The sequence below is a fragment of the Symphodus melops genome (genome assembly GCF_947650265.1).
Source record: "Symphodus melops genome assembly, chromosome: 17".
Classification (NCBI taxonomy): domain Eukaryota; kingdom Metazoa; phylum Chordata; class Actinopteri; order Labriformes; family Labridae; genus Symphodus; species Symphodus melops.
The window spans coordinates 21,805,730-21,946,217 of record NC_136707.1 but is presented as its reverse complement, the minus strand read 5'-3'; the positions used below and the strand labels follow the sequence as shown (position 1 = coordinate 21,946,217).

General features: G+C 43.1%; 11 protein-coding genes across 18 annotated transcripts in view; 8 read left to right on the top strand and 3 right to left on the bottom strand.

Annotated features, from left to right (window-relative positions):
* Positions 1-8,326, top strand: part of cacng1b (calcium channel, voltage-dependent, gamma subunit 1b) — a 12,948-nt gene extending 4,622 nt beyond the window's left edge. The window contains exons 2-4 of the mRNA XM_079367195.1: positions 4,564-4,638; positions 6,168-6,305; positions 7,266-8,326. Coding sequence (XP_079223321.1) covers positions 4,564-4,638; positions 6,168-6,305; positions 7,266-7,498 — 446 coding nt within the window. The 3' untranslated portion in view covers positions 7,499-8,326. The remainder of the gene's footprint in view (positions 1-4,563; positions 4,639-6,167; positions 6,306-7,265) is intronic.
* Positions 8,327-26,013: 17,687 nt separating this feature from the next.
* pitpnc1a (phosphatidylinositol transfer protein cytoplasmic 1a) lies at positions 26,014-64,105 on the top strand. Of its 6 annotated transcripts, none has more exons than XM_079367047.1 (11): positions 26,067-26,143; positions 27,102-27,257; positions 28,029-28,141; positions 48,825-48,973; positions 52,290-52,378; positions 52,799-52,806; positions 57,303-57,374; positions 59,164-59,259; positions 61,050-61,205; positions 61,837-61,900; positions 62,321-64,105. In XM_079367047.1, exons 2-11 carry the CDS (start codon positions 27,248-27,250, stop codon positions 62,629-62,631), a joined length of 1,068 nt encoding a protein of 355 aa, XP_079223173.1. In that variant the 5' UTR covers positions 26,067-26,143; positions 27,102-27,247; the 3' UTR covers positions 62,632-64,105. The 6 variants fall into 6 exon arrangements, with proteins under 6 accessions (XP_079223171.1, XP_079223173.1, XP_079223170.1 ...); XM_079367048.1 differs by lacking the exon at positions 26,067-26,143 and adding an exon at positions 26,897-26,933; XM_079367045.1 differs by lacking the exon at positions 52,799-52,806 and having other exon boundaries at positions 26,014-26,118.
* A 1,257-nt stretch (positions 64,106-65,362) lies between these two features.
* slc25a19 (solute carrier family 25 member 19) lies at positions 65,363-69,343 on the bottom strand. 2 transcript variants are annotated; one of them, XM_079367050.1, is made up of 7 exons: positions 69,182-69,343; positions 68,067-68,297; positions 67,700-67,855; positions 67,414-67,584; positions 67,131-67,311; positions 66,153-66,283; positions 65,363-66,073 (listed from the first exon to the last, which is right to left on the bottom strand). In XM_079367050.1, the coding sequence occupies exons 2-7, from the start codon at positions 68,196-68,198 to the stop codon at positions 65,858-65,860; spliced, it is 987 nt and encodes a 328-aa protein (XP_079223176.1). In that variant the 5' UTR covers positions 68,199-68,297; positions 69,182-69,343; the 3' UTR covers positions 65,363-65,857. The 2 variants fall into 2 exon arrangements, with proteins under 2 accessions (XP_079223176.1, XP_079223175.1); XM_079367049.1 differs by having other exon boundaries at positions 68,067-68,227.
* A 622-nt stretch (positions 69,344-69,965) lies between these two features.
* mif4gdb (MIF4G domain containing b) lies at positions 69,966-73,688 on the top strand. Its single transcript, XM_079365706.1, has 6 exons — positions 69,966-70,101; positions 70,841-70,947; positions 71,233-71,342; positions 71,592-71,744; positions 72,085-72,177; positions 72,354-73,688. Exons 2-6 carry the CDS (start codon positions 70,869-70,871, stop codon positions 72,579-72,581), a joined length of 663 nt encoding a protein of 220 aa, XP_079221832.1. The 5' UTR covers positions 69,966-70,101; positions 70,841-70,868; the 3' UTR covers positions 72,582-73,688.
* On the bottom strand, positions 73,564-75,719 carry mrps7 (mitochondrial ribosomal protein S7). Its single transcript, XM_079365705.1, has 5 exons — positions 75,621-75,719; positions 74,509-74,700; positions 74,365-74,428; positions 74,124-74,291; positions 73,564-74,041 (listed from the first exon to the last, which is right to left on the bottom strand). The coding sequence occupies exons 1-5, from the start codon at positions 75,662-75,664 to the stop codon at positions 73,820-73,822; spliced, it is 690 nt and encodes a 229-aa protein (XP_079221831.1). The 5' UTR covers positions 75,665-75,719; the 3' UTR covers positions 73,564-73,819.
* Positions 75,720-75,839: 120 nt separating this feature from the next.
* Positions 75,840-83,891, top strand: gga3b (golgi associated, gamma adaptin ear containing, ARF binding protein 3b). Of its 2 annotated transcripts, XM_079365703.1 has the most exons (17): positions 75,840-75,947; positions 77,026-77,110; positions 77,190-77,265; positions 77,350-77,448; positions 77,526-77,649; positions 77,726-77,829; positions 78,376-78,456; positions 78,555-78,692; positions 79,052-79,133; positions 79,210-79,335; positions 79,426-79,689; positions 79,974-80,056; positions 80,137-80,276; positions 80,352-80,638; positions 81,297-81,466; positions 81,960-82,070; positions 82,506-83,891. In XM_079365703.1, the coding sequence occupies exons 1-17, from the start codon at positions 75,908-75,910 to the stop codon at positions 82,614-82,616; spliced, it is 2,121 nt and encodes a 706-aa protein (XP_079221829.1). In that variant the 5' UTR covers positions 75,840-75,907; the 3' UTR covers positions 82,617-83,891. The 2 variants fall into 2 exon arrangements, with proteins under 2 accessions (XP_079221829.1, XP_079221828.1); XM_079365702.1 differs by having other exon boundaries at positions 77,190-77,448.
* Positions 83,892-83,943: 52 nt separating this feature from the next.
* nup85 (nucleoporin 85) lies at positions 83,944-89,801 on the bottom strand. Its single transcript, XM_079365704.1, has 19 exons — positions 89,617-89,801; positions 88,838-88,928; positions 88,596-88,752; positions 88,407-88,477; positions 88,248-88,291; positions 88,006-88,075; positions 87,797-87,918; positions 87,493-87,627; positions 87,254-87,376; positions 86,915-87,046; positions 86,483-86,589; positions 86,314-86,397; positions 86,148-86,213; positions 85,641-85,792; positions 85,389-85,506; positions 85,172-85,272; positions 84,621-84,772; positions 84,340-84,441; positions 83,944-84,136 (listed from the first exon to the last, which is right to left on the bottom strand). Exons 1-19 carry the CDS (start codon positions 89,647-89,649, stop codon positions 84,038-84,040), a joined length of 1,959 nt encoding a protein of 652 aa, XP_079221830.1. The 5' UTR covers positions 89,650-89,801; the 3' UTR covers positions 83,944-84,037.
* An 847-nt stretch (positions 89,802-90,648) lies between these two features.
* On the top strand, positions 90,649-97,460 carry LOC306838894 (small ubiquitin-related modifier 2-like). The gene is made up of 4 exons (XM_079367310.1): positions 90,649-90,754; positions 91,993-92,124; positions 94,631-94,702; positions 96,788-97,460. The coding sequence occupies exons 1-4, from the start codon at positions 90,734-90,736 to the stop codon at positions 96,848-96,850; spliced, it is 288 nt and encodes a 95-aa protein (XP_079223436.1). The 5' UTR covers positions 90,649-90,733; the 3' UTR covers positions 96,851-97,460.
* Positions 97,461-98,166: 706 nt separating this feature from the next.
* Positions 98,167-108,813, top strand: LOC306838624 (uncharacterized protein). The gene is made up of 5 exons (XM_079366928.1): positions 98,167-98,439; positions 100,695-100,837; positions 105,515-105,663; positions 106,020-106,050; positions 108,185-108,813. Exons 1-5 carry the CDS (start codon positions 98,384-98,386, stop codon positions 108,325-108,327), a joined length of 522 nt encoding a protein of 173 aa, XP_079223054.1. The 5' UTR covers positions 98,167-98,383; the 3' UTR covers positions 108,328-108,813.
* A 5,005-nt stretch (positions 108,814-113,818) lies between these two features.
* LOC306838746 (uncharacterized protein) lies at positions 113,819-118,116 on the top strand. Its single transcript, XM_079367091.1, has 4 exons — positions 113,819-113,905; positions 114,022-114,339; positions 115,985-116,097; positions 117,528-118,116. Exons 1-4 carry the CDS (start codon positions 113,839-113,841, stop codon positions 117,612-117,614), a joined length of 585 nt encoding a protein of 194 aa, XP_079223217.1. The 5' UTR covers positions 113,819-113,838; the 3' UTR covers positions 117,615-118,116.
* A 21,693-nt stretch (positions 118,117-139,809) lies between these two features.
* Positions 139,810-140,488, top strand: part of septin9a (septin 9a) — a 58,364-nt gene continuing 57,685 nt past the window's right edge. The window contains exon 1 of the mRNA XM_079367308.1: positions 139,810-139,846. Coding sequence (XP_079223434.1) covers positions 139,825-139,846 — 22 coding nt within the window. The 5' untranslated portion in view covers positions 139,810-139,824. The remainder of the gene's footprint in view (positions 139,847-140,488) is intronic.

Below are 140,488 nucleotides of genomic sequence, written 5' to 3'. Positions count from 1 at the left end.
TCACGAATATCTTGCTTTCAGCCACACGTAGCTAGTGTGATTTATTTTTGCTCAATGTCAGAGGAACTTGCAGCAAAATACTCATAATTTCCAATCGAAGAGAATTCCACTCTGTAATGTGCAATTCAACGCGTGTAACAAATGTGTAATAGTGTGTTGAATGTGAAAAATACGATGCTTTGAATGCTGTCGATGTTTGAATGGAATATACCAGCTAACCTTGAAAGAACATCTTTAAAGGCTGCATCATGGGCTGATTTGATCTGATTGTAAAGATTTAATAGTCAGATTATAATCTACATGAATAATTCAGATCAAACAGATCATGTTGGCTTCATTTGCATTAACCCTGAATTTATAGAGTTGTATGCATGGTGACTCAGAAGTGAGTTTTCTTCAGCTTTTTATGTTCTAAAAACGTAAGCAGGTCTTATCAGAGTGGCTCACAGCAGCACTCCGGTGTTACTTCATGTGTTCCTCAGTTTAATATGCATTGTAGGTCAAGTTGTAAGCCAAGCTGGGTGGTGTAAAACCCCCTGAGCTGATGGAGAGTGCACTATAACAGATTAGATCTTTGATGAACAGAATACCCAAGCAAGCAGCGGTGATTGGACTTAATATCACACATTTGCATTTTTCAAAACAGAGGGGGAGTTATTTGTCAGGAGGCGCGTGCACAAACACTTTTTCACATGTGGCACAATTACACTGCCTTTGTGAAAAAAAGGTTGTATAACAACGGAAGCAGAGTGGTGAACTCAAGCGACTTTTAAAATTAGCTTCCCACAAAATGATGCATGACAGCCTGAGTGCTGTGAAAATCCATCGAACCCTCTGCGGAGCCCATCGCGCTGCCCGGCTGGGAAATTAAGCACATAAATGATGCTTCCGTGTGCATGTGTGTGCTCCTACATGTATGTGCTCACACAAGACTGGGAGAGGAGTTAATTATGAGAGCTGTATGAGAGGAAGCATTTGGTCAGACGACTTGTTTTCTGACTCTTGAGTTGAAAGTTATTTTCACCAGAGCGCTCACACTTTCAAAACAAACCATCCTCCTCTGCATCTCTCAGTGACACCATGTCTGACTGCTGTCCTCAAATGTATACCCTCAGAAGAACCTTGAGCCACCGCTTTCCATTTCTAAATGCCCAAAATGTTTCCCTCTCTTCTGCCAAGTTAGTCTCCCTCCGTGCAGAGTCAAACTGTGGAGGAGTGTCGCAGGTTTAGCATTCAGAAAACAAGTTGAAAATCGAAATGAATCACTCCAAATTATGTAAATGTAAAAGAAAATACATATTCAGAGATGACTACTGCTATCGCTTACATATTAAAGCGAAGATGGAGTGTATGCCGAGTATAATCGTGGCATTCAAACTCATTATTGTTTAGAGTTTAATGAAAAAGGTCGACCGATCTGTGATGACTCTCCTGTGCTGATGTGTCCCAGTTATCAAAGCTCCTGGTGGAATAGAAATTCAAATATCACCACAACCACCAGCAGCCCCCACCCCGCTCACATTGACCTAGAATTAGTCGGTCGTTCTGCTAGAAAAAGAACAGCCGTCACCTCTGATGCAAAAGATAGAAGCAAAAGTTAAGTGTTTGCACAGAAGTCATTGAAACATTATGATTTTGGTTAGGAGTTAATAAAAAGGGAGATAAAACAGTAACTTGAGAAACTTCAGCTAAAAGAGTGACGACAGGAGTGACGACAGGTGCTGTGAGGACGGAGGAAAGGATGATGGAGAAGCTGCGTATCAAAGTGAGGAGGTGGCAGAAGAGTTTAATGGAAAGAGGTGAAACTAAAATGACAGCTAACCCCCCACCACCACCCGGAACTAAATCTGCCCATTAGCCAGACTGCAAGGTCAATTATACGCACCCACATGTCCACAGTGGATGTCTACTAAAGTTATGATACAAGTCAGATCTGAAGGTTGCGTTGGCTTTATAGATTTATGACAGATGATTTAATGTGTCTTAAAAACTGAAACAAATCTTGAAAACAGAAATTAAAGTTTCAGAAGTGTTTCAGCCAGCGAATAATGAAGCTGTGACCAAAAAAATAAATCAAAATTGCAAATGAAATCCATTTGAATCACTTCTTTGTTTCATCACCAAGATAAAGAACAGAGGAAACAAAGAGACGTGTTTGTTGATAACTCATCCTGGAGAACTTTGAAGTTGTTCCTGCCACTTGGCTTGAATTTTTTAAAAGGATCTTGTTTTTTTTTCTTGCTTGTTTGAAATCTGAACAATTAAAAAAATATATTTTCCTCATAGGACCGGAGCAATCAGATCCTTAAATTGATGCATCAACAGTTCTACCTAATATAACCTAGGCTTAACTTTAACAATGGCTGCTGCAGGTGCAAGCCATAGACCGTGTAACTCAGTGTTAATGGTTCAAAGTGATAAGTAGTTCTGCTTGCCTGCAGTTACTGTGATTTGTTACGATGGCAATTTTTCTTCAAATGTAGGCCACGTTTTGTCACTTTCAACAAAAGTGCTGCTTTAGGAAATTGCTTATTCCAAAATGGCAATATTGCCAATTTGAAGTTAAAGAGGACATATTATCCCCCTTTTCAAACAGCCTTCTGTGTTCTCAATGAAACATCTGTGCTTCTGAGCTTTGGTCCAAATATAACATGAATCAAGCAGCAGAGGAGGTTTGTGACCCTGCAGGAAGCAGCTCTCTCAGAACGCTCTGTTTAGGTGTGTGTGTCTCTTTAAATGCAACGAGCCCCCTCCTTTTTTAAAAAGTCACGAATGACGGCCAGATGTGCAGAGGGAGATGGGAAATGTCAGAGAGTCATTAAACGTATCATGAAAGGGAACCTGTATCGCCCTTTGTCGTTTTATTATAAAAGTGTGTTTCAGTTAGCTAAAGGGGCGTGGCGTCATGTCCACGGGGTCACCAGCCAGCTCCATGTCTCTGCTCTTAATTATGTACCAGCGTAATATGTCACCGCCCACTGCAGGGGAATTAGGGAACAACCTACTGTGAGGTACAACTATCTTATTTTCTTTTCTTCGCCTGCTCTTTGTGTGAATCTTCTCATTGCATCGATATGAGCGCATAACTGAAGGCGCTTTGAAGCTTCCCTCCTCAAAGGTCCTTCGACTCCGTCTTTGTGAGGTGGGCAGATAATTGTCTTCATCGAGACCGGAGAAACACACATTAGCTTTGATTAGCTCAGCCCCAGAGGTACACACACCTAATGAGAGAACACTAATGAAAATAATATATTTACAGATCTGGGCTGCACTGTGATCCAGCCCGTCTCCTGTTCCCCTCTCTCTCTCCAGCCTGTCAATCCCCTCACATAACACACATACTGCACGCACACACACACACACACACACACACACATTCACACAGTCATCCGGATTTGCCTGTACATGGGTAAATAGATGGGACCAGCAGAGACCTGCAGCAGCCTGTTGCTAGGTTACCTCTTTAGTGAGTCTTTCTCATCCTGGGTAACAAATAGCTCCTCTGTTGCTTGGTCCACACACACACACACACACACACACACACACACACACACACACACACACACACACACTGCACACACACAGACAGCAGCACCCAAACATTGTCCATCTTTGTGTGGACAGTAAGAGTCTGTTTTATGGGTTTAATCACAGCGAGAAAGGTTGTTGAGTGGAGGAAAGAGGGGAAACGAACTTGGTCTTTAGACCCACTTCCCTCTCCGCCCATCCGCCCGGACAGACAGCAAACAGATTGATGGATGAGTGGATAATAGCTGCACCACGGAATTGTTTGTCTCTAAGGGGATATTTCTTTGAAGACTGGGTCAAAGGAGAAAAGTTTGGGCAAACAATGTGCAGACGTGCATCACCGTTGTGAAGAAATGGAAAGAGACTGATTTCTCAGAGCAAACACGACGGGCAGAGAAGAAGAAAATAGAAATGAATAGAATAGATGTGCACAGGTACAGGACATTACAGGCACATTGATGTTTGTCTGCTTTGCTCCATGCTTTGTTTTGACCTTCAGGATGAGAGTACGTCACAGGACACTGCTCTAATATTTTATTGATAAGTTTTGAACGTACATCTGATTAAACAGCAGAGGAGAAAGGAATGGTTCGTGACATATGCAGTTTGAACAGACGCAGACTTTGTCCTTCAGTTTCTGACGTGGTGTTTAGTCGGAACATCTTTCAATCACAAAGCAGACGTGGGAAGAAACAAGGACAGAACTTTGTTGCTGTGTGAAGTTCTCTGTTATCTTTACCGCAGTGTTTATGCTTCTTAACTTCCATTTAACTTCACTGTCTACACAGCTCTGACGTGAAGGTGCAAAATAACTGTAACACAGTAATTAAAGGAGGCTTTTAGCGACATAGAGAGCAAGATTTCCATCCTAGCAGAAGAAACATTTTGTTTAAATAGCAGTGTGTGTCTCGTTCATGTAAGGGACTATTATTATTTTTTCTTAATGGGATGCACTGACAGATTAAAACTTTTCACTGATGAGTAATCCAGCCCCCCCCAACCATGTCTCATCTCCCTCTTTCCTCTCCTCTCCAGCAAAAAACTGCTCCTACTTCAAACACTTCACCTCAGGGGAAGAAGCGGAAGTTTTTGAAGTCAAGACCCAGAAAGGTGGGTGTGAAATACACAAACACAGCAACCAGGTTTCCTACACACTCCTACCTACCTTAACTCGTTAGCAAAAGGAATTGAGAAAAATATGTTAATGTACTGTGCTCAGATGAACAAGCAAGCTTTGTGCACACTGGCCTGTGAAATCTGCTCCAATGTTCTGGTGTTTTTATCTTCCCATCTTCTCGGCTTCATGGTTGATGGTTTCAAAGAAAATGTGTTTCCAGGAAACAGCTCCTCTGTTCTCGCATTCGTCCCTGGCAATTCAGATTTTTGCTCAATAACATGCCGAGAAGCGTAAGAGGACAGACAAAGACACTTTGAAGGCAGACAATTATAGATCAGGGTCAAAGATTTGTTCCGCTACTGTACAGTTATATATCTGACAGAAATTATGTTTGAAATTATCATGAAATAATGTTTCTCACCAATATAAAGTCTGGGCTTTGCATTCAGTTAAAAAAAAGAAATCCATGTTTTAAAACAGTTAGGCAGGCATCGATGTAAATCAGTTATCATAGTGGATGCTGTTAGGCCATTGGTATTGGCTATGGAGTTCCTCAGGAGTCAATATGGGGCCCCATATAGTTTATTTGGTCTGAAATGATACTTTCAGGGAATCAAAAGTACTGAAATATAATTTACTTTAAAGGACGAATGCAGACCTCTTCGTTCCAGTAGACATCACCCTTTAACACCAGCATGAAACCAAAACAAACTGGTGACACGTCTGTCGTACCGAATTCTCCGCTCTCTTCCAGCAACACACTTCCAATCCCCCTCGACTCGGATTTGCACAATGGAGTTTTCAGATTGGACCGCACCATGATGAAGCACTAACCGCGAACGGCGGACAAAATTGTTCTTATCTCAAGCTGCATTGTGTTAGCAGGATAATGGTTGCACTATTCAGTTAGCTAGTAGCTCCATATTGCATGTTCTGCAGTTCTGCAGAAACTTATTATGTTAAATTACATTCAAGCAGCAAATAATAACATTTCTACAAAAAAAAACAGCCAAGCATAAAAAACACTCACACACAAGCACCCTCACACAGTCTCTCAGTCTTATAGGAGAAAGACACTGAATAAGTGTAAGTGTAAAGTCAATTTACACCTGGTGCTCTCCACAGTCAGGGTGCTAAAAAGAACAAAAAGAAGACGCTCTGAGGACGATTTCTATGTCAGAGTATAAAAGAGAAACAAGCAACATTATATTTATCCAACAACCAGACAGGAGAGGAGGCAGGGGGAGATGTTTTCATCATGTTGTTATCAGGCTGCAGCATCTTATTTGTCATGCATGCGGCATTAGAGCCAGTTTGGATAAATGGCGGTTGTTTTTGAGAGCGAGGCTAATGTGAAGGCTATTTATCTTTGTTATAACTTGCCTGAGTGCAATACTGGTATTATGCAAACAACACTGCTCCCTTATGCTCCTACAGGTTTAAATACTGTCTCTTCCCTCCCTCACTTTTCTCATTCCTCCTCACTGTTTGTCTGTTTCTGTGGCCTCCTGTCTCTCCTCAGAGTACAATATCTCCGCAGCAGCCATCGCCATCTTTTCCCTCTTCTTCATGATCCTGGGCACGCTCTGTGTCATCTTCTCCTTCGGGAAGGGGCGGGACTACCTGCTCCGGCCTGCTGGGATGTTCTTCGCCTTTGCAGGTCAGTCAAGTCACACACTGTGAATCACAGGTCAGGCTCCGTGTGGAGCGACTGTCTCTGTTTGTCAGACTGAAATTTGGATTGAGATTTGTCTGCGTGACCATGTTGTAAATCTCTCACTTTATTTTGTACAGCTACAGATTTTTTTCCCCAATGTTTCTTTAAGGGAGTTGGAAGGTGCTGATGGATTTGATTCAGCTGCAAGGCGACATCTCAATATATCTGAAGGTGTAACATGGATGTCAGATCTAAGATGGTCATTTTGACCGTTTTTTGCAAAGTAATTTCTCTGACAAAACACACTTTCATTTCTGAAGAAGTTGCGGTGTAAAATGTTTATAAAAATATGTGATGGTTTGTAAAACATTGAAACTGAAAATATCTCAGAAACAATAAATCTGAGTATTTTAGAAACATATATCACATTTAATGCCAGCATCACATTTAAAAAAAAAAGGTTGGGACAGGGTCATGTTTACAACTCTGTTGATCACACTTTCTCTTAACAACACTGTAAGCGTTGTGGAAAGTGAGGAGGACTCATTTCTGTGGTTTGGAACGGGTAATGTTTCCAAAATGATCACAATATAGGATGTCATTTGTTCCTTAAGTAAAACATTACACCTTGAATTGGCCTTCCGGGAACAAATAACGTTCTTTGAATTGAATTGAATTTCATAATGTACCAAACATTTTCAATGGGGGATAAGACAGAACCGCAGATGGGCAATTTTGACAACCGGACTCTTTTACTCCGGAGCCATTCTGGTCACTTATCAATGAAAATGAAGCTTTTTTTAGTTATATAATCCAGTAGATAAGAGCTCCACTCTGACTGTCTCAGAATCAAAGTAAAAGTAAACTGACAGTCTTCGAGAGTAAACATAATAAAACTGTTTTGACAACCATCACCACGCCTGCGAGTGAAGCATCTGCTTTTCTCTCTGTTTTGGCACGCAGGCCTTTGCATCATTATTTCTGTCGAGGTGATGCGCCAGTCGGTTAAACGTATGATTGACAGCGATGAGACCATCTGGATTGAATACTACTACTCCTGGTCCTTTACCTGCGCCTGCGCCTCCTTCACCCTCCTCATCCTCAGCGGAGGCGCCCTGCTACTCATCTCCATGCCCCACATGCCGCGGAACCCCTGGGAGAGCTGCATGGATGCCGAGCCTGACACCTTGGATTAGGCACAGGTGATGCAACAGGATAAGGTTTTTATATCCTTTAGCCCTTTAATGACTTAAATACCGTCCTCAATAGTTTGCATCGGTGCAAAGTGTTTTTTTTAGCTTGATATCCAACCTGTCTTTGGTTTTCGCTCAAGGCATACATACATTAAAATGAACATAACGATACCTAATAAATGCAGCTAAAAGAAGTAAATATTGTCTTTAAAAGTCTTTTAAAGCTTACGTCCTTGTTGGTGTGATTAAGAGCTGAGGAACTTGACTTAAATCACAAAATGTTCTGTGGAAGGTGTGAACTGATTATCAGTGGTGGACAGAAACAAAAGACATTTTCCTGAGCACTGAATTTAAGTTCATTTTGGGATTATTTTTTGGCAAACTTTGTTATTTTTTCTCTGCTACATTTGAAAGACAAACGTTGTACTCCTCTACATTTCTATGAATGTTCTTGTTACTCTCTACTTATGCTCTGAAGTCAGCTGATGAATGTTCTTGTAAGCAGTGGGGGCTTTAGCAGCACCAGGAATAACAATATGCTACACAGTCCAAGAGGCCGACAGCACCGACTGAAGTGTCTTTTTAAAGGTCACATATTCTCCTCGTTCTCTTCAGTGTAAATCAGTGTCAGAGCTCCTCAAAACATGTGTGAAGTGTGTTGTTGTAAATCCACTCTGATCCTGTATTTGATCATGTCTATAAACCCCTCTATTTCAGCCCTGCTCAGAACAGGCTGTTTCTGTGTCTGTCGCTTTAAATATGCAAATGAGCTGTGTCTGACCACGCCCCCTCTCTGGAAGGGCTTGGGTTTACTCTGGCTTTCTCAATCCATGTCCTATTGTTTACGGTGAGAAGGCAGACTCAGAGACAGAACAAACAGCTAGCTGTGGGAGTGTCACCCACCTGGGGGAGGGGCTACTGCCCTTTGTGATGTCATGAAGGGAAAATCTCCAAACAGCCTGTTTGAGCACACATTTTCTGAAAAGCGGAGCAGGCAGAAGATGGAGATGATGGACGTTTCTCATCATTGGAGGGTTTGTAGGCAGACTAGTGTCAGTGTCAACATGGTGAAAAGGATTTTAGAGAATATGTGACCTTTAAAACCTTTTTTGAATGTTTCGTCTCTGTGTGAAGCTCATCAGGTGTTTTTGGTAGTTGCTTTTTATTGTTCCTTTTATTTTGAACAGTCAGTTTATAACTTTAGATACAAAACTTCACTATAAAAAACATTATTAGTATGCATAGGGACTTTCTTAGAAAATGAGTGGCGCTATGTTTCTGTTTATATTGGTGCACTAAATATGTTCATCTGTTAATAAGACCATATCTGTTTAAAGGTAGAGTGAACTTGTGAACACAACATTCAAGCGTCCTCCAGAAGCGCTTACTCACTGCAGGGTTAGCGTTCATCTTTGCTGCCTGTAGCTACACTGAAGCTAATGTTACATTTGTCGTAATAGAAAAGCTGATAATTTATCAAGCTAGCTAGCACAAGCTAACCCATAGCACCTTCCTGTCCAACAAGCAGGCCAACTGTGCAGGTGAAAGCCAACACAAGGTTCGCCCTTGTTTTGGAACGAGCTTTAACCGATACCAATTTGCATCATTATGATTATATTCATTCTTTGATGCAGAACATTTTGGTGTCCGCCACATTACCCAGTTTGAAGGGTGTCCAGTGTTTGAATTGTATCCACTCCCAGTCTCACCTGTGTGCTGTGATTGGTTTTGTGTGCTGGTGACGGCGCCTCTGCATTTCGTGGCCACATCTAACTTTAGCTCAAATATATTTCAGAGATGTGACCCAGACTTTGGTATTCCTCTTTTTTTAAATCCGCTGTTTGTGATTGTAAATGTAGAGCTAAAAGCCTTCTGTCCTGTCGACAAGCGTTTTGTTGCTCTTATATGAAAACTGTATCCCGATGGCTAGCCTGTGTTTATCAATGATGACCTTTCCTTTTCTAGTCCAAACATTAAAAATCTGTTTTCATCTGACAGTGGTCTTTTTCTTTTATACTCCTGTGCAGATTTGATTACAAAAACACTCGTATACGTCTAACTAGTTATTTTCTGTGAGTCACTGCATCCCTGGATTCATTCAGCTGCAGCATGTGTGGTTAAATTTAAGCTCCATTAATGACATCAATGTTTTCATGCAGGAACACAAACAGAAATGACAACATTTATCCCCGAGGTCGTCCGTGAGAAACGTGTTTTTCTTTCCACAATCACAACCTTTCCACAGGTTTGTAGCGCATTAAAGCCACGCCTGTAAATGTTCATATTTAATATCCTCATCAGACTGAAGGATTCCTACCATGTTTTTTAGCTGGACAAGTAAAAAAAAAAGGAGATGTGTCACACAGTACAGGCTGTAAGAATATTTTTCTTTCTTTTTAGTGAAACACAGTAAAAAAAAATCACTCTAAAAAGAGATTTATGTACCGTACACCTTAGTGTAAAACATGTTTGAATTTGGCACATCTTCAACTTTTAAATAATGTATAATATTTGTTCCCATGTGTTTTCATCGCTGTGGATTCTACACCCACATGAGAAAGGTCAACAGTCTTTTGTCCACGCAATAGTTTCACATATTCATCTAAAAGCAAAAACAAGTCAATGCTATGCACATTTATTCAGAATAAAAATGGCATCTCGAGTGTTTTCTTTTCCAAGAATTCGTGTCATTTTCACAGAAAAGCCTGCAGAGGATGAGGACCCGATCAAATGTGTTTGAATTGAGACACAAACAAATTGGAAATGCTCCAGAGAGCTGCGGGTCAGGGCTCTTCAGGAGTGGATGTTCGAGATGCATGAGGCGGTCTGCATCATTCATGAGACCTTTACCTCGGGGTGATGAGAAAGCAAGCACAGCTGGATTTACTCCCTGCCTCCGACATTCATTCAGATCACTTTAAACCGTTTAATGATTAGTTCAGGTGAGATATTGTCGGTTTAATATCATGCCTATATTAAAATAACACACTTAAATGCCAACATGTTGGTCATCATACAATGTGCATATTTAAAGGTGGCTGCACTAGAATAATTGGTAGATTATATGTAAATTGGCAATTAGTGCATTCGTAACGCTGGAGGCTTGAAGACCATTTTGTGCAAAGGGACATGTAATTTAAATGATTCAAACCATCCATGGACCACAGAAAAACACAAAAAGACAAACTTGGAGACAATATGCATATTCACTATGGCATCAAACTTCATCAAGAAGAGGGAAACAAAAAATTAAGTTAGAAAATAAGAATACCTGGAGATATTGGAAAAAGAAAATACTTTGCTGTTTCTTTTTGAGTAATCAGTGTTCAGATAGGCATACTAGTGCATGTATTTACTGTATATGTGCCTCCATGGACAATGGGGGTCCAAAATCTCTGGCCCCCTTATTTCGGGGGAGGCAAGTTAAAAAGTTAGATTTAGAAAAGGTCAGGAGTTCTTTTTGAGTTTTGTGCGAGTGTGAACACGGATTCTGTTTTGAACAGCTCGTAACGCTTTCTATGACCAATTGAAATGAAACTCCTCGGGTGTCAAGGTTTCTGTGTTTTTCACTCTGATTCTGACTCAACCAAACCGTTCGGAGCCACACTGAGCTAATAGTCACATATGTGCAGAAAAAGGCAGGTGTCAGATTGTGATAAGCCAACCGCACGTTCAAGAGATACGATGCATGCAGAGCTCATTGACCAATTTTAAGGTTTATTTCTGGGCTTTTTATGTCTTTATTCAGAGATAGAAAAGAGTCAGAAATCAGGGCGAGAGAGAGAGAGAGAGAGAGAGAGAGAGAGAGAGAGAGAGAGAGAAGGGAACAACAGGAAAGCAGCCACAGGTTGGATATGAACTCGGGCTCCTCTTGCACTAACCACTAGGCCACTGGCACCCCTGTATTTCTTTTTTTTTTTTTTTGAGTACCGAATACTAAAAGAAGAAGCAGAAGAAGCAAACATTTTGCTGTGATTTCATATCTTACCTATGAACGTGAGACAGAGGCTATAGGTGCAGTCACAGAAAAGCGTCCAGTTCGTCTCACCTACAGTGGCTTTGTTGATGAGGCAGGCTGATGTGTGCAGGAGTCATCCGGTCCTTTGAGTCCCTGCTACAAATGTAACGCTGTCAGTCTCTTTCCTGACCTCTGACTGAGTGCTGTCAAAGCTGATACTATTCTCCGCACACAGCAGTACAGTACAAGCATTTTTCATTCAGCTGCATCCCTCCGAGAGAGAGTGAGTGAGCAGAAAAGGTTTAAAATCAGATTTCTTCTGAATCTGGTGGACAGAGAAAAAAAAAAGACATGAAATGAGGCAGAAGTGATGACAGTGACAGAAAAGCCCACAACGCCCTGAAAAATGTGCAGATGGACACAGCTTGGCTGTGAAACCGGTCGACAGAACGTGAGCCCGAAAAGAGCCGTGAAGCCCTGTCAGCAGCAGAGAGGAAACAATGAAAGCTCGAACACCAAGACCGAACCTGAAGTCACACAAAGAGCGGAAATGCAATTTCTCCGATAGCAATTTTACAAAAGTTAAAAAAACACTTTTAAATTTAAACAAATTTAAATTTCCCTGAATGCTGCAGTTTTCTTTGGATCCGTCTCAGTGAGTTTGTTTGCATGCACGAACATCCCCTGGTTTCTTATTATTGCATCTTATTTGTGCAGGCGCCTACAGTGATGTTTCTCTAGTGTTTTTCCAATGTGACCTTACTCCTTCAAATTGATGCTTTTCCCCATCTACATTTCCAATTCTATTTTATTCTTTCATGCTTGAAAGACAATAAGAAGTAAGATGCTCTCGTTGCTGCCGCCATGTTTGTTTTGCTGATACATAACTCGACCGAGGCCACGCCTTCGCAGGTGGTCAGCAGTTCTTGGTATGTACACATGCTTCAGTATGCCATTTTCTGTCAGAGTTCAAACAGCGGTTGACAGAGCGACATGATTCATGGCGCATTCAATGGCTGACTTCCCAGAAAGCAGCGTTTGTAAAGACAGCTGATCCATACTTCTGAAGCTCTTCACCCGAGGGAGACAGCTACAACCACACTCAAGTACTACTTTCACCTCCTCTCCCTCTCACACAGCTCTTTTCTTACACTCTGAATATGTATGACTGTATTTTCCTTCAGTCCTTCCTGCTTTTCTCTCTCTCTGGCAGTCTGACACTTTCCCTCATCATCATCATCATCATCATCATCATCATGTCACACTTTCTTTCCTCTCTCCGCTGCACACCTCTTCTTCAAACCCCCAGCTCTTCTCTCTCTCTCTCTCTTTTTGTCATTGTCTCTTTGTTACACACCTTTTTGCTTCTTCATCTTTGTTGCTTTGTGTCTCTTTGTTTCCTGTCAGCAGATATCTCCCCCCACCATCTGTTTCCCCCTCCTTGTTTTCTTCATGAATCCCTCTCTTTTCCTCATTTTCACCCCCTCTTTGACGCTTACCTCTGAAGAAAGCAACAGTTCAAATCCCCACCCTTTTTTTTATCAGCTTCCCCTCTCTGTCTCCCCCCCCTCTTTCACGCCTCAGTGCTCTCTCAAGCAGCCACTCTGCTGCCTAATGACTTGGATCGGTGGTGACTGTTGAGAGGTGATAGACCTGTAATAAGGCAATCCAAACCAGTGCAGGAGAGTCAGTGTTCTCCGTCTATAGATACGCTGCTCTCCGGTCTGGAGAAGCACGTGGAGATGAAATGTAGTAAATGTAGTTTGTGTTGAGATGAGAGAGCTTGACTTCATCACTAACGTTCACTTCTTGTATAGTTGAAAAAGGAGGAGGAGTCACCGCCTGATTTTCCCAAACATGGAGGCAATTTTATTTTAACGAATAATCAGTCAGTAATAAGTCTGCAGAGGAACTACAGAGGAGAGTTTTTGATTTAATACATGTACTCTCTGACAGTACATGATGCAAACAGTTTGACGTTTTTCACATCATGAGCTTTTATTGTGGAGACATATTTAAGCATGATGCATTGATATAAGTGTTACAGCAGCAAAGCAGGATAGCAAAAGAAAATCACCCCAATCAAATATTAACCAGGAAAAAGTGAACGTATCACAAAGACTCTTAAAAGTGCTTCCACTTACTAAAACCTGAGCATCTCAAGGGCAAGTCCAGTAAATATCAAGCGAACACTCAGAAACTGCCGGAGTTCATATTTGAAAACAGCTCAGAGTCTCCATCACTGGGAGTGTTTAGCTCAGGTTACACGTTTAAAACACAAAGCTGACATTGCTTTTTAATGACAGTCGATGTCTCCTGAGCTGCAGGAGTAAACCTGAGAGATGTGTTTCACGTCCGTGGTCTTTGGAGTGTTTGTAAACTCGTCATAAAAGCTCTGATGAGAACAGGAGACTGAGGAAACAACGTGTACTCAGCAAAGAGAACAAATCTGTCCCATCTCAGTCTGTTCATCTTCTGAATTCAACGTTGATCTTTTTTTTTTTTGTGCATGATGTCGAAGAGACAATTCTGTGACAAAACGCATCTGAAGACCTTTTCTATCTTTGAAGGGGACGACAGGTTATTTGTATACGGTTATCATACTTCAATCCACCTGAAAACAATCTGAAATCTCCTCCTTCTGTCCCGACGTTGGCCGTAAACTCGGTTCTTCTTTACCCAGAAAAAGCTCTTCAGATTTGAGGAATCCAATCTGATGCTTGTTGAAAAGATAAAACCAGAACCTCATCATGTTCAGACTGTGCAAACCTATACTGTTGAAAGGAAGCCAGTGTTTCTGCTGCTTCAGGTCCTGCATCATTTCTTGCCTCCACACACCTAGCTGCCAAGTGCTGCGTAAAGTTGGCATGGCTGTGGGATTGTTAGTTTTGGAAGGACACAGAAAGCGTCAGATGGCGAGGAGGAGAGGGTTTGAAAGCTGTTTGAGACAATGTCAGTCACGGATCACACGTTACAAGTGTTGTTATTTACCTGCGCAGATGCTTATTGTGTCAGACGAGCTCACAATCAATAGTGATGTGATGGTCGTGAACAGCACAGTAAAACACACACACACACACACACAGAAAACTCCCACTGGGTTAATCAGAGGAAGAAGCTGATTAGACATCTGACCTTAACCGGCTTCAATCAAATGATTAGGTGTTCAAATGAATATATTTAAAACAGGAGGGAGGGCATCAAAAGCTAATAAATTCTACCAACATTATCTCCTAACCTTTCAAATTTACATATTACGACTGCTGGGTGCGTTTGGTCCGTGCATAAACTTTCTGGAGACGCAGCTGACCCGGGGCAGGACTTGGACCGCCACACAAACCTAGAGCTGTTTACTCTGTCTGCAGTTTTTTATGCTAAGCTAAGCTAACACATGTCTTTCGGGCATTGCTAGTAACGCTTCTCATTCGACTGTCACGACTCAGAGAGACACTTACACAGGATGTACTTGATTTCTGCTGTATTTAAGTTGAAAATGTCTCACATCCTTCCTTGAAGGGAATCGTCCAGTGACTTTGGGCTGCTGCAGGTAAAACCAACACCTCCTCTGGTGCATGTTAGGCTGTTGTACGTCCATTTCTCCTCACTCTGTTTTTACCCACAGGGAGCCTAGAAAAGCAGATAGAGAGAGAATGAAAGTCGTTTTCTCCACAGCCTGAGAGTTCAGAGAGTTTGAGTTGGTGTAACATTTACATTTCAAATACAACAACACACTTAGGCCCACTACAACACACAAACACACACAAATATGCAAACACATGCTTTGGTCTTGCTGCCTATGGCAACAAGAGGAGTCAAAACTCCCACTGTTTTTTTTTTTTTTGGTGAATTATTAATCCAAGTCTGTTTTCACAATCAATACGGAGGAGAGGTGGGAGAAAAGGTCAGGCTGTAATTGCCCAAAAACACACACCGACACACAGACACACACACGCAGCGGAAACAATTGTTAAAAAAAAATGATGAGCACGGAGGCGTGGTATTCTTGTGGAATAACAGATATGAGCACTGCAATATATTTTTTGTGTGATTATGTAAGGAAAGAAGCAGAGAAGGAAGAGACACACACTGAGAGGCAGAAAAAGGTAATCGTAGAGACGACAAACTGTTTCAGGGAAGTGTTTATTACCAGACGAACTAAGAGACACATGTTCCCCCCCCCTTCTCTCCGTTTCTGGATTTTAATCACCATGTTCTTTTTTTTTTTTTTCTCAATGAACCATCTTTTTATATTTAGAGAACAAGAACAGCAGGAGCTTGATTTGATTCGGTACACTCATTTCTGGTAAAACAACTTGTGGTGCAAAGAGGAAGCAAATTAATTATCCAATCAGAGACAAGAAACCAAAGTGTTCCTGTCTCGTTCTGCTCCATCCGTGATCTTTAATAATCATGATTTGGTCTTGTTTAGTTTTGTATTTTGTATATTTGTTGTTCTCATTCTTCGCTGGTTGTTTGTTTCTTTATCTGAATCTTAACCTATTCTGTGTTTCCTGTTTGTAGTTCTTGTCCCAACTGTTTTTGTCTCGTCTTTTTTACTGCCTCCATTTTGATTTGCCCTCGTTGACTTCACCTGTGTCTGATTACCCCAGTGTATTTAGTCTCAGGCTGTGTCTCACTCCATATATTCACTATTTAGTGAACGTGCCATTTTGTGGAGCTGTCCAAATTCTTAACCCTATATAGTCCACTCGATGTATCTTCCAGCACTTTTCACATGAATTCAATGACCCAAGTGAGGGAAGCAGGTTAAGTAAAGCCCTTATAAATAAAGACAATCCAGTGTCAGTGTTTGTCTACGCTTCGACAAGGCAGGCCAGCCGACTCGATCAAACAGAGGACAATGATGAGTCAGAACGCTGAGATTTGTTCTGAATCTCAGCGCACCATGATATACAGTATCCAAAGATTTTAGGCACTGAGACATGAGAGTGAGTCATCAGACATTTAAAGCGTTTTACAGGAAGAGACATATTTGGAAGATAAATGAACATTTAACTCAGGAGTTTGGGTGTATTTTTCCTTTCATGAGGACTGTATATGCAGTTTTTCTTTTTTCGCTGTTAAATGTTTCTTAGTGCTGTGCTCGTGATGAATTAATGTTGGAACTTTGTAAATAATATCACAAAGTAAAAGATCTTAAGAGTGACATTAGTTATCTATGGCACTATACAAATAAAGTTTAAATGAATGATTCAATAACGTGTAGGCCAAACAGAGAGAAAGATGTTAACGGGATATATATCCATCCAAGTTAAAAAAAAAAAAATCCTGTTTTAATAAGTAAAAGCCAGAATTTCTTTGAAGACTTTAAAAACCCTGCACAAAGAAATGACATCTCAGATTTTTTGCTGCAAGGATACAAACTTTGAGCAAAGTGCCAAGGCTGCAGTTTCTGAACAGAAATATTTTACTGCCATTTTCAACCCTTAAATCGCTCAGAAAGTTCAGAATGTGGCATAATCAACATTTCCAGATATGTAAAACATATAATAAAATAAGGCAGTGACACACGCTTGTGTGCTAATTACCTCTGAGAGACGCTTGCAGAGCGACCGTCTTTCTCACTTGCTCGTCTGCGTCATGCTGACTAATTCAACGGGAGACGTGGGGGAAGAGCGCACAAGTACGGCCAGAGTTTCTCAGTCTGTATTTGAATTTCTCAAACAGTATACAAAATGTTTGTCTGGGCTTCGTAATCACCGTGTGGGTGCATTCAACAGACACAACCCGGAGTATTTAAGATAACAAGTTCCTTTTTTTCAGGACACAGACTCTGAGTGCTTCCGAATGCAAAGTAGACCGACTGTTCAGTAGGCCGATATTTGTTCCTACTTCTGCTGAGTCATTCAGAGTGGAAGTGGCGTCATTAGCCCGCTTCATGATGTTGACACGCCGGCTCGGATGTGATGCACGATGGCTCAGCAAATACACAATTTAACAACTTAACATTTGAAAGACGTGTTACCCAAAATGGCCGCATCCGTCCTCATTTTAAAAGAAAATCAAATGTCGTTGTTTGTTTTGATTTGGAGGCGCACGTGATGTGAGGTTTTATATTTAATTTAACACAGCATTGTGGGAGGTAAAATACAACTCATTTCCTGAAAGGATGCATCCGAACCATATACTGCACAAAACCTGGAAGTTAGTATCCATACAGAAATGTTCAGTTTGCTGAAGTGGACCCAAAAAATGACCACGAGCGTTCAGCCTACTGAAACGCCCACTCTGCATACATGTGGCAGAAAGGGTTAAACGACACGTGGCTGCTGCAAAGCTGCATTCATGAAAACAATCTTGAAAATGAAATGTTTCGATCGGACATCATTCTTTGCATGTTTTGTGTTACTGAACAGAAGGAGAGAGGAGGAGAGACGCGTTCCCTGCACACACACGGATGTTGAAGTAACCTCCCAGCAGCTGATCAGAGCGGCGTGTTACTGCGTCTGACACTGTGTGTCTTTAAATGCTCTGCACTGATTCAGTCTGACACGCTCCACTCACGTCCTTCAGCCGTCAAACTGCCTCCTCGGACTCTGTGACCGCTCCACGGCAGCCAGAGATACAGGCTCTCCGTAACATGTGCATCTGTGTTAGGGTTGACAAAAGTTGTTAGTAGAAAGTGATCCAATGAAGAAAGAGTGAATGGGACTAAGTGTGGCTCACCATTCTGTTGCGGTCCACCCACCTGTGACCAGTCCTCCTCTGGTTTTATCTCCACTCTGTCCTGATCTGAATCAATCTGTGCGTCACAGGTGTGAGCACTTCACAAAGCCAGCTCTTTTTTTTTACACTTATTTTATTTTATCCATCTGCCACTTCAAGGTGTTTTTATCAAGTATGTCATTCTGTGTCAGCGCGCACTCTTTAGAAAACTTCTAAAGTATCAACATTTGAACATTGAAAAGAGACAGCCGTGACACTTTGTGCTTTTATATGTTGGCTGTGAAAGGAGAGGGAGTTATTTTAAACTGTGCTTATAGAGGGCATGTTGTTTCTATTTGCAGAGGAATTACATTTAAATAAAAATAATGAGCTATTCAGAACAGCAAAGCTAAAGATTCAAATTATCTGACTGACTGTTACTCTGAGTTTTTTTAACACCAGGAAGCCAAGAAAAGTTTGAGTCCGTCTTCTCATGTTGATCTGTATCTTTAGGATGTTCATGCCATGAGTGACACATTTAAAATGACCTGGATTGAATATTTTATTGGGATTATTCACACATGCTTTAAATTAATGGGAAACAGCTGCTGCATTTAACTTTGGAAGCCCTAAGTGGACTTTTTTTTTGGTCCCCGACCAGATGGAGACAAACTGTTAACATCTGTAACACTGAAGAAAGGATCTCATCAATTCATGCTTTGTCTTTGTTCCCACTCCACAGGTGAGACAGGGGATTGGGAGGGGGGGCGTTTGTGTCTCTGAATTTCATCACGATGTAGACTCCGAGCACCTCGGAGGAACTCATTAACCTCCATCTGAATGATTATTAACTCACCTTTCCCATCTCTTCTCGACTCACGTCCTCACGTTTGAACCCTTTCCCCTCCTCTCGTGTCATCACCAGCTTCTCCTCGTTTCTTTTTCTCGTGTTTTCACCTTCTTCCTGCTGCTCAGGCGTCGCCCTTTACTGTCACCTAAAAAAACGAGCACCATCCAGTTAATGGTCTGAGATTTCTTTCCCTGGTCTTATTTTTGGCCAGCCGCCCTTTTTGTTGTCATTTATAAAGTTTCCCGCTGAGATCCGAGGACACAGAAACATCAAAACACAGCTGGTGTCCATTTGGTAAAACAGCATGAGCAGTCAAACATTCACATAAGTTGTTAAAAAAAAAAAAAACATTTTAAAGAGAATAGGAGAAAAGCTGAGCTTAGACTATTTAAAAAAAAAAGGAGAAACATTTGTCACTTCTATGCAAAGTATCTCTAAGAGAGTAAGAGAAAATCACGTTAAATGTATGTTATATGTCAATCAATCAATCAATCTTTATTTATATAGCATCAATTCATAACAGGCGTTATCTCAAGACACTTTACAAAAGCAACTGTGTATGTAGAAACTGGATTGAACCTGTATCTGTGTGAGTGAAGTCTTCCACCTGTTGCATCATGGGGGGTCTGGAGGTTCATCAGCTGTGGCTGCCATTTAAAAATATTTCACACATTTATTTTTTTTCACATGAACCCTCCCTATCCAATCATAAACCAGCATGTAGGAGAAGCGACAAGGCCCCGCCCACTCACGCTGAGGCTATTTTACTTCTCGCTGTACAAATGTCTCATATAAGATGTGTAAGAAATGTCTTACAATACTGCATGCACAGTGTATAAGGATGTTTTGTCTTCCATCTCCTTCTCACCCTGGACAGACGTAGGAAGAGTCACCCAGGCTCTTTTCTCACACAATTCCATCTCCTTCTCAGCCTTGGGAGATGGGTAAATAGTCACGTAGGCTCTTTTCTCACACGAGGGGATAGATTGTGCCCTGCCGGGTGGGCAGTGGCTCTATGTGGCGTGATGGAAGGGTGATTTGAAATGTATAAGTATTCATTTCTCAGGGCCTCTTTCTCTCCTCGCCCTATGAGAGAGGGATCTTAGAACGCTGAATCTGCCTTCGCATAAATATTCACTGGGACCAGATCGATCTTGGGTTCTTTACTGAATAGTTCTTCTCACTCTTTGGTAATTTCCACAACAGTGCATAATAATGTTTGAATGTTGTCAAACAGCATGTAAGGCGAGCAAACGGATTCTTTTCTTTGACCTAAAAAGTCAAACTCCTATTGACTGAATCGACTTTGACATACATACCATCAATTCAGCATTATCTTTAGCATTAGCTTATCTTTTTCTCAGTGTCTCATAAACCTTGTGAAACAGGACGGGTGGAGACAAGAGAGGAAGGGGGAGCTGAGGTATGTTGGAGGTGTGTGTAAGAAGAGTTTTTGTCTGAAAGTCTCATAGAACGTCTTGACACTTAGTTTAAAAACACATCACCTTCCTTATTAATTCTTTACGAGTGTTTTTGTTCATTAGATGCATTTGTAAGTCTGTGTTTGGGTTTTTATTTACACATTCTGCCTCTTTCTTTTTCATCGTTTTGCAAGAAAAAAATACAAATGAAAACCCACACATGGAGAAATCTGTCAAAGGCAGGAAAAGTCCTACAAGAAAGGAAACATGTTCAATCATGAACACACACTGAACAACATGTATACTCCTCACATCAGAAACTTTCTAACATTTCTTGTCTATTTTGATGTGCACATTGTCTCCATAGTGACACGAAAGCCTCAGCTTGGCGGTAAACAGAGAGGATTAGAAACTCTGAGATGCTTCAGAGCTGCAAAAAAATGAGTGTGTAGAAAACAGACATTCTAGCACACACTGTCATGTGCACAAGCTATTTTAGCATGTGCACATACACACACGTACTCATGCACATACAGTACATACATTTCAAAGCACTCTCCACCCATCCAACATCACACCCTAATAGCTGTGATATTGAGTGGCTGTCTTTAATTTTAGAAGAGAAATGCAAGCTGAGCCTGGAGATGAAAAAGAGATGCCACATCTCTCACAGCAATATCTCTCCTCTGGCAATAAGTTCAGATTTCATTATACATTATGCAAGACACAATCTTCTGCTCTAAATGAAATATGCTCCACTCCTCAATGGCTGTCTGACCCGTGAGATTGGGAAATTGGAGGGCTGAAATTACCTGGATTAAAAGGCACATTTTTTTAGTGTGACTCATTTTAAGCATTTGTGGGGGTTTTTGACATGCTAATGCTGGCCCTGAAGCGCTAACGCTCCCTGCATGTTTGGGTTTGAGACCGGCAAGAGGGAAAGCTGGGAAGTGGATTGGATGCCACCGTATCCATGGAAACAGTCTTGACATCGGAGCGTCAATCCCAGCTCTAAAAGGTTGCGTGTGCATGATTGATAAGGATGAGAGCAGATGTGGCACAAGAAGAGGAGTGTTGGCAGTGGCTGAATGTACTAATTATCCACATTTCAAAGTTGCATTCTGACTGTTTGTGTTCATGATTCTTCAGACAAGTCCTCTGCTGCCCCTCTCTCATGTATTTACAGTAATTCAAACAAACCCGCCCTGAGAAAACATTTCTCTTTCTTAGGGGGAGAAACAGAAAATTAGCAGGCTGCATTAATCAAAGTGATGTGTTCCGATAGCTGCTATCCTTTATATTAGTTAGTATGTATTATACTGCTTAATACAAACAAGATTAAAGTGTCTTCATACTCATCCAATCAGAGCCCAAGGAGCAAGAACAGGTGCAGCTGCAAAAAAAAATTGTGCTGTTAAAAAGTCTCAGTGTAGCAACAGCAATTTATCAGCGGACAAACTCTGTCATGTCACCTCAAAAAATGCATCAGAGGTGTTGATGTTACATCTCTCAGCTCCCAGTTTCCACCTCGAAGTTTAATAGAAAGAGAGTACAGTGTGGTTTTTTTACACATCAAATTGCAATGTTGGATGTTGAAGTGTTCTAAGTTAACATCTGGAGGCAATAAACAACACACCAAAATATGTTAAGATGAATTTTGATTTGTACTTGTTTAAAACTTTTGTGCCTTCTTTTTTTACTTCTTTTACTTCAGGAGAAACAAAGTGGACGTTGGAAAAAGAAACACTCTTGGTTTTGTTTATTCAGAGTTTGACCCAACAAGCTGCGCCTGCTTCAGAAGGACTGTGTGGGCTGCTCAGATGCGATTGCCACAGTATGTGCAAGCAAGCTAGCAGCTAACGGTGGAAGGACCCAAATACAAACTTCAGAGGCTGAGTGAGATGCATTTTAAAGATCCACAGACATAATTCAGACAGGATCCTTTTGTCAAGAATAAATCTTTATTTGCAATAAATTTGGCTGTCAGATCTCTCTGCCCTTCCACACGCTTACAAGGGAAGCCTAAGGCAGGGACAGGTGCAGAAAACCCCTCTGAACAGAGCAGGCATCATGACACCATCATGACATTTAGTCCAACACAGTTTAAAAGGAGAAACCAGGGTGGAGGTGGGCTGCATGCAGAGGGAGAGCAGCTTAAATACAGAGGCATGAGTGCGATTAGCCAATTGGATGCTTTGAAGCGAATCAGCTGGTCATCAGCTGGTGAGGGCTTGCATGAGATTAGCTGTGAGTGTGACTCTGTGGCTGTCTGAACTAATGCTACGCTCTATAAGGGGCCAAGGATGAAGGTGATTCAGGCAATCATCAAAACTGAAAAAGAAGAACAAACATAGTCGATATAATGTCAAAGAAACGTCATTAATCCTTGGAGGACAGTTAGAAAAAAATCAGGAGGTAAGATTCAAAGTTTAATCATTGGAAAAAGTTCACACACAAAGTATGGGTACGGCCAAGGTAAAATGTTGGTTTAAATGTGCATATTAAGCAGGTTGACAAGAAAAATGCAGGCCACAAAGGAAGTCAGACATCTCTGAAAGTCGGTTATTATTATTTTTTTTTTACTTTGAATGTTGTGTTTTTCAATTTGGTGAATTTTCAGCTAAATGTTCCCAGATGTAAACTCATTTTCGAAAGGATTTAAACACTACATGGATGCCTGGGAAGAGCAATGGTGAGATGTGAAGGTGAGAATGAGCAAGAAAAACGGAAATTCAGACTGTTAGTTGCTTTATTCTGGTTTTATGAAGAATGTGACCTTTATTCAGACTAGCTGAATGCTAAAAAAACAGAAACACTGAATCCCTCCTTAGAAATGATCACAACGTAAGGTATGAGTCCTTCATTCATGGTGAGAAACTGATCAAAGATTTCTACACATTTGTAAGTGCCTTTAACTATGTTTTTAAGCAGTTTACCAGGGTTAACTGTGCTTTCCAGTGTGTATTCAGTCAAAGCAGAATGAGATGAAAACCAGAACATCGCGCGGACACGTTTTGACACGGAGAGTAAAGGAAGGTCGAAGATGTCTCAACCAAAAAACCCTCATATTCAAAGCATTGCCACTCCATGTTGAACTTTGCCTGGATTTATTCATATCCTTCCGGAGTGGTACAGAATTCATTTTAATACAAATGAAGCATAACAAAAAAAAACAACTCTCTCCTCATGCTCTTCCCCTCCCGGTCCATTCACCTGAGTGCAATCATTAAGCCAGCCTGTGACGGCAATCTAATCCCAGTGCTTTAGTGTCTGACCGGGCTGAGAGGTCAGAAATGTGACAGTAAAGGCCGACTTATGATCCTGAGCGAAAAGAGACGAGGAAGCCACGTCTCTTAGCAACAGTTTCTCTCGTCCTCGCTGAACACTCTGATACCAGCTGGAACAAACAGAATCGTGTGTGTGTGTTTGTGTGAGCAGATGTATGTGTGTAGTAGCAGGTCTCACTAGCTTGACACAACAAACAGCTCAGCATAATGTCCTGTGGCAAGTTGGACACAAATTGTGCTTTCTTGTCTGAGTGTGTGTGTGTGTGTGTGTGTGTGTAGGTCTAATCTTACAGATAAGACACGTAAATAATGGTCAAGGGGCTGTTCATTTAAAGAAACACAGCATTTATTTGATTGCTTACATGTAAGTTATCATGTTACCGTACGACTACTTTCAGCTGTGAGTAATATTCTGGCACCCCCTGTGGACTAACTGGGATGATTCATCACTTCGATGATGGATCTGAGCGCTTTTCTCGTCTTCTGGCTCCTTAAAGCGCTCTCACACCGCAGGTCAACACCTACACATTCACACACTCAAAAGCTGATATTTAAAGTGGCCATCAGTATTAGCACATCCCATTCATACACTGCTTATGAAGCAGCAGGAGCCACCTGGGGGTTAAGTGCCCAAAGAAGCATAGAAAATGTGACATAGGAGCTGGGGATTGTATCCCCGACATGCCGGTTAAGAGATAAACAATTTAACTACTGAGCAACAGCCGTCCATGATCTTAGCCTAAGCATGCATAATTTATGTCTTCTTACCATCTTCTGTCTTTTTTGTAAATGTGTTAACAAGCTAATTGTGATTGTTTGGCTTGTAAACTTTAAAAAAGCTATTTCCTCAGCATCATCGTCAATTCTTCCACTGTCCCTGCAGTAACAGGCAAATAAAATAACTATATAAAAATAATTAGTCTTCTCTCTGGTGGTCTGGTTTGGCTTTCATTGCCTTAAAAAAAGGCATCAGCAGTCTTTTTCATTACCAGCTAAAAACTCCTCACGTGCTTTTAATCACAGCATGCAAAGCTTCATATCTGTGGTTATGTGCATGTTTATAGGTTTATGCTCTTTGCATCTAAACCTGAGTCCATCTGTGTGTCTCTGCACTGTTTGTGTATCACCAAAGTGAAGGAAATTTATTCAGATACTGTATGTGAGTGTATTGCACCCTCTTGTGGTAAGATTCAGAAATACTGCCTGTGTAAATATATATTTCTTACCACCACTCAAGCCCAACAGCGCATGTTTGTCATGAGAAGGCTGAAAAGTTTTAACGTCAGACAGGACATTTTGACAATACACTGGTCACTCATTGAATCAGTCCATCTATTTAACATTGTATCACATGCTTTCTGCATTGAGGACCCTTCACCACTTGTTTCAACTGCTCCTACCAACCCTGCGTTTACTTTTTCATATGCTTTGCACATGTGTCTTTACCAATTTATGGAACTTTTTGTGTGATTTTATGTGCGTCTAATAGGTGTTCAAATTCACCTCTGGGTACTGATAAAGAAATCTTGAACCTTGAGTGTTTTTTTTAATGGTATTTGAATGGTATTAACGGTAACCAAAGGTCATTCTCCATCACTATGCGATAGATCTTTTTTCTTGAATTTTGTTATCATCTCATAATGGAGGAACCCCCTGCTGTCATCTTCCTGTGAATGCAAAAACAACCTTACTGTCCTGTTTACAAATAAAATTGAAAATTGAAAAATTCTCTTTGACCCCTTAAAACTGGATCCTTTTAAATCAAACCAAAGAAACAATACCAGGGGTAAGGTTAAATGAAAATGAATAAAGATCTCTGGTGACATCTGCAGTCTGAAAGAAGTACAACATGTCATAGTGTCCTGCAATTTTCTTTAAATTAGAAATTCCCCTGAGTTTGAAAAACCTAAACACGAACAAAAACAGAAAAAGAACATTTGTCAGCTCTTAAACCAAGCTGATATATTCTGAGATGTTAAAATGTTCTATTCCATAAAGATGACTCCTGTAGATTCTGGTGATAATTTTACCGGATTTGTTACAGGGGTGACACCTTTCAAGTTACAGTCATAAGAACTTAAAGTTATAACAGATAACACTTTAAAAAAAAAAAAAAGATTAAAAAAATAAATAAAACAAAAATAAGATGATAAATCTACCATCCTCTGACACAAAAGGAATACTTCTTCTGGTGAATTGCAAATAGCTATAATATAGGCTATTAATAATGTTTTCCTAATGATATATATATATATATATTTAAAAACTTATAATAACAACGTATTAATAATAATAATTTAAAAGTAACGGAATTTGAAAGTGGCACACAGGTTGCTAGGTAACGGATGCTACATGAGCTAAAGGTAAGTTAAAAGTTTATTAGGCTACATTGGTCCGGGAAAGCCGAATCTGTGAATATCGTTCTAACCTTACCGAAGTCAGTAACTATATACAACTGGTTAAAAAGTAATGAATACATAATTAAATGTAAAATGTGTATTAAACCTCGCCCTAATAACTGACCCAAGATATCGCCTAGCAGAGTAAAACAGTCCTAGCGTGCTACTGTAGAGCTAGCTTGTTACTTGTCTTAGTAGCTTTGTCTGCGTCCTGGGGGTTTAATTATATCTTTTGTACAAACAAAACAAAATCATCCCCTCTTCTTAAAATTGTATACGTGTGAGTCTAATTGACAAGCTTTTTTTCAGTAAGCTCCAATATGGCAGAAAAGTTGTTTAAATGAGATGAAACTCTAGAACAAAATATTACATAAGGCCTATACAAAATCCATACACCAAGCCATTACTGTCATGATTTAGTTTTGATTTCCTGTCTTGTCTTTAGTTCTCATGTTTTCCCTAGTGTTTCCCTGTGTGTGAGTGTTTTCTGATTTATATTTAGTCCTAGTCCTTAGTGTGTATCCTTGTGTCCTTCTATGTTGTCTGTAAGTTTGGTTCCTGTGTGACTTGTGTTTTAAGGTTCTTAGTTTGGTCTTTAATGTTTCTTCGTCTAGTTTTAAGTGTTTCCTGTTTTATTTTGTAATATCTTGTGTTCTGTGTTCCTTGTTTCCCGCCTTGTTGATTACCCTGAATAGTCTCACCTGTGTCATTAGTCTCACCTGTCTCTGATTACCCCATGTCTATTTAGTCTCTGTCGTTGTACCATCTGTGTCGGCTCATTGTCATCTGAGCCCTTCATTTGTTTCCCTGTTTCTTTGGATTTACTTGGTTTTCGGGACGTTTTGGATTTATTTTGAGTGGGTTTTGTTCTGCCTTTTGTTTAATAAATATTTAGTATTTTTAGTATTTAGTATGCCTTCAATATTTAATAATTTCTGCACATGGTTCCTCCTCCCCTGTTTTCTGCGAGGAAAGTGCATTCTTTCCTTTTTTCATTTTGAACAGTAGCACCATTTTTTTTTTAGTAATCCTGGCCAAAGATCAGAACCATGGTCAGCTCCCGTTAAGCACCAAGGTCAGCTCTGATCCCCATCATCAGGATCAGAACAAAAACTGCATACATTACGGGCAAAACCACAACGCTGCGAAGGGAGCATGGAGGCATGAGCTCATGCTTAAATGTGCTGTGTTATTATAGAGCTTTTGCACTTTACAATTCAAAATAATCTTTGGTTTTCTTTTAAGCCAAATTATGTGATTACATCATAGAACAGAAAAGACGAAAACGAACATCGGTTTGTTGTGACGCAAAACTCCAATCACATCAATTAATGTCAGGTCAAAGAGTCATGAGCCCAAATTTATTTTTAATTATCACTCTACTACAACGTTTGGAGAGTATTTAACTGTGAGGGTTAAATTCTCTCTCTCTCTCTCTCTCTCGCTGTCTCTCTCTCTCTCTCTCTCTCTCTGTCTCTCTCTCTCTCTCTCTCTCTCTCTCTCAGGCAACGTTGTCAGGTCTACCCAGAAGAGGGAGAGACGCGCTGATAGATTTAGGTAAACTGCATCAAGAGAGCACTGTTAAACGAAGAACCAAGAAAAGAAAAGGTGTCCGGGACGCAAGCGGTTAAAAGCTGCTGTTGTAGTTAGAGCGACTTGTTTGGGAGTTTTGTGTGATTTCTCGACACTTTAAACAACACACACACACGGTTAATTGACGCTGTTGGAGTAGTTCGTCAAGCTGGCCACTGCTCATTTTACAGCAGGGCTTTTGTAGCCCGGGAGACCCTCTTGTACTTTGGACCTGGTTGTGTGTAAAGACTCACGTAGTCGTAGAGCGAAGCCGTTGCAGGAGGTGCATGAGATGCAGAAGCGGTCAAAGGCTGAGTGAAATTGTACATCTCGCTGCCCGCGCTTCATCGCACAAACCCTCTCTATTGTCTGTGTGTAAGGTCGCCCCCAAGACGGAAGACTGACTGCCTGCACCTTTCTTTGTTGTCACCATCTTGCAAGGACTATGTTGATGAAGGAGTACCGCATCTGCATGCCTCTGTCCGTGGAGGAGGTAGGTGAAGTTTTCTTGTGATTCTTGGTGTTTGCATCTTTCTTGTGAATGCTGATCGTCTTCTCGACTCGTGCATCACAGTGCACGGGCTCTACAGCTACACGGTCATGCACGTCAGCATGTCTTGTTTCATAAACTGGATTTTTTACTCTGCAGCGTAGTTGATAAGTTATCAATGACGCGCTTTTTTCTTTTTTTTAATTTTGCAACAAAGGACATAAGTGCTACAACCTGCAGCCACCGCGGGGTGGCGCTGCAGCTGTTGTCTCTCTTTAGCTTATAAACCGCGCATTTAAGAGAGATATGGTGTAAAGCAGTTGCTGAGGGACAGTGTGGTCATCGTAGGTTCACTAAGTGTGTTTTGTCTGTATTCTTTCCGATGTGTTAATAATAATATGCAAATCGTTTACTGCCTTCCTTTTTTCTGCACCAAGCAAGCTTTTGCGTTATTGTTACTATTCTGTCACAAATCATACAAAGCATTGTGCTCCCTTTTCCTGTGCAAGAAAAATACATGCTTGTGCCACCTCTGCATGCATCTCTCTTTCACAGAGCTAAATGACTAAAATGCAGATTTAACGCACACATTTGATCATTTTTTCACTGTCTCACACATTTTGTGTTTGGAGGTTTTGTAGCGTGAGAGGAAGGATGTGACAGAGAAGCGTCTGCAGACCGAGGTTCCTCTCAGGTCACACTGACACAGAAACTGCTCCATGACCCGCTAATGCTGCTGTGTTGGGAGAATTTCCTCTATGTTCAGTTTTTTTTTGTGTGTGACATTAATGTTGTTTGTGGGTATTTTAAAATGTGTGTTATCTTTTACTGTGAGTGTAGCATAAAATCATATTGCTCCTCACCCAGGTTACTTTCCAGTGTTAGTTGTACCTGAACAGATGTTTGAGCAGAAGTGTTATTTAACTGTCATGCAGGTTTTATGCTCCATTTAACCCAGTTTATGAGCTGTCACTTACACAGAGTGCGTGCTCTGTGTTGCTAAAGTGCTTCTTAGGATCACTGCAGATGTTATCCAGCATGTAAAGAAACAATCCTTCGCTACAGCAGTCAAGCAAAGCACATTGTGTTCTAAGGTTGGTTGAGGATGAAATTGCAGTCATCTTTACTTTTAATCATAGAGACCTTGAAGAGACATCCACTGATTCTTATCTGGCTCGCTAGATTGTTCTGCTGTGGACCCTTTTCTTCTGTGAGTTGTAATTACCAGGATGGAGCGTTGTCACAACTTCCTGATTGGCTCTTCTGCTTCTCCCCTCTCCAGTGGTGATGGAGGACACTGTGGCCGATTTAAAGCGATCACATCTGCTGTTGTAATGATAATGATGAAGGATTATCTAATCTATAGATCTGTCATTGACTGGGCAAATGAACATTTGTGAGCTATTAATTTCTGGTACACTAACCCTGCACAAAACACACAAACCATAAAGTCCCCATTTGTTCAAATCTCTCGCTCTCTTTGTGTGTGTGTGTGTGTGTGTGTGTGTGTGTGTGTGTGTTTAATGATCAGAAGAGAGTTTTAATATGAGTAAAATATGTTGCTCAAAGACATTGGAGACAGGGATGTTAGTGTGGCGAAGACATTCATGGGGTTTTGGTCGTTGATAGTGATGGAACAGTATTCTGTACCACACTCAATGCCGGTAACGACAGGGTTTTTTTTATAAAGAGACTCGGGCAACTCCAGGAGCAAGAATGCATCATTGTTCTGTAGTTTATTGTTTTGATGTGGCCTTGAGGCCAGATGATGTCGTCTTCTTTGGATGGTGCTCACCATGGCTGATGGATGAGTCAAGAAAACAGACTGGTCAGGGTTTCGATTCTCACTAGAGCTGCAGCTATCGAATATTTTAGTAATCGAGTATTCTATCGAATATCCCGTCGATTAATCGAGTAATCTAATAAATCATACTTTTGCTTAATTAAGGTTTAACTCGTCTTGGGTCGTCCCTACAAACCTGCTTCTTTGCAGTTACCATGGAAACGCCTGCTTGTTACAGCCAACCACCTCTATTCTACAGCTGCTGATGATGCTCACCATATTACTGACAGGGTCCCAAATTCACTTTCTGATTCACTGGTCAAGGCGGCAGGTAGATGAAAAATACAGGCCAAACACGTTTTAATGGCTGAAATAGCAAATAGTGTTTTGTGTAGCCTACACATCTGTTACAGTACATTTAATTGAGAAAGCATTATGTTCTGTTGAATCAATCACAGAATCAATCATTATGTCAGATAAGGAAATTGAGAAACTTTAAATATATATTTGCTAAATTATTATTCCACAAACAAGTTCTGTCTTGATTTAGCTTTGAAGACATTAGACATTTCATATTATCAGCCTGTTCATTATTAGAAGTGTATCTCTGTCTGCTCCTGCAGCGCGTACATTCAGCGCGCTCACAGACTACAGAGACTGAGAGGACGTTGCTATCGTTATGTTAGCTGCAAACACGGAGAGAGTGAACGGAGAAAAGCCGACCGTTTGACCGGATCACGTGTTCCCGACTGGGTCGTTTGGATCACGGATCAACTGTGTGCTGACTAAAAGTTAAAAGGGGCACGCCGCGCTCGCGTGTGTGCGTATTATCGCTGAAGTGTGTAAGAGAGAGGAGCAGGTAGCTGCAGCTACATTAAACGTGTTTTATACTCATACCAAAGTTTTGATGACGCAAAAAACCCCCATAAAACTTAACAAAGCCTTGAGGCAGCGAAAATTCCTCGATGAATTTTTGTAATCGAATTATTCGAGTTATTCGAGGAATCGTTTCAGCTCTAATTCTCACGATGAATAAATAGTCAATATCGACCTTTTTAATTTAAACAACATTCCTATAACAACATAAACTTAGAACTAGTGCCTTAATAACCAAGTTATACAACAGGTGTGTGTAAAAAATGTGAATTGTGTTTTTATGTCTTAAATGATGCTGAACACGGCGTTGAAATCCTGAATGAGAAACATGAAAGTTATTTTTGTTTTTAGGTTTGTCACAGTTAATTTTCTGCATTTATCCAAAACAAACAGATTCTTTGATAGGTGCCATCGAGAAATGCATACATGACTGACACGCCCCCTGTACAAGATGAGGATTTCTCATTGATATTTATGGTCTGGGTCTCAGGTTTGTTTTGGTCTCGGTTAGTGCAGCCTTGACTACAACAGTAAAGGTCTTATGTTGAAAAATGATGGGATTTTTTACTCTTACAGCTTTTTCAAAAGTTTTACCGCCTTAACTGCAGCAGTACATTTTCTATTCTCCAGTGTCCCCCCCCCCCGACAAGGCAAAATTAAAAGGCATCTTTTGGTGCAGATGTGAACACGGCTATACGTAGATTATTCACTCCCCAAAAGTCTGACATGCTTTGTGATCATGTCATCAATCTCTTCGTTTGACGCAGTCAGTCAAAACATGGACACGAACAAAACGTTCATTGTCGTGTCTGTTTTTGTTGTGTTGAATGTGTTAGTGAGTCACGTAAAACAATACTGGAACAAAAACCGCATAACACAAAGAGCTGACACTTATTAAACAAGTGAGGACTTCTTGCATAATTAATTTGTGTTTGACCAAAAGATTGACTTCCATGATTGATAGACACCTATTTTTGATTTGTCAGTCAGTCAGTTTTTTATCCCTGCAGGCTGTGACGGCACACACCACATTTAGGCTCAGGTCCAAGTACTTGTTTATGTCTCCAGAGAGGAGGTTTGGTGCTCTGACTACCAGGACCCCTGCTCCTCGTTGGTCCCTGAGAAGCTCATCGCTCAGCCAGGCACTGACCTGATATCAGCACCGGGTCCATCTCGGTTAACGGACGGATGGTGCCTATCCAGGTCACCGATCACGTTTTATGGTTCGGAATAAAAAACCTTCTTAACTCATACAGTCTCACTTTAAAGACAATCAGACTGAACTGTAAGTGCCCACAACTCGTTTCCATGACAACATTCAGATGAAACCTTTCCCTCTGTATGATAAAGTACAGTATCAACCCCCGTCCACTCGCATTCGCACAGAGGAGGTTCGCTAAAGGGGCGGACAAAGTTGTCCTGGGCCTAAGCTGAGACTGCCTGGGGACTGAATTGTTGTGTTAGCATGCAGGCTACAGTTAGCACACTTTTGTTAGCTAGTAGGTTCACATTTCATGTAACTTGGCATGGAATGAGCGTGATCTAAAAACGTTCACCTGATGTCCAAATAATCAGTGAGTATGTTCTTCTTCTTCTCTAGTCCTTGACTAATAAAGCTTTTTTTACACAAGGGAAGAAGCCAGCCGCCCGGTCCATGTAAACATGGCTCTGACAACAACACAGCCAGCAGGACTCCAGCTTCTCACTCATTGTAGACTGTAAAAAAACAAAAACATAATCTGCCTTCAAAATCAGTATCAGTACACATGGTCATGTTAGCAAGGTTGAACTTACAAAGGTTCTTTAGATTATGGCTTCAAGGCAAATTATTCAGTGCTTCTCCAGCTGAGACGCTTTGAATTTGACTGTTGCGGTTTTTGCCTTCTCTGTTATGCATCATGTTGGGCTGCTTCATTTGCATTTCATTCATCTATTCATTAAATCCGGGTCTGCAGAGCTCGTCTTCAGGGGAACAATGGGCAATTGAAAAGCAGTTAATGCAAAGAAGAGTTTTCTCTAGGCTGCTGAGAAATATTTTACGCATGCCACTATTTGTATTTATATCGATCCTCTGAAGAGAACTGGGGAGATTAGATTTTGGTGCATTATTAGTGAAGCAGTGGTAACAAAACCTTCGAGGTGTAATAAAGTAGAGTGAAAGCTGCACGTCCTTTTTTTATGTGCTGAGTTAAAATTCGAGTTCTGTACAATTTATGCTAAAATATCTGCACGCATATTTTTGTTCACCCTCCTCATCTCATTTCCAACTGGGAGTTTTTCACATGTCAAGTTTCTGACTGGAGTGGACATTTTTTTTCTCTGGCTTATCTTGTAAATGGAAAAGTGCAGGAGTGTAATGCCGTGTCACGACCAACAGCTAGCTAAGTGTTCTTTGTCAGGAGGATAATAGGAAAGGTTCCAGATAAAAGGCTCGCCGATCCAATGATCCGATAGTCTGAAATAGAAAAGGTGTACCGGTATCAGCCTCCAAGACTTTCGAAATGTTAATATTGCTACTGGTGAGTAGGCCAATCAACACATCAACCTGCGAACATCCTTGTTGAGCCCTTCAAAAGTAATTTTGTAATTTTTTTTGTAATTATTTAATTGATGCGGTAAAACAGAATATAATGATTGTCAGCTGTGTTAACTGGAGCAGCTCCTGCAGCTCTGTGCGCACCTGAAGAGCAGAACACAGCGAACACTAACACAAGAGTCATTGAACTTTTAAACCATGAGTGTCTGCTTCAAACCAAAAGGAGAATCTGTTCTCTTGTTAACTGAACTCATCTGAGGGAATTTTTTAACGCGTGTTTTTGTCAGCGGCAGGGACGTGACGTCAATACAACTGCTCTTCCCGCCAACCTGTTGTGCACAGAAATAGGTCAAAAATGCACAATATGTCAGAGCCTGTCTCTGGGATATTTTGGCTTCATTTGGTTTAACGGATGAAGGCTCGGTTACCCCGTCCATCTGGGTATAAAGTCTAAGTTTGTCCCTCATGTAAAGACACTCCTGCATATGGGCAGCTTAGGTCCAACACACAGCTCCTTCTATGTGACCATACAGATACCTTCACTATAGATGGTTTATTGTTTCATCACACTGTTTCAAAGGGGCATTACCTTGTGTTGGTGTCAGTGTCAGGGAACTAAAGATGGTATCAGAACGTCTCTAAAATAATGTCACTCTGATGGTTTCTTAGAGTTTGGCTGGGGAACCCTCATGTGCGTTCTTCTCTCAACTTCATTCTTTTAAAATATGACTCTGCTGTGTCAACAGACCTGCACTTCATCTTCCCAAAAGGCTTTATAAGGAAACACAGAGAGCTCCCTAGATTCATCTGCATCCCTGCAGCTTTGAGGAACGAAAGAGCACTTCTTATAATCTTTAAAGAACATATTCACAGCTCTTTCTCTTAAGCTGTTGGTGTGTGTCAGATACAGTAACCATGTCTGACTTTCCCACTGTACAATAGAGCTGCGACCACGCTTTGATTTTCCTACGTTTGGATGAAGCAGCAGAGCCAAATGTTTGCGTCAGACTATTGAGGGGGCCTGACAGGGTCCCACACTGCAACATACAAGCAGGCACAAATTGCCTGACTGCAATAGCAACTTTAATGAGGTGGTAAACATCTAGGGTCAACTGTGTACTATTAATAGCCCAGGGCTGAGGACTAAATTAAGAGCAGTCGTGCAGAAACAGTCGGTCAGGTGACTGAAGGTTGTGGGAACGGGGGTGACTTACAAACAGGCGAGAAGTGATTGTATCCTCGGGGAAGGAGACCGAGTCTGTGACATTGTGACTCAAAGCATGTGATTTCACCCAGCAAGGCAGGGAGTAGCCTTTGACATTGACCCAAACACACAACACACTGTGCATGCAGGCTAACTGAATGGATCCTTGTGTAACTCAAAAGAGAGAAGTTGCACCGTAAGAACCTTTTTTAATTTGATAAAACATCCAAAGAACAGGGGATATCTTCTCTGTATTCGTCTTCTTTTAGATTTTAACAGTGATAGATTGTAGAGGTGCAGTTAAACCGCACAGTCAGAAAAGAACAGCCTTTTCATATCCAGCCTATAAATGAATCTGTGATTTATTAACATCAATCTGAGCCAGTGACTCTAAATGGTCCATCCCGTGTTAAAGCAGAGTCTGACATCTCTCGTGCATGTTGCTGCTGCCTTCAGCACTTTGGTTCAAACTCAACACATGGTTGCAGTGAGCCGTGTGGTTAGAGACAGCAGTGACAGCCTTTTTAATGGTCCTCATGCACGGACGTACTCTTCACAGACCAGCGTACAAATTATACTGACACTTCCCTCAAACATTTGTTTTAAGATTCCAGGAAACAGACGCCACATTGATAGAATATTTAGTGGGCAGATCTAGTTGCGTGCGCAGCAGGATATGGCTTCTTTTATATGACTCAAATCACAGCAGCTAACTTTGAAAAGCTTTCATTGGTTTTGTTAATGTGTCCATCATTAATGGGAATATCCTCAAACAAGATGAGTCTGTTTAACGTGTCTATGTTATGGTTACGTTCTGGTTCGGTTCAGGCGTCGAGAGAAACGTCTTATGATTCAGAAAAGGTCACAATTATTGTCAATCCTCATTTAAGCAATGGGTCGAGAGCGAGCAGGGAGACAGGGAGGCTGTGATTGGTTCATCACATTGGTAACTCATGGCAGACATTGGTTGATAAAATATTGCCTTCATGTGTTTTTGTGTTCTTTATGCATCCTTTCATGCACCCTTTGTACATTTTGCGTTTTTATTACATTTTGTGTTTTTTTATTTTTCTTTGACATTTTTTCTAATTCTATTTCATATATTGGTAATTGCTTCTCATATTTAATTTGGATTGGTACTTGTTACTTTTAGTCTTGTTTTTTCTTTCACACCAATACACCAAGACAGAATCCTTGTATATGTAAATGTACTTGGCAATAAGAAGCGATTGTGACTCTGACAGAGCAGCAGTTTAATTTGAAGCTCACATCATTCACTTTATCAGAAAAGGAAGCACTTAATGGCCTCTATCCCTCCGTCTCTTCCTGTCCTCTTAAACCATGTTTACTGTCAACATCCTGTCTAAACAAGGAGACACAATGGCTGCTGAGAATAGGCGCTGCCTGACACACTGTGAATGTGTCAGTGGAGTTATGGGGCAGGTGTTGGGACTGAGATGCAGCAGGAGAAGGGGAGCAGCTGGACATGCGACACCATAATGCGATCACAATGTATCAGGACGCATTGCGCACGCTGATTGATGAGTGACTGTATTTATGATCATACTGATTATATGGTAATGGAGGGTGACGTGTATCAGGCTCTCTGGATACACAAAGTCACATCTAATCTCTAAAGTCATTGTTGATGTCTCAAAGAAGGGAATAAGTCAGACCCTTATGCTGCGTTCAGTCGTGTTATAACAGGAACAAGTCCTCCACATTTAGGACTTTGAAGCCAACATGAACGTGTGTGTGCAATCAACAGGAGGGTGTTGTGGGTAATCAAAGTTTACAAAGGCTTCAGGCTCCAACACGCACCCCTCACTATTCTCATAAGCCAGTTTGTTTTTTTAGTCTAACTTACTTTATGCATTATCCTCTATCTCAATATCTCTGAAATGCCTTGAGGAATATTCTCAAATATCCAAATTACCCAGTGAAGAGTTTTAATTTTTAATGACAAAAAAGAAACTGCTAAACTACACTCAGCTGCAGGGAGCCCCAAAAAGTTGACCGTGATATGTTAGATTTGAATGGTTGACTTTACTCTGACCTAATATTTTTAGGCTTTAACACACAAACATGTTTGCTATCATCATTGTTATCTTTCCTGCATGTTCACAATCTCTAAGAACTAAAAAGAAACACAAGACTATTGTCAAATCTCAGAGTTTCTAAACAAAAAATGAAAGTTCTAGGCTACATTGATGACGCTCCTTTTCCATCTTGTTGAATCACACAGACGCACACACTAATCGCTGTAGGAGGAGGAAAACAAGCGCATGAGCCACCGATCAAAACGTTCCCCTTCAGCGAATCAAAGCAAGCGATTCGACTGATTCAGTCAACGAGCTGAATAATCATCCGATCCTCTGAAAGGGTAATTAGGAAGCGAGCATACTCCAGCCAATCAGCTCTGAATGTGGTCATCGCCACGACGCTATTAAAACATGACGCTGGCTGTGAATGTGCTTTTAACCTTTGAGCCGGTCGGACACAGAATGACGCAGCTCTGTTCTTGTTCTCAGTATATATGAAGTATGTTAAAGGAGTTTAAAGCAGAGAGCTGTCAGTATGTGGGTGAATAACAGGTACATGTGTCCCTGGTTGCCACAGCAACATCAGCAGTTTGCAGCTGATTAGAAATCTCTTTGATGATGAAGTGTTCTTCTGTATGTGCGCGTCGCGAGCTCGTGTTTGTCGCTTGTTTGCGCGCGTGTGTGTCAATCTGAATCCATTGACCCCTGCAGCCCTTAGCTCTGACAAAGAAACCGAGGAAGACAGTTCTCCTCGTGGCTCACCGATAAACTGTCTAAACTAAACGTCTTTTCATTGAAATGTTCAGTTTTTGAAGTGTTTGGAAATGTGTTGAAGAGCTGTCGGAAAATCTGAAGAAAGGCTTGATGTGTTTTTAAAGGCGCGACTGACCATGCAGTTAAAATACACACGGGTGTTTGGTTTTTCCAGCATATCTAAAAGTCAAATACTCAGAGGCTGTTCAACCAATAAAAACAGAACAATTACTCTTGCTTCAAACTTTGAAGAGCAATATGTATATGCAGTAACGAGAACTGACTACTAGTTATGGCACAAAAAGCATTCTGTACATTTCCATAAAGTCAGATTTGATGTCCTCTGCAAAGATGTTCGGAGGATGTGTTTGTGAACGAGATCCGAACGTGTTCCGAGCTGATCATCTTTGATTTATCTCATGGACAAGCGTGTGCACAAAGAGTTTGAGAGTAACTGAAGAAGCTTCTATGTGAGAGTTTTTTTTTTCTCACACCAACCACTCAATAGGAATTTCAAAACCGTCTCATTTCGTGGAACATGAGGTGATTTTTATTCTTCACACTGCATGTCCTTCTTTTTGTTATTCCACAAACACTTTCTGTCTCATTTGTGTGTGTGTGTGTGTGTGTGTGTGTGTGTGTGTGTGTGTGTGTGTGTGTGTGTGTGTGTGTGTGTGTGTGTGTGTGTGTGTGTGTGTGTGTGTGTGTGTGTGTGTGTGTGTGTGTGTGTGTGTGTGTGTGTGTGTGTGTGTGTGTGTGTTCGTTCGTTCGTTCGTCCCTGCCTGCTTTGTGTGACTCAGCGTTGGACAGATACTGAGTGCCATGTGTGCAGGTGGCCGGCAGCATGAATCCTCCTCTCTCTCTCTCTCCCTCTGTGGCATCTGTTGCTCTCGTCAACAGACTCCACGGGTTTTTTATTTTATGTTCCCCAAATTGCGATCTAATTGCACCTATGTGACTTTTTCATGAGCTTATTTTCAGTCTCGTTTTTCTCGTCACTCTGAAAACGATCTTCAGCGTAACGTTTGTGTGCCGCACGGCGTCATAGCACATGACGACCTTGTGTCCAAAATCATTCTGCGCTTTGAAGGTTGAGGCTGCGCACACATTTTGTTTGTATTCACACAAAACACACACGTCACTTTTGGATGCCTTTCATTGACTCGCACTGTTCTTTAGTAAGCGTTCCCTTTTCATGTGTGTGACAGCTATTGTTGGCGTGGAGGTCATGGGCACTGCTCAAGTAGTAAAATATCATTGGCTGACTGCCGGTGAGGATCATGTGAGTGAGTCTGGTCGTGTGTGTGTGTGTGTGTGTGTGTGGGGTTTTGAGGCATCTTTCTGCAGCTGCTGTGACGTGAGCGTGACTTCTGTACATACAGTTCTGAATTCTCCGCTGTTTGCTTTACAGTGCACAGAGGAAGTCTCCCTGCAGGACAACAGAGTGAGATCCTTTTATTCCAACCTCCTTTATTTGTGTTGGAACTAAAAGAGGAAGACGCATAAAGTGACCTGTAAAAGTCTGTGTAACACCTTTCCTTTCCATCGACTGAGCGAGACATAGTGGATGGAGTGTGAAAATAAATAACTACAAATACTACAGGCGATGCTGCGGACAGTACTGCAGCAAGTTCCACTTCACTCTGCTTACTGACGCATGGTCAAAACATCCTCGTAAGATACAACACTGTCTGTGTGTGAAGGTTCAGCACATGAACTTATAAATCCACGGGACAGATGGACTCATCTGAAGATGTTTAAAATTGTACTGTAATGTCTCGTATCATATAGTCATGTATAGTTTTGTTCTGTATCACATTGTACCGTATGTTATGGTATCATGTTATGTTGTATCATATTTGATGTAATCTTCCGTACTGCATCACACCACACTAAGCTTCTCATTCACACTGAATTCACTGCATGTTTCCATCATACTGAACTTCCTCCTGCTCATGCCTCACTGCCTCCCCATTCCACTAAAACAGGACAACATTGAATTGTCTGTAACTCTTTTCCACATCCTTCCTTACGTTTCTTCCACGTCGATGACCTCATAAGCCTCTCGTGCTCTTATGGCCTCTGCGACCGCTGGTGTCGTGCTAACGCTGTTTTCCTGACACACAGGTTAATGAAGGTTTTTTTAACAGTGGGGATGTGGAGCTTTCCCAGGCTACAGTGGGCTGCACCACGGCAGTAAAAAAAAGAGATCTTGTGCAGAAGCCGAGGCTGATATTTCACGCAAGAACCCAGATAACACTTGTGGCCAGAGCTTTTCTCTCTTAGTTTTTCATATCTGCCTGTCAGACGTACGCTGTGCTCTCGGTACAGTCTCTACATTATGAATGATTTCATTTTCCCCAAGAAACCTGAGATTTAAGCTGCACAGAAAAACTGCACAGAGTGAAGCAGACAGAAAATAAAGCTTCTCTTACACGGAGAGTCGACTTTATCAACTGAGTGAAACGGGAGAGTCGACTTTTTTCATAGTTCTTTGAGTTGAACTGATTTGAAGACAGCAGTCCACAAACCAATGACCATGTCCACTTATTTCATCAACTCTCGTATGGTGCTCATTTGCATGCAAATTAGGTTTGTGACAGCACTGACATCAATCAGGATTGCAGCTGAAGTAAATCCCACGACAGTATCCAGCTGACAGACTGAGCTCTCCGTGCTCCTGCTCCGAACTGACCTACAGTCTGAGAACATTGTAAACTCATTTAGACTGGACTGAGAGGTGTCTTACATCGTACCATTTATCCTGTTGCTATCACCTTAACATCACACAACAGTTGTTTGATAGTACAAATGAACAGTTTTCTTCCAGCATCAAGATTTGAGCAGGAACCAAACTGATTGGCAGCGTTCAGATTATGAATCTATTAATGTGTGTTTTAGTGAGCTCTCTGTTTGCACATTACTCCTACTTGCACATTTAAAATCTGTCAATGTCATGTTTGTGTCTCATCTGAACACGGGGCGGCTGTGGCTCAGTTTGAAGAGACGTCGTCGTCGTCGTCTCTCAGCCAGACGGTCGGCCTCCAGCTCCTGCAGCAACATGTCCGATGTGACCTTTGGCAAGACACTTAACCACAAGTTGCTCTGAGGGGTCACTTCATTCAACGACCTCTGTCACCAGTGTGTGAATGTGGAGGTGTGACCTGCGGTGTAAAAGCACGTTGAAGTGCAGAAGACTAGAAAAGAACGATACAAGCTCAACATAAATGAATGAGCAGTCTGACAAAAAGCATCCACTTAAAAAAGCGTTTCTGTTTCTTCGTCTTGGTAGACACAAGGCGGCAGAGTAAGCACAACACTTACTGCAAGCAGGAAGAATAAAACAAGGTCACAGGTGTGAAAGCACCTGTCACTTAATGAAACACACATAACCACACGCTCCTGTACAACTTTTCATTTTCATGTTATTCAGCATTTTTTTTTTCTCGCATTTACAAACGACAGCGTCTGTGCAATGCAGACGTGAGAAACAAGGGGGAAAGAAAAGGGAGCACACTTTTCAGCCTGCTCCAGAGCATCCGAAGGAAAGTTGACATTAAGATGCTCTGAAACCTCCGCACACAGACTCAAGACGGAGGGAGAGAAAAAGGGGGAAAGGTTGGGCGAAGCGAAGTCGGAGACCGTCCGCAGAAAAAAGGTTGATGGATAAAGTGACCGCCATCAAATTAATGAAGAAAGGAAAAGGAGCAGTAGGAGGGGAAGAAAGACAGCAGCCCTCAATCAAGTCCTGTCATGTAATGGCTCAGCGGCCTGTCACTTCTCCCACAGCTCTGCCCTCTCAATCCTGCTGCTCACCTTACTCTGATCCTCTGCAACAATCTCGTCCTCTTGCACTCCTCTCTCTTTCTTTCTCCTCTTTTTTTTACATTCACATATAAACATGTCTCTTCAGGAGGCCACCCAGTGTGCTTCCAGGCGGGGAGTCAAAATGATGCATAGTGTAGTGAGCCGTAGTGGATGATCCTGATGTTATGTAATCCTCAGTTCAGGGACCTTGGACACTGCAGAGAAGACGGCTGGAGAGGATTAAGGGGGAGAAGAGGGAACAGGAGGAGTGATCTCTCCCACCTGCAGCGCTCCACACGTCTCCCACATAGTCTATGTAATGTGGCTCCTTTAAAGAGCTCTCTGTGTGCAACAGTGCTGCTGTCAACTCCACGTCATTCATTTCAGTCTTCAAACAACACAAGGGAAGTGGAGGTTCAAGTTTGTACGAAAAAAAAAAAAAAGTGTGAGACTTTGGTTGTCAGCTCTGCCAGCACGAAACAAAAAGTGCATTAGTGGAAACAGGCCCATGATGTGCATAGAGATTAATGAGTCACAAATCAAGGATTACATTTTCCACTCTGACTGTCCTTACGTTCCCCCCAAAGAAAACAAGTTAATCTGTTGCACCACTTTTCCCGAGTTGAGCTCTTTTTTTGTAACTGACAGTGACAAGGACTACCTCTTTATATCTCGTGTAAGAGGGCTGATGGATTCCTGCAAGTGATGATTGACAGACCTCAACACAATTGAAATGCAGGTGGTGTACTCTGATCCTGAAGAATCTACTCAGCAGAGCACTGTGTTAGCTCGCTCTGGATCTATCACACTCCATGCTCTTAGCCTGCTGCAGCGACTGAGGCCATGAAATGAGGGGATGTCCACTTGTGTGACACAGCTCACGCTTGTGTTGTGCAGCCACGAGATATTGCTTCCACGAAACAGCTGCCATCCTCGGCTTCCTCCTACGATGCTTATGCGACCAATACTGCTCTGGCATGTGAATTTATTGAACCATTACAGAGAGCAAACACCCACCTTCACATTGTGCTGAATCAGCATGAACGCAGCAAGCGCAGTCAGTCATGTTCCTTCGCTCTCAACAGCATGCCCAGATTTCTGCTGAAACAGCACAGCGTGATGTGCGTCCTTGATGAAAAGTCACAGTTTTGGAGTCCGAGCTGGAAGGTTTTTATTTATTTATTTTTTTTGCAAAGTGAGGAAAGTGAAGGTGAGAATCGTTGTCAGTGTAGGAGAAAGTGCTGTGATTAAAACGGGCACTTTTGAAGGCCAGAGACAAAGACGGAGCTACTCTAAGAAATCATCCCCAAGAACATTTCCTTCTGAATGTGATCAGAGTGATAATCTCTTCCCTCCTTGAAACCTTCTCATTTTTCTCTTAGATTAGAATTTCACTGATCGGAGGTGACCCGTGTGCCATCAGGGACAGTGACGTCTGAAACCGCTCAGAGATGCAGATTTCTTCAATATTTGAACCTATTATATAAAACGTGTGTGTCTCTTGATTTGTGACGCTCATTATTGTGCTTGTGCAGTAAGCATACAGCTGACAAACCAACCAACCAATCACAGTCCAGTCTGGCGCTGTTTGGATGTCGCTCATAGGTTTTAATTAGAACTTTTTAACTGAGCTTTAATAACTCGCCACCATTGTTTGTTTTTACTTTCTGTAAAATTTGAAGCATAAGACACTTCCATTCCTTTCTCTCATCTAAAAAGTGGGCTGCAGCCTCGACACCAGTGTGGCACACATACCTGTGCAGAGAGAAGTATATCGATGGCGATGTGATCGATCCAAAGCTTCATCCTGGATTTGCGCCGTCATGTGTATACATATTCAATGTGCTGCATGCGGCTGCTTCGCTGCACAGAGCATGCTTTGTGGCAGGCAGTGACACCAATTTATTTTCTCCCTCATGGGGTCATGATCATGCATTTAAATGAAACTGTGTTAGACTGCAGAGTGGATAAACCATGTGGAGCGCTGGTTTGATTTAAAGAAAACCAGTGGAGGATGGCAGAGTGACTCAGGGAAGATTTGTCACGAGCTCTGGGTCTTTGTACTTAATAATTACCAGTGTTACCACAGGCTGAGCGCTCAACCGTACTGGTAGCTACTGGAGCAGGATTGTGAACTCCACATGGAGACAACAGATACAAGCCTTGATGCTCTTTGTTGTACTGATATTGTCTTCTTCAAAAGCTGCAGAGTTTTCTTCACACTCAAATATTAATGTGTCGGTTTATGCTTACAGAAAGGTTTTCTACAATGTGCTGTCTTTCTCTGGCTCTCTTATTTCGTATGTCCCTCTGTCAGTTTGTGCAACTTCTGCAGTGTTGCATAAATCACAAACTTAAACAAAGTCCTCCTCCAGCAGGTCTGCTGTGAGACAGTTTGAGCTCTGTCTGTCCAGCGGCCTCCTGGTTGTGTTTTTGATGGAGTTCATCGTTTATCGTGACTCTGGTCGGATTCATCACGTCTGTGCGATGAAGGAGTAAATGGAGGTTTCTCTCTCACTCTGCCTGCAGGAGAGTGCGGTGCAGTGCTGCAGAACGGGGTTCTGTTTCTTTGCTTCTGCTGGAAGATTTGGAGTCACGTCCTCGCAGGCTCAATTCACCGCTGTTGATCCGTATGTTAAAAATTCCCCAGCATAAATTAGGCAAGATTATACATGATCCTCTGCGTTATTCTTTCAAATGTAGTTCTTTGTTTACATGTCACGGAGGTTTCTCTATATAACAATCTATTGAATCCTGTGTTCATTGTATCCGTTGTTTCATTTCTTTTAAAGCTAATGTTTGATAAATGAGCATCAAACTGTGCCAGAGAAGAAGAAATCCTCTCCGCTGCGTCGGTGTCAAACTCCCCTCCGGCCTCCATTAGTCTGCATCTGCTGTATGTGTGTGCACCCTCTGATGTTCATATATTTCAGCCACCATATGGACAGATAAGATAAAACCTTTATGGACGGATTTCACCAGGGGTTATGACCAACATGTGAGTGAGAGCGAAGGACCAAATGCCTTATATTGGGGGGTTTTCACGCTCTTGTATGTTGACTCAAGGTTCCTTTGGTGCGTGCAGTAAATTAAATTCCTGCTGGGAAACAGAAAACATCACTTGGATGATTACAGCTTAGCCTTTTTCACACGCGCACTCCTGTCAATTGGGAGTAGATTTTCAAACGAGTTGCCCGTGATATCTTCCTCTCTCAGAGCGCACTCACACCGGGCTGTACTGTGCCCAAGCTAGCTGCACCCGAAAGTCCAGCTCATTTGGCTGGTGTGAGAGCTCCAGCACGACACACCTCCTTGGCCCTGGCACGCTTCACAGACGTGTGCTACGGCACAGTGTATGCACGAGCACACGGGTACACGACATCGACAGCCTTCATTAGAGAGAATCGTTGCGGTTATAGCTAAACAATAGGACGAGACAAGACAATGAAAGCCGAAAGAAGCGGGTCAATAATTGTCACAATAATGAGAAGATTCATCTCCTTTGTATGCCGAGTTTCAGTCAGCTGATCGGCGAGGAGCAGGAGAAGATACAGATCTTATTCTGTGAACCACGCGTACACACACACACACACACACCCACACACACACACACACATGCAATAGGAGCTCAGTCATTTAGAACGCTCAAAGCACTAATTAGTGCATCAGTGTTTGAATTTTAATTAAATGTTAGCATTGTACCCATTATTGTCTTGTGTGTGAGTGTACATGTGTGTGTGTGTGTGCGTGTGTGTGTGTGAGGATTTCTTATCTCACACTCACACTAACCCTCCTCAGCTGCAGCAGCACAACGAGCACAGCTCCTCAGCACCTGCTGCTGAGTGAGAACAGAGACACACACGGAGCTGGATCACAGGACACGCTCCACGCTCTCATCTTCAGTGCACCCAGCATGATCCCTGAACATAATTATTTCACTTTCATCTCCATGTTTTCTCTTCCAATTCTTACTGAAACTGCAGTTAATTTGTAAAGATGAACCTGTTTCATTGAGTCGTGTATTTCTGTGAAGAAGAAAACTTTGATGCTTTCTGCTCACAGTCTCCAAGCTGCACGGAGGCTGCTGCGTGTTTGTATTTTTATTTCTATATTTATTTACCTCTCTCAGATTTGGACCCACAAAAGAGCAGAAAATTAAATCGATCAACCTCCATCATTTCTAGAGAGCTGGTTCAGATCAAATAAATTAATATTATTCTCATATTTGTCCATTGAATACAGACAGAAGTTGACCATCGTAATGTTTACACATTCACTTTAAAGGTGTAGAAATGGCACAGAAGCGTCTATCGACCAGTTACGTAACAGCAGGCTCTGGTGTGTGCAGGACAAACAATCTGAGAGGACATTTATCTGTGCTCACGACATATTTGCTCCCATTTCAATCTGAAGAACGTTTATTTGATCTCTTTTCACAGATTTCAGCTAACAATCGATTTTTGATCAAAGAGTTCAGCGTTACGCTTCCTCGATCTGACCTCCCGTCAACAAACATTGTATTTTGTGACAATCCAGAGTCAGGATGCTGTTATTTCTGCAAACTTAAGATGTGTTCATGTCAACTAAATCACAAGCTAAAGGCTCGTTCAGCTGAAATAAATCAGAGTGTATCTGAAGAGATTTTAAACTGACACATAAACGTGCAAAAATGAACTGGATTTTTTCATGATGTTACTGTGGCTTAAAGCAGGAACTGATTCCCAGTGATGAAGTTAGATGGCAACGTGAGATTCATCATGTTCATACAGTGTGTGCAGCTAGCTGGATCTACGTCTTGTTTTCAGTCTTTTGAGATGAGATAGGCTAACCTGATACTTGTGCTAGCCTTATATTTCACACAGATTGTCGTTTGATATTTTTGTTATGGCATCAGAGCTCTATGAAGTCTCAGGAAATTTCCCACTGGGACAATAAATTGAATCTTATCTTAGATTTCGACGGGGATGTCGATTTCAACATTTGCATAGAAATGAAGTCTGTGAAGCTTTTCAGCTTCAGGTGTTGGGCTGGAGATTAAAGTCATGCCTTTCTCTATTTCCTCTGCATATTAGTGGAGGATGTACCATGCAGAGGGGTTTGTTTTTCCACATGTGGATTTAAATTTGTAGTTTTGTTTTTCTCCAGTCAGGCTTTCTTGCCTCCCTCTTCAAAGTGGTCTCCTGAAACGCAACAATACTCTAGCATTAGTTAGCTTCTGACAGGAAGTCAGGTTTTGTAGTCAGGAAGTGTCAAAGATGAACAGAGTGCAAAGTTTGAAATCCTGGAAGAAACCGATGTGGTAGAGGAGGAGGATGAAAATGAATAATGATGGAGAAAAAAGGTGGAAATTATGTGACGAAGAAGAAGAGGAAACTCCTGAGCGAGTTACATTTAGAGCAGCTTTTGATCCTGCGAGTGGATCTACGATCTTTAGAGGGAACGTTTTCAGGCGACTTTGAGCCAGAGCCTCTCCTGCTTCCTCGACATTTACATCGAACAAAATGCAAACTGTCCGTCATTCATCTGACGACACTCTCAGGTCTGCTGCAGTCGAGCTGCATACAAAAGCAGGAAGGACGAACATCACAACATCTGTCGCATTTACACAATGTGTGCGGAGCGTGAATGAGCCCAGGGTCGCAGGAAACATGGTGCTTAATGTCTGAAAATGAAAGCTGCTCGCCGTCACTGTGACCACCGAGGGGCCCCTCGAGTGGCCACTCTGCCGCCATGCTTTTAATGGAGCGGAGAGTTTGCAGGATGTATTCCATTCAGCTGCCTCACCTTTGTTTTGACTGAATCTCTGGATGTGTAATTACTGATTTGTTTGTTAAGCTCCTCTTCTTGTCTTTAAATGTCATGATCCTGCCCATTCTGCAGCCGCACTCTGATAGCTCCTAAATGCAGCTTATTAAAAACAGAACCTTTGAAAAAATGAAACAAGCAGCACTCAAGTGCAAAGGTGCAAACAAAGTACCAGTATTCAGAGGGGCCCTTTTCCTCTGGCAGCTCGCTCAGTGCTGCTGTGATTTCAAACAGCTGCTGTTACTTTCTGAAACATAAAAACAATTTTCCACAAAGGTGAGCTTAGTCCTCAACGTGCATTTACTGTGCAGCTGCTTAGCTCGACTGTTTTCACCACGCTTGGAGTTTACTAATCCTCGACGCTCGCTAAGCTCTCAGCCAATAGCAACGTTGATAGTTATGTAGTGGGGACTACAACTCAAATGCATTCTGTCAAATACGAGTGGAAAAGATTTATAATGAAGACAAGACGTCGGCCACTCAACCCATGTATCGCCCTCTGCTAGTGTAAAATAATAACACTCAAATTAAATGTGATTTGTCTGGTGAATTTATCGAGTAATATCGGCAAACATATCTGAGATACAGCTAGCCGATACCGAGAGTCACATGATCGGCCGGCCGAGCTCGAGTGTGGACCACATTTCCTGCATTTCACTCACCTGGAGTCACGCTGCACACCTCCGCTGGTCACATGATGTTTCAGTCAGTCTGAAAAAGTATAATCACGAGAATCCCACTGTGAACTAGAAACGTCAGGGATTTCTATCCTTTCACGTGTGTTTAAGATGAAAGGCAGGTTTCAACTCTGTCACTGAGTGGAAAAATAATGCCAGCACACTCCAACAGCTGCTCGGACGCAACACGATGCCATCAACATTCCTGCTGGGAATACTCCGGCTCAACACCTTTATTTTCCCGCAGATGGAAAAATGTGCTATTGTGATATAAGATGTTACACACTGATGCACACTGGCTCTGCACTATCACATGTCTCCTCTTCCCATTCTTTCCTTTACGTGGCTGAATGTGGACTCACAAGTGCTTTTTTTCCTGTTAACACAGCTATCCTTAGTGGAGCTTTGCTTGTGTGTGTTTCTGTTTGTGTGTGTGTGTGTGTGTGTGTGTGTGTGTGTCTGTGTGGCAGTTGGATCCTAAGTGAACCCTTTGGATTCTTTCACGGTGGTAAACGTCAGCGGATCGATTTCCCCAGCCCTGGACATAAGCCGACAAGCAGTCAGAAGTCTCCGTCCTGGAGCACTCTCACTCCAACGAATGTCGTTTTCCGAACGTACGGAAAATAGTTTCCATGTGACGCCCCCTGTCAGAGCGACCGAAAGTGACACACAGCCAAGTGGGTCAGTCAGCGAAGAGTGACTGATGTGCGTGTTGACGGATGTGTCGCAAGGGGCCTCACTGCTGCTGCTATTGTTGTGCTGCTGGGTCCTGATCTGCTGTGAGGACTCTGTCACTCTGCTGCAGACAGATCTTAAGCCCTCAGCTCTCACTGTGGGGACTTCCCATCAGGTGTCAGGACTGTGAATTAGGAGCTTCTGTGTGTATGTTCATGGCTGCTTTCAAAATATTCTGTTGAGTCGGTTGTTGGACTTTAAACAAGAGCACATCGTTGGCACGTGAAGCAGCCCATCAGACTTCTAATCTAATTCCTCTATAGCTCTACGTCAGGTCAATCCTAAAATCTCCATCTTCAGGCAGAGTGCACAGATTTAGGCCCTGATAAAAAAAATCTCTACCCAGTGGAAAATAATGTGCCAGGCACCAATTTCAGCCATTTGACTCGCTCAGATCTTCATTCTTTTAATATATTTATTGAAACAATGAATCTAATATCAAGCTTCTCCTCCTCTTTTCTCTTCCAGTACCAGATTGGACAGCTGTACATGATCAGCAAACACAGCCATGAACAGAGTGAACGTGGGGAGGGGGTGGAGGTGGTCCAGAACGAGCCGTACGAAGACCCCGAGCACGGATCAGGACAGTTCACTGAGAAAAGAATCTACCTCAACAAGTGAGTGTCTTCACCGTGCCATGTGACGCCTTCTTCCCTGAATTATTTACGACGCACGAGGTGAGCGTTTGACATTTCTCCTTCGATGCCAAACATCAGAGCTCATATCTTCTGCGTTAGACTTTTTATTCTCACACAAGTAATCCACAGCGTCGCATCAGGAGATATTCTCTTAAAAATGCACAAATCTCACAGCTTGTTTGTTAATCTCTCCTGCCTGCATACATGGCTTATTGCTCGACTCCAGTGCTTGGTTTTCATCACGGTTGATCACATGCGGTTGGTTTATCGTCGCTCAGTCAATAAATCCACATCAAACACTTGCCAGGAGCACACGTCCATAAATTCTGCCAGCTTCTATCAAGGTAATGAATTTTGACTCTATTGATTTCCATACATATATCAGAGCACAGGGTCAGCCGCTGTGAACTCGGCCTGCTATTGATTGAGTGTCCTGCAGGAGCACATATGCACATCTATGGATTTTAAATGTAACTCAACCCACTGCACTGTTTCAGGGATTTTCCAGGACGATCCAACCGTCCGAGTAATCCCACCTCTTAGCAGCAAGCGGGCTCTGCTTTTACAAAACACAGCGCTGGCTCCCTCTAATGAATGCATGAGGGCAAAGCCTGCAGGACAAGGATGCATGCAGGCGACATGAAAAACATCTCGTTTGATCGTAAAGTTCCTTTTTAAACTTAACTTCAGCACTGTGGCCGAGCTAATGTTTATATTTTCTGGAGTACGTGGTCATCCCATCCCTGCAGCCCGACATCTTCTCTGTGAGCACAAACTTAACAACAAATCCTGATTCCTGCGCACGGCTTCTGCCACAATACAATCGATGTGAAAACAAGTCTTACTAGTGCTAACGTTAGTGTTGTCGTCAGGACCACGCTAACCCAGACCACATTAAGGGGTTTAAAAAAACCATCATCTCGTGGGCTGGGGGCGTGTCACTCACTCAGACTGTGAAACTGGGAAGAATGTGGCGTTAACCAGGAGATTACATTTAAAATATGAATTGCATTTAACAGTTTTAAATGCTCAAACTGAAGACAAAATGAACTCCTGTGGAAATTAAAATGTAAGCGTTTTTTTTACACGCTGTCATTTCTAAATTCTCTTCTTTGGGTTTAAAATCCTAACTGGTAAGTGTGAGCCGATATCAGCAGAATGAAAAACTGTCACAGACAACTCGAACTTTCACTCCCAGAAGTACGACAATGAGACGAGCAGAGGATGACACGAGAGACAGAGAGGGAGAAGAGTCTACAGCTCGAAGGGACAAAGTAAGAGTGAAGTGTCATGGACAGTCTCAGGGGAGAGAAGGCGTGCGTGCGTGTGTGTGTGTGCGTGTGTGTGTGTGTCAGAGAGAGTATATATTTGTCGTGGTGTGAGTGTGGGCAGGGAGAGATGAGGTCCGTGTAAGTGATGGATAATTTGAGCAGTCACTGCTGGACGCCGCGCCTGCCTCACTCCGCCCACAGACCACCTGTTACCATGTTATATCTGCAGTCTGTGCGTGTCTGTGTGAGTGTGTCTTGTTGTTAAAGCAGTGTGAGGACATGTGACAAGTGTGCAGCGTCTGCACACTCCCTTGGTGGTTTGACAGTCCTTTGGAGAGAGACGAGTGTGAGCCGTCTGTCCCCCGTCTCGGTGCAGACACACACCTTCACTCACACTCACTGGATACACAATCAGCGGCTGCTTTACAAGACCATCATCCAGAAATGGAAAACTGGTGCAACTTAATAATTGCTTTGTGTTCAATTACGGTGCCATTCGCTGTGTTTGCGATTGGCTTGTATTCAGTTTGAAACTAATGGGACCAAATGTGATTGAGGCTGCAGCAAACTGATTCTCACGGGGCTCAATAAGTGAACATTTGCAATGACTCTCCTATAACTGCATCATTATAAAGAACGAATCAAACTAATCCAAAGGTAGTAAACAAACACTTTGTTTACCAAGTAGAAAAAGAAAACTCTGGTTGGGCTAAAAGTACTGATTTCACTTTTTCATTAAAGTGCACTCAGTCGATCTCTGAAGGATCTTAAACAGCAAACATAACTGGACTTTACACATAGAAGGCTTAAAAAATACAAGCACCAGGCATCTGACATTTAGTCATCTCTACAAAGCACAAACAAGCTGGCATACCGAAACGTTGAAACAAGAACAAACAGTAATGACAGCCCTCATAAATTGTATTTTAATTACCACACGACGCTTCAATCAGACACTCGTTCTCACCTCAGTGTGTTGCAGAAGATTGCCTCGTTACACGCTGAAGAAGTGTGGCAATTAAAATACAATTTCAGCAGACTGTCCTTATTGTTTTTCTTGTTTCAGCCTTTTTATTGGATTCTGCACCCATTTGTTTTACGGTGAGCGTGTTTTTTCTTCCATTATTTATACTGAAACGTTGTCAATGTAGACTGTGCTCTCTCTCTCTCACTCTTCCCATCATAAATATCAAGAGATTGTGTGGCTATAAAACTCTTGGTAACAAAAGAATTAATAATCTTGACAGCCTTAATCGGTCACGTCACCTCATATGTGGAAAATGTTTACACTGATATCATTTTAACTAGAGAAGAAAATGACGTCCCTCATCTCTTTTGCGTTTCATGTTGGGTTTTTTTGATACTCTCCCTTCGTACTGTATGTGCACTGTTGGCCGTATGTTCACAGAGCACTATGTTTTTGAAAGTTTTGAAGTAGCACTCCTGATCCCTCCTCACTGTGGTGTATCATCTTTAACAGAAAAGAGCTATCTGAACTCGGTTACCTCTCAACTCTAAAGAAATTTGCTTCATTCACCTTTAAAGTCATTCATCCATCAAATCTGGGGCTCGGCAATTTCCCTCCAGCCAACAAAGGTTTCCACTTCCTGTCGAAGTCATTTGCATTTTGATTTAGAGTCCTCAAAAAAGGTTCACGACAACTTGTCTGCAACTTTTTAAAGAAATCAATTTGAGCTGACTAATAGTTACGTCTCTGAACTTTCTGACTGTCTTTGTCCCTCTTTAGATGCAGACTTTGGTGAAAGTCTGCTTCAGGGTTCAGGGTGTAATCATCGCGATCACCTGGGGCCGTCGTGACTGCCTTTTAAGCCCCCCCACCCTGTGTGTGTGTGTCTTCACACAGCTGGATGTCATGTCATTACTTCTTTAGGTGACGGGCCAAAAAGAAGAGACAAGAACTCCATTTGAATGAACAGCATAACATTTTTTTAAAAAAAAGCTGTTTGTCTCATCAGCTGTCTCAGCCTCTGATTCTCCAACTTTTCCTTCTCTGTGTGTTTCAGCAAACTTCCCAGCTGGGCCAGAGCGGTGGTCCCCAAAATTTTCTATGTCACAGAGAAGGCTTGGAACTATTACCCGTACACAATCACAGGTAATGTTTGAATTATCTGACATACAAAGTCACTTCATGCATTCATGAAATCCTCCATGGGAACATGTGTGCTGCTGATACGACCTATAAAAACAGATAAATAATAAGACACTGTCTCTAAGGAGTTAAAAACACATTGGACTAAGTTCATCCAGAGTAGGACCATGCAGATCGTACACGTAGCCTCCTTTCACAGCTTCATAGAAAGAGAGTGGGACCAAATGGGCTTGATAACACCAGAGTGCTTTTTCTGCGGTGTAATGTCCTTTTTTGCATCCTGAACTAAATATCCTCTTATCCTCCTCTTATCTCTCTCTTTGAACCTGTTTGATGCCTTTGTCGTCTCTCGGCGTCCGCCTCCTCCACACGCCTCCCATTTCTGTCTGTGACAACGATGCGGCCTGCTGGGAACACACTCAGAGTACACGGTGAGTACTTGGACATCACACATACAAAAAAAAAAAAAACACGGACTTTAATCTGTAACATGTAAAACTTTGTGGTGAAGGTTAAAGACGAGGGGGGAGACGCTTCATTAAGCTGCAGGAACAAATAGGTGTGAGGTGATAAAATCCAGTCCAGAGGGGGGGACTGTGTCTCACTGCACCATCTGTCATGTTATGTGCATCTGTACAGCTGTGCATCAACACTGAGTGAGTTGAACTGGCTTGATGACTTGATTTGAATAATGGCCTCATGTTGATGCGGCAGTGTGTTTTCATGCTTTTTCACATGGTTTAAAAAATGGGTGAGTTGAATGCACTTTAGAAGATCTTTTCACATTTCAGCATTCAAATAGACGCAGAGGCTGTCGACCTGCGAGTCGAGATCTAAACTAAATAAGTCATTCATACACACACCAAGGACTTTCCTGTGGGAGGAATTTTAGACTCTGCGGACTCCTCGACACGCAGACCCGAGAAGCTGGGGCTTGAAATGTTAATTATCCAATTAGTGGACATCCCGCACCACACAACACAACACAATATCATAATAATGCATTTTATTCAAGGTCACCTTATAGACAGAGCAGTAAAAACAAGAACACAATCAACCACATCAAAACAAAAACAGCAACAGTAAGAGGGACGTGGTCAGACAGAGTGAGCTGATGATCTAAAAAAGTGTTTTGAGCTGTGGGGAGAGATTTATATCCACGGCTGGTTTGAGGGAGAGTGCTCCGGAGACGGCTTGAGACCCGATTGATGAAAGGCGGTCAGGAGGTGTGGCGAGGAGCGTGGAGGAGGCAGAACGGAGGGACGAGAGGTGTAGGTGTGTAGGAGATCAGAAAGGTACTGAGGAGAGCCTTGAATATGTGCGAAACAGAAGGATGCGAACACGACATGATGCGATACTTTAGATTCTTAAACTTAGACATGAAAGAATTCTTTCCTTTACAAGTCGATGGGATGCAATCCGACATGACCTGATATGATGCCACACGATACGGTACGTTTGATACGATGCAATATGACAAGATAATCTTTCTCTCCAGAGCTGCAAACATTCAGCTGACCCCACAGTTATAAATAATTAAACACTAGATTACAGATGAGTGAAAAAGTAAAGAGGATAACATTCGCCGTAGAATGACATCACGTAGAAGCAGCGCTCGTGTCTGAGGGTTTGTCTGCAGAGAGACAGTTTGTTTGTTTGACATTCTGCGTCTGTTACTCTGACCTTTTATTGATCAGATTGTGCTCACAGCTAAATTAATCTAATCAAACAGAAATATCATCTTGTCTCAGATTCTTTTGCTTTTTTTTTTTTTTTTGGTTCCCACACGTTGACATTTTCCTGGTAACCTTTTTTTGAAACATGTCTTTTTTAAACATCAACGTCGACTTACCGCCATGTTTTATCGTTCCTCCTTGTGGTTATTTTGTGGTCGATGTGACGATAGTCAGTCAATAATAAGGTACCCAAGAGTGGTAATTAACCTCAACTATTGATTCAGTCACTCAGCCACATGTGTGAAACCCCTCATGAGTTGGAGGTCAGCCTTTGCGTCATACAGAGGTTGTATAATCCACATGAATCCTCATGTCTCTTTTATATGCAAAAGAAGCACCCTTTCTTCTCTCCCTCCTCGTCGTCGTGTCCCTGAGGGTGAACACTGACGCCCTGTGAAGGAATCTCATTTCAGCCGCTTTCATGTGAAATCAGATATTTATTTTTTTCAATTTCTACTCCAGAGCTCCTGAACATGCAAAGCCAAGTCAAATCAACCTGTCACCTTCCAGCCGCTGATTTCACCTCAGCACTCGTCGGCTGCGTCACCTGAACCCCCCGCTGCCCCGATCCCAACGCTCAATATCGACTAATCAAGCAAATTTCCCCTCGCAGTCATTAAGAAACCTCCTTGATTAACGGTCGCTGAGAAAAGAGCACTAATGATTTGCTCTGGGAAATCAGAGGAACATCCAGCCTGCCCACCGTATGTCCACTGCAGAGAGGAAACATCGATGAAGCACAAATAAAATCAGCCGCTGGCCGATGTCTCCCCGGGGAGAGTGAACAGACACGCAGAACATCTGGATGTTTGAGGGAGGTCATGACAGCTGATTTTAAAGTGGAGGAGCAACTTTTTCTGCCAGAAAAAAAACTGAAGAGTGTCAGTGAAAGTCCCTTCTTAGAAAAAAGCTGTAGGTGTAGAGCACACAGAAATGTTGAGTCACTAACCACACAGAGGGACACAAACAAGTGGGTTTTTTTTATGTATATCGAGAGTGTTTTTGGAGTCTCACCTCACACGGCCTCAAGGGACGGATTCAGACTGGGGAAGTTTTGTTCCCTGTTGGAGAAACGTGGGTGAGATTATGCACGAGATTAGTGAGCAACGGTAACGCCCATGACTTTGTTTAGTAGTCAGTCACGCTTCTACGAATAAGTCCGGCCTCCGTTGTTCTCAGAGGAATCAGCTGGTCCAATCAGATCACCTGGGCCTGACACAATCTCTCTCTCTCTCTCACTCTCTCTCTCTCTCTCACTCGTCCCTTTATTAGAGCACACACACATCCACACTGCTGACGGACACACTCTGTGGTGGCCCTTCAGCTCAGGTTATGTCGATGACAGACGTCTACAAAGTCAGTTCAGTTCCCAACATGCTGTGCATTTGTGTATTTACCTATTTATGAATCTTGTTGCTGTTTAATGACTCAATGTGAGTCTCGGTGTGAATGAGCATCAGCAAAGGGTCATTTTCTGTCACTGTGTGACGGACAGGTTTTTATTTCATGGTGAGTCATTGTAAACCTGTCGCTCCATTGATCTGGTCTCAGATCAATGTTTGACTTCTGAGCTCATAGCATCGTCACGTTACATTAAAATGCTCATGCGTCGATTTATGAACAAAATCGTTTCCAGAAAAAAGCTGTGCCCTTTGCCTCAGTTCCACTTTGTTTGTTTTGAAATGATCAGCTGACATTCGGTCCGCTTAATAAGCTTCATCATTGAGGTCGCGTTGGCATGGAGCTATTATTGGATGACTACAGGAGCACAGATGGGAATAATAGATGAGTTTAACAGGGCTGCTGGAGAGGGGGGTTTAGAGTCCCTTTCTGCAGGTGAATAATCAAAAAATAAACAAATGTTTTAAGTCTGTCCACAGACTTCTTAACCAACTCAAAGGCGTCGAGGACTCTGCATTGAGAATCCTGCTGCTAAAGAAGTGAATGCACTCAGCTTTTTAACATCATTGCTCTGACTCGTGGCAGAAAAGAAGAGCGGGCAGTTTCTCCTGTCCTTTTGGAAGCACGCTCAGGGGTCACTTTTTTCATACTGAGGATGCAAAGCACCTTTTTCTAGCATTTGAAGTATTTGAGAGTCTTTTATATCGTCACTTACATTTAGACATATTTTCATTATTTTTACTACAAACACCAGGGGCTGGTCTGAAGCTACGTGGGTCTTAACTTGGCGTTCTAAGTCTGACCTGAGAGTTGCATCTTCAGGGCTGAGACTGATGAACACCTGGTCACTAAAGCTATATTAGACGAACTTAATCTCTTACATGCTCCATAAAACCCAGATTTATTTTTACTGACAGATTATTGGAGACTACTTTATTAAATCAGATAAATAAGCGAGTATTTAATCGCCTTCATATTTCACAGAGTTGCTGCTGAAGTCATTTTTCATATTAGGTTTGCATCCATCATAGAGCAGCACACCGTCAGGCACAATGCCGCTTTCACCACCCGCCAACCCAGGAAGGCGAGTGAATCTTCACTGAAGACACCTATCTATATGTCCAATAAATGTCCATACTAAAAAGACGATGAGAGACATTTAGCAGTGAATCCTAGACCCTCTTACTTTCTGCTGATACTTGATAGCACTCAGATTCATCACATAGCTTCCTCACCTTGGTGTACGACGTGTTTGAATGGACAGATCTGGTTTCTATGAGCAGTGACTGCTTTAGATGTTGATACAAAAAAGAATGAACAGATTACAGATTTTTAAATCAGGCCAAAGTGACAAACTGAACGTAAATATTGAAGGATTGACCCTTCCACATTAGCTCTCAGCATGAGGTGTTTTGGCTCTTCTTCTGCGCGGCTATTTTCTGTCCTGCTGTGACACACACGCGGACACACACAACGACACCAACAGTTTATGTAACCCGTATTCCACTCTTTGGTTGTATAATAACTTTTAAACTGTTTGGCTTTAAAACAGCCGCGTTTAAGAGCTGATGATCAGCAGTCAACACAGCCGCGGGCCATTAAGTGTGTGTGTGTGTGTGTGGTAAATTTACACAGTAAAAACGTAAAAAAAATCAATCATTAATCGCTCATTTGGTTTGGCTCATAAAACACAGACACACACTTTGTCACGCTCCTCGTCCTGCTCTTAATGATCAGCTGACGAGGTTTTCACTGGACCTTCTGGATTTGTGTTCTTCTGTCCGCTCTAGTGCTCCTTCCTGCCCAAGTTCTCCATCCACATCGAGACCAAATACGAGGACAACAAAGGCAGCAATGACAACGTGAGTAGAGCCTCAGTTTAAATCTGACAAAGAGACCGGAGCTCGCATCAGCATGTGTTTGTGTTGGAAGCATTTAGAACAATGTCCATTATTTTCCCCTCTCCCTTCCTGCACATCACTCCTCGATCTTCACGTTCAAATGCTTATTGCTCCACTGTTGCATCACTCAGTCTTATTTTAAAGGGAAGGTCATGAAGAGGTTATTGTTTTCATTAGTGTGGATCATTGTGGTTTTAAAGGAGGTGTTCACACAGCGAGCGTAGGAACTCAAACATCACCACGTTGATCCTGGAAAGAGAATTTGACAAAAGGATCAGAGGGACCAAAACATTGTGGAACATCGAGTAAGAGCAGTGTGCAGGATTTTTGCTTTGCCACATATTTTCCTGGGAGCTCCTGAGCTCCTCGGTTGTCGTGGGGACGACTTGCTGCTATGCCCCCCCCCCTTTATCCCCATCCTTCTCCCGTCTCCCTCTGCTCATGATGAATAACGGTAACAAAGGCTCTTAATAAAGAGTGATTGATTTTTAATCACTGTAATCAAGACTTTTCTTCAAATGTTCCCCAGAGAGAATCACTTTGACTTGTCTCTGATGTCTCCCTGTGTGGAAACATTGTTGTGACTAAAAATGTAGAATCAGCCGTCGTTAAGGGAGAAAAACCTTTAAAGAAATGATTAACACTTCCCCTCCCGCCCTGCTTTTTTAAAAACAGCCTCATTTACAGCAACAAGTCCCAGACATCAGTCCCATGCATGTGGAACTGCTCAAAGGCAAATTAAAAAACTCCAATCAAACAGCTGTAGAATAAAAAAAAATAAAATGCCTCTCCTTCTGTAACACTTCACACAAATCTAAAGGTTATGTAATGCCGCTTCGATCCACGCTGTCACTGGAAACAAAAGGCCGCAGCGCCACCGTGTGGCGGCTCGTGAGAGCTGCACGCACACTTGTGGTGGTTTCACAGACGGGGGTCATAATTTCACATTTCTGAATGGATTGTAACAAGTGGGGGTGTTTTGGACGTAAGAGAAGAGGAGCTTCTTCTCATTCACAGTTTAAAATGACTCTTCACACAACAGAAGACACTTGTATGAAAAATGGAAGAAGTCAAAGTTCAGAAGTTTATTTACAGTATAAAATACAAAGAGTTCTCCCGAACAGACTGCCCGATGTTTCTCTGCAAAGGTAACTGAACATCGTGTCATGGAAGTAAAAAGGAGCCATAAATCGTGTGGATTTCTTCCCTCTGAATCTGCTGCTGCGTCGTGATAACTGTCTGACAAGACACTTCAAACTTTGAATTTAAAGTTATCACAGAAACATCTGCACGCTCGTACTTCCCACCTCTGCATATCGGCCTTTATTAAGGTTTGAAGTGTGGCTGACTTCTTGTGACGCAGGAAGTCGTTTTGAAAGCAGCGTCTGACCGGCTTACATTTCTCTGTTGGCCCTGTGTGAGTCAGACTCAGGCACTGATCGCTCGTCGTGTCCCTGACCGTGTGAGTCACATTCATGCTCACTTCTGTTCAGTGAAGGTGAAGCCAGAAGCAGCTCATAATGTCGTCTGGACCTTCAACACGAACAGGAAACGTCACCTTCTTGTCAAACCCCTCCTGCAGCAGCACTTAGAAACTCTGCTTTCCTCTGAAACATTTTGTGATTGCGTTCGCCTTCACTGCCTTCCAAAGTGAGCGGGGAGATCACAGCCAATCACCATGCAACATTTGTCGACCTTCAAAGTGCGTTATTGATCTGGCTCACTTTTTCAATCTGTGCCTGTTCCTCAGATCTTCAGCAACGAGCCCAGAGAGGAGGAGACGGAGGTTTGTCTTTTGGACATCGTCTATGACGAGATCCCTGAACGCCACTACAAGGAGTCCGAGGTGAGGCGTGTGTGTGCGTGCGTGTGCGTGTGTGTGTGTGCGTGTGTGTGTGTGTGTGCGTGTGCGTGTGTGTGTGTGTGCGTGTGTGTGTGTGTGTGTGTGTCGTCACAACACCAAGGACCCAAAGTTGATTGATTTCTTATTTTTATGTCTCAACAATGTCGCCCACAATGTCTAAACTGCACAAATATTTCGGCACAGAAGTGTCGAAGTCCCGAACATTTTGTTTGACGTGTGAAGAGAAGCGCAGATGAAATAAATAGACGCACACATGGCAGAGCTAACGGAGGGTCAAGGAGAGAGATGTGAGGAGACAGGACAGGAGTGAAACGAGGACTGAAGACAAAGGAAGAAGTGTGAGCACATAAACAGACCAGTGTGTCATCTTTCTCAGCTCATCTTTTGACCACCCGCCGCCCATCTGCCTCCTTAGAGAGCGAGTGTGTGTGTGTGTGTGTGTGTGTGTGTGTGTGTGTGTTGGACATGCCGTTGTGATAAGACATTTGTATGCATGTGTGCGTCCGTCTCTCAGGGTGCGATGGTAATCAAAGCGAAGCGATTTTATAATCAGGACGGGTCATGATGTCACTGCAGTGTTTTATTATAGACACCCCCCTCATACACTCTCTCTCTCTCTCTCTCTCACACACACACACACACACACACACACGCCGTCCTGTAAGGATTTATACTCCCCTCTCAGAGCTAAAAATAGCAGCGAGCTGCAGTCCTGAGCTAAAATTAGACCTCACATGGCTGAAGTAAATATCTTCTGAATTTAAAGACGGGTAGCTTTGAGGGAGTCGCACCTGTCCATGCATCACAGCGCCCGCTACATTATTCATTCACACATAAACAAGTGTCTCTGTGTGCAGAAGGAGCTGGACAGGAATAGAAAACAACAACAGGAAATGCCCTTTTTTTAAGTCTTTTAATCTGTGTGCTAGATCTCTGCTGGTCAAGAGTGTGTCTGCTCTCTGAAGCTCCTGAGAGGAGTTTTCAGCTGGCTATGAGTCAGACTTCAGGAAAAGTTTGCGTCGAGTATGACGCCAGCAAAGAAGGTGGTATGACTAATCTTGATTTTTGTAGGCCACAAAGAGGCTTCAGTATTAATTTCAGTCTGTTTCGTAACCAGCTCGAAGCTCCTCACATGAAGCGTGAAGAGTCTGTATGCATCACTATGATGGACAGAGAGATGTCTTCAAACAGCAGCACATGTATTCAAGAGAAAACACTTCAGATCATTCAGTCTCATGTAAGCTGACATGCCTTTTTGTGAAGAAAAAATAAATAATAAATGCCGTTGTTAATTTTTTTGACGCACTCAGAGCTACATGCATGACCCCAAGACGACAGAGTGCCACAGCATAATGAGTCCATGGGGAGAGCTGATTAATGCACACAGCACTTGTGACCTCCCTGTGCAGACTGGCTGCTGCCTGCAGGAGGCTGTAATGAATGCAGGTGAGCCTGTCCTATAGGCTGAGAGTAATGCCAGGAGGAACAGGTAAACAGTTGACCTATTATATAAGAGGAGCGGGCCGACATGGGTGGTATAGGTGAACACATAGGGTCAGTTTACAGCAGGTATTAGGATTATCCAATCACAAGTGGGCACCTCGAGGCGCAGCCACTTGTCACTTTTCCTGATTTACATGCAAATAAACACGGAGCCTCGTTCAGTTTCATGAGAGCAACAATGCTCAAGCAAATCCTAAGAAATAAAAAAAAAAATCCTGCTAAAAGGAAGAATGTCTGACTTTTGTGAACGGTTGTCTCCGGCCTTGTAGGACCTGCGTTATTTTAAGTCAAAGAAGACCAGCCGAGGCCTCCTGCAGGAAGGATGGATCAACACCCAGGACCCCATCATGTGCTCCTACAAACTGGTCTCCGTCAAGTTTGAAGTCTGGGGCCTGCAAACACGAGTGGAGCAGTTTGTGCACAAGGTCAGGATGTCAAACACAAAGTTGTTGCTGGAGGTTTTCTGTGTGTTCGTCCTGGAGATGCCTTTCAGAAACACTCATTCAAACTTTTTGACCCCGCCGCGCCTGCTGCAGACGCATTTCATTTTCTGCTCTGATAACACATGACACTCAGTCACCTGGACATGAACCAAATCCCATTTCTTCATTATTGCCTTCTAAGCTATCTGCTCTTTTTAAAGCCTGCAGAAATTCCTGCATCACCTCCCTTCACCTCTGTACAGTTTGAACTTCATATCTTCCATTTCCAAAATCCCTTTTCACCGAGCCCAGCGCAGCATCTGTCCCTCGGCTGAACCGTCCCTGTGCTCTCCTTGCCTGAGGCGCACACACACACACACACACACACACACACACACACACACACACACACACAGGGCCATTACTCATACAGTGACTCATATTAATCACGTCCCCGTGGGGGTGAACAGAAACATTTACAACTTTAAAAGCTTTACGGCCGTCACAGTTAAGTTATTCACCTCCTCTCTCCTTGAATTTCCTCTCTGACTTTGTCCCTTGTTATCTCTCCTCCTCTGCGACCTCGCTTCCTTGTGCTTCATGTATTTTCTCCGTTTGTTTTTTTCTTCATCAGGTGATTCGAGATGTCCTGCTTTTAGGACACAGACAGGCCTTCGCCTGGGTGGATGAGTGGATTGGTAAGTGACGTACAAGCACAGGTTCAAAGGTTCACTAAAACCTGAATACATGCAGAAAAATCAAGAGTAACACTTTAAATAAAGGTCACAAATTCACCGTGAACTAGTAGCTTATTAGCATGCTAATTAGTAGCATACTGGCTGCTTATTAGTCATGATTTATACCTCATTCTACATGAACATGGTCTAAAGCTAATGGGTCACTCAGACTTTTCCCTACAGAGTAAAGATCAACATACTTTGCATGTTTTGGGCCTTTTTACTGTAGAAGTTAGCTAAAGCATATTAAGGTCATAATTCTTGTCCAGGAACTTTCTACCTGATCATTAACAAGCCGTCATTCAGAGGGTATCGAGGGTAAACTCCTAGTCCAAGTCCTGTTTGCTTTACTGTCTGAAAGTGTGAAACTTGTTGAAACAGACATGACCATGGAGGAGGTCCGGGAGTTCGAACGAGCCACACAAGAAGCCACCAACCTGAAGATCGGCACGTTCCCCCCGACCATCTCCATCTCAGAGACCCCCCTGCCGTCCTGCGCCCGCAGCGGGCCCAACAGCGCCCCGTCCACCCCGCTCTCCACGGAAGCCCCCGAGTTCCTGTCAGTGCCAAAGGAGCGTCCCAGGAAGAAGTCTGCCCCCGAGACCCTGACCCTGCCTGACCCGGGCCGCAGGGATTCGCTCTTCAAACTGCCCAGCTTTTTCTCCTGGAACTCCAGTCCGCAGCCCGAATGAGAGCGAAGGTTGAGACGCCTGTGAACCCCCCCGTCCAATCAGTCGAGGATGCCTGCCCAGCACATCCCACAATGCCCCCTGAAGCCAGCTGAAGTGAAGGAGACGTTTTCACCCGCCTGGTGATTCCCAGCTCCCACAGACCCGCCTGCGTTACTGCAAAGCTCTCAGACTACCTGCACAGGTGCACACAGGAAGACTGAACCCAAAACTCAGTGAGGGTCGAGATATAGACGGAGGCTCCAACTTCTCCTCTTAATAAACAGCCCGGATCATCCGTCAAACACAACCCTGCTTTCTCACACGTTTGGACGCTGTGTAAAATGTAAACAGAAACACATCATGTCCCGGGAAGCTTTAACAAGCTGCGACCACGCGGGACCATTAAACACATTTTGATGATTTGCAAAACAATGAGACCCTAAAAAAAACTCCAAAGACCACACGTCAGGTGTTTAAATAAATCGCCTTTGTTGTTGAATATTTCTCATTTAAATTTTATGAAAAGGATGCTTGAGTGAAGCACTCTGATGCCCATGGCCCAGTCTCTTTTACCCGCCTGCTCAAGCTGCTGCTTCGACAAAAAAGGCAGCTCTCAGTCTGAAGACCTGATGTTTTTAGTGCTGATTAGTTTGCAGATTAATCTCTCTCTCTCTCTCTCTCTCTCTCTCTCTCTCTCTCTCTCTCAGTGCAGAGAGTTAAAGATTCCTTCAGGTGTAAACTTTTTTTGTTCTCTGAAAGACTCGTCTCGTTTAAACCCAAACGAAGGCGGGATCTGGTCATGGACTGAAGGAAATAAAAGCCTGGTGGTCTTCATGGAAGTTTCAATGTTTTGCAAATCCTCCTTTTCTATTTCTTTATATTTCACACAGCGTCGCGGTTCGGAGTCTAATAAATCGAGTGTAGCGTACATTCCTCAGAAACATGAATCCCACTGCAGCATCGACTTACTTTAATCCAAGCTCAGGGTGCGTCGACAATACTCCCTCACTCCATCTCCTTTCTTCTTTACCTCCACACATCAGGGGCCTCTGGCTCTCTTAACTGGAGCTTGTTGTTTCTGCAGTATTTAGTATGATGTGGACAGATCCTTGTGGGCCACCGTATCAGTTGAGTTGTATTCTTGTACATAGTCTATGAACACGACTTGTGAGGTTTCGACTTTCAGACGATCCGTGCTGCTATGAAGTCGTCTTTCGGTGTATTTGAAGAGTTGGGTAGCGTCTTCTTCTCGAGCTGTTTGTTGTGATTTCTGTCTGTAAACGACTTCTCCACCTGCATGATTCTCCTTCAGAGGCTGCTTCACAAACATTTGTGATTTCTTTGTTTTCTTGGCGTCGCTCTCGATGTTGTGCTTGAACAGAGTTTTCGCTCATGTGGCTCAAGTTTACGTGGCTGCTGTATCGTTCATTTTGAAGTTACACTTGATGATTTTTGTATTCGTTAAAGGAAATGAAATAAAAGGTTGTAAATACGACTTTGTGATGAGTCTTTGTGTCTTATACTTGAATATGTGCTGTAAACAAAAGAATTCCTTTTAATTTTACATCCTTTAAAAAGGTCAGAGTGGGTGCTGCTTCAGGCCAAGTCAAGTCAAGTCAAGTTTATTTATATAGCACTGTTCAGACACAAGGCAATTCACAGTGCTTTACAGACATAGAAACAGAAAAACATTAAAACAGAGCTTAAGGAAAGAATACAAAATACATCATTAAAAGACGGGATGCAGGTGAAAATACTGGATAAAGGAACAACTGTTAAAACTATCAAAAAAGGAAGAATGTGTTGCAGTAAGGCAGACAGTATATTTCTAATTGAAAGCCTGAGCGAATAACAAAGTTTTAAGGCCTGATTTAAAGGAGTTGAGTGTGCCGGCAGTCCTCAGTTGTTCAGGGAGTTTGTTCCACAGTTGAGGAGCGTAGTGACTAAACACTGCTTCACCTTGTTTGGTTCTGACTCTGGGAACACTGAGTAAACTTCCTCCTGAGGACCTGAGCGGTCTGGATGTTTTATATTCTACAAGTAGATCTGACATGTACTTAGGGCCAAGACCATTTAATGCTTTATAGACCAGTAGTAAGATTTTAAAGTCGATCCTCTGACACAGCCAGTGCAGTGATTGAAGCACAGGTGTAATGTGCTCCACCCTCTTTGTGTTGGTGAGGACTCTGGCTGCTGCGTTCTGGATCAGCTGCAGCTGTCGGACAGATTTTTTACTAAGGCCTGTAAACACACCGTTACAATAATCCAGCCTGCTGAAAATAAAAGCATGAACAAGTTTTTCTGAATCTTGTTTGGTCAGAAAACCCTTGATTCTTGCAATATTTTTCAAATGGTAATAAGCTGATTTTGTTACCATCTTAATGTGGCTGTTGAATTTGAGGTCTGAGTCCATAATCACACCAAGATTTCTGGCTTGATTTGTTGTTCTTAAGGACATGGATTCAAGACAAGTGCTGACCTCTGACCTTTCCTCTTTAGGGCCAAAAACAATCACCTCAGTCTTTTCTGGGTTCAGTTGTAAAAAGTTCAGAGCTGTCGGGGGTTTAGTGCCTTGCTCGAGGGACATTTCCATGCTTTAGTCCACATCAGGACCTGAACCGACAACCCTCCTGTTCCCTACTCAAGACCCTTCAGCAGAGCATTTATCACTGACCACGTGACGTTATGACATCACAAACATGCATCATTCTTCATGTTCAAACACTGCACAGAGGTTCAGAGTCTTTATTTAAAAAAAAAGCTTTATTTAAAAAAAGGATGACCTGAAAGTTCCCTCAGCAGGACAGGAAGCTGTGCATTTGACCTCTGACACAATGGATCCTATGAAACCAACGATTACACTCAAATCAAAACTCTTCACTGCGTTTCTGTCTATACACATCAACACTAATCCTGATCCTCCTCCGCCTTTTATCTACTGAACGAAGCTCCAGGTAACGACATCAACTCGAAGCTTCAAAATGTGCAAAGACATCAAACGTATCATGACGTTTATCTCTCCAAAGCAAGCGACCCAAAAGCTCGACACTCAGAGGGAAACATTAAATAGTTTATAAAAGAAAAAAGAAAACAACAATACATCACGTGATGAGGTCATGTTTCACCATCTCTGGATGTAAACAAAGAGAAAAGAGCGTTGAGCAGGTTGATATGTGTGTGAGGAGGAAGTGAAGAATAAAGCGCCAGTCTGTTTTCTGATGTGCGTGATTGAGCCGCTCTTCATCCGTCATCTTTCCTCCGAGTCTTGAATGGAGTCTTTTGTTTCCTGACGCTCCCTGAGGTTACGCATGGCATTTAAGAAAAACTCATACCAGAAGAAAGTGAAGCCTGTGGACAGCGCCGCTTTCACCAGGCTGGGCGAGAGGCCCTTAAAGAAACCTCGGAGCCCCTCCTCTTTAGCGATCTGAAGCGTGCAGTCCACCAGGCCTCTGTAGCTCCGCACCTGCGCCGCAAAAAAACACACGAGAGAATGACACACGTGAACCTCTGAATACCATGAAAGATGAAGGGGAAGTGCCTACCTGTCCAAAGTGAGCTCTGGCGGCCTCGAAGCCGCCCACCTGCAGCCTCTTTTTGAAGAGGTCGAAGGGGTACGTGATGGTTTTGCTGATCACTCCGGCTCCGCTGCCACAGATCAGACTCCTCATGTTTCCTTGAAGCAGGGAATATGCACGCACAGATGCTTTAATACGTCACGTTTGTTAGCGGCGTGATGAATCAAAGCTGCACTCATGTGAACCGCAGATTGATTATAAAAGTGGAGTCAGTTTGAGTCTGTGAGAGTCCTGAAGCAGAGCTGCAGAGAAATGTAAAGAGGCGCTTCACTCTGAGGTGGAACCATCAGAGCGGCCGTGAGGTAAGCTAACCCAAGAGACATTCACTCCCGTCTACTGAACATCCAGTCTACACAGGAGCACGTTGTTAAGTGAATCATCTCTCCTGCTGTGAAAAGAGGCCGCTCTTCTTTTCATATCTTTAAGTGTTCACACAGAAAAGGTTTGAATTATTGATGCTTTATTGGCTTCTACTCTTGGCCTCTTTATTTCAGTGGATGATTGTAACAACAGTTGACTCTTTCTTCAGACCTGCAGTCATCAAAACATTCAGTTTTAAAGCAATGTGTTCATGCAAAACAAATGAAGAAACCCCCCCGCCTCAGTTTGTTGTTTATGTGGCACCATGATCCATCATCAGTGCAAACTGTGGGAAACTGGGGGCAACAGTCGGCTCGTGTTAAGCCGAAGCTCCGAAACTGGTCTGCAGGAGAATTTCTGTTGTGTGTTTGTAATGTTGATGTGCTACAGCAGGGGGTCACACTGACCTTTATATGTTATTAACAGATTTATTAAAGACCTCACAAGGCATCAAGGTGCAGTGATATATCAAATCCAGATTATGAAACATATCATGGAGCTGCATTAAGAGGAAGGTGCTGAGTAAATAGGATTTGAACTGTGGCCTTTGTGATCTGTTGCTCTTCTCATTTGACCTCCACTGACCTCCAGACTTCCCAGCGTCAGACGACGGAGTCAGAAGCTTTTTAAAGACGTTGTAGGAGAAGAACTGCAGCCCGGCGTACGGAAACACGGCCATCAGAGTGGGAACCAGGCCGCGGTAAAATGTGAGCACTCCCTCCGAGCGGCACATCGTGGACACGGCATGTCGCAGGTTTCTGTACACCTGAGGAGACGGGAGAGGCGGAGTCACACAGGGAGAAGATAGTCTGATAAAGTCACTGATAGAGAAGCTGGAGATCCTGACGGCTGCAGCGACAGCTCTTACCTTGGGTTCACCCTGAGCGGCAAAGCGTGTCCGCAGCGTGTCCAGAGGCTGGCACACCACTGTGGCAGAGCAGGCAGCCAGGCCGCCGCACACAAAGTGAACTCCAGCTGTCTGACTGTCGTACGGCGTCGTCTTGTGCACCGCTTCAGTCAGAAACTCAAAACTGGCAAACTGCAGATCACAGAGAAAAAAACAACAATTCCATCAATCTGGCTGTAACAGCTTATGATACTTTTAAAGGTTTATCTTTCGTTGATGTGCACTTTAATCTTCTCAGGACAAACACCTGCACGGCTCCAAAGCAGATGGAGAGCAGCTGTGCAGGGATGTGGCCCTTCCAGAAAGCAAAGAGGCCCTCCTCTGAATGAATGCAGCGGGACGCCTGAAGTAATCCCCGATACTTCCCCTCCGGTGTCCGTGAGGACACACGCTCAATCTGCAGCTGTGAGGACAAAAAAAACATACTGATACACGTGCACGAAGGAAACATCGTCTTCAACATTTTGTAAGTTAAATAAGCAGCTGATGATGAGTGTGATTTATTCCTACATGCATACAGTCTTGTGAAGGGTCTGTTTTCATCATATCTCCTTCATGCACACGTCACTGAAATCCGGGTGATTGCACAGTAAGAAACAAAAACACCTCTTCACCTGGAATCTGATTTTCAGCACGTCGAAGGGGCTGATGAGGGCTCGGGTCACCATCCCAGCAGCTGACCCGGCCAGGGCTGCTTCCTCCGGGGAGTGGGCAGCACCCCGAGCCGAAGGGTCAAAGCCCACCATGTCTCCACAGCCTCAGAGTCCTGTCAGTGCTGCAGAAAGACACGAGGAGACGCTAGTTCAGTTGTTACCTCCAGCTCTGGTTTCTCTCCCTCTCTGCTCCTGAAATACACACACACATGCACAAACAGGACCGTGTGGAGAACGAGGACATGACAGATGTCAGAATGGGGTGCTTACACGCTGCTACACAGGGAGCACGCCAGAGCTGTTGGAGGTCTGATGACATGCTCAAGGGCACCTCGGCAGTACTTGGGAGGTTTTCAGTGTTCTTAATGTTTTTGGTGCATGTTTTGATTTAATATTTTTTTTTAATAAAGAGGAGAGAATTATTTTTCTCTAAATCAAACATACATGAGAAACAGAAGAATGATGCTGAAGCACATGGTGTTTGCTGGTTAAATATCTTGCAGAGATGGTTTTATATCTTCAAGCTAAAGAGGCTGAAATATAAAATTATTCAGGAGGAGCTGTGAAGTGCAGGGTGACAACTTGTTGCTGTGTTTTACATTTTGTATAACAAAAAAGGATAAAAGAAGAGCGATGGATCAGCCCTGTTTGTGGTGTTTCATCTGATGTTCTGTATTTAAATTATTTCCTGATAAATCCTGATTATCAAGCATTTAACATATTTATTTACCTTTATTTATGCTCGACGAATCATTGAGGGTAGGCCCTCATTTACAATGATGTCAAGAGTACAAATAAAAAAAGACTTTAAAAAATAAACAAACATAGAAATACATAAAATATATGACAAGATTTTTGTTATATATAAAATTAAATTTTCAGCAGGCTCATATTCATATATATGCGAGAACAAAACAAAGTAATGACAGAAAAACAACAGTCATACATATACCCATGTTATGAGTTTATGATCACAACATGTAAAGGACACGCGTGGGACCTTGGGACTAGCTATGCTAAGCTAACAACAAACATGGAGCGGCTATGTTACTCTGTAGAGGTGCAAAGACACTTACCTTATTCAATAAATCCTTCATAAATAAAACTACTGCAACAGCACTGACTACAAAACACAGGAGAACATATACAGGGCAACCACAGCTCCCTGCTGCACGCCCAAAATACCGCAAGTATTACTTCCGGGCAACAACAAGTGAGGTATTTACTTGGTGTCGGAATAATCGGATAAATGAGAATCAGCTTGAAGAAGCTCACATAAACGCCCCCTTAAGTCGAAATAATTCAATAATGGGCAGCGAGTCATTGAAATATCATGGATGAATTTACACATTTAAAACTCGATTATAAATCTAAAAAAAAATAGAAACTCCGAGAATCCAATGAGCATTTGAATGCAGCAGTGGTACTCCGCCTCCCAAAGACGAAAAAGGCAACAAGATACATAAATGCCTCACAATAACACGTCGTCATTCGGCGTTTTCTGACCAAAAAGTTCTCGGGGCCTTTTGAATAGGAATTATCCACAAGAGAGATGAAAGAGGGAGGGTTCCAATAGTTCCTAGAACTATGAAAAAGTTCCTGCGGTCCGAAAATGCCAATGGCATTAGCCAGTCATCAATATAATGCTGACTTCAATTAGCTTTTTTGCTTTAGTTTGTTTTATGTGCTTTATTTATTGTGTGCTGTCTTGTAAATGTTTGTTTGTATGGTGTCGGTGCAAGACAAATTCCTCCCGGGGGCAATAAAGGTTAATTCAGTACGGTCAGCTCGGGTGTGACGTCATTCCCAGCTCAGAGAGAGGTAAACGGAACGTACCGTTACTTACTCTGCAGGGAGTTCTCTTGTCTCATTACTTAGGCTTTGACAATCTACACAGAGTAGCGTCCTCTTACCTTTCCTCGAGCGGTTTAAATCGCCCAAATGTGAAGATTTGACTCATAATTCAGACACATTTTCGCTGAATTATTTTCCTGGTGTAAGTAATTGCCTTATTGACTTATCTTACAAATATTTCTGCCGGTCATTTACTTAGTTTTTGCCCCGTAGTTGGAAGGTAAAGGTTGGTTGGCTGTAAAACTTCACGTTAAGCTAGCTGTCGTTTTAACGTTGACGCTTCCCTTTTTAACGTTGGCGCGTGCATCATGTAAAAGCCGCGTGGCTGATGTTTTTTTTTTTTTTTTTAAAGAGACATTAAAATAAAAACCGGTTCATTTTGTTTTGAATCTGTTGATTTGGGGTACCAGGTGACTCAGGGGTGTGTCCAGACTGATTTGACTGTGTTGAAGATTTATTTCCACATTTATTTACTCTTTCTGTCCCCATTAAATGAGCATTTAGTAGATTTAAAAGTGGAATTTAAACGTATTTCTGAACCGAATACACATACAACTGAGAGTGTAATAAGATGAAATATACTTCACTTACACATAAAAGAAAGCTTTCAGATTTCCAAAATAGCTGATTTTCACTTAAAAGACCCGCCTAAGTAGCCAATCATAGTTTTGGATTTTGGGAGGCCACGCCCCTGGTGTGACCTGGTGGTGGACCCAAGTATCCACATGTAATCCCTCAGTGAAAGAGCAGTCAGTTTGATGACAGCACAGGATTTTGTGCTCATTGTTGTCACACAGATCGTCCTGTGCTGTCTGTCTGTGTTTGTGAAGCAGAGCCGTGTTTGTGGGAAGCTGTAATAACATTCATCCTTATCTTCACAGTGGGACTCTGGTGCTGTTACCATCTCTAATGGAGAACTCCTCTGATGACTACAGGATCCAGGCCTTTGACCTGGACACACAGATGCTGCTGAAGACAGCCTTGAAAGGTGTGCATGTTAGCGATGGCATAATTTGAATATTTCGAAGTAGAGTCGTGTGAGATCCTCCAGATTGCATTCAGCACAGCCCATGTTCGCTGTTCTCTGTAAATGTAGACATTGTATTTACATGGTGGATGTCCCTCCTCGATCTTTTCGACAAAGCAGGGTGATAAGTTGCACGTCCACGTTTTCATGTTTTTCATTTAATTTCAGTTTTATGTTGATGTAGCAAACAACAATTATTCCTTTAAACACAGGATTACCGTAAAGATGCGTTTACATTTATTGCAGATCCGAGTTCGGTCAACCTGGAGAAGGTGTCCAACGTCATCATGGATCAGTCGTTAAAGGACCAGGTGTTCAGCAAAGAGGCCGGGCGCATCTGCTACACCATCGTTCAGGTGCGTGTCAGTGTTCACTTTACGGGGAGCTGCTCGTTGGTCCAGACTGTGAGCACCAGTGCAACAGAAGGATTTAAGAAACCAGAGCAGGACCTAAACATGTCATTTAAGTCTTTGAAACCAAAACCTTAATCCTCTTACCCCATCCATGCCTAACAGGTAGAGTGAACTTGAGCCGACTCACCTGCTCTACTTCGTTTGACTTTATTTGTCCGTGCTCGACCTTCACCCTGACCTCTCTTTGAGCAGGCCGAGGCCAAGCAGAACGGCTGCGTGTTCAGGAGGAACCTGTTGAACCGGCTCCAGCAGGAGTTCAAGGAGCGCGAGGAGACTCGGGGGCGCTCGCTGCAGGAGTGGGTGTGCTTCGTCACGTTCATCTGTAACATCTATGACTACCTCAAGGTCAGTGCCTGCTGTTTCCTGTCAGGAGATTTCAAACTTCAGCATGTCATGGCCAAGATACTGAAGAGCTTGAATGTTATTTTAGATTCTTTTACATTCACTTTTTAAAATCGCGAACACTGTGCAGCTTAACTGAAACACCTTGTTTTTAAACTGCAGTTAAATAAGTGTAAGATTTGTGTGTTTGGGACATTAAACCTGGAAGGTCACTGTCACCAGCTGCAGTCTAGCTCAGCCTCCATCCTCGTTCACAGCTCAGCAGCTTGACTCTCTGATGATGGTCGTCACGGTTACCTCCCAGTATGAATCATGCTTCTCTCTGATACGTCTTCACATTCAGGTGAACAACATGCCGATGGTGGCTCTGGTCCATCCTGTGTATGACTGTCTGATGAGGCTGGCCCAGCCTGACGCTCTCATGAATGAAGAAGAGGTGAACAACAGAGCACATCTTTTTCTTTTCATTTATTACATTCCTGTTTGGTAAAATACTCCGACTCCTCTCCAGCACTCCCCGCTCCATCCCCCAAACGTTTGACCACTGTGACGTTGAAATGATCGATCATCTTCGTTGATATGATATTCAGTAGTTTCCCTCTGATCGTGCAGGTGGACTGCCTCGTGTTGCAGCTGCATCGCATCGGAGAGCAGCTGGAGAAGATGAACACCCCGCGCATGGACGAGCTGTTCTTCCTGCTGCGAGACGGCTTCCTGCTTCAAGAGGGCCTCAGCTCCATGGCTCGCCTGCTGCTGCTCGAGATCCTGGAGTTCAGGGCCGGAGGCTGGCTGCTCAGCAGCACCGCCCACAAGTACTACTACAGCGAAATCGCAGACTAGCATGTGCTGAGTGGATGTTTGACAGGTGCGTTAGCCCACCGTGGATACCTCCTCTCCTGATTAGCAAACCAGCAATTTAAAGACGGACATCCTCCAGAAGGGTCAGTGAAGGGTTCTGAGGAGCTGGCCGGAGCGTTCCCTGCGTTCGATAAGTTCACGGTGCCGTGGATGTGGATTGTGCAATAGTTGACCCAGAGTTGAAGTTCTGTTTACGAGGTTTAGCCACATTCAGGTGTTCTTTGTTTGAACGTTTGCTGACAGCTGAAAAAGCTGAAGATGTTTTTTTTTTATTTAGTTTTAAATTATCTCGCAGGCATTCCTTTTGGGAGAAAACATTTCAAAGTCTGTTTAAGTTTCGGAGCAGACGTTCCGGTCAGACAGGCGGGTTGGATCTTTGCTTTTATTGTTGTGTGACCAACTTTTTCATTTAATTCCAAATCACTATTTGACCTCTTTTGTTGAATATTTTAGACTAGTATTAACATTTTACAAAAGCTTTGAAATACTTTTTCCAGTTGGATTTCTGCGTTGTTGGTTTAGTCAGAAACATTTTGTCCCGAGTCAGCGATCTTTATTTTATTGATTTTGTTTCAGATATTAAAAAAATGAATGAGTCAGACTGACAGTTTTCCTCTTTAACATAAAAGACGAACACAACGAGAGCAGGAGATTTGACCTCGTGTTCGTTTCTCGCCACAGTCGCTGGAGGACGGCTGATTTCCGTTTCACCAGCACTCCACACGTGTTGATAATCTGAGCGAGCAGCCGCAGAATCAGACCGACTGAAATGTTTAAAAACAAAGCTTGTGACCGTTGAATGTAAATATGCTTTATATCAAAATGGCACGTTAGAAATAACAAGAAGGCCGAGTCTCTTCACGCTGTATGAAACAGATCGTCACGAGGACGACGTTTGAAGACACTAAAGTTTAGATGCTGTCGACACTAATATTCCCTACAGGTCACAGAGCCGACTGAAACATGTGTTTATATTTTTTATTAACTTGTTGGAACATTTTTACATTTCTCAATTCCATTTTTTAAGGTTGGCTTTTACTTCAGATCTAAATGTATTTGTTGGAATAAATTCTAGAAGTTTTTCCTTCACACAGTTTGATGTTTTATTTTGTTGAAATGAAAAATGCCGTCGTGCTTCACGTCACCGTTGATCAAAAGTCCCGACAGTGTGGCGCTCCTCACACTGTTCACTATTTACACACGTGTCCCTCACTGTCACTCTACCACCAGCGGTAGTGGGCGTACGCTCTGTTGGATTCGGCCATCTTGTGCAGCTCAATCTTCTTCTTGATGACGTTGCCCTCCTTCACAAAGGCGGCCAACAGTTCCTGGGAGAGTTTCTCGTACATGTGCGTGCGTCTGTGCCGGTTCTCCCTGCACTCCGTGATCATCCACTTCATGGCGAGGAAGCGCTTCCGGTTTTCCGAAAGAGGGATGGGCACCTGCGACGACATAGACGGTGATCAGACTTCATCGTTTGAAAGTTGGCTGCCACAGATTGTCCTGATCTGCTTCTTCACTGACCTGGTAATACTTTCCACCTTTCTGAATGCTGGCCAGCCCGACGACGGGCTTACAGTTGTCGAGAGCTTGGTTGAAAATGGCGTAGGGGTTGCACTCGATCGCCTCCTTCTTCCCCGCCGGTGCTTTGTGGTACTTCTCCACCTGTTTCCTCTTGATGTGCTCCAGAGTCTAGAAGAAAGAGGACACACTGCTCAGTCTCTGAACTTCTCTTTGAGAGTGAAAACTGTTTTTCTTCTCTTACGTCTGTTAAGATCTCTCTGGCCATGACCTTGTTTCCATGTTTCATGACCATGTTGATGAATTTACTGCAAAGAAAAACAAAAAGTCATAACCTGAGGCTTGAAGAGTGCCTCTCTCTCTGGTGGTGGCCTGATGTGGTTCTTACCTGAGGACTGGGTCGTTGAAGACCGAGCTGGTCACTCCACTGGTCGCTGCCTTGATGGGTCTGACCACTTTGAGCTCCCGCTGCTCCTTCTCCTCGGCGCTCAGCTCCGTCTCCGGCCTGCTGTACGCCTCCTTCCTGACCTCTGGCTCCAGATAGTACGGGTTGTATCTGCTCCATCTCACCAGGAACACTCTGCACACACATAAACACCACAGCTCAGTTTTTATATAACCAGAAATGTAACCTGTGAAAGGATGATTGATTGATTGATTGATTGATATTGAGACTGTGTGGTAGTTCTTCATACCTCTCCTTCGTAAATGATTTTTTCTTTTTTTTTTTTAGACCTAGGGCGGTTATTTTATATTATCAATCATGAAAATAAAGACATCACTTTTAGACGATTGGTTTCAAAAAACGATTCACGTGTTGGAGACTAGTTCAGTAAAACTGTTAATTATCTCCTTTGAAAGTTTCTGTTTTTCTGTTTTATATTTTTAGTTTTTAACCCTGGATGCTTGTAAAGTGTCCTTATGTTTTTTGAAAGTCGCCCATAAACAATGTATTATTATTATTATGATTAATATTACTATTATTATTAATAACCGTGTTTCATCAGAGAGCAGAGTGTCAAAGAGGAAAGATCATTTTCAAATAAATCAAATGTCTGACCGACAGATACAAAGACAGTGCAGTCATATTTAATATTTAACAATTTAATACATTTAAATGAATCATTGTTATTCAATTTGAACTTTTAAAATGACGTTTCATATATATTTTTGTATTTTTTCATTTAGAAATATAAAAAGAAACACCAGGGGAAAAAAACATAAAATAAATGAGGAATATTCTCTTAAATTGTAATATTACATTCTTCTGTTATCATAAAACTTTAATCAAGATATTTTAAACATAAAATAATGCATGATAACAGCCGCAAGTTAATAAATTCATGTTGGTTGACCGGAGCCTTTTCAAGTCCTTTTATTCTTATTTATGTTAAATGTGCTCTAAAGCACATTATGACATTTATATGAAATAAACAGTAAACACCGCTGATTTATTATTGGAGGCTGTTTAAAAATAAAACGATATAAAATGATATTTACCTTGGTGTCCAAGGTTTGAGTAATCCTGAGATGGAGGCAGCCATCTTAAAAATGTGAGCGTCAGTCAGGACCCCAGTTTGTGTCTCTCACAGATGCCTTTAAAAAAATGTTTATTTATTTATTTTCTACATCATAATCGTGTGTTTCTGAATCTTAAATATTTTTATTACAATAGTAATATATATTTTCAGAATGTTAAAAAGTCTGTTTATTTTGTTATTTTTTTCTGACTCATAATTCCGTACTATCGCGTTAGTCTACTAACATCTCGCGATGTTTTATGTGCTATGGCGTACCAGGTAGGGGAGTCGCTTGAATCCTGGCTCAGTGAGTGATTTTAATTTTTTTTGAATTAAATAACGTGATTAATTAGCTAGGTGGTTTTTTTCAGGGCTGTAAATCCACTAGTGTCGACGCTGTCAGCGAGATTTGAAAGTGATTTACAGGTGACAGAGTCCTGAGTGAGAGCAGGATGGGTGGAGAGTGTGTGTGGATCATATTTACCTCTGACAGCTGTGTGTGTGTGTGTGCAGTGATTGTCTGTGGAGCTTATTGGACACACTGAATGATGACTGAGCTGCTACAAAGAGGAAGAGTGATGACAGTAAATGTATTGTTCAGACTCAATGGGAGCCATATTTATCTGTGTGTGTGTGTGTGTGTGTGTGTGTGTTTGTGTTTGTGTTTGTGTTATTGCCATGTAGGGGAGAACAGGGCATTTGAAACAAAAGGGGTAATTGTCTAAGAAAAGAGCAAATGACAAACAAGATGGAAGAATGAAACTCATCAGTCTGTCACATCCATTTCTACCTGACAAATAAAAAAACAGTTTTTATCTCTTTAACTCATTATGATGTAAAATGTTTACATAAGTTTGAACTGTATTTGCATGAACTGTGATTTCATTTCAAACCTTTATTTTCAGCTTTGGAAATCATTTAGTTTTCTTTTTTTTTAAATTCTTTTTATTTGAGAGTCGAGAAAAAAACAAACAACAGTATTTCATGTCGGTACAAGAATAAACACTTTACACATATATAGAGGATATACTTGAAGGTAATAACCTGAAACTGTGTTTTTGTTAGTTTATCAAACAACAAGAACAAAGAGTGGGTCTAAGGAAGAAATAAAAATAAAAAGAGGGGTGATGAAAGTAAGCCGAGCAGGAAAATAAAACAGAGATACATAATGGGCTTTTGTTGACTCTAACAGTGTTTATGTGTTTGTGTTGTTCACCATCTGCTTATGGTTTGAAATGAAGATTAAAGTACACTCGTACTCTCTCACTTCCTACATTACATCTGTGTCTGTCGAGTTTTCACTTCCGACCACCTGCTGGACCTGTCAGTGTTTACAGTGCACAGCTACATGTAGCACAGTCAGTGTGAATGTTTGTCTCCTGCAGATAAAGCCACCCATCCAACAAACCGACAGGAGGACTGGGAGTACATCATCGGCTTCTGTGATCAGATCAACAAGGAACTGGAAGGGTGAGTTGGTGAAATATGTCCAAATATTCCTCACAGATGTTGGGTCATGTTCCTCAGTGTGCATTGTTTCCTCCTGCAGTCCTCAGATAGCGGTCCATCTGCTCGTCAGTAAAATCCAATCTCTGCAGGAATGGGAAGCGCTTCAGGCTCTGACAGTAAGAGCGTCTCAGACAGGAACCTTCTCCTCCTCCTGGACTGGAGCGAACACTTTGGATTCATCGTCATGGTTTTGTGTGCAGGTGTTGGAGGCGTGCATGAAGAACTGTGGGAGAAGGTTTCATAACGAAGTCGGGAAGTACAGGTTCTTGAACGAACTGATAAAAGTGGTGTCTCCATTGGTGAGCAGGGTTCACTATCATTTATTCAGTGTCACGGAGTATTCAGCCTGTGTTTGATAATCACTTCCTGTTTCCAGTACATGGGCGACATCGCAGCTGAGAAGGTGAAGTTGAAGATCGTGGAGATGTTGTACAGCTGGACTGTTGCTTTTCCAAACGAAGTGAAGATCCGTGAAGCGTACCAGACGCTGAGGCAGCAGGGTGCGTAGAGATGACGAGACGTTTCGACCAAAGTCTTTGATCAAAGTAATAATTCAGTCCTCACTCGTTTCATCAGGCCTCGTTAAATCTGACCCCGAGTTACCGCTGGACAGGACGCTGATTCCTTCTCCTCCAACTCGACCGAGACACCCGGTGTTTGACAACGAGGACATGGGCAAGGTGAGAGAGGAGCGGGAGAATCAGTCTGTGATATTATGTCATGTTACCTCTTTATTCAGTTTTCTCAATGTTTCAAATGATGCTTGACGTCACCAGAGCCCAAAAATGTTGATTTTACTCCAGTTAACAGTTCAGAAAATAAAATGTAGAAACAGGAACCAGCAGCCTGTGGATTGATGAAAATGGACCGATAGAATTGATCAGTTTTTAACATATTGATTTTCTGTCAGTTGACTGATGGTTGCAGCAACAGTTTAGACTTGAACCCCAAAAAATGAAGTTCTGTTCCTGGTGAGACATTTTTTTCTGATTAAACAGAAGAACTGATGTTAAAGAGTTTGTGTGTGTGCGCGCGTGTGCGTGTGTGTGTGTGTGTGTGTGTGTGTGTGTGTGTGTGTGTGTGTGTGTGTGTGTGTGTGTGTGTGTGTGTGTGTGTGTGTGTGTGTGTGTGTGTGTGTGTGTGTGTGTGTGTGTGTGTGTGTGTGTGTGTGTGTGTGTGTGTGTGTGTGTGTGTGTGTGTGTGTGTGTGTGTGTATGTGTGTTCAGCTGCTTGCTGAGCTCCTCCGAAGTAAAAATCCAGAAGATCTGCAGGAAGCCAACAGATTGATCAAGAACATGGTGAAAGAGGTAACTGAGGTTTATTTATTTTAAGATTCTCCTTCATGCCTCACATGAACATTTTGATGTTCAGTATGAAGCATGTTTTTGTTTGTTTGTTTTTTCAGGATGAGGCTCGAGTGCAGAAGGTCACAAAGCGGATACACACGCTGGAGGAGGTGAACATCAACGTGAAGCTGCTGACAGAGATGCTGACTCACTACAATAAAGACAGCTCGTCAGACTCCGACAGGGAAATCATTAAGGTGTGTTTTCTTGCACACACACACACACACACACACACACACACACACACACTCTTAGAAATGAGATGGCAAACTTGAAGCAGCTCTTTGACCTACAACAAACAAACCGATAAAGTGTGTAAACGTGGACGCCCTGTGCACGGGTCTGTCAGTCCTTCAGTCTTGGCGCAGGTGATGGCGGTAAACATCTCGACAGCCAATGAGAAGATTCACCGCACACAAGAAGGCTGAACGTAGACGTTCAGTATTTAAAGGGATATTTTGGGGGTGATGTTCACATCCTGATATTTATTTCAGTAAACGTAACGAAGCACAGCTGGATTGAAACTCTTCAGCGCCTGCTCTTTTCTTCCTCTCAGGAACTCTACGAGCGCTGTGACAAGCTGAGGCGCTCCGCTTTCAAAATGGCCACAGAGTCGGAGGACAATGACGCCAATTTAGGTTTGCTCCTTTCTTCATGCTAACAAGCAATGTCTCCACATTTGAGTACGTTTTCGTAACCCCGTCGACCCTTCAGGTGACATCCTGCAGGCCAGCGACGATCTCTCCAGAGTCATCAACTCTTACAAGAAGATAGTCGAGGGGCAGCCGATCAATGGTGACAGGGAGGAACCTCCGTCGACAGCTGCTCAGAGCGACAGTGGTGAGAGAGACTGTTGTTGAATGTGTCTCTAAAATGAGACGTCTTTGTGCTCGAGATCAAACGAAGAGTTTAGCCTTCTTTTCCTCTCAGACGCCACAGATACGCTGATCGACCTCGCCGGCCTCGACACGCCCAGCCCTCCCCAACCTGTCCCTCCTCCTTCTTTCTCAAACGCCATCCCCATCAATCCCACGGAGTCCCCCATCCCCATCCCCATCCCCATCCCCGTCCTCCCGCCTCCTCCCAAACGCCTGCTCGGCGCCATCGACAGTCAGAACAACAGCCCGAGTCGCCCGTCGCTCAACAAGGCCTCCGCTGCGCTGTCTCTGCTGGATGACGAGCTGCTGTCTTTAGGTAGAGCGTGACTCACTTCACTTCATGACTCAGCAGGTCCAAGGAACTGTTCGACCTTTTAAGACCAGAAATAGTCTGTATTATAACACCTGTAAGATGTTGAGTAGTTGTTTTTAAGCTCTGTTGTAAGATGGATTCAGCTAAGGAACATAAATGACATTTTATTTGCTGCTAGGTTGATTTAATAACATCAGGCAGAGCTAGGCTAAGCTAACTGGTAAGCTAGCTGCTGACCGAATTAATTCTCTCCTCTTGCCTTCTGAATATCTGCACCTTTCTTTTAGGGCTGAACGACCCCCCTACCTCTACCAGCAGCCAATCAAAGCCATCGTTGAAGGAGCTGTCCAATCAGTGGACTTCCCTGCAGGTTTATAGAAAACGACATTCTTTCTGTTTGGTGTGCGATGCCAGAGGATAAATCATCTCGTCCCCTCTTGTCCTCTGCAGGCTCCGGCTTCAGGTGTGGATTTCTTTGGGAGTGGGACATGTTTGGGTCCAGCGGTGCCCCCTGCTGAACCAGCTGCTGCCACAAATAGTCTCCAGAACCTGCAGGACCTGGCCATGCTGGGCTTTTCAGAACACAAGAGGTACAGGGACTTCGGCTGTTCCTTGAATTTTGAATAACATTAAACACTATTTATTTTGCATTTTGTCCTCGTCAGTTTGTCCAGCCACATGATGAGCAGAGGAAGCAGCTTCGGATCGCCTGCAGCAGTGCCCCCCCTCCTTCCTGTGCAGGGCTGTCCCTCTTCACCCTCTCTCCTTCGGAGTGTGATGCCTGGCTCTCCCGCTATGTCGTACACGAAGGCTCAGAGTCTGGGTTCAGCCCCGGGCAGCCCGCTGATCCGCTCCCTGTCCCCCTGCCATCCTCCCTTCCAGGGCAGCCCGGCCAGAGCCGCAGACGTCTCTCTGAGCGGCGTGCACGTCCCCCTGGAGGCGATCAGACCGAGTGAGCGTACAAGTTCAGAACAGGCTTGATCAACGTCGATGTCTGTCTGTGCATGGAAATGTTCTCTGTCAGAGTTGTTTTGAATTTGAAGACAGGCACACTTCATTCTACTTAGTGAGGCTCTCGAGAAGTCATGCTGCTTGAGTTATTGCGCCAGCAGGGGTCTGTATTTGTATAAACGCCTAACAAATGAAAGAAAGCTTCGAAACTCTTCTTATGAATTAAAAATGAATGCTTTTTTTTTTTGCTTCTTTTACCAGTTGTCATTCTCTGCCTTTAAGAGCAATAAGTGAGGATATTTAGTTTCCAATTGGTAGAATTAAGAGACATATTGTATACTATGAAAAAAAAAAAAAGTAAAAGTGGAGCCAAACAGTGGGGAAAAAAATATATTTAATGTGTTTCTTGAGCTGTATTTACTAAAGGAATTTACCAACCCATCATTATATCTTAACTGTACATATGAAAGATTATCTTCAGGACATCTTTGAAAAGGAATGGATGCTTTATGGATGTTTTAAAAGGATTTAGATGGAGAAAAGGAGGAGGCCGAGGAATGCGCTGTGAAGTACCCCATTAGCAGCTTTAGCTTGGGGTGAAGATGTGTTGTTGATTTTTACTGAGAAGGTTCTAACACCTGTGTCCTGTCCATCATCAGGTAAAGTGCTGCCCGTGACGGCCTACGACAAGGACGGCGTTCGAATGCTCCTGAACTTCGCCTCTGACTGCCCCCCCGGCAGGCCTGACGTGTTAGTGATGGTGGTGTCCATGCTCAATACAGCGCCACATCCTGTTCACAATGTGGTACTGCAGGCTGCCGTTCCTAAGGTAGACGCATATGTCAGCTCACTCATGTTTGTTTGTTCTTCTATGTTTTTCTTTTTGGGGGAGGGTGTTTTGCTCTCCGCAGAAGAACAGGGCTTTTTTGGGCATTTTCTTGTATAGATAAGGATTAACATTTTTTGATTGACAGGCTTTTATGGTGGATTTAGTTTAGTACCTTTCCTTTATTTTTCAAAGAGTCTGTGCTCGACTTCTCTTCAGTAATGAAAGTGACATGGAATCATTACTGCTGTAATGTGCTGCTATTAAAACAAAAGTCTGATTTTTTTTTTTGTCACATGCCAGGAGACAGACTGTATTTACTTACAGATGACTGATCCCTGTAATCCGTCCTCCTCCTTTATTTCAGCATGAGTTGATGTGTGGTGCGTTTCTTCGCCACACCCTCTCTAACTAAACTCTGTCTCTCACAGAAATGACGAAGAAGTTGTGACTTTATAAACGCACTCTGCTCACTCTCCCTTTAATCGTCCTGCAGGCCATGAAGGTGAAGCTGCAGCCTCCATCAGGAACAGAACTGGCTCCTTTTAACCCCATCCTCCCTCCAGCCTCCATCACACAGATCATGTTTCTGGCTAACCCGACAAAGGTAGATTATACAGTAACACCTGCACAAAACAAACACCAGGGCTGGGGCCTCAGAACAATCTGAATACAGGTGCAATTATGGAGATATTTTAAGAATACTTAAACACATGTTAATTACTGATACGAGAAGATTTTTTCTTATTTGTTGAGTTTTGGTGAAGTGAGTCTGCAGAGGTTACAGTCTGCAGGATCAGTAATGGACAATAATGGAGACTTTATCTTATTGGATAGTAATGCACATTCTGATCTCTCAGGTGCTGAAGGTCTGTGATACTTTTTTGACGTTGCATCGTTCAAAATACGTCAAATGAACCCACAAAATACATCATGTAGCAATAGCATATCGAAACCGTATAATTGTGGTAATAGACTGTTGTTGAGCGTTCGCAGTTTGGATGAGGTGACGATGACGTGGTTTGCGTGTGCGTCTCCACAGGAGAAGGTTCGTCTGCGCTACAAGCTGGACTTCACACTCGGAGAGCGACCGTGCAACGAGGTGGGAGAGATCGACCAGTTCCCCCCTCAGGAGCTGTGGGGTCGTCTATAGCAGCGTGTGGGCTGCAGGGATGGTTCTTACTTCATGAAGGGGTGTTGTGTTTGTTGACATCCATCCCTGAGGGGAGCACTCGACCTTTCAGCTTCACATTCCTTCTCGATGTTTGTTTTTAGCTAAAGCTAACACACTGAAGATACACGCCGGGACGTTTACGGGTCAATGCAAGAGATTAATATTCTTCTAGATTAAACTGTAAGGCATTAGAGAAGCATAGCAGAGACTTGTAAGATAAAGTTACCTCTAATTTAAAATGAACTAACCTCAAAGCTAACAGAGTTTAAGAGAGAACAAAAGTGCTTTTATTTATTCCTCCAGTTGGAATAATTAAAGAAAATACTTGAATAGAAGTTGAGGAAAAGCATCTTGTCATAGTCTGGAGGAAACTTTAGTTATAAATAAAAGTGAAGTCAGGATTCTCGTCGAAACATGTTTGACTTTTTATGTTTATTATTTAAGCCATTGAGATTTTTGTATGTATTTGCATTCCTTTTGGTAAAGTAAGCAATGTTAAATTGTGTTGTAAAGTACGGAAGCCCCAAGGAACAAAAGATAAAACAAGAGAACAGCAGGAATAAAACAGGAAGTATCATCATGCATTTAAACAAAAACAGTGCGTCTTATTTTTTTTTATATTTTACGTTTTTTCACCAAGAACCTTCAGATCTCGACTGTTTGTCTTTAACCCAAACTAATCCAACGAGATTTTATTAAACAACTGAGTCATTATTGGAAACCTGTGTAATCTAGTTGAAGGATTTATGTCCTCTTTGGGCTTCAGTAGAAAAGACAACACTTTTTTTGTTCAACACGTGCCGTCACAACTTCAGCTGCTGAGTCGAAGTTTTATTTGATATGATTTTTGTTTTTGCTGTAAACGAAGGCAGATTTCTTTCGAGCAGTTTCTATTTGTATTTTAAGATGTTCACTCTTCTAACAGTGTCAGTATTCATCTCTTCTTTATTTTCTGTTTGTACTTCAGTGCATCACTGAATCTTCCAAAATGTGAACAGAGAAGATTGAGATTTAAAAGTTGATAGCTTGAGAGGGGAGTCTGCGAGGACACCGACGTGATCGTCCCTTAAATCTCGTGGTCGTTGATCCGTGGTGACGTGGGCTGCGTATGTACAAAGAATAACGTCATGTACCTATCGCTCATTGTGACAAGTTATGTGAACTTGTGACGTGTGGATTTGTGGAGAGTGTACATACTGTAAGATGTTACATGTGTTCGCTGCTTTAAAAGAAATAAATGGTTCTGTAAATGGACCTTTGATGTTCTGATTTCTTATCATATAAAGTTGAATGAAAACGACACAAGTCATGAAAAGAGTTTAATTATCAAAGAGCACGATTACATGAATTTTATATACAGTACAAAAAAAATGCAAAAAGAAAAAAGCGCGTCGGTCTGTTTACGCTTCCACAGTTCCCTCTTTGACGATGGCCATCGCCAGATTTCTGGCCAGCGCGAGTCTCAGGAGCTCCACTTTGGTCACCTCGATGTCTTCATCCTGCAGATTAACAACACAAAGGAGAAGTGTTGGCGAGTGTGGAGCTGGCTTTCCTCTGAACGTGCCTTCACAAGGTACTAAATTCTATCGTTGTTGCCGTGGTAACGAACCCAATATCAATCACTGTTTGTGCTTTAACCCCGTGTTTTCTGAGGAGTTTATGCTGTAGGGGATCAAGGCGACCTCGTGACAGGTGTGCGTACCTGCTTGGGCCGGTCTGCGTCGACAGTCGCCGTGTTCAGCGAGGAGGTGAGCTCCTCTAAACAAAACATCAGCTCGTAGGTTTGGTCTGCTGAGAAGATCACCTAAAAGAAAACAAAAAGAAAAGTCAACGTACGAGCATCGTCACAAATACCCAACACGATCGCTCGATGTGTTAAAAACTAGAATGAGGTGAATAACTGAAAAATGCATCGTCATGATCAGACGTGTTGTATAATCAGTTTAATGATAACATCTCCTCCGAACACGCGCGATGACTCACCTCTTTCTGCTCCAGCAGCGGCAGCGCGTCGGTCAGCAGAGTCATCCAGAAGCTTCTGGGGGCGATCTTTGCCGTCATGAGAGAGAGCAGCAGCTTGGCCGCCTCGCCGAAGCACTTTTCTCCGTACAGCTTGTGAAACTCGCGGTACTTTCCTAGAAGTGAAATGAGAGCTCAGTTTTCCCCCTGAACCCACAGCCCACGATCAAACCTTTACACAGACACTTTTTAAATAACATCTAAAAGCAGTTTCTGTACATGGGAGGTTTGTGAAATCAGTTTTCATCCAGGAGGAAAAAAAATGCCCTCACATGCTCTTGCATTAAGCAAAGCAGCACAAAACTATATCTATATCAGCCTGTCATGTGACGGTCTAATGGAGACTAAGAGGTGAGTGTTCCCTTCACTGGATGCAGGAATTCAGCAGAGGCTGAGTCACATGTTTAATACAGTGTCTCATTAAGAGTACGTGATGTTCCACAAACCTCACAAAACAGGAAAGCTCACTAAACATATACTAGATGTGTGTGTGTGTGTGTGTGTGTTCTTCATACCAAGGAAAGTGAGCCGGTCACTGAGCAGCATTGACGGACCCAGGTTGTCTATCAGGTCCAAATCTGAGAAGGTTCCTTTGGCGCAGTAATCCTGCAAGAACCTGACAAACACAAAACCACGTGTTAAAGTTTCCTCTACAAGGAGAGAGCTATGAAAGAGCTTCATGAGACTTTGTCCACAGAACCCAAAAGGCCCCTCGGAGGATGAGTGACTCACTTCTCTGAAATGAGGGTGGCGAACGCGGCATCTTTGGCCCTGATGCTCCAGGAGAGAGCCGAGCCCAGCCTGTTGTTCCTCAGAGCGCGCATGGCCATGATCTTACAGATGCTCCGCACTGAACGAGGACACAAGTTAAAGGTCTGCAGGCTGTCTCTGCATTCATGTCAGACAGGTTTATGCTTGAGAAGAATCAGAGCTGTGAGAGAGAGAGGGAGCGAGCGAGAGAGAGAGAGAGAGAGAGCGTGGTACCTTGTTCTGACATCTGCCTCTGCTCACAGATTCTGAGCACCTTCAGCGCTTTGCGCTCCGTTTCTAAAGGAACGCGCTCGATCTGCAGCTCCAGGTACACACGGCCAAACTCAGGGCAGTGGTCGAAGTAGTCCACGGCCAACTGCCACAGACTGTACACACACACACACACACACACACACACACACACACACACACACACACACACACACACACACACACACACACACACACACACACACACACACACACACACACACACACACACACACACACACACACACACACACACACACACACACACACACACACACACACACACACACACACACACACACACACACACGATATAAGATCAGGCGTTTGTATCATGCATCAAATCATAAGAGTAATCAAAGCAATCATCACCATCTGAGTCTCTGAAGTTTTAACACCTGCTCTTTAGCTCAGGTTAAAGAAAGCTCTTAAATTCTAAAACATTTAAGGTCGTTTCATATCGAGCCAAACCTGTGATGAGTGAAGAGACCAGACGCATATTCAAGGAGGAGAAACTCTCTCAAGTTGGAGCCAAAGCTGAAAACAAAAGACACCACAGAGATCATTTGAAGAGTTTCATCTTTAAATAAATTATCTTCTGATTAGAAATACAAAAGCAGCCAAACTAAGTCCTTACTGCAGATTGTGGGACTGGAGCAGTTTGCAGTGATCCAACAGATCCGTCAAATGGGCCACAAACCACCAGTTGTTGAGAGCGATGCTGATAGGAGGAGATGAAGTGATGTCATACACGTGTGCAGTTTGTGGCTTATAGACACTCTGGTGGTTTTATAAAAAGGTGTTACCTGCAGTCCTTAATGACCTGATGGATGTCGAACTCAAAGGCAGCCAGTAAGATGCTGTCCAGGGGCTCAGGGACGCTCCTCGGGTCCAGGAACATCCTCATGCACGACTGCAGTAAGTACGTACACACACACACACACACACACACACACACACACACACACACACACACACACACACACACACACACACACACACACACACACACACACACACACACACACACACACACACACACACACACACACACACACACACACACACACACACACACACACACACACACACACACACACACACACACACACACACACACACACACACACACACACACACACACACACACACACACACACACACACACACACACACAAACAATGAATTAACAGGACGTTCATAGCACTGTGAGTATAGCAGCTTTTATTGCAGTGTACCTGTGCATAGAAGTGTAGCTCAGTAGGTTTGACTGTGGGGTGACAGTAGAGCAGTCTGGTGACCAGGAAGTGGTACCAGGTGCTCAGGAGTCCCTTGTGCTCCAGTAAAGTGTCTTCATCGCCCACTAGGATCTAAAAGGAGGAGAACAGAATCAGATAAAGTAAGGTGTAAGGTTTCCACTTAATACAAGCACGAAGCACAATGCAAAAGAGTAAGTTCATAATCACGACTTTCTCTTTTATATACAGAACACTAAAAGGTATCAATCCAGATATTCTGTACTGTGAAATAAGTAAACAGATGATGATGACAGCTACTGAGGGCAAAGAGTCGCTGACCTTGCAGATGAGCTCCAGGTGTTGGTTGCTGGCGAACGAGTTGTCCTGCAGGCAGCGGTCCACCTCCTCGTGCCAGTGTCTCCACTTCACATCAAACTCTGTGAGCGTCTGGGTGCCGCCGGGCTGAAGGGTCACAACCACGTCAGTGATGCACGCCTCATCGTGGTAGATATTTGACCAGCAAAAATCAACAAAACTGAAGCTACAAAATGAGAGGAACCTTTGAAGGATGATCTTACATTGTAGAAGGGCATCTTGCTGAGCAAAGTGTCCATCAGCTTGAACATGCTCCTGGCTGCAGGATGCAGCGTGGCCTGCTTCACCAGCATCTGCCTGGCCTCCTCCAACCTGCCCTGCAGCACGTAACTCACCACCTGCACAGAGCGGAAACATTTGAGAACTGACATGTCACTCTGTGCTCGATGTCAGAACACAACATGTAGAGCTAAATGCAGAAGGGTTTGTTCTACTGAAAGTCAGGGCTGCGGGTGCTGTAGCGTGTGCGTGTGTGTGTGTGTGTGTGCGTGTGCGTACAGAACCTACCACATCCCAGTAGTCGTGGTGTTCAGCAGGGCTCTCACTTTGCAGCACTTCTCTGGCCTTTTCATCCACATCCGCTTTGTGTAATCTGACCCAGTCCAGGAGGTGGAGCAGCAGGGACCCCGCTGAGAGCACGCACACACACGGACAATTACAACGCTGATAGATGAGTTATTAAATGTACAGTAACATTAACTACAAGTAATTCTAACCTGGAGCGGCATCGATGAACAGCACTTCACACAGATTCCAGATCAGCTCTATGGCCAACAGAATCGACACCTGTCGCATTGAAACAGAAGTAAAGGTTACAACTTTATATATATAAATTATCCTCCCTTTCTTAGTTGTTCTTCGAAACATGCACCCAGACGGCCTCCTTTGTTAATGTTTCCTGTACAGCCGTAACATTGTGGTAGAGATGCACAGACAGATGAGATGTAGAAGGACGTACCTGATTTCCATATTGTGTCGCCACATCTGCAACTTTTGTAGAAACTGCAGGAAAAAAAAAGAAGCCAGTCAATTTGATTATCCGTAGGAAACAAAATCAATACAATCAAAATTTTAAAAAAAAATTTAAAAAAAATTTTTTTTTAAAAAAAAAGATTACCAGCAGCTTGTTGAAGCTCCTCCATGCAGGCTCGTATCACAGATCGATAGTTTTTACTGATGCTGACAAATCTAAAGAGCAAGACAGAGACGATTTACTAACATGAGATCTATTTATTTCCTTTAGGAGTAAAAAACTATCCCAGTGACATGCAAAGGAGCTGAGATCTTATCCCTCAGGCGGTCTTACTGAGGTTTTTTGTTCTTGCTGGGGAGGTCCTCTCTTATTGTCTGCAGGCCGACAAAGATGTGATGCGACTCGTTGAAGAGTTTGCGTAAAATGGGGGAGTAAATGTCCTCGTCTTTCCTGACCTCATGGATGTATAAGCTGCCCGATCCTTTAACACCTAAAAATACAGAGACAAATTAAATGATTAGAATCAGGAAGAGACAGTGAAAATGCAGAGACTTGTTTGGATAGGCTGCACAGACCTGAGGGCGGGTACAGGGTCTCGTAGGTGAGGATATCACCAGGACCCCATGCAAACCCCAAATGCTTCCCATCACCGGCTGCAGGGATGTTCTGCATCAAAAGAAGAGGAACCAGACAACAGTTATCCATTAGCTTATTCTTCAATTTTGTATTTTAATGTCATACTTGCTCATTGTTATATTTATTTATTTTTGGTTCTTGCATTTTAAAACATATTTTCATAGTTTATGTGATTGTTCATTTGTTTGAGTGATTTCTAAAAGTCTCGTTATCATGAAACTTTGACGCCTTTTTAAAAAAATATATATAATATATAAATATACCTGAGTTGCCTAACAATTATTATCCAGTAAAACAAAATAAAATCCAATCCTGAGAAAACTAAAGGCTACCAAAAGAAAAACACTAAATTAAAGGTTATCCTTATAAAATGTCTAACAAGGTGACAAACACTGATTTCATCCAAATAAGGAAGATTAATCACGATAAATCGATTCAAAGCAGTCATTTTAAAGTAATCTAATAATAATAATAATTACTATATTAATGTCATATATTGAGTTCTTACTGAGACACATTTCCTTTAATAAAACTCAGAGCATATATGAATGATGCTTTCTGACTTGTGCTGAGGGACATAAAGTGTGAACATAATCTCTATAATATTTTTCATATTTTATAAAAGTTAATATTTCTGCTCTGGAGTTAGCCTCTTAGCAACACTTAGCTTTGAGTTGGAGGAAATACGTAAACAAACGTCACCGCAAAGGTCACTTACGGTAATAGACGGCTCCACGTCCACCTCCTCCATTAGGGGATAAATATGTTAAATATAATTTAAATATTAAATTCACTGTTTTGGCTGGAAACGCTTCACGCCATGAACTACAGGTGCGATGCTGCAGCGCGCCTCACTCATTCAAGCCCCTTTTTTTGACGCATGCGTGATGACGTCACATAGAGGCTCCCTTTCTTCTTGCCTGTTTTTCCATCTGCTGTGGAAAAACTAATGTTTTATTATCATTATTAATCAACTGACTGTTAATATGCCCGAGGTATAGTTTAGCAGTATTTACATGACAGTTGTGCATGTGCACGAAGAGGAACATAATACAGTATAGATGATTTGGTTATTATTGAACATAAATAACAAAGACTGTAAATATTAATTCACAGTCAGGTGTTTTTTTTACACAAAACAAAGACTATAAAGACAGATTGTACACCAAATATCACACAACACAGAAATGTAAGTGTTATGAACCTCAAGGCGTTAAATGCACATAAATAAAGATTTTTTTCTGTTATGAATTTACAAAGATTTTCTTTAAATTTTTTGACTGATTTAAGTCAAATAGCAATGCTTTTACTCAACTTATAAGTATAATAACACACCCTAATGTTGGATGTACATATTTAATTTTTTTTAAGTTTTCTGAGCTTCTTCTTCTGACAGAAAAACAAGATGGCCGCTGGTATTTAAAGGGTTAAAAATGAAAAAATAAAAAACTGTCCATACTAAGAGTCCTGTGGTTTTGTACACAGTATGGGGATGATGATTGGATCATAAAATGCTTATTAAAGCAAACTGTGTTAGGAAATAGAAGCTGTTGTTTAGCTACACAGCCATAAACATGACAACAAAAGGGAGGACGTCTGAGTGCGCGTTCATGTGTGTCTTCTTGGTTCAGTAACGCGCATTGTATCTCTCCCGCCCATCCCCAGACCGCGCTTTCATACACGTGACCGCCTGTATCCATTCAAATCAAAATACCGTGGACGCGCACTTGCTCGTGGACGCGCACGTTTGATTCCCGTAATTTAAACGGGAACGAGTACGTGCGCGCACTCGTATTCTTTGTGTGGTAGCGTAGAGAAGCGCCAAAAGAGTGACCATGGCTGATGAAAAACCAAAGGTGAGTGTTTTTTCAACATTGTGTCAGTTTATTAAATTATGTATCTGCTTTTGTAACACAGTGATTCGCGTAATAACGTAGAATTTCTGCGATTTGTTTCACCTTTTTTAAAGTTGAGAGCTAAATTTTAACTACCAGCTATACCTACTTTGATAGACCGGAAGGTTTGTGCACGCGCATTCGTAGGCGCGCAGGTCTCTTTCTGCTTGATCACACTCAGCTGGAGTCATCCTCAGTGCATGCTGCAGCTTCAACTGAGAAAACATCATGTTTACATTCCTGCAGAGAGGGAGGACGTTTGTGCACTCCTCAATAATCTTCTGTTTATGCCACACTATGCTGAATATCTCTGTGTATCTCTGTTTACCTGTGCTTCCTGCACGCAGTGGCCAACTTTAGAGACACACAAAGATAATGAAGTGAAAAGTGTCTGAGGGAGGATTTTAAAGTTTGAAGACATCTGTACAGCATAACTCACTGCCATCAGCTCAGCAATACAAACCTGCTCTTCATCCCTCAACACATCTGGATCTTATTTATCAAATGTTGCAGTGTGTTGACCTACTTATGTAATAAATGAATGCTAATGGTTTGTATATAAAAAAAAACAAGTGGCATCCTCCAGAGTTAAAGATTGAAGCCTTAAGTGCAAAAACTGCAGACCCTTTGAGTGTCCACTTCAGACTACGTCTAAAAGTCTGCAGGTTTTATACAGATCATGTTGAAATGCTCATTTTTAAAGCAAAACCTAGTTTTATACAGCGTGCTACCAAAACACTGTTGGAATGGACAGTTGTTGTCTTAATGGCACACACTGTGTGGGGGCTGATTTTTGTTTTATTGCTCTGTTTTTATTTGAGCAGGGATACAGTCATGCATCATTTAGGGCCTGACCGATGTAACTACAAGCCGGGGCGTCGTAGCTGTTCGTCAGGAGGCTTCAGGCCCCTCTCAGCTGACTGTTACAAGACCCAAAAGAGACGTTCAAAGTATTGTGTTGAATAGTATTCAGAGGCAAAACTACAACAACTGTTTTTTTATAGCCTAAAAACTTTAAGATACACAGACTCCCATAAATTACTCACCATGTATGAAATAAAGTCAGTGATTGAACTGATTTTTCAAATGTTCTTAAACGTATAACTCTAGTGTTTCAAAGATGATATAAATGAAAGGTATGAATTTAAATTCATGAAGGTCAACAACACGTCGTTATAACTGCTGTTTTTATCTTGCAGGAGGGAGTCAAGACAGAAAACAACGAACACATAAACCTGAAGGTGGCGGGTCAGGACGGATCGGTTGTGCAGTTTAAGATCAAAAGACACACTCCGCTCATCAAACTCATGAAAGCCTACTGCGAGAGACAGGTGGGTGGAGCTTAATACCTGCGTCGATCAGTCATCACTGACTGTGTTGTTACAAGTTATGTTTCTGTTTTAACATAACAAAAACTGAAAGGACGATTCAAAGGACAGCTTACATTTCTAACCTGACACAGCCTACAGAGCACTCATCTTCATTTTCTAGATCAAATAAATGCCAAGCCAGTCAGAGCAACACGGTGCTATCTTTCCACATATCTAGATATCCACATATCTACTTTAGAGAAGTATTCAGTGTGAAAACATGTGCAGACGTTCTCGGTGACACCGCTGCATGATGCTTCCTTCTTCTGACCTCCAGATGCATCAAACTAGTCAGAGGTCTTGAAGAAGTTAAAAACCTTGTTCAGCTGGACTTCTTCAAGTTCCGGCCTCTTCTTCATTGCAAACTGTTTCATAAACTTTAATATCAACAGGAACAAAAAAAAACCCTCATGGGATTTGAGCGGAAGGAGCTGTTTGACGGAGTTTAGGCAGACGGGAGGTTCAGCCTTTTTTCTTCCAGTCCGAGTCAACAGATGCAGAAAGGCCGTGAAGCGAGGCCGAGCTGCAGAAGCTCATGCACAATGCATTATGGTACATGTAGGCTCAGCCTGTGAGGCATCGACTTCAACTGAATATCTTGTCTTCTAACTCTGATTTGACGTCCACACAAACATTGGTGAAACCCTTTCAGCACGATAACTGAACCTGGACACTTACCACAGTTTAAGTCAACCATTGTGAGCGTCATTACTCACAGCTTTGTCGACATGTTAGCCACTAAAAAGTCCTTTTTTTTCTTCTTCTGCTTTAGGGCAGAAGAACCTGTATCCCCGATGAGTAATGTGTAGAAGTGTTTGTGTCAAGATTTGCTGCTAACACATCAAATGAACTGTTATTACTTGATGCTTTCAGGCAACAGTTTTGAAGTATACATGTTTATTCTCGTTGGCAGACAAATAGGCTGTGATGAGAGTCATGTTCAGCCCTTAGCACTCGTGAAACAGGCACTTAGCAGCTGGTAATTTGAGATTTTAGTTTTACGTGGGTTCTAAATAATTCAGTGTTATGGCTGGGAAACCTAAAAGTCCTTGTCCTCTAAGTACAAAAGTGAATTTTTATGTGACATAAAGACGGGCCCTGATTGCAGAAAGCCAAAAGTCAGATGACGCTCACTAAGGAATAATTCACCACGGTCACATTATCAGTCATTATCTCCACTGAGAGAGTTCCAGTTCACTGTTTACTGGCTGTGATCCAGCTGGGCTCCGTCACGTCGTCGCTCCGGTGTGTTTAGAGCTATAAGTCTCCCCTCAGTTGCAGAACACAGCTTACATCTCTCTCATTACCAAAATCTCCTCATCTGTGTTAATTACAGACCGTATCTCCTCTTTTCCATCAGCAGCTACAAACGAAGTCACGTCTGAAGTCGTCCTTCGTCTATAACGGGATGCAGGAATGCTGACGTATTCTTCTAACTTGTTCTAATGAGTTGACATTGGGCCAGCTGTGTTCTTAAAGCTAAACAATAACTTCTCCGTCCACGAGTGTCTGTATCTAAAGAAAAGGAGAAGTAGAAAACAAAAAGGCAACTTCTGACATTCCTCTGGATCTGAAAGTCAAATGAGCGTTCGCCTCTGTGGAAGAAAGGAAACCGGAGCAGGTCAAAACAGACATGTTGGTCATGCAGCTCATTTTAAGAAGCTGTGCACGAGGCAGATGTTTTTCATTATTCCTTTATTCCTCTTCCACTGCAGAGATGATGCACTTCTCTTCCCCCTGTGACCCACAGACGTCAGACATTCCTTTATTTACTTGTTTATAGTGACAGGGACAGTGTGCAGCCTATATTAGCTGTAGCAGAGTTAGCTGTTATTTACAATTGAATCACCAGTATGTTCAATCAGTCCTGATGTTATGAACTACAAATAAAAGGAGAGGTGGAGCGCAGCGGGTCATTGGAGGTGCTGCACAGAGAGAAGAGAAGAAAGTTTTTCACATGTGAATTATTGAAGAATAGCAGCATCAATAAAACATAAATAGATCAAATAAAATACTTTATGGACCCCGTGAGGAGACAAATCAAAACATAATAGATCATCTAAATACTCAGTGCCTTGCTTAAGGGCTTCTCTGCAGTGCTCAGGAAGTGATCTTGCACCACTTCCTGGCTCTTCTCCGCACCGGGACTTGACCCGGGGACCCTTTTCAGTTTCCAACCCGAGTATAGTTCAGTAATAAGTCATTCCATGTGAGTGCAGCGTTAGAGGAAGAAAACATCAGTGAAGAGTATTTGTGTTTCTGTCACACTGTTGTTGTTTTTATAACTCATTTATTGTTCTGACGCCCAACGCACAGACGATTGAGTCCTCGTTGCCGTAGGTTCAAATCCGACCTCTGCCCTCTGCTGCATGTCCCCCCCCCCTCTAACAGTTCACTTCCTGTCTTTCGTCTTTTTTCTGTGAGACGTGACTGACAGTAAATGTTTTTTATGCGTTTGTCTCGACAGGGACTTCAGATGAGACAAATCAGATTCAGATTCGATGGACAGCCCATAAATGAGACGGACACGCCATCACAGGTGAGTCTGAAGATTTGAAACGTTGGCTCCTAAAACGGACCAAGAAGCCTTCATTTAAAGGAAATGTGCCAAAGAGATTTAAAGCAGAAGCCGTGTACCTGCCTCAAACATGACGACAGTAACAACAGAACTAAACGTCGTTGTTATGTGCAGTAGTAAACGTCCTCACAGAGTAAACAACCCAACCGTTAAATACAGAGAGCTGCACACAGTGAGCAGGGAGGAGCGTCTGTGAGTGTTTTTCATTTACAAGTCCCAAAAAACAATCTGTCTTTTAATAATTAAAGGGGGTCTATTATCCTCACTTTCACCATTAGCCTGGGACATTTATTGAGTAGTGCTGGGAGATGTGTAGCTCAAAAATGTCTCTATTTATCTCATACTGGCGCCGGTAAAATCCCACATTTCAGCCTCTGCCTGAAACGCTTCATTTCTCTTTAAGACCCCTCCTCCCCTTGTGCCCACCTTCCTCTGATTAGCAAATCTGAGTGAGCTTCTGGGTGGGCGTGTCCTTGAAAGAGCGGCCGGGGTGGGGCCCGTCCTACAACTTTGCTCTGATACGTCAGCTTCTGAAACGTCTCGTTCAGAGCAGTGGGAAACCGACGACTGTGGATCTGTCTGAAAAACAAACAGAGGATTCGACATCTTATACTGTATGTGTTTAAATATGGACCAGCATGTTAGAGCTCCTTTCAAAGTCCGCTACACAGTTGTAAAGTTTGGGGTCCACAGTGCTGTGCCCACTCGGACAAAAACACAAAAAAGAGTCTTAACATGCACGATGAAGAAAAACAACAAAAGCAAGAGCAGACTTACCCACTGATTACTTTTTAAAATAGAGCATCCATTTAATAAAAGCATCTTTAATCCGGCCCCTGGGACTCCCACCGTTCCAAAGACTGCAGAGCCGAGCCCAGAAAAGTGTCCCCTGTGTCAGTGGACGCTGCGGCTAATTGGCCCTTCTGAGACGCGCCGTGACCACGCTCGCAACCACAAAGCTGTCCAACAACGAGAGTCGGACTAATCTTCAAATGTTATGGAAAATAACTGAGGACATTCGGTAGAAGAAGCCAGAGTGGATGATCTGGTCCAAAAAAAAAAAAAAAAAGATGAACTGGAAACCAGTTAAAGATCCCAACCAGTTTGAGACACATTAACACCAAACTGGAAACCAGAAGAAGAAAGAAACAAGAAGTCATGGCAAACACGTTCAGAATGTTTTTTTGCAGATTTTAATTTTCTTTTCAGGTAAAAAAGATTATATATATATATGACATATATATTATATTAATATGCACAGCAGTCCTCTGTCTCCTTCTGCTGTATAAAAGAGCCATGACAGGCACTTCCATATTACGCTGGTTATTTTGGAGCCTCGATGTTTGCATATTGAAGCTGGCTGGGTGGACTGACGAAGCACACGTTAAGCTAACGCACAGAGCGGTGGTGAAAAGTTTAGTGACTCGTGTGTTTGTTATGTTTGTCCCCTCGACTCGCTCGTCCAGTTTAAACGCTGCCTTTGTCAACAGAGATGTGGATCATGGCGTCAGATCCGCCCTTGTCTTCCATCAAATTACAAATAAACAGGAGATGAGCAGGAACAACAAAGAAAACCTCCCCAGGTGTCAAGCAGGTCAAATATTAAGCAACTCCATAAGGAGACGGCGGCGTTGTAGTCAAGACACCATTAACGGAGACGAAGACAACGGATACCCGAGAGTGTTTCGAGACGGAGACGAGACCAAGGCAGGGCGAGACTAAGACAAGACCATAAATACAGAATCTCTGAAAAATCATCATCGACTGTAACACCGGGAAGGTTGTAGCCGTAATCGAGTGTAAAAACATAAAATTATGAAGATGTAAGTTCTTGGATGTGTTTTCCTTCTAATAGCCCATCATTGGGGGTCTTAACCCTAGTCCTCCTCGTCCCTGACCGAGACGAGGCCGAGTCAAAGAGATTTCAATTCTGAGACGAGACGACGTGGATAAAAAATCAGGAATATCAGAAACTGGCACGACCTTCACAGGTCATCTTACCCGACTTGTAAGCATGTAAACTAAAGTGTTTCTTGTTCTCCACAGTTGGAAATGGAAGATGAAGATACAATCGACGTGTTTCAGCAACAGACAGGAGGCCTGATTTAATCGACCGCGTGCATCAAACTCGTCCCGATGTCTCGACAGAACTTCACGCAGAAGAAGTTTCATTTCTCTGCCACACACAACTGCTGTATATTATCTTCATTCTTGCCCTTGATACTTTTTTTTGTACATAAACAACATCCATACCCCCATTCTTTCAGGTTTTGTGTTTTTATGCTGATTGATTTGTGTTGAATTTTAACAACTTACATTTCCCCAGTTTGGAGAGGTTTTTCTACGGTTGTGGACAGAAAGGAAAGCTGTTGGAGGGGGAATTAATAAAACTGACTTCTCTGATCAAATGTCATTATACCAGGCTCGTTCACTGTCCAGCAAATCTGTTCTTAAAGTGTACTATTTTGGGACTGCTTATCACTTTGTGATCGCTTTACCCAGTTAGGGAAAGGGTCTAGATTGTCATTTGTCTGTCATCATTGAAAAGTTATTTGATTTTATACATTTTATATAGACATGGATGTGTAGGGAAATGTTTTGAATAATCGTTTAACTAGGCCGAGCTTTACTTTTTTTGGGAAGCCGAGATGTCAAATAAACATCTGTATTATCTATTGAGATGCCTGTTAAAATAAAGCTATTGTCTTTTTCCAAACGTTCCACTCACTTTGTCTGGCTTTGTAATGTGATAGTATATGACGAAAGTCGGATGAGTTTGTTGATTTATAAAAAGATTCCAGATATCAGCCTAATTTTGATTCAATCTTTAGGTCACTGGTTCCCGACCTTTTGTCCTTGGAGCCACCCTCAGAATATGCTTACCAAAACATTTTATTTAAAATGTGCGAATCTAATTTTGACAGCCTCAGAGCAGACTGGGATCTCAGAGTTCCCTCTAGGGGGGCCCAGACCCCAGGTTTAGAACCACAGCTTTGGGTTACAGTCGAAAGATCTTAAACTGCTGGATGTCAAACTTCCTCCCCTATTTTTTTTTTTTTTGTCCCAGCTAACATCCCTGATTAAAACATTGCTACTACATTGTTACTTTGAAATATGCAAGAAACCAGCTGGTAACTTTTTTTTTTTAAGTTTAAAGGTAATGGTCAGAAAATCTTCAGCAGCTGGGTGTCACGTTTCTACCTTCCTGTGAACGAAATTAACATTTTGCAAACTCATGATCAATGCAAACACGTTAGATTGGAGAAACAAGGCCTCGGGGATGTAGACTCCACTCTGTGATCACTGACATGAAGCCAAAGACCTGCCATCAACAAGAGAGACTGTCGCTCAGGTTCTATCCAATGAGAGTCGAGTTCTGTGCTATTCCGACCAATGAGAGGGCAGTTCTGTGGCATTCTGTCCAATCAGCGCGGGCCGAACGCTGGTGGGCTGGGTCTTGTGGGCTGGCACCGCAGAACCAGCCGATCTGGTCTTCGTTATGTTTTTCAGTGTCGGGTGGAGTCTGCATCCTGTCGCATCTCTGCGGGGGAAGAAGAAGAAGGAGGAGGACTTTTTCTTTTCTATTACTTTCCCCATAGACTATTTGTTCCTGACAGCATACGTCGAAACTACACCAAAAAGATGACGACGACAACCACCTTTAAAGGAATGGAGCCGGGCGCAAAGAGCAGTTCCAGGTAAAAGGAGCTGAAAAGGTCTCGCAGAGGAACAAAGAGCCGAGCAAACGCCTCTTTTTTCCGCCTGCTGCTCTACGTCAGCCCGCTGCTGCTGCTGCTGCCGCCGCTGCTGCTGCTGCTGCCGGGGGATTTTTCTGGATTTAGCTCAACTGTCACATCTTACTAATTAAGTTAATCTTATTGGGTGACTGATAAGTTCGTTGTTTGGCTCGTGTTTGGCTTCGTAGGACAATTAGGAGTTTAAAAATAAATAAAAAAGAATTGGCATCCTGAAGGAGAAGGGATGTTATCTCCTGGCTGCTAAATAACTTTTTTAATAGTTCACAGCTCGTCTCTCGTGCTGATTGGCTACATGCTGCTCTTTGAAGTTGCCGATAACGATACAAGCAGTCGTTAATGTTGCGCTAAATGTGGACTTTGATGTTCTTTAACAATAAAAAATGACCTAATTCACAACTGAAGAGCAGTGTTGCAAATATGTGATCGATCTGTTTGGAGGAATCCCAGACGAGACGCTCTTTTCTGCAAATGCCATTAAGGAAAAGAGGGATACGGCTCATTGTTGGTTGGAGCAAGTTAATGGTTTTTTCCAATGTTAATTTGTATGAATCTAAAAAGCAGTGAAGAGGGGCCACTCATTGTCCAGGCATGCAGTCATATCTTTCCAGTAAGTGATGCGTCTCGTCTGGAAGCATTCCTGCTCCTTTGCAGGGAGAAAAAGAGAAAAGGATAGGCCAGGATAATGACTTTTAATGAAGGCTTCTGTACTGATTTCAGCAGTTATAATCCAGATTTTCTTCAGGAAAACTGAGGTTATTAGCCCTTTCAGAGTCAGCAAGTCAAATCTCGGTCAGTCATTAAGCGTTTTGAAGCCGCATGCTGTTTTCTGATGATGCAGGGGCTTGGGTGGGGGCTTTCAGCCTGCTAAGCCTGTAAATCTTTCCTTAGCTCTTTTGCATTTGCTCCTTAAAGCCGTTTTTACGAGCTGCTGGTCATTTCTGCTCCTGGACGACCAAAGGGATCCGTACAGCAGCAACTTTAGCAGAATTAGGCTAAAATCTTAGTAGGCCATCAAAAGCCTCCCACCCTGCCTTATCAGACATGCCATCTTGGACCGTGGAGCTCTGCTCTATCTGCCCGAGCTCCACCTGCCTGAAGCTGCTCCTCAAAATGAAAGCCTTTTTATATTGATATTATTTGCAGTTTCATTCTAGGGTGGGGTCTGCTGCCAGGCAGCTTAAAGCTTCCCCCCCCCCCCCCATCGCAATCCTCGTGGAAAGCATGAGCTCATCTCCACTGGCCGGGAGGTGAAGCCTGGTTTCTGCATTACTGTCACAGCCAAGTGTGACAGACACTCGTGTAGATGCACACTCTGATTGAGAAAATATGTCTGTACAGTCCACGCAGAGAGGAGTTCCCTCCGATTGCTTTCTTTTTCAGAGCTGGGTTGTTTTTTTGGCCTCCATCTGCCCGCCTGGCCCTCGGACAGCTGCTCAGTGTGTCAGCTGGTGGCTTCAGGGACTCTGAGGAGAGGAGAGTTTTCTGGGGGAAAAAGAGGGAGGGGTCCAGCAGGGGCTCTGCAAACACATCAGTTTTTGTCTGTCCTTCAGCACGGCAAGGAAAAAAAGAGTTTCCCTGCTCATTATGGCGCTGCTTTTGTTCAGCCTGTGGCCGAAGGAATGTCGGAGCAAAGTGGGCTTTGTTCGCTCTGCATTGGTCTGCTTGCAGGTCTCCTTTATTGTTCAAGAAAAGTCCATTTATTAGCTGACCTACATTAGCTGGAAGCACAGACTTTTCACCTCCTTTGTGTTTTATGACCCAAAGGCGGTGTCAAATTGAATTTACTCATTTAATAATTGTTCAACAATGCGGCCAGGAACTGACACCAGTCCCTTGTGTCATCGCAAAGGAATCCGTATGAATGGAGGCAGCAGCTAGCCAGCTAACTCTGTGATTATGTGTGAGGGGAGTCAGCTGCCGGGCAGAGATTGTGACTGTCTGTCTGACAGGCTGACAGCCGGGGCTTAGAGCAGAGACCTTGCTGCTAGCCTGCGTGTTTTTGAGAGACTGGTATGTTTAGAAAAGGTTTCAGGGTGGAACCGCAAGGAGGGTCTTGGTTGCTTGCCACGTCCTCACGTTATTGATTTTTCTGCTTTAGCAGTGACACACAGGCGGTGGGTTTTCGTCCGGCCTTAGCAGGATGTAGCAGGATGTTAATAAAATATCATAATTTTACATTTGTTGCCCCCCCCCAGGGTACTACGACCACCAGGTGGGGCCTCAAGCTTCTCCCTCGGCACAGATGAAGACGGCACCCCCCAGCGCAAGAACAAGATGACCTCCAGCATCTTTGCAGAACCTGACGACCCCCACGCCCATCGAAGGAACAACCCACCCAGTAATTCAGTCTAAGTTCATTTTACAACATCAGCACCCAAAGCAGAAAATGTCATACTCAGGCAGTGGTTTGTGTTTTGTAACAAGGAGGTATAATGCTTTTAGAGGGGCAAGTTTAATCTTGCCAAAGTCTACCAGAATCCTCCAGTAAGCAAAAATCCTCATGGATTTAATTCTAAAGAAAGGAAAAACATTAGAGTGTTATTTAGTACTTTTCCATTTAGGTTGTCAGAAAGAACATCCCACAAGTGTGATAGCCAAAAAGCCCCGAAGGACTGGGATAAGGGTAATTTGAAGCCAGGCTTTCGTAAGTGGAGTTAAGGAGCAGCTCTCCATGGAAAGAAATAGGTCAGTTAGAAATGTGTCAATTGGTGAAACGTGTGGCCTCGAAGAGACACGAGGGAAGTTTACAACACAAAGAGAGCAGCAGCGGATATGAGAGCGCTTAAAGGCCTGGAGTTGTCAAGGTCACTGGAAACACACACGAGCACAGACGCTTAAAGATGGGCTCCAGCTTCACTGTAGGGTTTACTAGTTTGTTTATGAATACAGCTGAAGCTCACTCACGTTTTCTTGGGAGTCATTAAATATGTTGGATCCTCCTGCCAAACAGTGTTTGGGTAAAGCCATATCACTCCAGATTTATGTTCATAATAGATAATAAGAAGACGTCAAAATTAGAGCTAGCTAGTTCTCTTTCACCAGCAGAGGGCGCTATATGGACTACAGCCAGCGCTATCAGTGTGGAGAGGTGAGGCACGTATGTGTTGAGTTAGTTTACAGCTGAGAGACCATCTGGTCGTCATTAGCTTTTCTTTTGTAAGGGGATCAATGCAATTCAAAGTGTTTATTATTCTATCTGTAGAGACGGAACAAAGATCAGACAGAAATATCGGCCGATATATCTCGCTATCGTTATCCAAAAATCCCAAAGCTAAAAGAGTTGAATTTAAGTTTATGGCACACGTTCCTGATACCGGGGTTCAGCTGAGTTTATCCTCATGTTTGAAATCTGAAAAGTATTAATTTTCATGACTACAATGAAAGAATCACACGGCAGCTAATTGAGCAGTATCGTCCTCTTTGGTTCCAGCGCTGACCCTCGCAGGAGGCTGACCTCGTTATCAACGCAGCACGGGCTAACCACCGAAGCTATCATTTAGCATTCAGTTCAGAGCTTTGGGAACAAACGTGGGCCTCTAACTGTTGACTCCAACATGGAGTTAGTACTGAGTGCTTTTGCCTGCTCTTGTAAACGACTCACACAGACACACTGGGCTCAGATATGAAAGTGATTAGAGAGTGATGAATGACGTGCAGGAAAGGGGTGTGAGCTCAAACTGCCTAATATCTTGTTTATGCTCCTGCAGACTTTCCTGCAAAAATGCATTGGCCACCTATTTGTGTAGTTTAGACGGAGCGCTGCAGCGTTTGGTTAAACACTGAACTGAAGGACTGTTGATTTTATTGTCTTTTTTTTTTTTTTTTTTTTTTTTCTCAAACCTTTGAACAAATTGCATCGAGCTGCAAAATCCTGATTGTCACACTCACTGTTGTTGTGGGTGGAGCCTAGTGGATGTCAATCAAAATGGGCTCAGCGATGCAGACAGCGTTCATTTTTGTTTTAACTCATTATTTATTTGCGGATGCTTCACGAGTCTTAACTTTTCTATCTTGCATGCATTTGTGGCTCCGTTTCCCCCGGAGGTCTTTAAAGCCGAGATATTTAAAAAGTATCGCACAAAGAAAAGTTCAAGCCCTGCAGCAGAAAGATTCCATTTCAGCCTGATGCCATGAAGTCACCCGCGAAGATCACATGCTTCCACACTGACCGTTTTGTAGGAAATCGGTTACATGGTGTATCAGATTTCCTGAGTGTGTGTGGACAATGAAGAATCTCCCTTCGAATCGTCTCTGCAGCCTGTGACCTCTGCAGGCTGCAGCTGCAGACTGCTGCCTCTTCCTGCGTGCTTTGTTTCTTTTGGGTGTCGATCAAGCTTCCTCTTTTGAGCCGGTTTACTGGATACAGCTGGATGAGGATATTCAATGTGTCACTAGAACAGCTTTCATGAGCATTGTCTGACCCGGGGATGAACTGCAGGTGTAACTCAGCCGGGTTGTTTACTTTGGCATACCATCTTTTTTTAAACCCATATTCTCTATTCTCCATATAAGCCTCTTCAGTCCAGAACAACGTGCTCTCTGTTGTCTTTCACTACATATTTATATCTTCAGCTTCAAGCCCTTTTAGAATGGAAAAGTATTTTGCTATATTGTGCACACAAAGGTCCCAGTGTGTATGCAGTGTGTGTTCACACATCAGACCAGTGGGAAGGCTTCAGTTTCACCATCGTCACTCGGCGACGTGTCGCTGTAACAGCTGGGAGCGTCTGTGGAGCGTGGCTTCATGCACATACAGGCGAGCAACTCAGTCAGAAAAAATGGATTTGACCGAAGGTCGAGCTCTCCCCCCGATGCCGGGATGGGAAGTGTTGGTAAAGCGATCAGCTTGATTTGATTGGCTGCTTCGACCTAAAATGACACCAACGAGAGTCGCCATTAAGAAGTCAAATATTCAAATTCTCAGCTTGGCCCTCAGACGCTGTCGTGTTGACACAGAGTTTATCTCCACTTTAAAGGACATTAGTTCTGGAAAGACACGTCGTTGTCTTGTTTTATAAGTGTCCTCTCTCAGTCCCATGGAAACTGGGTTATATTTCAAGTTGAATTGTATTTGTGTGAAGTGAAAATAAAAACCAATAACTTCCATTTTCTAACCGCAGTGTGTCCTGGTTTTGTTCAACGAGAACAATAAACTGAAAGACTAGACGACACTTCAGAGCAGCAGTAGCAGCATACTGTGTCCAGATTTGACTTCTGTAATGATGGGCTTCATGTGACCAACTCATCAGGTACATATTCAGTTGCTCCTTCCTGTCAGTCGAGGTTACGAGATGAAAACGAGACTTTTTCATGTTCACGCTTCCTTTTCAGCCAGTTTGACCGGACCTCCTGAAACACAGCTGACTCTTGTTTTCATCTCATTACACAGTAAAGAAAAAATATCAACACAAAGTAAACGAGAAGAAGTGCAGAGCCTTGTAGTAATAATATCACATGAACATCGAAGATTCTTTCAGATGAGGTCAAACCTCTTCCAGTCTGTGTTGTGCTGGTACGATGACGCTCATAAGGCAGTTAGCGTTCAGATTCCTGAGTCGTTAGCTTGTTCGAGCGCCTTTAGCTTCTGCCCACATGACGAGCGCTCAGTAATCAGAGCGGACGCCAAGACTAGCAGCAGCAGCAGCAGCCTGATTGCTGTTCCTGTGTCTCATAGACGCTGTACATGCACCCAGGAGGGCTGGAAGGTTAAGTAGTGCGCCGTGAGCTGGACTGATGATAATGTAATGCATCAGTTTGGCCCGTGACTCGGGTTTAATCCTCTTCCATTTTCTGTTTGTTGCCCACTACCCAGAGAAGTGATCAGCCTCAGAAATGTGGAGCGGGTACTGAAGCAGCTTTGCTAGCGTGATCGACGCTCTCTGCTGCGCTGGCTCACTTCACTCCATTCAAAACAATGGACTCTCCTCCACTTCCTCGGCCGCCGTTGTTCCCCTTCGTGACAAAGACGGGCCTGTCAGTCCCTCTGAGCCCGAGCTGGAGAGAGAGCCGTTACCTTATGTGGCTTTGGTTAGCACAGGCTGCTTTCTCGCTGCGGGCCAAACTCAGTGTTTTAATGCTCTTTCAGCTGAAGGAGAATGCAGGCGCTGCAGTGTTATGTGAGTTTTGGCACCGGGGTCGTCTGCCTGGAAGAGCTCCACTGTGTTTCTGGGCCGGTTGCAGACGCCCAAGCGGATTTGACGATGTCTCCTGTTGTTTCTCAGTGATTCTGTGTCGTGTTGTTTCAGTCAGATTCCCTCCGAACGCCGATGTTTTGTCAAATCGGAGCAGATGAATCTTGCGGTTAGCACAGTTGCTTCATGGATTTGAAACATTTGGGCCTGGGGTGACTAATTGGATTAGCGTCCATATGGCATGACTCCACGCTCTGTAGCCTGAGTCATGTTTTGTCATATGTCTCCAGTGTTTCCTGTCTGACTTCAGTGAAATCTATCAGCTGGAAAGTGAGAAAATAAAGCAGTCGTTACTTGACCCTGTTCACTGATGACATCATCGTGTTTCATGATTTAAAAGCCCCATAGTTCTGTTTTAAAACATAAAGTATAATACTTAATTACTATGAAAAAATACACGAGCTTCAGCTTTCACAGATGAGTGTAATATTTATCATCAGATCCGAGACGGTACGTCAAAATATTCCTGTAAATGTCCGATGACTCATCCTGCACTCGCCGGCCTTTACTTTTATTTTTTTGACCAATTAAAAAGCTCTGGAGCCGGTGAAATACATTTCCTATGTTGTGATTGGTTCTAACCCGCTTCATGTGGACGTTAATGCTCTGCTCGTCAAAATGTAAAATATTTTAAATCTAAGAAATGTCAAGAATTAAAATAAAACATTTTGTTTGTTCAAAACTTTTCAGCTCGTGTTTTACAGATTCTCGGATTATGATGAAACGAGTGACACCCCGTTAAGGAAACGCATCAATCACTTCCTGACTCCTTCCCTCAGTCTCGCTCGGCCTTTACTAAATGTGTTCCATCTGTCTCTTCTCAGCCGGGGCACCCACAGGGACCCTGTGCGGGGAGCCCTCCGCCCCCCTCAGGCGGTGCCAGCAGCCTCTTCTCTTCCCCAAAAACCCCGAGCCGGAACTGACCACCATCCACAACTCTGGAGCCGCCCTGGTGTGGAGCCAGAAACAAGAGGTAGTGTGTCCAAAACAGAGCCGAGGCCCAGCTTGCAGCTGAAGAACACATGGTCCTAGATTAAGTATAAATCCAAACCGTTCAGTGGAAAAAGTCATGGGGGGGGGGGGGGGGGGGACTTTATCCATCCATTTGAGTCAGACCCAGCATGTTGTTTTGACAGATATTCTCCGCTCTAATCCACGTTTCATTTTTATTCTGGGAATCTGTCAGTCCACACGGCCTGACGTTGAATTGTCTCATTTAACGGCGGTGTTCAGACACACAGACCCTCGACATCTATCACCAGAAGAAAATAAGACTTCAGGTGTCGGCTCAGGAAGTGAAACAAACATTTCTCTTTTTTTTCTTCGCAGGTTGAAAACGGCCAAGAAGCAGCAAACGATGGTGAGTGTCCAGAAGCTCTTTGAAAGAGGTCATCCCACTGTCTGAACGAGCAGCGCGTGACTTAGATGATCCGGGAGCAGCTCCACGCTCCCCGTCACTCTTTAACCTGTTTAAAGATACAGTACACGTGTTGTCCCTCTCTCAGTCAACATCTCATGATCCCTTTGATGTGTGTGTGTGTGGGGGGCAGGCAGCCTCTCATGATGGCCGCCTGCTGCTCTGTAGTCAGGCAGCTGTTCTGTGACGGCAGGTATGAGAAGCGTTTTATGAAGTTCCAGGTGCTGCGTGTTTGTACGAGAGCAGCTGGCTCCGCGGATAATGGAGGGCTTGTCCGACGATTTCTATGAACGTTTACAAATGAAAGCTCACTCATTGTCCCTGTAATTCAGAAGAATCAGAATGTACTTGTACTTAAAATGAGTGGAGTCACCGGTCACACGGTTCAGACTCCCATCAGGCTGTGACGTTACTGATTGTTGACGCTCCGGCTGTTAGCTGCTTGATGCAGACGAGCTGAGAACAGAGTGTTTGAAATATCCACACTTTATGAAATCTATTTCAGAAGGCTAACACGTCTTTGTGTGTGGCGGGTCTACACGGCACTGTTCAAACGCTTCCTTCTTTGCACTGACCCTCTGCACAAGGATTCACAGGAGACACCATGTTTAAGCAGTCTGAACACCGTGCAGCCCCACATTTTGATGATGAGGCAAAAAAAAAAAAAAAAAAAAGAGCAGAAAGTGCCGGTGGCCAGATTGACCCGCAGAAACATGATTGAACGCGCACCGTTTGATCACTAACCACAATATCTGACCACAGTCTGCTTCACTCATGATAATCCAATATTGTCTATCTTCTATAAAAAGCCTACGAGCTTCATTGAGTTATTCTTTATTGGTATAAAAGCCGGCTTTTATTTAAGCCTTTTATGCGGTTGTAGTTTTCCGATGTGTGTGTGTGCGTCTCCTGTTTAGCGGCGGAGAGTTTTCCCGGTGCGTCCCAAACGTGTGACCTCAGTGAATCCAGCTGAATACATAAATCAGTTAACATGTCTCCTCTTATTAGCACAGCCTGTCAATGACATGTTTGTACAAAGAGGACAGTGGCTCCTGGAAAACAGGCGCAAAAGCTGCAGAACATGTAAAGCCAAGAGTTTGACGCGCGAGTGTGAAGTACGAATATCTGAGGCAGCGGTGGAACGAACTTAAAACTCCTCCCGTCTGTCATGTTTGAGGCCAGATTAGTTCAGGGTCCTTTTAGGCGACCAAAAAATTCCAAATATGTGAAAAAAAAACTTAAAGCGTGTCTCTTATCTGTGACATTTACGCTGTAACGTCTCCTTCAGCTCGCTCAGGCTGTAATAATTCAGCTGCTAATGGACAACAAGAGCCCAGCTCTGTGGTTTTATATCAGACCTGGATAACCTCAGCTAAGTGCTCTACCTGCCAAAAAACCCCCAAATGCCGTCACTGGAGTCTCACATTCACTGCTCGGAGGCCGTTTGTGTGCACGTCCCATGTACAGAGGCTGGAGTGTTTGAAGTGGGCGTCATTCCCCCACGCTGTCTGACTCTACTGCACTGTCCCATCTCTAAAACAGTTCACTGCTTTATCTTATTAGAATATTAGATCTGCACTTTGCACCAAAGCAGGAAGACAAAATGAACCAATTAACCAATCAAGCTCTTCCAGTAATTCTTAAATTTCATTTGATGGGGAATTCAACCTATTGGTCACAAGCTGCAGCTAAATCTGTGACTGTGAAGGAAAGAAAACACACGTGTACAGTACATCAGTGTGAGAGTGTGGTGTTAGGTGGCGTGCAGTCAGCGATGGTGGCGGCTGCTCTCGTGGTCATGACAGCGCCCGTCTCACAGTTGTATTCTGTTTTTGTTTTTTTGTTGCATCAGTATATCAGTCAGCTTTTTAATGTCAAGAAAATGTATTAAAAGTTTGGTACTTTTCAATCGGGCAGTGGTTAGTGAGGAGGTTCCTGGTTTGAATCCCTGTCTGACAGAAGGCCTCTCTGTGTGGAGTGTGCGTGTTCTCCTGTGCCTGTGTGAGTGTGTCAGCTGTGTGACTGACACTCACACTCACTAAGCGTTGTGGATTCATCAGTTGTCTTGTGTCTGCAGAGTGTCCCGACAACGCAGAGCAGGAGGAGCAGGAGCAGCAGAGGGAGACGCCACAGCCCTCCACCCCGTCGGGAGGCGCCAACGCCGCCGCAGGGGGCCGAAGAAACCCCCCAGGTGGCAAGTCCAGCCTCATCCTGGGTTGAGACCACTTCTGTTTTTTTGTTTTTGTTTTTCATTCAAACGCTTTTTTTATTTTTTAAAAATAAAAGCCCCCCACCCCCCACCCCCACCCCCACCACTCTTTCCCTCCTCATCGCCCCCGTCACCTGCCTCCCTCGTTCACCGCCCTCACATGCCGTCACGTCCATGGACCCCTGTGTCCTGTCCCTCCGCCCTCAGACCTTTTGTTTTAATCCTATTTTCTATGAAAAAAAAAAAAAAAACTGTTGACAAAAGCACTTTATGTATCTCTCTCTCTGCCACCCCCCCCCCCCCCCGCCCCGTCTCCCCCTGCCAGCCCGCCCGCCCGCCCTTTCCATCTCAGCCCATCCTGTAGTGCATCGCGCCTGCTGGGAAAGGCATGACGTTTAGCTTGTCCCTCATTCTCCCCTGTTGTAAATGGTAAAAGAAAAAAATACATAAAAAGATTTGATGCGTGGATTTCTAAATACAATAAAGATTGATATGAATTTGCTGTGGCTGATTCTTTTTTTTCTGAAGTGAAAGGAGTGCAATAATCAGCGTCCTCGGCGCGTGCATCATCAGACAGAGCATAAAGACTGAGAGTGGAGGACTGCAGCCGAAATAATCCCAAAAGCTGCCTCAGATTCTGCCAAGAGAAAGTTCTGGATCTTCTCATGACGTCACTTTCAGGAGATTTGGCTCCTTGTCTGTCTGAGGCTTTTCCTTTTTGTTCACTATTTCTGTTTGGATTTGTTCAAAGTTGGGTTGAGCAGGTGAAGACATTTTACCTCCAGATGACGTAACGTTACCTATAAAACGACGTCGCTCCCACATCCACAGACGTCCTTATATGGAAATGTCTGTGAGCGTCTTCGCCTCTTCGAGCAGCAGGAGGAACACATTAAAAGTTCATTTTCATTTTGAGATTCGACCCTCGTGAAAATCAGGAAGGATAACGTTTGAAATGACAATTTACTCGATTCATGTTTGTAATCCTTCGTGTCTGCTCTTCAGATGAGTTTGGATCAGTGTCATAATTAAGTTTTACTGTTAGTTCAGTTTACCTTTTAAAATGTAAAAGTTGCTCAGTTTTAGTTTAGCTTGCATTAGTTTTAGTGTTGGCTTTAGTTATTTTGTAAAAAGGCTCGCTGCTTGTCAACAGGCAATTCAGGCAGCTGCTTGGGGCCCCAGACCAGCAGGGGGCCCCAAGCAGGGGCAGAAAACATGCCTGTTTTAAACTAACAGTAGGAAAACTCCCAAAGGGGGCCCCATCATCGGACTGCACTCCTCTTCATTGCCCTGCTGAGAACTGGTGGAGGGGGCTGTCAGACAGATTGTAGAACCACAAATAATGATCAATGTAAATTTCATACAAATGTAAAATTTTAAATCAATAAAAATGATAAACTATCCCCAACCATCCACAAAAGTGGAGCCGGTCGACGAGCCTCATGTAAAACAAGCTAAACTGAGTCTTTCTCCACATTCAGCTGTCTGAGGTTGATGACACTAAATACCTGTCATGTGTCTAAATCACAGGCAGACCTGAATAAAAACTCACTGTCTGAATCATGTCAGAGACTTTTTATCCTCACACTCAGACATGGAGCTGCCTCAGAAAAGCTCGTCTGCTGTGAGAGGCATGCAGAGGTCACTGAGGACCAGGAAGAGAACTTCCTGCTTTGGAGAAATGCCAGGATGTTGGAGTGTCGTCAATGAAGGCTTGTTCTCAGTAAGAGCTGTGAGCTCACCGGGGGAAGTCCTGTGTTTTTGATTTTACCTAAAGACACAGCGTCACAGACCAGATCTCTGCTGCTTCTGAAGGTACGAAACATTAGAAACAAGCTATCAGTGTCAACTCGTCTCGAGAGTTGTAGGAGAGACTGTGGCCTTGTAACATGTTTAACTGCACCAATCAGGAATAAGACAAAGCACCTGGTCTGTGATGATCTCTGCCTGTGAAAGGACCAATGTGGAGGTCAGACTACACGTTACACATCTGGGACCTCTGGACATGAGCTCTAGCATGTTTGATTGTTTTTCTACAATGTGTTCCAACAAGTCAGTGACTGCATTCAACGAGAGCACAGAGCGTAAACAAATGAAATGTGGAGGCAAAAGGAGAATGATGAAATTGGTGCTGGAACATTTTAATGAGTTTTTTTTTTTGTTTTGTTTGCAGTCTTCCCTTTTTACATCATCATGTTGTTGTGATGACTGGTCGTTGGTGACCACCTCGTACTCTGTCACGACATGAAATGTGTGGCTCTTTGATCGCCTTATCTGACACGGTAACCTTGGTAACAGACAAAAAGATTGTGTTTTTCTAAGCACACCGCTTGATGTTCAATAAATGATCCTATGTGGAGGAAATCTAGACATTTTGTGGGGACAGTTTAAGGTTTTATGTCTGTTGTCGGCAGGTTTAATCTTGACAGAAGCGTCAAACAGCACGCATGCACCGAGGTTGTGTGAGGACACCAGTACTTTGCTTGTAAAAAAAACCCAACCTTTTATGCCTGAACAAAGATACATCATAAAAGCTGAATCCAAACAGTCCAAGAGATTTCTGAGTTATCCAAACTTCCCATAGTTAAAATCGTCCTTGGTCTCTCCTACATCATGTAAGATGTAGAAACATATGCAGCTCTGCAGCTTGCTCTCTTCTCCTGCTGGTCATCAGCTAATCAGTAAAACCACATTAGAAACAGACTCGACTCTATCCCCCTTGATCATCCTACTAATCTTTCCACAAAGACGCTGAGATTACCATTTTCCTCCCCCACAGCCATATGTCAACTTATTTAACTGATGTCTGTGTGCCGTCGTGTCCTTCCTCATTTGCAGCTTCAATTTATTGACGGGGGTCATTACGGCATGTGCGCTCCAGATGAGGCCGTGTGCGCTCCCAGGAGAGGAAGAGGAGATGTGGAAGACGGATGGAGGGGAAATGAGGTGAGTCATCTCAGAGTGACGCTGCACGCAATCAGTCAATCAATAGGAGTCATTCAGGCGTACTGCGCTGACTCAGCAACTAATCCGAGGAGGAGGAGGAGGAGGAGGAGGAGGAGGACAGGAGAAAACATGATGTTGATATGTTGTTGATGAGGAAGAAGCAGCAGGATTAAAAGTGTCAACATGCATCCTAAATGATAAATCCTCTGCTGTTCTATCAGGAAATGTTCTCTCTCTGTGAACAAGAACAGAGACTCCTAATTGTGTTGTAGCTTCAAAAATATACGGCTCCCCTCCGACCAGAAGCCCGACACGGGAAGCACTGTTTGCCATTATTGACAGGCCCGTTTCCGTAGTGACAAAGAGGGGCGAGAGAGCCCTCCTCGCTGTGCCTGCTTCGTACTCACACGCTTAACTGGATGAGACAAGAGGAGGGGGATGGATGAAGGGAAGAGCACAGACCTTCATTTCATCCCGTCTCAGAGGGAGGCAGAGAGAGAGAGAGAGAGGGAGAGGGAGAGAGAGAGAGAGAGAGCGAGAGGGGGGAAGTGGTAGATTTCTGTTTTAATTCATCCCCAAAGACGGTGAGAGCTTTTATTGATGTTATTGATGTTGAGTTTACAATTCTCCCAGGACTGTGAAGACTTAATGGAGCTTCACATTACAGTAGTCAACATCTTGTTCATAGAGATCTAAAACACAGTGAGGAATACATGACCAAGATTTCACATTTTACTTTAAAGTTTCCCTTGAATCAACGTTCAGGTTTTTTCTCTTATATGTCATGACGGGCTCAAACAGCCAATCATTTAATTAAACTGATTTCTTTACAAACACATAAATTAGTTCAGGTTTGGGTGTGTGAGCGAGCGGCTGTGTGCAAAGTGAGCATGTGTTGGATGGAGAAGGAGGATTAAGTAACCAAACTAGGCACATGCAGGAAGTGGACTAAGACAGCAGCTGATTGGACAGCCACGCCTACCAACAACACGTAGGCCATCACACATACAAAAATGTGCAAAAGTATCCTATTTTATTTTGTTAATCTCAGTTTGCTTCCTGTTTTATTTTCTCATTTCCTTCTTTTGTCTTTCTAGTTCCTTTGTGTAATGTCACTGGCCCGTTCTTAAAAGCCTCAGTTCAGTAAGAGGTGAGGAGTTTTCATTCTGGGGTTTAATTAGGCTGAACGCTCGTGGTCATTTTTTGGGTCCCCTTCAGTAGACTGAACATTTCAGTATGGATACTAACTTCCAGGTTTTGTGCAGTTTATGGTTCAGATGCATCCGTTCAGGAAATGAGTCGTATTTTAATTCCCTCAATGCTGTGCCTAACTAAATGTCAACCCTCACTTTAAGTGTGCAAAACAAACAAGGGTGAAAAAAAAACCAACAAGGAGGAATTCTTCCAGACATGCAATGTGAAGTTTTGTGTTATTTACTGAGCCATCGTGCATCACATCTGAGCTGGAGGGTCCGTAACACGAGACGGGCTCATGACGCCACTTCCACTCTGAATGAATCAGAAGAAGTAGGAACAAATATCGGCCTACTGAACAGTCGGTCCTAACAGGATACAGCACGGAGTGAAGGGACTGGCAGATTGTGGAGAGGCACTTTGTTGACCTTTAGTGTTTCCTGTTTTATTTTGTAGGTTTTGTCCTCAGTGTTTCATGTTGACTTGACATCCTGCCCCTGTGTTTCCCTCCTCTTGGATCGCCCTCGCCAGTTTAAACCCAGTTTTATTTGTCACTCTTGTCCTTTAGAACGAGGACAAACTGGCGGCTGCTTTGTTGTCAGATAAACCGGCACTTCAACAAAGCATGTTCTCTTAATGTCTGATCACATAGTGAGGTCAGTTTAGGAGTTCTGTCAGCAGATATCTTACAGCTTGCTCAAATCTTATTCAAAGACATGTTCCTTCTTCTGCCACTAGCTGGTGCTGTTTCTCCATAACAATTCTTCAGTCAGCAAATCTCCTGCAGGATATTTTATGTCTTGTATTGTTCTTTCTGTTTCTATCGCTCAGTTTGTTTTGTGTTTGTTGTTGATTGATTGGATGTTAAAGGTCAATTAAGAGATTTGCATTGAAAAGGAGTTTAGGCTATAAGGGGGGTTTTGAGCTGGAGTACAGAAGCTGCACTGGTAGGTATCGAACCCCCGTCCACCCTGGTGCTCTGACATCCCTCCACTTACGCATGTCAACTGCTTGTGTGTGTGATTTGGGGCTTTTGTGTGTGAGAAGCATGTCTCTAAAATAACATTGTAAACCACAATTTCACTCAGGGATTAATGAAGTATTTAAAAAAATATGTAATTAAAAAGTACAGAAGTTTTTGACATCGGTTTACTTGGTTCATACTTTTAAGTATTGAATGTTTGGTGAAATAAAAACCTTCTAATGTTCACCTTATCAAAGTTCCTGAGTGGTTGATTCCACTCCTCGCTGTTTGTCAACGTCCTGCCCACATCAGAGGCCTGTAGCTCACGTGTTGCTGACGTTTTAGATGAATTGGGTTAAAGTACATATACTTCCTCCTGGGTAGCTCAGTGGCATCTTGTGTGACAGTCACTTTCAGTATGTCTGCCGTCTGCTTGAAGCTCCTTACCTTTCTTTGTCTCTGCTGCACGGCCCTGAGTGGCTCAGGTAAGATCTGTGCATTCATACAGATGAGAGTGCAGGTGACAAAACCCCTGAATATATCAAGTATTAAATGAGAATAAACACAGTAACCCTGAATGTTGGTGTGTCTGTCTTTGCAGAGAAAAATGGAGTGGTTCGGAAAGACGTTGGTGAATATCTCACAATCCAGTGCAGATGTCCGAGCTCAAACCAAGAATCCCTGACTCTGACGAAGGGTATCAACGATGAACCCGTTTTTTTCCAAATGAAATCCTCAGAGAAAAACGTCACCGCCAAACATTTCAAAGCAAGACTCCAGAAACATGGAGTTTTCCCAAACTTTGACATTCTCATCAGAAACTTGACCTCTGACGACACAGGGATTTACTGGTGCAAGTGCCAGAGTGAGTCGGACCAGAAGGTGAAAGGCGAAGGGTCTGTGCTGCTGCTGGTGTCTGGTGGGTCGACTTTTAATTCTCTTCTTTCTCTTGATGTTGACACAGTGTTGGTTTCTTATTCCAGGAAGATCAGTTACTGATATTTGTTTAATCACAGACACGTGTGTGAATGCACGAGTGGAGGTAAAGGTGGAACTCATTACTCGGGTCCCAGTGGAAGAAGCAGCATTGTTTGACTGTTAAATACGATGATTTTCAGTGTTTGAAGAAGGAAAATAAACTGAGCACTGAGGACGAGTTATTCTAAATGTTCAAGACAAGTCAGGCTGAATATCATGAAGTTGAATATTTTGCAAGATATCCATTTATGACTCTAAAGATAACCTTAAGAACATTTCTTAAAGTGGATATTTTTGTCTTATTTGTTCGAGCATATTTAACTTTAAAGTTTAAACAAGTTAAAACATCATCACACTATGAGGATTAAAACTTATTATTATTATTCCCAGAAAGCTGCTTTAAAAGTTTTTACATTTCAGAAAGGTGCACACTTTACAAACTCTTACTCCTCCTTTTTATCCATAGTATAAAAAGCTTTACAGATTAGAAACGTTCTCTCCACATTTTTGGGGTATTTTGTCGACTTTAAATGAGATAATTTGACTGTCCCGAAACAACTCGTGTAATCTACAGGTGAAGGTTAACGAGACGGCGTTAAGAAAAGCTGAGAGTTAGAGACACGAGGTTTAGCAGCTGAAACTCAGCGTGGGCTCCTCTCCACCTCACCCTCCTGAGTTCACGTGTAAATTATTTGTGAATATTGAACATGACATCAGATGTTGCTAAGTAAATATAACTCCTCGTTCCTCTCTCGTGCTTTGTGATCAACAAGTTCAGGGTTTTGAGTTTGGTACTCTGATTTCCTCCCACAGTCCAAAGACATGCTTGTAAGTTCAGTTAGTGACTTTTCATTGTAATTGTCCGCCTCTGTGCGTCAGCCCTGTGGTTGACCGGTGAACAGTCCAGAGTGTAACTCCGCCTGTCGCCCAGTGACAGCTCAGATCAGCTCCAGCTCCCTGTGACCCCGAACGGGAAAAGCAGTATAGACAATGGATGGATAGATGGGCAAGTGTAAATTAGGCGTGATTATAATATAGGTTATAATTTCAAACGATTGTCAGAAAAAAATCACAAATAAACGAATGACATTCATTAGCTTATCTCAATAAATCGTGTCATATGTTTGAAAATCCAATTTTTCAACATTTCAAAAAGTCATTTTCTTCTTCTTTTTTGTATTGTTGTATTTTATTAAAGTAAGGGTGCTTTACTTCCTGTTTGGATACAAACCTGGTTTTATTTCTCTGAATGTGGCTTAGCTATGGTGCATCTTAAAGGTCAAAATTGCAATCACAATGAGGGGGCCAACAGAACTCCAGGAAATAATCCTGCCCGCTGTTTACCCACGTAAACAAAGAAACCTGCTCTGACAACCTTTCTTTCATTTTGGCTGTTTTCTGGAAAAGGCACGAAAGAGACAAACCTGAAACTGAATTGGAAGGATTTGATTATAAATAAATAAATAAATGTACAGAGAGCAAAGTGCTCAAAGAATCCACCTCTAAAATGTTCCTGCCACAGAAAATGACATGACAGTGCTGAGGAAGCTTTAAGTCTCACATGAACACGCTGTGCTTTATTACAGAAACATCGACGAAGTGCGACCCATCCAACAAGAGTCTGGTCCTGGTGTCTGTCGTGATCTCAGCTGCTGTGCTGAGCGGAATCATCCTGGCCTTCTTCGTGTGGCTCATCAAGGTACCTGTGTGTGTGTGTGTGTGTGTGTGTGTAGGTGTCTGTTGTCGGCATGTTTTCTGTATCTGATTGATTATGTGCTATGATTCAGATTGGTATGAAACCTGGGGGAAGTTTCCATGTTCCTGTTAGTCTAAACTGTACATGTGAGAGAAAAAACATGCTGTCAAGTCAAATGTGTTCTTTCAGTTTTGAAGCAAGTCAACCTAAAATGTTCAGTTACCGTGGAAGTTTTTTGATTTCCACTGTGTGATCAATTTTGAGAAATGAAATGTGTTTGAGCTTGTGAGCGAAACATAAACAAGCTGAAGGAAGGTGCCGTCTCACCCTGTGAGAACACAGAGCTCCCAACAACAAACAACCCAAAGTTTGACTTCTCTCTTTATCTTCAGAAAAGCTTCACTAAAGTCTACTTTAGATTTATTTAAAATCTGCCCTTTTAATGTTTAAAACATATTATACCTTTGAAAGAAGAGCGAGCTATACCTCATAAACCGTTAATAACTCTACTATTGTTTTTGTTTCGTTTTTTTTATTTGAAAATGATCACAACCTTTAACTTCCATTAACGTCCAAACCGCGCTCTAACATAGGATGGATCCTGGACAACCACAGCGCCTCCTTTGGAGAGTTCATTGAATAACAAGGACAAATCCCCGTCCCTGCCCCAGAGTATTTATTATAAAATGTCTTTATTCCCAAACAGACACGAGTCATTTTGAGTTTTCTAAGTCAACATGGCCTCTATAATATTACCAAATCTATGGACATTTCTAAAAGCTGATGTTTTTGTTCTTTTTTCCATCAAGCATTGCAATATACATTAACTTCAGTTAATTATTAATGACGGCAGAGAACGATTGGCTGTCAAAGTTAAAAACAGTGTTAATGGATTAATAGTTAACAAAATGATTAACTTTGCCCCCATCTGTTCAAAAGCATGACGTCAGTTTTTAACTACAGGCGAAGGCTGATTAATTTATTTTGTAAAACATTGACATCAGTATCATCAGAGACTTTCAAAACAGACAAAAAATATAGATAAGAATGGGCTCAGCACTGATTGTGGTTAAAACATCTATTTTTGACACCCTTAAATAACAAATAAAAACACATTTTTGACACCATTTCACATGAGGAATTTGTCTTGGTGTATTGGTGCAAAAGAAAAAATAAGGCTAAATAAAATAAAAAGTACTTAAATAAGATAAAATATGAGTCAAACAGCTCAGTCATAACCAGACATTCAATCAGCTTACAGGATGTTTGATAAATAAACATGAGATTGAAGATAAACTGTGACCTGATTAAAGAAGAAGATTGACATCACAGTAAACAGAAGTGGAAAAAAAGAAAAGAGTAAAGGAACTGAGCTAGCATAGCGTGCTGTAAGATACGCATCTAACGTGTTGACCACAATGTGTGTTTACCAGACAAGGTCACGGCGCAGCACAGTGAAACCGGGCCGCATCAACAACAACGATGTGTACGAGGACATGCGGGGAACGATCAGGCGCTGAAGATGACTGCGTGCAAGAAAACCAAGTTGAAACTGCAGCTCTGCACCTCTGAGTGCAAGTGAAGACATGTGGCGCTCTGCAGCAAGACAGCGGAGAGACTGTCAGAGGAAGACGCTTCAAAGACAATGAATTACAAAAGTTCAACCTGCACTGTCAAAACTAAACTTTATCTGGAAGCAGTTTGTCCTTCATCATCACAAAGTTTAATCTGCACGGTGTCCTGACTGTGATCATTTTCAAACGTAGCTAAAGCATGTTTGTTATGTACAGAACTTTCCTTCTTACTGTTATAAGTGCAGTAGATACATACTTTAGCAAGATGTTTGATTTTACTAAATGCAGGCTTCATGTAAATGCCCAGACAGAAAGACACTGTAATTATTGTAAATATAACTATCATGAACATGAAAACAAATAAACTACTTTTAAAGCTCGTTCTTTTTCAGAGGTCGGTGAACTTTTCCAATTTTTGAAATTTACTCTCAGAATGATGTCACCAAAAAAAAAAAAACAACCCGAAAGGAATTTAAAAATCTGTTATCTTTTCACATTCGCTTTTTAAAAAAACTCAAGTCCTTGTGAAAATGAAAAAGCAGGTTAAGTGGAAACCAGAAATAAAGTTTGTTATGTAAGTGTTCCTGAAAGTGATGAATTTATTCCAAACACCTTGGCCATTTTCCTCTGACATCACGATCACAGGGGGAAGAAACGAGCTCCTTTATCATGTAATCAGTGAAAAGACACAAAAGGAAGAAGTGATGTTGTGAATCAGGATCAGGGGCAGAAAAGAGTCAGCCAAGGCCACCCTAGAAATCTGAACGCCTAACTATTTGCCAGAACACCTGCAGTATGATAATGTCATAGCATTGCACGCTTCTCATCAGCTGTTTGAATATTTTACATTAACCCAAATACTGCGTGCATCAGATGTGTGTTGACTCTTTGTGGTTCATGCATAAAAATACAACCGTTTCATTACGTGCACAAACTCTGTCGATCTAGTCTGAGAAGCAAACCTTCTCTATCTGCTCAGCTCTGCATGAAAATAACAGCTTTGACTCAGACTTTGGTAATTTATCAGCAGCTCCTTTTTTAATGGAGATAACTCAAATAAAAACGGAGATGATATGAGTCATTCAAACCCGGAGTCTGACTGTAATCTTTGACCGCAACAGAAACAACATCACAGCGGCAAACAAAAAACTACATCTTCTATTTTCATGGTCACTAAAGCTAATGAGAAGTTTGTGGTTCACACAACTTCTACCAACCAACAACCCACATCAAATCAGGACGCACTCTATGCCACTGGGGTTATTTTCTTAAAGCCAACAGTGTGCTTTAATTCTGACCAATTGTTGTTTTTATAAAACCACAAGAGATTTCAGGTCTGTTGTTTAAGTGACTCTTAGTGTCAAACCAGTGGAACAGAAACACCTTTGACAGAAACAGTGCAGCAATGTGTCACTGCAAACATCTTCAAACACAATCAATCAAGAAACAGGTCCCACAGAAAAAGTCCAAAACATCACAAGAGACTGAAGGTAGAAGAGTTTAGATTGAAGTGTGCATGAGTCACTTTTAAAATGTCACTCAGGAAAAACAATCTCTCAGCAGCATGCAAGGATGTTTTCATGCAAGACGTGTCAGAGTGTGGTCACAAGCTGTCACCTTCTACATCAACAAGTCAGATCCAAAGTGTGAAATGTGTTTGTACCTCATATGTATACTTGGCCAAGAGTCTGAGGTGCGACTATGTAAGTGTGGTGTTGGAGGGTGTTGGAGGGGAGGGGGGGGGCACATACACACATTCGTCTGGTTTCTAAGGGGTCCAGCGGGGGAATAGAAACAGCTTTGAGGTTAAAAAAAAACAAACGCCGGAAACAAAGACCCTGCTTACGAGAAAACAACTTCAGGGCATTTACAGCCAAAACGTCTGCAGGTAGAAACCGCAGCGCCACAGTTAACCTTCATCTGATTTGTAAACTCAGCTGATGCTCCAAACTATCCACCGTTTGGCCTTCAAGAAAAAGGAGTTTAAGAAAAAGTAGTTTTAACAGTGACTTCCAACAGGGAGACCGGCGTCTCTCCCACATCCGCAGAGCACCTGGTCACCTGATCCGCCGGCTGAGGCCAAGAGACGGAAGAGGACGGATGAGAGAGAGAAAGTGGTCGAGCAATAAGAGGGACTGGAGAGGCTTTCTAGGCCGTAAAGCTGATGCTGGGCTCGCTATGATGCTGTTGGACGGTTGCACATCGGCATCCTCCCCGGGTCTTTATGACATGCTAGTTAAGATGTAAGGTTCCTATCTCGATGATCGACAAGGACAGACCCAACTTTATTGCCGTGAATTGAATTTATTTGTGTGCAAACCTGAGATTAAAACACGTAGTCTGGCGTGGCATCCGGTGAGCGAGGAAGCCGGCGTGCATATGTCACCACTTCACAGTCTTTGACAAAATAAGCATCCCTGGGTTTCTTGAAAGGCGTTCTGTGAATCCAAGTTATTATTATTATTGTTTAGACGACTTCCTGTTGCTACACGTGAGAAAACAAAGACTGAGAAGGACACAGGCTTACATTAGGGCTCAATCAGTCCTGGATAATATCTGCAGGCGGCGTACACTCTGCTTGGTCACCTTCTCTTTTTCTCTGCTTGACCTTCACCGTCCTCGTCCTCTTAGCTTCAACATCAAACACCTAGACAAGCTCACTTTTCAAAATGAAAGGTGATGTGTGAACTTGTGTCGAAAAGCTGAACGTACTTCTCCCTCGATCACCTCGATCAGCTGCTAAACGATCAATCGGGTCGTGCTCGGGACGTGCATGGATGCCAGTCTACCTGCTGACGGTTGTTATGCTGTCAAATCGACCTTTGAAACGACTGGTGGAAAAGATTACTTAATGTGTTCTTTAATGTTTGCACATTTTAAGGCCACAGTTTGGTGGCTTGATATCACACACACACACACACACACACACACACACACACACACACACACACACACACACGCAGGTGTTGTTTATCAATGGAAGGGTTTTTGAATGGTGGCTGTGCTGGTTACAGAATTGTCAGTTTTGTTTTGGTAGCAGGTGTAAGAGGGGAAACTTTGAGTTCATTTGGGGCTTTAAGAGGAAGTTGGGTGTTTGTGTTTAATCCACCTGTCAGATATGATATCTGATAAAGGTTTCTGTGGAAGCCAAGAGAGGAAATGATGAACAAATTGAAACTGGCGGACTATTTGTTATTTGTAAAAGTCTGACCTAAATGTTTGTTTTATCTATTTGGGAGGAAATGTTTTGCCAGAAGACAATTCAGGCGTCCGAGATCATTTTTCTTGATTAGTTTATTTGGATTTATTAAAAAAAAGTACATTTTATTTAATCTGTTTCACATGCAAGAAAGGGAGCGAGACTTCTTCATTCATGGACACAGAAGAGTGTAGAGAACAGACCATCTCATGTGTTGTTCTCACTTGTCCCTCAGGGCTTCCGTAGTATCAGTAAAAGTCACTTTTAAAAACCCTTCTTTTTGCACATTTGGATGTCTGCCTGCAGATACAGCTGCAGGTAGCAGGATGTGGTTACAGCCTTACATGTCGCAGCAGAGGTCAATACGCACATATCTGCAGTTTCTCTGCAAAGTTCAACAAGCTCACCTTTTTTTATTTGATCTCATCTGAATGTGCAGCCTGCACAACACTCGCATGGTTTTGGCTTTCAAAGTGACATTGTTCATCACTGCGTCATGTAAAAGCATTCTTAGACTCCTGACTCTTCACCTTAACTATTTTCTCCTTAATAATCCTAAACTCCTCCTGCATCCTTTAACCTTCTGTTTTGTCTGTGTAAGGCTGGCAGCGTTTGATGATTATCATTTCTTAACCGATTTTTAAAAAAACTGACATGATGGCACTTTCGAATCCTTCGAAATGTCTCACACGAGACCAGTCATTTCTCTTTTTGGCTCGTGAGCCTTCTTTCACTTCATAAAAACTCTGGTGATCCCAGACATCCAAAAAAAAAAGCCCAGCTTATCGAGTTTCATTATCATTTCATAGATTTTCTGCTGTTCATTCAGTAATCATTCGTCTTTCGTGTTTGTGTTTTTAAATGTGGACAGAAGAAGAAAGGCTGGCATGACTTTTCTGCACAACGGATAACAGACAGACTCCGCCTTGTTCTAGTATTCGCAATATTTAGAAACCCTACTCCACATCCATAGATACATTTATTATTTACAAGAACACCACCAAAAATGATGATTTTTCATATGTGATATTATTCTGCATTACTCAGCCAGTGGTTGGGAAGAGTGGGGCGGTCTGATCTTGTGGTTTAGCTGATGCAGCACACGCAAATGAAACTGGGACACCGAGGCTCGAGCGTACGTCGGACTTTATTCATTCTGACGTGAATGTTAGAAATGTTTAGACGCTCTGTTTGCTGCAGAGATCTGCCTCCATGTCTTCCCACAGACAAGCATAGAGCTTCCATTCAATAGCTTCATTAGAAGAGAGGGGGAGAAGCTCAAGTGAACTCAAACAGCTTCTCTGTTGGCATGATGTGTGTGTGTGTGTGTGTGTGTGTGTGTGTGTGTGTGGGAGGGGTCTGCTATCCTACATCTTTGTTGTCTTCTTCTTTGCAGCCTCCACTGTGCTAAATATGGAACACAGAGACGCTGAGGCAGCAGTTACATGATTATTATCTTCGTCCTGCAGACGACACAGATGAGGTTTCTGACATCTGGAGCGTCCCACATTATTATTTTCACACTTGACATTATGTTGCTTTTTGTTCTCATTGTTTTTATCTTATTGAGAAAAACAACACCCGTTTCCATGACCTCCATGTTTAACCATAAAGAGCTTCCTGAACATCAGTTGATGCACGCTTTCATTGGGTTTCGGAGAAAACAGATGACTCACTCGACTGTTTTTTGCACAGCATCCCCTGCACACCTTAAGCTCAGGATGATGTGTGTTTTAAAAGACACAGCATGTTCTTCTTTTTCCTCATGAAAAGTTAAAGGCATCATTTTGTGTTTCGTACAAACCAATCCTTCAGCTTGCTGGCTTCTTGCTACCTGAAAGGTCACTGTGTTTGTCAGGAAAGTTTGAGTCTGGCCACCACCGACTCGTAGATGCTCTGAACACACACACTGGACGATTCGAGCAGATCGAGAGACCACAAACCTGCATCTTGTCTGTTCCACAGACACAAGAGCTCACAGAAACTGACGTGCTGGACGCGGTGAGCTGACTGTGTGGTTTCTTCTTCATGAGATATGATAAAGGCGCTCGCGTTGTTGCATGCTCCACAAGCTGCTCTTCTGTATTCATATTCCGCTTGGATGTGTTTATGTTTGCTCGCTCTCATTGGCTATCACAGGTATTTAGTCGGCGGCAGCCCGATCATGAAATCGTCATTGTCAAACATGTTTAATATCAAATCAGGCCTCAAATCTTCTGTTGTGGAGTCTGTGGAGTTATTAGCTTCGTTTTCTTCTTGTTCTGTGTTTCTGGGCTCGCTGGTCCACTTGCAGACGTGTCTCTTTAAAATGTAAAAAAGTGTGGAACACCAGCAAGCTCTGTTTCGAAGTTAATGACAAATAACACGCTCACAACAAGGATTTCAATGTCTACTTTCAACGTGAATCTGCCATGTTGTTTTTTTACTGTCTAAAAATTAAATCAGTAAGAAATGTAAAATGCTTCAAGAAAAACTAGCTAGTTGGTTAGTTCACTTAGTAATTAAAATAAAATGTAACTTTTAAATCTTCTGTTCGCGTTTCAAAGCAGGAGCCTTCCCTTTCTCTCCTCTATGATTGGGTGGCCCCGCCCTTATTGAACCACCTGTGACTGATTAGTCTCACCTGTCCCTGATTGACTCCTGTGTCGTCTTCCCCTGTTTCTTTGTCTTTTTTTAACCCTCAGTCTCTGTGTGGATGTTCCCTCATGGCTCTGCTTGTTTTTGCACCTGTCATGCTGGACTTCCTCTTCTCTCAATGTGGATCTGAAGTAGGAGCTGCCGTGAAGGGTCCTGGAGTCATACTGGGTAAGCCTTGTCTCTCGGTCCTCTGTCTTTGCACTGAAGCCTCATATTAATGGGTGACGTCAAATGAGACAGATCTGTGAAAATGTAACACTTAAGTGCAAGAACATGCTGCACGAGAGAAAGAGGATATTACCGGACTGCACAAGAGGTCGCTGCAGCTCAGGTCTGCAGCTCTCTCTCTCTCTCTGAGGCAGGATGTGGATTGTGGTCTGAGGAACACGAGGACGGATGACACGCAGGATTTAAAAGAGCCAAAGGCCGTGAGCACAGCTGAATGTTTGAATAGATGTGGGTTAAAGTCATCGTGTGGATCCACCCAGCCACAAAGTTTAGACTACTAACACATTTTTCTCGCACGTGTGAAACATGCACGATACACACATGGTGACCGTGGTTATGTGTGGGTGAGGGCCTGAGCTGATACCCTTTTATACTGACACACTGAGATTCCCTGTACAGTCATGCCCATGTTGTTTTAGCTGGATAATCTGTTAGTGTTATCCTCCACATGAACAAGCCTGAAATGGTAAACAGCCTGGAGCTGCTAGAGTTCGTCTCTCGCCCTCTGAAGACTCGATGTGTGCTGAAAGCTGCTTCCAGGTCAAGGCTAAACATGAGTCACTCCTGAACTCGCCTCTCTCCACTGGCTACCTGTTGATTTTCAAATTGGTTTGCTTGTTGTAAGGGGTTCCTTTTAGTCCCCGACTCCTCGGGTCGTCTGAGCAGCTTCTCCTGCTCGTCCCTCGGGCTCCGTGGAAACTCAGGAGTGACCGCGCAGACCGCACTCTGTAGTACCGATTGCCACATCAGATGAGCAAATTCATAACATTCATTCAATGCACACCTTTGACCCCCTGAAGGTGGTAAAAACAAACCATGTATTTAACACGTGATTAAAATGTTTGTTTTATTCATTATTATGTTTGTCTGTGATCTCCATCCTTGTCTGTTTTATTAGTCCTCGTCTTTAAGGCACTTTGGGCCGATGTGGCTGTTTTAAAATTTGCAATCAAATAAACATGACGTGACTTTTTTACACTTTGCAGCTCACAGTTGGAGTGTGAAGTGACAATCAGTGTTAACTCATCTGTTCATACACAGGATACTCTGACATGTTGCTGCAGGAGCTGGGGATCAAACCCCCGACTTTCCAGCTAAGAGGGGACCGAATCCACTCTGCCACTGAGCCACAGCCGCCACAAGCATCAAAACTAACCTGCATGGCTGAACTGTTCGGAGTTTAAATAACCCATCCAGGATCAGTTTAACAATCTTCCCTTTTCCTGCTTTTGCCAACTAGAGAGAGTGTCACGCCACCACAATCCAAAACTTTCAAGAAACCTGAGAAGAGGTCCAGAAACACTTGTAATAATAAGATGGAACAGGCAGGATGTGTCTCATGTAGGACTCGACCCAGGTCTGAGTGTTCATCATCCTAACAAGGCTCCTTGTCTTTATCAAGTGAATATCAGTGTTGTCATCCCGAGATAACAAAATAAGTCAAGAGAACAAACAAATGTTCTGATGACCTGCAGGAAGCTGAGAGAAGGAAAGTGCATTGTTGTTCAGTATTGACACCTGTCACAGATTCTGAACTGGTCCAGCCCGTCTAGCCTCGGGACCTACAACCAACACTTCAAAGAAATTAACAACAAAATCATCATCTCAGATATTTTCAACCATTCACATTTATTTGTGGACCTCAGATGGCACAAAACATGAGCTGCATTTTTCAAAGCACACATTTGCATCCTACTAAAAAAAAAAAACTCTCCACGACCCACTTTGGGGTCCCAACCCACCAGTTGAGAACCACTGGTCTACATAAATATATTATGTTGGTGTAATTCAATGACAATGCAATCCAGATGAAAACGAGACCGAGATTGTGATCTAATGTTATTTAAGAAGCATTTTTCAATTCTTTAATTCTCGCTTTGTCAGTACATCATGAAACACATACACACAGATGCATACAAATACTTACATACCTGACAAATATAATTCTTTTGTTTCAATGATCATTTTTTTATGATTTTATTCAATAGGTTGGCTAAAATATAAAACCTCTGGACAAATTGGCCCGCTTGCTGAGCTGCTTGTTCTTTCGATGTTCAGGAATTTGTGAATTAACTTCTCTCCAAACGTGTGTTTAATTCTCCTCCTCTTGATCTGTGAAAGCCCCCACAGTCACTGTAAGAAAACCCCTCCCGCTCCTGCGCTGGGCGTGCGTCAACAGCGCAGGTGAATATCGTCTCCATTCCCAAACGGCGCGTCTTCCCGAGCTGTGGTCCGCAGTGGATAATCAGACGCTTATCAGACCAGGAAGCTGCACAAAACGCGAGTTTACCTGCACTCAGGTGCGTTTTTTTAAAGTCGTCCAGGAAGGGTAGAAGAAAAGACGCACTGAGGGGTCAAGGAGAGAGAGAGACAGACAGAAACAGTCGGGAAAAGTCACGGATGAAACCGTCCTTTTGACCCAGGAAGAAACTGGAGCTGCTCATCAGATCATCAAACCGCAAAACCGCTTTAAAACCAAGAGAGGAGACACCAACAACCATGCGGAAATCTTCATATCCAGGTCAGTGTTGCTCTTTAACCGCTTAAAGATTTTGTATGGACGGAAGAAAAGTTGACATAAAACCAGGAACAAGTTTATAAATATAAACAAAGAAATTATCAGTGTCCAAATGTGATCATTACATTCTTCTTAAATTGGGAAAAGGCCCACGCATGGATCCGTGGGTGTGGTTTTCCTATCTCTTGACATGATGTGTGACTGCGGTGAGATCATGACAGAGAGGGGAGTCACTCCTCTGCTAGTGTTTTGGGAAAAAAGTGTTGTTGTTTTTTATTAAAGCTGAGATGAACATAAAGAATGAGGAAGTTAAAAATAGACCTGCATAGAGTGAAACTAAAACAAAAAAACATGAAGTACACAGATTATTCATTAGACTGTTCCCTCCATTCATAACACAGTCAGCTGGAAAACACAAACTAATTGACAGTTTTGGGATCTATAACCTTTTAAAAGAATGACCTGATTAAAAACATCTGACGGCGAGACGACTGGTTTGGTTTGTTTTCGATGTATCGGATTGCGAAACCTAACTGGGCACAGAGGTCATCGACACTTTGCATTTGACAGTAAACAGCTCATCGAGGATCTCTGGCAGACTGAAATGTGATTGAACTGATAGTGTGGGTGAAGTCTATTTTAGTGCGTCGCTTCGCTCCAAACATCAGGTGAAGAATCCAGCTTGGGCCCATTCTTGGCACAGATGTTTAGCCCAGATAATTCAGTGAAATCTCCAACCTACCAAAGAGGTTTCAGACTCACCAGGTTTATCCCAATTCATATCAAACACGTCTCCTGTATTTAAAATGTGGCTTATTAGCCCCTTTTACACATGCACTCCTGAACATTTCCAATTTTCTTCTCTTTTTTTTCTGCAAGCCTCCCGGGACGAAGTCTGCAAAGTTTGGGTTGGTTGATGTGTGAATGCAGCCGGTTCATTGTTTGGAGAGTTGTTTACATTGTGAGCGGAGTTTTACTGCTTTTCGCTGCAGTAAATAAGATCTGCTCACTGAGAACGATCCAGAAACAGTCGCACAATGTAGAAGATGACGAGAGGTGGTTATGAGACGGTGGTCTTCAGTCTTTCTTTTAGAGCTGATGAAAAATAACATGAACCTGAAACATGAGGTAAGTTAACGGTGTTGTTGGACTGATGGAAAACTCAAAGTCATGAAACATTTCTGAGGGTGGACGCTCTCATGGAGAACGCACTGCTGACATCAAACACCCGTTTAAAACCCGCTGCTTCTCCTCCTTCTCCTCCTCCTCCTCCTCCTCCAAAGGTATCCCACCCTTTTCCGAACAATCGCCATGACAACAACATCTCCGTGAATGTTGGAAAGGTGTCACAAATCAGCACCTCTGCTGCAGCCCGGTCCAAGAGAGAAGTGTTTGAAAAAAGCCAACGAGCCAACGAGGTGGCTCCTTCTAGCACAGGCACATTTGGTTATTTCCCTGTGTGAGTTATTCACAGGATGCACATCTTGTTGCGTTTGCGGCGCATGTTTAAACAAAAGAAGAACATTTATTTTGAGATGAACTGCGGTTGTCTAAACTCGGCCTGAAGCTGCGTCGTCACCCACAAAATGTGCCGTCAGTGCTACAACAGCGACGTCCTTTTCTCCCTCCATTGCTTCTCTTCTCCTCCAACTCTTCCTCTCTCACCCCCCTCTCCCTCTACCTTTCCAGCACTGCTTCCAATCACTCCCATCATCTCCTGAGTCCCCCCCCCCCTTTAAGCTCCAACTCAGAGTACACAACCTGAATTTGCGGAATGCCGGCTTTCCCGGCTCCTCTTTCCCCGAGTCTTTGTGTGACGGAGCGTCCGATGGTTTTCCATCGAAGCCAGGCACATGTTGGGTCATGCAGCCTCTCATCCTGTGTGTGTGTGTGTGTGTGTGTGTGTGTGTGTGTGTGTGTGTGTGTGTGTGTGTGTGTGTGTGTGTGTGTGTGTGTGTGTGTGTGTGTGTGTGTGTGTGTGTGTGTGTGTGTGTGTGTGTGTGTGTGTGTGTGTGTGTGTGTGTGTGTGTGTGTGTGTGTGTGTGTGTGTGTGTGTGTGTGTGTGTGTGTGTGTGTGTGTTCCACCTCCGCTGTGCGACGTGAGTGGAGCTGTCACATTCTTTGTCAGAGCTTCACTCGGGAAAAGTCTAATAAGAAAGTGTGTGTGTGTAGTATGATATGTGTGTGTTCTCTAATGTGTAGGGGTGTTTAGACAACCATCAGAGATGAGGGGTGTGTGTGTGTGGGGGGGGGGGTTGAGAGAGGAAGGTCAGCGTGTGTGTGTTTTGTATGCAAAACGTGCTTACACACCAACAAACAGAACGGTTGTGGTGAATCTGGCACATGTTGAGTTGAAGCTTTAGACGTGTGTGTGTGTGTTTATGTGTGTGTGTGTGTGTTTATGTGTGTGTGTGTGTGTTGTTTTGGTGTGTGTGTGTGTGTTGTTTTGGTGTGACGTGTCTGCGTTCACTCATGCAGCCCCTCACTGCTGAACCCTGCTCTCGGAGCCAATCCCTGCCTTGCACACCACTCCCTCAATATACGTCTGGATCAATGAGTAACCTGCATGAATAACAGCCCACACACACACACACACACACACACACACACACACATATTCTCACACACTTCTTCTGGTATGTGCTTTCATGTCCTGCTCACTCCTCGTCTTGGTGACAGTTGCCTCATCCTGCTCTGCATTACAGCTTTTAGTCTGTTTATTCTGGAGAGCGAGCGTCGCTTTGATTCTGAGCCTCAAGCCATTGTTAGATGGGAACTTGAAAGTCGATCTATAAACTCTGTTGAGACATATTTGCCCTGTCATCATGCAGAACATGCCGAAGAGACACCAACCCTCAATTTGGCTTCCTCGAAGCCTGTGAATAACGGACTATTAACGACACGTGGACCTGCAGGTACAGCACTCTGCTCGGTGACATCTGAAATGTGGTGTCATAGGCGGAAAGGTTCGAGTTCCGGACATCAAACAACAAGATAGATGGGATGAGTTAACCCGTGCTGTAAGATGGGTTATGAATAAAGACACTGTGGACAAAACCCATCAGGACTGAAAAAACAGCGTCCATAAAAAACAATTTCAAAAGACCCTGAAGCTGATCATCCGCCTTCAGTACTGATTTTTACAGACTGTCCACTTGCTTATAAACCTCATCAAAGCGTAACAACAGTTATCATGACTGATGGAGAGCGGGGTTCAGGATATCGTCTTCATGAGCTTTTCCAAAACCCAGAATAAGGCAAGTGTGTAAGAAGCTGGTGAAGCTTGAATGTCAGCTGCTACAGTTATCAAACGTCCCCGCCCTGCTCATACAGACAGAGAACATGTGAAGCCGGAGGTTTACGTTCTGTAACGACGCTCACACATACGGGCATGATGGCTGCCCGACATGCACTGCGTCTGTTTGGAGCGTCGGCTGTCCACATCCTCATGCAGAACGCACGAGAGCAGCAGGAGCAGCGGAGACGAGTCAAAACAAAGATGCTACACCAAGCTAATATGTTAATGACACATCTGTGTATCGAAAGTACAAAAACGTCTTTGACGAACATCCAAACATTGTCACGAAAATAAAACTTCATCAACTTCATTGCGTTTTCCACACGGTGTTTTTGATGCAAACAGAAATGCAGTTTTTTCCGCTGTTTGTAGGAGACGACGTCCAGTCTGCGTCTCGTCTCTGCTGCGTCTCGTCGTCCCCTCTCAGCCGTGCGGAGCCGGCTCTGAAGTGTCCACTCTGCTCTGTGTTTATCATCTGCAGACAAGAATGCAGCTCTGTGATGCTGCTGCTGCTGCTGCTGGGAGTGTCCACTGATACAACGCAGTGTGTGTACTGTAGGCCCGAGGCCAGGAGAGCGCCTGTAAAAAGATAATAGCAGGCTCACGGTGGTTCTGATGTGTGGCGGAACATGTGCACTCGCATCTCGATGTGGCTATTAGAGTGATGACGTGCATGCTCAGACACATCTTCACAAACAGCGGCCTGGACTGAAGCACTAACTCACTAATAATGACTTTCATTTGGTATTAGTCATGTGATCAACAAATGCACCTCTGCACAGATAATGCAGGTGTCCACCCTGAAGTCAAACATTGCTACACTTCTACCCTCCCGTCTTTATTCAGCACTGAAGTGAGTCTCTGGATTATAACTTTTTTAACCTTTTGAAGGGAGAAGTCAACAAGAGGCGACTTGGGCCCGGCTTGAAAGAACATCTCTCGTTTGGCAGGAGCAACTTTGTCCTGTTGAGACACGAATGAATATTTGATTGAAACAGGCCGTTCATATATGTTTGGATAAATGATTGCACTTCTCCTGAAGTCGCAGGTAACGCGTGCTGTGAGCTGCTGTTGGCAGCGTGAACGCGTCTTTATTAGTTTCCTGCAAAGATATATTCAACCTGTTGACTTTCATTTCAGTTTCAGTTTCCACGCGGCGCTATAAACAAATGAAGGCTCACACTGCTCGTCTTGTGTTCCTGCGTCACTATTAACCGACTGATTTGATTTTGTGAAGGAATTTTTGTGTCATGCGAAAATAATTACACGACATTATATTTAATAATAAAAAAAGAAAGATGGATCAGAAAAAGTGTTTAAGAAATAAAATATTCTGATGGAACAAAAGTAGGTAAAAAACTAACAACTGTTCAATTATGTTGTCGCAAAAAACCCGTCAGATTAAGGATGTCACCAATCTCTGCTGTCGTCTCACAGCTAGATAAGGTCTCAGGAAACAATGGGCATCTTGTCGTGCGTTCCAGTTCAAAGCAATTTGTTTACAGTCCACTTAGAAACTTGAGAAGTTCCCCTTTGAGTTTGGATCGCGGATGAAGTGGAATTCACACTCTGCAAAACAAACGCTGTCATCTTTCGCTTCATCGCGTAGAAGCAGTTCACGTGTTTCTGGTGAGTCTCAGTTTCCCTGTAAATAGTTACACAGAGGCTTCCCTCTGGATTAGTCCAGCCAGGTGAACCCAAACAGAAACAGATTCCCTGAAAGTGATCTGTATTTAACATGTTAAGTGTTGTCAGGTGTTTGTTCGTTGAATGGAGGTCCGATCGATTATTTCTGATGCACCCTCGAAAGAAGTTTTGACTGACACAGCGTCAGGCAGATTGGTTGCAGAAGTTTAGATAGTTAGCGTTGTTCAATAAATGGCTGTCACATGTTGATGATTTAATAAGGACTCTTCTTCTGTCCAAGTTTGAACATAAAGATTCCTTGTGCACATTATCTGCTTTTCCATCTTTCTGACATTTCTGAACATGCACATAAAAGCAACCTGTGCCCCCCCTCAGTACTTCACCTGTGACATCCTGTAACTACACGTTTCCTGGGGGAGTTTCAGCTCATAAAGCTCGATGGACTGTTCAGATGACTCAGTGGCTTTTAACGGCCTCGCAAGAAGGAAGGCCGATCTTTATCTGCCACACCATATTGTTTTATAGTCTGCCATGATATCCGCTCTTAATAGACTTCTTTTTATAATGAGGTGAGCTTGTGTTTGCATTGTGAGGAGCACTGAGAGGGGCCTGTGTGTGTGTGTTTCAGGAGACGTTGTGTTGTTTTTTCAGTGAGCGTGCTGAGTGAGGAATCGGTGCGTGTTGAAAGTGCGGAGGTAGGAAAAGGTGTTGTCGGTTCATACCTTTGGCGCCAGAACAACGGCTATTCATTTGGGAGGAGTGCAGTTCAGGGTCAAGGCCAATGTCTTCACTCGACTATAATGCGTGAGCGTGTGTGTGCGCGCGAGCCTGTGGGATGTCTGTGTGGGCGAGCTCTCATTAAGAACACATCCAGGTAAAGCTCTTATCTGGGCTGTAAAAACAATCTTGACAAATAGTCGTCGAGCCATTCAGTCTGTCTTGTTTTCTTTCTTCCCCCCCCCCCCCCCCCCCCCCGCGCCTCACTCCCGCTCGTCCATCCGCTCCGAGCTCTTTCACAGGCAGAGTTGTGTAACGCCGTGTTTGCAGCATACCCTCAACATGTGTAATGAGGGCCATAAACACACAAAGGAACAGATGGGCGAGCAGAGACACAGAGGTGGAGAGGTTCATCAGGGATTAGTAACCTTAACATTACTTGAACTGGCTGAACGATCGTGATGCATGTAGCGTCTTTAAGCGAGGTTTAATCGGGGTTGGGTCACAATAAGAGAGATATAAATCAAACCTTTACATTTTGAATTGAGGTGAAGTTTAACACTGCAGCGTAATCCTCAGACTTAGACCTGATGAGGCACGTTGACCTCCCCTAATATTTAGCAGGAACGATAAAAATTTCCTTTATTGCAAATGAAGATATTCTCTCAAAAAAATGTAATTACAGGGACCCAAGATCAGATTTTACTTGATATAACCGTTGACTTAAAAAGCCCAGTTTTACATTTTTACATTTTGATGCGTGAGTTTTAGGACAAGGTGCAAACGAGAGGAGCCGATGAGAGATGCTCCGTGATGCCTCTGAAATAAACTCTGAACTCTGCTGATGGATCCCGACTGAGTGCGTCTGAAGCACTGCTGTTGTGCAATGAAATGCAAACACCTTGAAACTTGTAAATCTGTGATAATTATTGAGATCCAGGAGAAACGGGGCCCATTTTTATCATCTCATGTGAGTGTATTAAGCTTCCATATGCAACAGAAGCCTCGATAATGTGCTGAGAAACACAAGCACATCGCATCTCGTCCTCCGAAATTATTATCCTGTTATACCAGAATTTTTATTTTTTTTAATGTAGAGAAAACTTCTCTCACTCTTATTTATTTATCTATTAATTATTATCTATTTTTATTTTCACTTCCATCTGACTCAAATTTGGAGTTTGCAAAGTTATCAAAGAATATTCCCTGTGATTATTTTTCACAGCGATCAGTTCAGTGCTGCCAAGCAGAGGATTAATGGTTCAGTCATAGAACAGTGCATGCTAAAGGAAACACTCTGTGACCTCTTTCTGCAAACACACAGAACATGCATCATATAGTGTGAATGTCTTACAAATCACTCCGCCTTTGTGAGTGTGTGTGTGTCTGTTTGCAAGCATCCATTCACGGTGTGTGTGTTTGTGTGATTGCTCTTGTGCTCTAAGTATGTAGAAGTGTTACACACTGCGCCCAGTGTTTACCTTTTTTACTCACCTGTGACCAATAACTGATCAGGTGACATGTTTGTCCAGGCATAGCCATGCACTTGACCGGTCATGTTGCACACACACACGCACACACACACACACACACACACACACACACACACACACACACACACACACACACACACACACACACACACACACACACACACAATTGGCATCAATCAGTGTTAAAAAAAAAATCCAAGTGGTGACTTCCAGTGTAGAAAAGTGCAGTTTCTTTAGTGACCACTTGAGGCTCACTTCAACTCTGAGTCCATCCCCTTTGACTTAATCACCAAATTGAAGTGTTCATTTTAAAACACATTATTTATACAGTCCACGGTAAATAAACGGGCAGTCATGCACTTTCTCTGTTGCACAATATGACTCGTGGCCCCGTGCAGGTGAAGTAGATTTTTTTAAATAAATAAAGTGGTTTAATTCTCGTCATGTATCATGAGTGTGTAGTGACCTGTTAGCAGCGTCATGAAGGAAACGATGACCTCAGAGGGTTACAAATCTCCTTAAAGGAGGGAGAAACGGGAAAATCTCATGTCTGGAAACCTGTTCAAGCAGCGAATCGTGCTGTGTGTGCGTGTGTGTGTGTGCGTGTGTGTGTGTGTGTGCGTGTGTGTGCGTGTGTGTGTGTGTGTGTGTGTGTGTGTGTGTGTGTGTGTGTGTGTGTGTGTGTGTGTGTGTGTGTGTGTGTGTGTGTGTGTGTGTGTGTGTGTGTGTGTGTGTGTTTGTGTGGCCTCAGACAAGACCGAGCAGGTGAGACTGCATGTGGACACACACATTCACAGCTTTGTACCAACAAACAGTTTAACTTTGCAGATGTCACTCCTTCAGTTTGCATTGAAGCGGGCTGTGATTGGCTGACGTCCGCTCATGTCTGTCAGTGCTTCGCCCTTGTTTTAAACCACACGGCTACCGGCAACGCTGAATCATGTCACTGCACCGCCAAACGTCAACACTCACCTCTGTGGCACATTGTTATGTTGTAACTGTAAACTTTTTGTACTCTGTGTGACGCTTTTTGTGTTGCAAGGACGTGTGTGTGTGTGTGTGTGTGTGTGTGTGTGTGTGTGTGTGTGTGTGTGTGTGTGTGTGTGTGTGTGTGTGTGTGTGTGTGTGTGTGTGTGTGTGTGTGTGTGTGTGTGTGTGTGTGTGTGTGTGTGTGTTTCCCTCACTCTGCTCTCGCTGTATTCCCCCCCCAGAAGAGTAAATAGGTACAGACATGTTTTTTGGCTGCGAGGCTCGAAAGACTTGGCTGTCTTTTTATTTGTTCTGTCATTTTTCCATGCACTTAAAGCTCTAAAACACAGGTAGAAATACACGCTCACATAATAGACCGGTGGTGTCCACACAGGGCTCATGGGAGATTAATGATCTGCTCTTAAAGAAGGAAAAACGGGTTAACATGTTCAACCTTTTTGCAGGCTGAACGCTGAAGTTTGTGATTTATCAAGAGTCTGAAAAATGAGTCAGAACTTCCTCCTGCACGACGCCAGAAACGACTGAAGCAGACATTTTCATACATTTCTGGTGAACTGTTTGGAATAAGTCTGAAATTTGAAAAAAAAAAATTGAAATTGATGTCAACCTGTTTTGAAGGGGCCTCAGAAATCCTGCACATTTCACATAGCAGGAGACCAGTTTGACATATTTCTGTACCTCTGCTCTGCGTGAGCTGCTGCGGTCGGACAGAGGACAGAGAGGACAGAGAGACAGATGAAGATTATTGTAACCTGGACACAAACACTCACAACCACTTAATTTAAAAGCAACACTCTTTTATTTATATTAAATGTATTAAAAAATCTCCTTTTAGTAAATCCTGCTGCGCTCTCTCACTTTTCCCTCCAGTCTTTATCGCCAGCTCAAAGGACGCTAGAGATAAGTTCATGCAAAAAACTTCCTGTTTGAAAACATTGTTGGTCCTGTTTAAATCATCTTCTGCACAATTTCTGTGCACAATGGAAGCGGGCAGTCGAACTGGTTCAGATGGAAATTATTGGACCCGACCTAAGACGCCTCGGCATGTTTCTAAAAAGCTCCACGAGCAGAAACGATCTCAAACTAAGATGAGTCGAGACCAATGCAGAGCTGGCTAAACACTGAAGCTTCAGTGTTCAATGTACAGCAACCTGTGTGCACATCAACCTTAGAGAGGAGGAGGTGGAGAGAGAGAGCGCTCTAATGTTTTGAATTATGGACAGTACCCAATGTAAACGCTACGTGTCAGTGAATTCAAAAACTCTCTAAGCATCTCTCTATTTTCCTTTAACACACACACACACACACACACACACACACACACACACACACACATACATTTTAGAGGCTTTACTCACATCCTCCAGTCAGCCCCGTTCACTCCCTCCCCTTTAAACCAGCTGTCTCTGTGTTTAATCTGATGACTGCTCAGGAGGGAAACCACATTGTTTGTCGGCTTTATGGGGAGAAAATGAATGTCGAGCTCTTCGTTGCGGTAGGAAGTATTTCGAAGAACTTCAAAACAGGATGACACGCCTGAGTCATCAGTCGTGGCGCTCAGACTGATGCTGCAGACAAACAGAAGTCGGCGGAAGTGAAGAAAAGACGATGAGGAGTCAAATGTTGGTCTACGAGAGAGACGCAGCTTCCAAACACCAGCACTCTGATGAATTCAGTCCATTTCCAGTCAATAGGAAAGAACACTTTTTATTTGATTACCATAGATTGAATTAATTATGGTGGCAGCCATCGTGACATCTGGTTTGTTGACTGCCTTTTTTAGATTTGAGTTCATCACTTTGTTCCTACATGAGGTGGTTATAAAACGTACTTTAGTTTCTCAGGCGTCAAACATTAAGAAGGACATTTTAAACACTGTGTTTTACAATGATGACGTTTTACAGGGAAAACGTGAAGTGACTGTTTTCTGTTTGAGGCCTGATATCCGTTTTAAAAATCCCACACTTTTGTCCTGAGACCGAGCCTCTTGTTCCTGAATGTGATGATTACCTCCTGAAGAATTGACACCGTTTCTTCCTCCTTCTCCAATCGCAGCGAGATCCGCCAGTGCTCGGGCGAAGAGAACAGAACGAGAGGTCTCTGGCATCACCAGTCCCAGTAAGTACAATGCACCTCCGTCCTCTTTCTATGCATCTGTCCAATCACACACTCGTGCTGAAGCAAGGCAAACACACGTGAAGCATGCTCATTTAAAAGTGAATCATATTTCAGTCGATAAGGACGGTTAGAGATTCTGGGAACTGTCGCTTAGTTAGCAGGACGAGCTGTTTTACGCCCCCTGCAGACTTATCCTGGAACTACAGGCAGAACATATCGTGATCTGAAACTTTGCTCATGTTTCGTTTGGGCTTTGTAACACCAGATGTTTTGTAGGTCAACTTTAACACATAAAACTTGTAGCTTTTGCTGATTTTCAACTCTTGCCTCCAGTTTGGCCTTTTCATGTTTTTATCCTGACAGACGGTGTGTGTATTTATTCATGCTTCCAGAGTCTTACACTGTCAAAGTCCACTCTGAGCTCTCCAGCTTTTATTTGATCGCTCACTTTTCCCGTTAAGCATTAAAAAAGTCTGTGTCGTTAACCTTCAGCAGAGGGACAAAGTAACTCTGAGTCAGGTTGTGTTTTGAGAGCAGGTGAACATCACACACACCGTGAATATGACAGCTTAAGAGATGGCAGAGCGTCCTACAAAGAACACATGTTTGAGTTTGTGGCTGTGTTTCACCACTGAGGCGTCTTCTACCAGTTGGAGGCGCTAAAGACCTGCAGCACGAGCACACGGAGAGGAGGGAGGGCTCCGAGCACGCACACACACACACATGCAGTGTGTACTTAGTTTGCACACAGATTGTTAAGAGTATGTGGAGACACAGACTCACCATGGGAGGCGACATGTGTTTAGCAGCGGCCTGTTGCATCAAAGCCATAAAAGAAGCAAGCCGTGACCTGCAACATGAGCTCATATCCGTTTGTGTCAGTTTTGTCGTGGTGATCTTTGATGCTTCTGCGAGCAAGACGAGAGCAGGACGAACAAATGGGCCCCGGGGTGTGTGTGTGTGTGTGTGTGTGTGTTCATTCATCCTACAGACAGACAGCTGACAGGAGAAGAGACAGCTAACACATTCCCTTAATGTCTGTGTGTGTGTGTGTTCACACATGAGAATCAGGACCGTGTGTTTGGCTGTGTGAATATTACTATTGTAGGGTAAGGGTTATTCAAACTCACACACACACACACACACACACACAGACACACACACACACACAGAGAGATATAAGTGAAGGGATACACTCACACAGGTTGTCGGGAAGTGCTTCGAGCGGAGGATAAGGCACTGCATGTCAGCAGACCTCCCTGACGTGATGCTGGAGCCACAGGGCGTGTGTGTGTGTGTGTGTGTGTGTGTGTGTGTGTTTGTCTGTGCATGTGTCAGTGTGAGTGTGTGTGTATCTGTGTGTGTGTCTGTGTGTGTGTCTGTGTGCAGCGTGTCTCGTTGGCATTTGGAGGCAGATGCACCACACAAAACATCTGCCAACGATGCAGATTTACGAGTCAGCAGGCGGGTGTTAGGGAGGATGCTTTACTGTAACCTTGGTTTATGTACATGAACACACACACACACACACACACACACACACACACACACACACACACATACACACACACACTGTCCCTATTGTTTGTCTCTGTGGAGTTAAATCCTATCTCGCAGTCAGCCGGTTCTACTTTGACACACTTAGACAATTAATACTCTTATATCTTTTAAAAAGGGATAAATGCTATAATTGATTCCTTTTGAAACATTTAATAAGGAATTATAGAGTATAATCAAATTGTAATAATTAACAGCTATGATAATGTGAACTGTCGCCCGCTGGCTGAGATCTAAAACAAGAAGAAGAGAGAAATGTTCACTCTGTTTTGACTTCACAGCTCGTTGAATTTCTGTGTAAACAAGAATGAGTGAAGAATAATTAAGAAGAGTTTTCGGGTTTCAAGTCGGCTCTGATTAATGCTTCTGAAATGTTTTTACTTTCACCAATATGTATCGCTTCCTACTCCTACAGTTATAAAGCAGGCCCTCCTGCTCGATGTGTCATCGAGGGTGTTTGCAGCACCCTCCAGTGGAGTTGTAGTTTAGTGTCTTTCACTTCAAGGTTGGCTTGATAGTCAACATCAGAGGTTTCTGTCTGCCTTCGAAGAGCCGCTGTGACGCAATCGCTCTTTAAAACTGTCTTCCTGAACACTCATCTCCTTTATATGATACACAGCTCGAGTGTTCTTCACTTCTGGCAACTTGGAGACATGACAGTAACACAGCTCGGCCTTTAGGGGGCGTCACTGTGCAGCGTTTACCTTGAAATTAAACAGCTGGTTTCAATAAAAAAAAAACATATATTTAAAGGTGATGCATGTAAACACACACACACACACACACACACACACGAATAGCCGACATGAACGCACAAACATGCTTCTCCTGAGTCAACATGCACGGGGCTATCACAGGAGACGTCAGCCTGACGTGTCTGAGTGCGTTTGATCTCTCTATCAGACCTCTGACCCCTCGGCCAGTGTGATTGGCGTGCTTAAGGTTGAAGGTCATATGAGTTTCCTGAACACAGAGATGGGTCACGAAACACGCACACACACACACACACACACACACACACACACACACACACACACACACACACACTCCTCCAGTCCTCTTTCTGGAATATTCTCTCCTGCCGGCATGAATCCAGAAGAATAACACAGACACAAGTGCTCTTCTGTATCTCAACATGTTTTGAGAAGTGTGTTTTCATAGTTCCACCTTCACTTCCCTCCCGTATTGTTTTTGCACTTCAGTATTATTTCAACAGGCGATCATCCCTCCGCACGTTTACAGAGGCAGAGCTGTCACGATTCATCTCGAGGAAGTCTAGACGGAGTTCAGGGAATGTCTGACTGAGATTGCAGCTGCTATCAAGTGAACACTCGCACAAGAAACATTTGACTTCGCTGATGGAAGAGTTTGCACGTCTCGCTGGTTATTTCAGTCTCTAAGGAGCTGGTCCATGTCACATGGCGAGGCTAATGGTTTTCTATTTTCAAGATACAAAGCTGCTTCAGTGTCTTGGTGTCACCAGAGGGGAAAAAAAGGGTGAGAGAGGGAGAAGGAGAGCTGCAACATATGATCAGCACATGGGGATGTCGTAATTCTGGATTCATTAGCAAGACACACTGAAGGAATCAAAACCAGGCAGAGAGAGAGAGAGGGGGGGAGAGAGAGAGGAAAGAGAGAGTAAGAAGAGGGAGGAAGGGAGGGAGGGAGGGAGGGAGGAAGGAAAGTCCAAAAAAAGACAGAGAGGGGAGTCAGAGAGCAGAGATACATGTGGCTGTGGAGGGAGTGATCTGGTTATGGAGGGGGACAAATTCTCAGGTAAGACAGCCCAGATGAGTTTTCTCTATCACTTTTAAAGTTCGTCACTCTGCCATTTCTCTCTGATCGAGTGTCTTTTTTCTGTAACAGCCTGCCTCTGTTTCCCCATCCACGGTATTTTCCACTCTCTCATTCTGTCCTGTTTGCTGACAGCATGTTTTCTTTGGGGTTTGGAGCTGGAGCTCTGCTGGGTTTGTGTTGCAGCTTATAGGGGAGCTGTTTTGGTTTATCTGTCTTTATCTGTTTGCAGGCTTCTCTGTGTCTGTTTGCGCTCCCTTTGTCCCATTGTTTCCAGTTAAATACTTTTGTTTTTACAGGTTGCTGCTCAGCCACAACCTCTTTTAGCATTCCCAACTCTGTCCGCCGGGCTTTACACGTTCCCTTTTTTTTTAACGTTAACTGTGGAAAAGTAAAGGAGAAACAGTTTCTGTGGGACAGAAAAGTCCAGATTTCTTCGACATTTCTTTCCTTTCTGTGTCTCTCCCATTCTTCTGTGGTGTGAAAACAGGAAAGAGCTCTGTTTGAACAGTACTAGTCTTGTCCCTTGTGGCTCTGATCCCACTCCGGCCATCAGTCAGTCCCTCCTTTAGCTAACAGGACAGGGGAAAGTCCGCTTCAGTCCGCACCAGCAAAGAGCTGGCT

Bases quoted from the DNA above. Each gene is read 5' to 3' on its own strand.
- slc25a19 (XM_079367050.1), bottom strand. From the start codon at position 68,198: ATGGTGGGCTTTGACCCTTCGGCTCGGGGTGCTGCCCACTCCCCGGAG. The intron at 67,856-68,066 runs GTGAAGAGGTGT...TTGTCCTCACAG, and splicing joins TGCTGAAAATCAGATTCCAG to CTGCAGATTGAGCGTGTGTC. The intron at 67,585-67,699 runs GTGTTTGTCCTG...TGTGATCTGCAG, and splicing joins TCTGCTTTGGAGCCGTGCAG to TTTGCCAGTTTTGAGTTTCT.
- LOC306838894 (XM_079367310.1), top strand. From the start codon at position 90,734: ATGGCTGATGAAAAACCAAAG. The intron at 92,125-94,630 runs GTGGGTGGAGCT...TTGTCTCGACAG, and splicing joins AAGCCTACTGCGAGAGACAG to GGACTTCAGATGAGACAAAT. The intron at 94,703-96,787 runs GTGAGTCTGAAG...TGTTCTCCACAG, and splicing joins AGACGGACACGCCATCACAG to TTGGAAATGGAAGATGAAGA.
- mrps7 (XM_079365705.1), bottom strand. From the start codon at position 75,664: ATGGCTGCCTCCATCTCAGGATTACTCAAACCTTGGACACCAAG. The intron at 74,701-75,620 runs GTAAATATCATT...ATGTGTGTGCAG, and splicing joins CTCAAACCTTGGACACCAAG to AGTGTTCCTGGTGAGATGGA. The intron at 74,042-74,123 runs GTCAGTGAAGAA...ATGTCGTCGCAG, and splicing joins AAGGTGGAAAGTATTACCAG to GTGCCCATCCCTCTTTCGGA.
- LOC306838624 (XM_079366928.1), top strand. From the start codon at position 98,384: ATGACGACGACAACCACCTTTAAAGGAATGGAGCCGGGCGCAAAGAGC. The intron at 98,440-100,694 runs GTAAAAGGAGCT...GCCCCCCCCCAG, and splicing joins GGCGCAAAGAGCAGTTCCAG to GGTACTACGACCACCAGGTG. The intron at 105,664-106,019 runs GTAGTGTGTCCA...TTTTCTTCGCAG, and splicing joins TGTGGAGCCAGAAACAAGAG to GTTGAAAACGGCCAAGAAGC.
- pitpnc1a (XM_079367047.1), top strand. The intron at 59,260-61,049 runs GTGAGGCGTGTG...CCGGCCTTGTAG, and splicing joins GCCACTACAAGGAGTCCGAG to GACCTGCGTTATTTTAAGTC. The intron at 61,901-62,320 runs GTAAGTGACGTA...TTGTTGAAACAG, and splicing joins CTGGGTGGATGAGTGGATTG to ACATGACCATGGAGGAGGTC.
- mif4gdb (XM_079365706.1), top strand. From the start codon at position 70,869: ATGGAGAACTCCTCTGATGACTACAGGATCCAGGCCTTTGACCTGGAC. The intron at 70,948-71,232 runs GTGTGCATGTTA...CATTTATTGCAG, and splicing joins GCTGAAGACAGCCTTGAAAG to ATCCGAGTTCGGTCAACCTG. The intron at 72,178-72,353 runs GTGAACAACAGA...CTGATCGTGCAG, and splicing joins CTCTCATGAATGAAGAAGAG to GTGGACTGCCTCGTGTTGCA.
- gga3b (XM_079365702.1), top strand. From the start codon at position 75,908: ATGGCGTACCAGGTAGGGGAGTCGCTTGAATCCTGGCTCA. The intron at 77,111-77,189 runs GTGAGTTGGTGA...TTCCTCCTGCAG, and splicing joins ATCAACAAGGAACTGGAAGG to TCCTCAGATAGCGGTCCATC. The intron at 82,071-82,505 runs GTAGATTATACA...GCGTCTCCACAG, and splicing joins TTCTGGCTAACCCGACAAAG to GAGAAGGTTCGTCTGCGCTA.
- nup85 (XM_079365704.1), bottom strand. From the start codon at position 89,649: ATGGAGGAGGTGGACGTGGAGCCGTCTATTACC. The intron at 84,773-85,171 runs GTATGAAGAACA...TTTCACTTCTAG, and splicing joins TGACCGGCTCACTTTCCTTG to GAAAGTACCGCGAGTTTCAC. The intron at 84,137-84,339 runs GTACGCACACCT...GTTAATCTGCAG, and splicing joins ACGCAGACCGGCCCAAGCAG to GATGAAGACATCGAGGTGAC.
- LOC306838746 (XM_079367091.1), top strand. From the start codon at position 113,839: ATGTCTGCCGTCTGCTTGAAGCTCCTTACCTTTCTTTGTCTCTGCTGC. The intron at 113,906-114,021 runs GTAAGATCTGTG...CTGTCTTTGCAG, and splicing joins CACGGCCCTGAGTGGCTCAG to AGAAAAATGGAGTGGTTCGG. The intron at 116,098-117,527 runs GTACCTGTGTGT...TGTGTTTACCAG, and splicing joins TCTTCGTGTGGCTCATCAAG to ACAAGGTCACGGCGCAGCAC.